The sequence below is a fragment of the Oncorhynchus tshawytscha genome, linkage group LG16 (assembly GCF_018296145.1).
Source record: "Oncorhynchus tshawytscha isolate Ot180627B linkage group LG16, Otsh_v2.0, whole genome shotgun sequence".
In the NCBI taxonomy this organism is placed as follows: Eukaryota; Metazoa; Chordata; class Actinopteri; order Salmoniformes; family Salmonidae; genus Oncorhynchus; species Oncorhynchus tshawytscha.
In genome coordinates this window covers 50811885-50920250 of record NC_056444.1, presented here as the reverse complement: position 1 = coordinate 50920250, position 108366 = coordinate 50811885, and the positions used below count along the sequence as shown (strand labels likewise).

The 108366-nt window shown below is 43.4% G+C and overlaps 3 protein-coding genes across 8 annotated transcripts; all 3 read left to right on the top strand.

Annotated features, from left to right (window-relative positions):
• The first annotated feature begins 6069 nt into the window (after window positions 1–6069).
• Window positions 6070–74545, top strand: LOC112258283 (helicase ARIP4-like). Of its 6 annotated transcripts, none has more exons than XM_042299307.1 (21): window positions 6070–6234; window positions 37275–37435; window positions 46252–46383; window positions 55774–56002; window positions 56644–56780; window positions 56953–57084; window positions 58723–58955; window positions 59212–59394; window positions 59615–59748; window positions 60532–60725; window positions 61071–61413; window positions 61854–62031; window positions 62199–62411; window positions 62613–62731; window positions 63060–63175; window positions 66643–66742; window positions 67004–67209; window positions 67816–67991; window positions 70246–70442; window positions 70659–71038; window positions 71167–74545. In XM_042299307.1, exons 2-21 carry the CDS (start codon window positions 37333–37335, stop codon window positions 72090–72092), a joined length of 4431 nt encoding a protein of 1476 aa, XP_042155241.1. In that variant the 5' UTR covers window positions 6070–6234; window positions 37275–37332; the 3' UTR covers window positions 72093–74545. The 6 variants fall into 6 exon arrangements, with proteins under 6 accessions (XP_042155241.1, XP_042155240.1, XP_042155243.1 ...); XM_042299306.1 differs by having other exon boundaries at window positions 70659–71062; XM_042299309.1 differs by lacking the exon at window positions 46252–46383 and having other exon boundaries at window positions 6071–6234; window positions 70659–71062.
• Window positions 74546–77892: 3347 nt separating this feature from the next.
• Window positions 77893–82757, top strand: tmem115 (transmembrane protein 115). Its single transcript, XM_024375286.1, has 2 exons — window positions 77893–79777; window positions 80113–82757. The coding sequence occupies exons 1-2, from the start codon at window positions 78921–78923 to the stop codon at window positions 80342–80344; spliced, it is 1089 nt and encodes a 362-aa protein (XP_024231054.1). The 5' UTR covers window positions 77893–78920; the 3' UTR covers window positions 80345–82757.
• Window positions 82758–90795: 8038 nt separating this feature from the next.
• Window positions 90796–96961, top strand: rhoab (ras homolog gene family, member Ab). The gene is made up of 5 exons (XM_042299313.1): window positions 90796–90948; window positions 92842–92999; window positions 94460–94580; window positions 94851–94981; window positions 96139–96961. The coding sequence occupies exons 2-5, from the start codon at window positions 92844–92846 to the stop codon at window positions 96310–96312; spliced, it is 582 nt and encodes a 193-aa protein (XP_042155247.1). The 5' UTR covers window positions 90796–90948; window positions 92842–92843; the 3' UTR covers window positions 96313–96961.
• Window positions 96962–108366: the final 11405 nt, after the last annotated feature.

Genomic DNA, 108366 nt, shown 5'->3' with positions numbered 1-108366 from the left:
TAAATAAGTTCAGGAGTAAAAATGTGCTTAACATGTCACATAATAAGTTGCATGAACTCACTATTTGTGCAGAAATAGTGTTTAACATGAGTTTTGAATGAATACCTCATCACTGTACCCCAAACATACAATTATCTGTAAGGTCCCTTAGTCGAACAGTGAATTTCAAGCTCAAATTCATCCACAAAGACCAAGGAGGTTTTCCAATGCCTCGCAAAGGGCATCTATTGAGAGATGGGTAAAAAAAGCAGGCATTGAATATCCCTTTGAGAATGGTGAACTTACACTTTGGATGGTGTATCAATACACCCAGTCACTACAAACATACAGGCGTCCTTCCTAACTCAGTTGCCGGAGAGGAAGGAAAGCATTCAGGGATTTCACATTAGGCCAATGGTGACTTTAAAACAGTTACAGAGTTGAATGGCTGTGATAGGAGAAAACTGAGGATGGATCAACAACATTGTAGTTACTCCACAATACTAACCTAGTTGACAGAGTGAAAAGAAGGAAGCCTATACAGAATAAGGCACAAAAGTAATTCTGCAAAAAAATGTGGCAAAGCAATTCACTTTTTGTCCTCAATACAAAGTGTTATGTTTGGGGCAAGTCCAAAACAACATATTACTGAGTACCACTCTCCATATTTTCAAGCATAGTGGTGGCTGCATCATGTAATGGGTATGCTTGGAATCGGTAAGGACTGGGGAGTTTTTTAAGATAAAAATAAATGGAATAGAGCTAAGCACAGGCAAAATCTTGTTCAGTCTGCTTTCCACCAGACACTAGGAGATTAATTTGCTTTTCAGCTGGACAATAACCTAAAACACAAAGCCAAATATACACTGGAGTTGCTTACCAAGACAACATTGAATGTTCCTGACTGGCCTACTTACAGTTTTGATTTAAATCGGCTTGAAAATCTATGGCAAGACTTGAAAATGGCTGTCTAGCAATGACCAACAACCAACTTGACAGAGGTTGAAGATGTTTTAAAGAATAATGGGCAAATATTGTTCAATTCATGTGCATTAAGCTCTTAGAGACTTACTCAGAAAGACTCAATGCTGTAATCGCTGCCAGAGGTGATTCTAACATTTATTAACTCAGGGGTGTGAATACTTACGTAAATGATATATTTCTGTATTTAATTTTCTATAAATTTGCTAACATTTCTAAAAACATGTTTTCACTTTGTCAATTTGTCAACAAACAAAAAAGTGGGGTATTGTGTGTAGAGGGGTGACAAAAATATATCTAATCCATTTTTAATTCAGGCTGTAACACATACAAATGTGGAATAAGGCACTGGTCTGAATGCTAGTAAAGGTACAGTTTCTAGAGTAGGCATATAGAGCTACAAAAGGCTCCACTCACAAACCTCATGAGTCCCAGAGTCATGAAACTCATCATGACTCACCTTTTTCAATTCTCACTTTCTTCAGTAGCTTCCACGCCCTTTACTAAACGTGTTCCGATTGCACTCCAAACACGTAACATTTTCGAAGCGCTGTTGCGGAGAAACAAAGCAATCGTTGCAAGTTAAGAAGAAGAAAGGATTACATTGATTTAATTTAGCTGTTGATTGCCTAATTAATGCTTTTCACAGAACAATTCTGTCTGCGTGTTAGAGTGAAAATTATCACTGCTGCTACTTCACTCTCCAACCAGGTGCATGAATTGACGCGCAAAGTTAAGTGGAGATTTGGCAACTGGGAGGGCAGTAGAAATTGATTAAAAAAAACCTTTCCAGTGTGGTGATGCTGATGGTTTCTCGGGACTGATGGCTTCTATGGTTGTGGCTATTGAAATACAGCTATACATCTTAGTAAATTAGTAAACTTGGTTTAGCGACTGGGGTTAAGTGCCTTGCTCAAGGGAACAGAGATTTATTTCACCTAGTCAGCTCGGGCTTTCAAACCCGTTCTTCAATCCAAGTAGCATAATAAAATCTCCATCAAAATCAGTTCGTTTAACTAAGAGCTATATGGTCCACCGCATCCGCCTATGTCGGCCTTCCGCACCAGTGGTGGAAAGTGACCGAGCTACAGCAGTTATTAGAACATTCCGAAAATCGGTCTTCACACGAAAATTTCTGTTTGACCACTCTATGGAAAGATGACTCACAAACATGAAGGTGTTCATTGTTTTGCGGAGTGTCACGGGACTTGTCTGAAGGTAACCTATACAAATGAATAGAAATTGCAACAAAAATAAGGGGTTAAATGTGTCCCAAAAATATATATATTTTCGGAGCTTTTTTGTATCTTCTAGAAATAGAGTGCCACGGAATGAGTCATAATACCCATAAAACCTAGCAGTCAAACAAGGAAATGGTTCCAATCATTTTTCCACCATTCATTTTTCTTCATAGGGGAATATAGAAACACTTCAAATGAGAGCTTTGTTTTGTGTAGGCTTACCCTGGCCGTGATGTTTTGAGAACCGTGTTTATCCCTCTAGGACAGGGTCACTTGCAAAAATGTCTAAAAACCCGGTTCCACTTTGCCATTATGGGTTATTGTGTGTAGATTGCTGAGATTTTTTAAAATTTTATTTAAACCATTTTAGAATAAGACTGTTAACATAAAAAAGTGGGAAAAGTCAAGATGTCTGAATACTTTCCGAAAGCACTGTATCAATATATTCGCCTGTATTCATCCCCTAAAAATGAAATACTAATTAGCTGCTAATGTGGCTATCATAAAGAACTAAAAATGCCATGATGATCTGGACGAGACTACCAAATCGAGGCAAAGGTAAGAATCTCTGGATTATGTTTGCTAAATTTAGTCATTCATAAATTGCCAACATTTCTTCAAATTGAAAATTCTGTGAACTATCTTATGCAAGTTTTAAACTGACACAATACCTGTTTACAAAAGGTGTCTGCTAGAGATAACATGCAGGAGCTAGCTGGGATTTGTAGTCTTGTATGAAGTCTACTTTGATGCGAATTAGCATTTTCAAATCTGAGATTAAGTAGAGGCAAATATATTGATAAAAGACCCCTTGTTCGAGAGAGATTTACATGGTTATCAAAAAGTCTTGCCAGGGTAAGCCTACACGAATAACAGCCCTTATATTAAGTGTTTCTAAAATGTTCTATGGGAAAAATGTAATAGTGGAAAGACAATTGGAACCATTTCCCTGTTTTACTGCTAGGTTTTATGGGTATTACTACACCTCCACTGTGGGGCTCTATAGTGGTTTTAGAATGAACATTGAAGGAGCTTTTTATATACATTTCAAAATGGCCTCCTATGCGTTCAGGGACCAGTCATAATGGGAATACAAAACACAATGTGATTGGTGACCAATTTTATTGAGACAGAGTGACCAAAAGATTGTGGTTACATACACAGTTGAAGTTGGAAGTTTACGTACACTTAGGTTGGAATCATTAAAACTCGTTTTTCAACCACTCCACAAATTACTTGTTAACAAACTATAGTTTTGGCAAGTCGGTTAGGACATCTACTTTGTGCATGACACAAGTAATTTTTCCAACAATTGTTTACAGACAGACTATTTCACTTTAATTCACTGTATCACAACTCCAGTGGGTCAGAAGTTTACATACACTAAGTTGACTGTGCCTTTAAACAGCTTGGAAAATTCCAGATAATTATGTCATGTCTTTAGAAGCTTCTGATAGGCTAATTGACATAATTTGAATCAATTGGAGGTGTACCTGTGGATGTATTTCAAGGCCTACCTTCAAACTCAGTGTCTCTGCTTGACATCATGGGAAAATAAAAAGAAATCAGCCAAGACCTCAGAAAATAAATTGTAGACTGGTTCATCCTTGGGAGCAATTTGCAAACGCCTGAAGGTACCACGTTCATCTGTACAAATAATAGTATGCAAGTATAAACACCATGGGTCCATGCAGCCGTCCTACCACTCAGGAAGGAGATGCGTTCTGTCTCCTAGAGATGAACGTACTTTGGTGCGAAGTGCAAATCAATCCCAGAACAACAGCAAAGGACCTTGTGAAGCTGCTGGAGGAAACCGGTACAAAAGTATCTATATCCACAGTAAAACGAGTCCTATATCGACATAACCTGAAAGGCCACTCAGCAAGGAAGAAGCCACTGCTCCAAAACCGCCATAAAATGCCAGACTACGGTTTGCAACTGCACATGGGGACAAAGATTGTACTTTTTGGAGAAATGTCCTCTTGTCTGATGAAACAAAAATGGAACTGTTTGGCCATAATGACCATTGTTATGTTTGGAGGAAAAAGGGGGAGGCTTGCAAGCCAAAGAACACCATCCCAACCGTGAAGCACGGGGGTGGCAGCATCATGTTGTGGGGGTGCTTTGCTGCAGGAGGGACAGTTGCACTACACAAAATAGATATCATTATGAGAGAGTAAAATTACGTGGATATATTGAAGCAACATCTCAAGACATCAGTCAGGAAGTTAAAGCTTGGTCGCAAATGGGTCTTCCAAATGGACCATGACCCCAAGCATACTTCCAAAATTGTGGCAAAATGGCTAAAGGACCACAAAGTCAAGGTATTGGAGTGGCCATCACAAAGCCCTGACCTCAACCCTATAGAAAATGTGTGAGCAGAACTGAAAAAGCATGTGCGAGCAAGGAGGCCTACAAACCTGACTCAGTTACACTAGCTCTGTCAGGAGGAATGGGACAACATTTACCCAACTTATTGTGGGAAGCTTGTGGAAGGCTACCCAAAACGTTTGACCCAAGTTAAACAATTTAAAGGCAATGCTACCAAATACTAATTGAGTGTATGTAAACTACTGACCCACTGGGAATGTGATGAAAGAAATAAAAGCTGAAATAAATCATCCTCTACTATTATTCTGACATTTCACATTCTTAAAATAAAGTGGTGATCCTAACTGAACTAAAACAGGGAATTTTTACTTGGATTAAATGTCAGGAATTGTGAAAAACTGGAGTTTAAATGTATTTGACTAAGGTGTATGTAAACATCCGACTTCAACTGTATTAGTGATCAATAGACAAGTATATAGTTACAATATTAGTCACACAGTCGAAAAACTGGAGTTTTTTTTGTTGCTCAAACTAATATGGCCGTATGTATAATGTCACTCGCAGAGAAAGAAGACAAACTGCAATGAACAAGAAGTGCATGAAGCGTTAGTGATGTTTGTGCCGTCAATCTGTTATCAAACTTTGCATCTGGACTGTTTTCAAGTAAATGTGTTTCTGTTTCTGTTCTGTGTAAATTGTTAAAGTCTTCCTAATGCATAAAGTTGTATGGTTGGTTTGACTTTGCAATCAATCAAATGTAAAAAGGGCTTTATAAATACATCAGCAGATGTTGCAAAGTGCTGTACAGAAACTCAGTCTAAAACTCCAAACAGCAAGCAATGCATATTTAGAAGCACTGGTTTTTGTTTGGCATACATTTAAAAGTAAAAAATCTGAGCCTCAGCGTCAGTCTTCTATCCTGGAATTGCCCTTAACTAAATCAAGGGTGCGCTTCACATACTTGGCCAGTAGGGGGCGCCACAAGAACGAGAGATTTTCTCAATTAGGCAGCAGACTTTTTTCGGATCATTACTCAGTAGACTACTAACCTACTGGGTGAAATCTCTTGCAAATATAATGGCAAAAATATATATAATTCCCTCGATCAATTAACCTAGAATTACATGTGTTACTGTTTAGGAATAGAGGAAATGTAGGCTTGTCGGAATGAAGAGCATATCAGATTGGAAACGCTTCCATTTCATAACTTGAAAACCCATAGTAATTGGACAATTTTAAATTGGTTCATTTTATGGCTTTGGCCATGCTTCTTGGCTGTTTTGATATTTAGGCCGAATTAATCATATTGCTTAATTTAGATGGTATAGCAATTGGATATTACATGTTTGTTTAAAGTGCAGTTTAGCTCAACGTGTAGCAAAAGCAAAACCATACTTGAATCAACATAATAATAACCAGTTTGCACAATTAATGTATTATTTAACTTTATTCATATTAATGTGTTACGCAAACTCGACCCTGTGTCTCACTCAATTTGTTCCCCCTCGTCGACGAATGTTTAAACATTTTGGCAGTGCGTTTCCGGAACTCTCGTATTGGCTTTTTTGTTGTTGTTTGTATTCCTGAAGGGGACCGATAGCATCGCTGTTCCTCAAACTGATTAAAGAATTTCAACCTGCATGTAACTGAACATTTATTGAATGTAAATGATTCAAGACATTTCACGCAGTGAATACGAAAGGTGAGCATACTTTTTTCGTTTACATGCCTAATTTAATTGTGGGGGTTTTCATTGTGGGGACATTGGGTCGTGTTTTGGCTGCCTGTGTCAACTGGGCAATGAGATCCTAGTGCACATCGCTGGTGTTCAGACTGCATTGCCATTGCGGTGAGCGCGTGTTATGAAACGCGTGGGTTTTGGTATCTACAGTCAGCGTGTTTCGGGGGGGGGGGGGCAAAGCATTGGTCATGGAGGATGGTTTATTGTTGCAATTCTACAACAGACAAAATAACAATTAACTTCCAATAGTGAGTTATAATAATTATGGCATACTAAAAGTGACATCTGAAATTCAAAACTAGTTTAACCTGTGGTTTTTGGCGGCGTTGTTTTGATGTGACACAAGAACGTACATAACTTATGTTATATTGTACATTTTGTTTAGGTAATTTAGTCTATCTGCCTCAACATCTTACCTCCATTTTTTTTGTTGAATAACCATATTTTGCGAGAATAAGAATTGGGATTTAGTCCTACCAGAGATTCAACTATCTAAATGTGGTGTTAATGGGATTGAAAGGTGTGTTGTGCTGAGTGATTAGGCTCTTTGCCCTGCCCTGATCCCCTGGTTTAACAGTTATTTTGTTGAAAGGAATTTCAGTACATTTGCTTAATCTCCCTTTTAGATCATGTATCTAATGAACTCTATCTACCAGTCCCAGATGTATTTGAAAGTAATTGAAATACCCTAAATAGTATTTGAACCCAGGTCTGTCCCAGGCACAACATTGCGTGTTCTGTGAAGAAGAAACTGTCTGTTCTGTCTTTTTAATCCATCACACTTGTTCTTTCTCCTTTGCTCTTGTAATCTTTTTTTTTTTTTTTTTTTTTTTTTGGGGGTCAATTTGTGTTCAAGCTGCCACATCAGCTCCATGTCCATTGTCATGTTGACCAGCCATGATGATTTCTGCAGCAGTTGATTTCTTTACCTTTAATCAACCACCCCATTAGCTTTGTGGTTGCCGAAAGTGTCTTTTCTTACCCCACTTGGTGCATGCTGAAAAGTCTTGACCAACACAAGACAACGATGTGCTCAGCGTATGTCTATACCCTCTGCCTTTTCTCACCTCAGTTCAACACACGGATACCAGATGTGATCTGTCGGGAACATTTTTAAAAGGCCCTCTCCTTTTAGAGCGTCCGAGGGTGGCTGCTGCCGGCGCTCGCTCACTCACTCTGTTCCTGCTAACAAGCACAGCGGGAGACCGCGGGCGAGGGAGGGTGACATGACACCTAGCCCAACTGTCTCTCCTACGCACTCGCCTCACTCCCTGTCTGCCCGAAAAGAGGAGCAGCACTCCTCCTCCTGTTTATCTCAACCCTCAAACTCCCCAAGCTTATAACTCTGTCCCTTCCTTGTCTCCTCTTAATCATGAGGTTTGTGCACTGTCCCCTCCCTCGTACACCCAACAGGCTAAGTCCCTGATACAGGTGTAAAGACACATGTAGAAATATACACTAAATGGCTCTAGAGCTGCACCATCTCTGCTCTTCTTGCTGAAACCCATCCACCCTAGCTCCATTATTTATGTCCAAATGGTCTGTACGTGGTACGTACTGTTCTGTACTAGACCGAGTGGAGGGGCATCTTTACGCCTGGGTAAAGGCTTCTCTGAAGAGTAAGTAGAGGTCAAAAAGAGAGCCCAGCAGAACAGATATAGGCATATCACTCACATGGCCTATATGAGATCCCAGCAGGCAGTCCATAGACTGGGATCACCATGATTCTTATACTTGGAATGTTCTGGTTTATGTAATTGAGTAGCTGCCAGTAAGACTGGGATTTTATAACACTTACCTGTTTTGTGTGTATGTTCAAGGTCAAATTTGTCCATGTTTTCCATTTCCTGAAAATGTTCACTTTTGGAGATGGGTTCTCTTTTGACCGCGATGCTTCGTTGATTGATTAATTTTCCAACAAATACATTTTTATAGTGACCATTTTTTAGTTTTTAAATGATGAGTCACCAGCTAATTCACTCAGGATATTGTTAAATGCATGTTTTAAGTGCACAATCTTGTCATTTGATTGGCTAACTGTTCTAAGATCCACAGGGGTCCTTTGTAAAGACGCCAGTTGACCGCCGAGTCCGTTGAAGAGCTCTTTTTGAGCCCTTTCTGATACCAAATAAATAAGACCACTGTTTTTGCCTGTTTCTTGATGGAACAGTCTAAAATATTTAGAGGCTAAGGTCATTGATACTCCAAGGTGGCATAGCAGTTCAGACGTCTTTTGTCCTCGTCTTGTCGTGTCCTGTATATATATATTTACAACTTTTTTCACATACATTTTATTTTTATTTTCCATCAACTCATCTTCAAAACACTCTCCTGCAACCCGCCTCACCAATTTATATTTATAAAAAAGTATTATTTACCTCAAATCTGTAATCCTCCAAGAAGCTAGCCAGAAACTCCAAGAAGCTAGCCAGAAACTCCAAGAAGCTAGCCAGAAACTAGCCAGAAGCTAATCAGAAGCTAGTTCAGAAGCTAGTTAGCTTCTTTACTGGCAAATCGTTAGTATTCAGCTAACCACGGTTTGTGGTCATCAGCTATCCTTTAGCTCGAAAATCTATCGCCAGTTCTGTACGGCGCAGCGCGGCTCGGAACATACCGGACCAATTTTTCTCTCCATGTCCCTGGATTTCGACTGCTCTCTGGACATTCATACCCGGATCTCACAGCTAGCTAGCTGCTATCCGTGTGACTATCGGCCTTTGTCGATTCCGGAGCAAACATCAATTATTCCGGAGCTAGCCAGCTCCGTCAATCACTCCTGAGTTCCATCAATCACTCCTGGGCTGCAGTCACCTATCCGGACCCGTTTTACTGCCTACGCGGAGCCCCACCGGGCCTTCACAACTGGACTGCCGACGCTATCTACCCGAAGGAGATCCGGCTGGCTCCTCCGTCGCGACGTTACCTGAACGCCCATCTGCGGCCTGCTAACCGTTAGCTGTCTTACCGGCTGCTATCTGAATAGACAATCGGACAATTTATTTATTTTTATTATTATTATGTTTTCTTCTTGGGCCTCTATAACTATATTTATTGTTTTTATTATTTTTGTTGTTGTGTGATTTGGATGAATCCCCTCTACCACACGGAACCCCACTAATCTACTGACGGAACGCAAGAGGTGGCTAACAACAGACCTCCATCCTATGCTAGCTTGCTACCGATGGCCTGGCTAGCTGTCTAAATTGCCGTGACCCCCAACCAACCTCTCCACTCACTGGACCCTTTTGATCACTCGACTAAGCATGCCTCTCCTTAATGTCAATATGTCTTGTCCATTGCTGTTCTGGTTAGTGTTTATTGGCTTATTTCACTGTAGAGCCTCTAGTCCTGCTCACTATACCTTATCCAACCTATTAGTTCCACCACCCACACATGCAATGACATCTCCTGGTTTCAATGATGTTTCTAGAGACAATATCTCTCTCTTCATCACTCAATACCTAGGTTTACCTCCACTGTATTCACATACTACCATACCTTTGTCTGTACATTATACCTTGATGCTATTTTACCGCCCCCAGAAACCTCCTTTTACTCTATGTTCCAGACGTTCTAGACGACCAATTCTCATAGCTTTTAGCCGTACCCTTATTCTACTCCTCCTATGTTCCTCTGGCGATGTAGAGGTGAATCCAGGCCCTGCAGTGCCTAGCTCCACTCCTATTCCCCAGGCGCTCTCTTTTGACGACTTCTGTAACCGTAATAGCCTTGGTTTCATGCATGTTAACATTAGAAGCCTCCTCCCTAAGTTTGTTCTATTCACTGCTTTAGCACACTCTGCCAACCCGGATGTTCTAGCTGTGTCTGAATCCTGGCTTAGGAAGACCACCAAAAATTCAGAAATTTTAATTCCAAACTACAACATTTTCAGACAAGATAGAACTGCCAAAGGGGGCGGTGTTGCAATCTACTGCAAAGATAGCCTGCAGAGTTCTGTCCCCAAACAATTTGAACTTCTACTTTTAAAAATACACCTCTCTAAAAACAAGTCTCTCACCGTTGCCGCCTGCTATAGACCACCCTCTGCCCCCAGCTGTGCTCTGGACACCATATGTGAACTGATTGCCCCCCATCTATCTTCAGAGTTCGTGCTGCTAGGCGACCTAAACTGGAACATGCTTAACACCCCAGCCATCCTACAATCTAAACTTGATGCCCTCAATCTCACACAAATTATCAATGAACCTACCAGGTACCTCCCCAAAGCCTTAAACACGGGCACCCTCATAGATATCATCCTAACCAACTTCCCCTCTAAATACACCTCTGCTGTCTTCAACCAAGATCTCAGCGATCACTGCCTCATTGCCTGCATCCGTAATGGGTCAGCGGTCAAACGACCTCCACTCATCACTGTAAAACGCTCCCTGAAACACTTCTGCGAGCATGCCTTTCTAATCGACCTGGCTGGGGTATCCTGGAAGGATATTGATCTCATCCCGTCAGTAGAGGATGCCTGGATATTTTTTTTAAATGCCTTCCTAACCATCTTAAATAAACATGCCCCATTCAAGAAATTTAGAACCAGGAACAGATATAGCCCTTGGTTCTCCCCAGACCTGACTGCCCTTAACCAACACAAAAACATTCTATGGCGTTCTGCATTAGCATCGAACAGCCCCCGTGATATGCAGCTGTTCAGGGAAGCTAGAAACCATTATACACAGGCAGTTAGAAAAGCCAAGGCTAGCTTTTTCAAGCAGAAATTTGCTTCCTGCAACACTAACTCAAAAAAGTTCTGGGACACTGTAAAGTCCATGGAGAATAAGAACACCTCCCAGCTGCCCACTGCACTGAAGATAGGAAACACTGTCACCACTGATAAATCCACCATAATTGAGAATTTCAATAAGCATTTTTCTACAGCTGGCCATGCTTTCCACCTGGCTACTCCTACCCCGGTCAACAGCACTGCACCCCCAACAGCAACTCGCCCAAGCCTTCCCCATTTCTCCTTCTCCCAAATCCATTCAGCTGATGTTCTGAAAGAGCTGCAAAATCTGGACCCCTACAAATCAGCCGGGCTAGACAATCTGGACCCTTTCTTTCTAAAATTATCTGCCGAAATTGTTGCCACCCCTATTACTAGCCTGTTCAACCTCTCTTTCGTGTCGTCTGAGATTCCCAAAGATTGGAAAGCAGCTGCGGTCATCCCCCTCTTCAAAGGGGGGGACACTCTTGACCCAAACTGCTACAGACCTATATCTATCCTACCATGCCTTTCTAAGGTCTTCGAAAGCCAAGTCAACAAACAGATTACCGACCATTTTGAATCTCACCATACCTTCTCTGCTATGCAATCTGGTTTCAGAGCTGGTCATGGGTGCACCTCAGTCACGCTCAAGGTCCTAAACGATATCTTAACCGCCATCGATAAGAAACATTACTGTGCAGCCGTATTCATTGATCTGGCCAAGGCTTTCGACTCTGTCAATCACCACATCCTCATCGGCAGACTCGACAGCCTTGGTTTCTCAAATGTTTGCCTCGCCTGGTTCACCAACTACTTCTCTGATAGAGTTCAGTGTGTCAAATCGGAGGGTCTGCTGTCCAGACCTCTGGCAGTCTCTATGGGGGTGCCACAGGGTTCAATTCTTGGACCGACTCTCTTCTCTGTATACATCAATGAGGTCGCTCTTGCTGCTGGTGAGTCTCTGATCCACCTCTACGCAGACGACACCATTCTGTATACTTCCGGCCCTTCTTTGGACAGTGTTAACAACCCTCCAGGCAAGCTTCAATGCCATACAACTCTCCTTCCGTGGCCTCCAATTGCTCTTAAATACAAGTAAAACTAAATGCATGCTCTTCAACCGATCGCTACCTGCACCTACCCGCCTGTCCAACATCACTACTCTGGACGGCTCTGACTTAGAATACGTGGACAACTACAAATACTTAGGTGTCTGGTTAGACTGTAAACTCTCCTTCCAGACCCATATCAAACATCTCCAATCCAAAGTTAAATCTAGAATTGGCTTCTATTTCGCAACAAAGCATCCTTCACTCATGCTGCCAAACATACCCTTGTAAAACTGACCATCCTACCAATCCTCGACTTTGGCGATGTCATTTACAAAATAGCCTCCAATACCCTACTCAACAAATTGGATGCAGTCTATCACAGTGCAATCCGTTTTGTCACCAAAGCCCCATATACTACCCACCATTGCGACCTGTACGCTCACGTTGGCTGGCCCTCGCTTCATACTCGTCGCCAAACCCACTGGCTCCATGTCATCTACAAGACCCTGCTAGGTAAAGTCCCCCCTTATCTCAGCTCGCTGGTCACCATAGCATCTCCCACCTGTAGCACACGCTCCAGCAGGTATATCTCTCTAGTCACCCCCAAAACCAATTCTTTCTTTGGCCGCCTCTCCTTCCAGTTCTCTGCTGCCAATGACTGGAACGAACTACAAACATCTCTGAAACTGGAAACACTTATCTCCCTCACTAGCTTTAAGCACCAACTGTCAGAGCAGCTCACAGATTACTGCACCTGTACATAGCCCACCTATATTTTAGCCCAAACAACTACCTCTTTCCCAACTGTATTTAATTTTAATTTATTTATTTATTTTGCTCCTTTGCACCCCATTATTTTTTTATTTCTACTTTGCACATTCTTCCATTGCAAAACTACCATTCCAGTGTTTTACTTGCTATATTGTATTTACTTTGCCACCATGGCCTTTTTTTTGCCTTTACCTCCCTTCTCACCTCATTTGCTCACATTGTATATAGACTTGTTTATACTGTATTATTGACTGTATGTTTGTTTTACTCCATGTGTAACTCTGTGTCGTTGTATCTGTCGAACTGCTTTGCTTTGTCTTGGTCAGGTTGCAATTGTAAATGAGAACTTGTTCTCAACTTGCCTACCTGGTTAAATAAAGGTAATAAAAAAATATATTAAAAAAATTGATATAATAAGTGCCAGAACGACAGGCTTTCAGGCTGTTGATTTCAATGTTTTTAGGTCCGTCTCTCTATCTCTAACTCCTCAACATTCACAACTTAAAAACAACTTAAGATATCTTAGTTTTTACTTCGTATAGTGTGTGTGTGTGTGTGCGTGCGTGTTTGTGCGTTGAATAGAAGACGGGAAGGGGTTGTGCATGTGTGTTTGCCCATCTCTTTTGGTACGTGTGTCCGTCTGGATATGGTGTCCGTCTGTCTGTTGAGTGTATATAAGCAGTCTGTTTGAATGGTAAGGGAAGGTGGGGTGTCTGTCCGAATCTAGGCGACAGCACCACTGTTGATGATGTACCAGTGAGCAGGGGATTGTTCAACAGAAACCCTGTTTGTCCCCACCAACCCACACAGGGATATGCGATCCCCTCCCAGACCACTCCTTTTAGTTATCCTTCCTTACTGAATCTGTCTGTTGTGTCCAAGTGACCCTTTGCTAAAACCTGGATTGGATGGTACTTCTTCTCTGCTCACTCAGATCATAGTTTTTTTCACATCCACTATAGTTTATTGGTGTAGAGAAGATAGTCATGTTGTACAACCTATTCAAAAGAATAATTACACAATAGAATTGTGTGGCCTTACATATCCCTGGAGTTTGGTGACGTGTGTCTGTTCCTCAGGTACGTGGGAGGGGATTAGGCTTCCTGTTTTAGAAAATCCTCTGTTGGCATTGGGTTTATCTCCTAAAAATACCTTGGGGACCCGGGGTCAGCATTGTTCACCGCAGCGGGTCACAAACGGAGAAGCTTTTAATAGAGTCATCAGGGAGCTATTTTCAATCTGCCCCCATCTGCCTGCCTCGCCACTAGGCTGAATGTAAGCTAATGATCTATCTGGGTACTAGAACTGGCACGACAAACGGAACATTATTGACACCGATCGCAGGCGTTTTGCTGATATTGTTCATTACGATAAGTAGCCTATAATAGAGAAATGTGACGTTTGAAATTAAATGTTTGCTAACATGGGTGATTGTTAATGGGACAATTGATGACCACAACCATCAAACTAGTAGTAGTAGTAGTTTAAAAGATAAAACTGTGGTGCACATTAAAGACCTGCTCCGGTACTTTGGCAACTACCAAGTATTTTTTTTAAACCTCTTGCTTTGGGGCTGGATGTGTCAATATGTAGTTCATACCTGCATAATCTATGAACAGAATTACTGTCTTACCTTAATTAGCCACACCATTTGAAAGTGACTGTTTTTCTGGAAGCCGTGCCGAGCCTTTTCCCCTACATTTTCTCCCACGTGGGCCAGCCCCCTAGCATTTCGAGTTCTAGCGAATGAGCTTCAGCCCGTCGCCATTTTAGTGATCGCTAGCAAGGTGCACACAGCAGAGCGAGAGAGAGAGCGCAATGACGTGGTGCACATATCTGCACATGTGACGTGTTCCGCAGTTTCCTGGGACCACTTTTGGCCCATGAGGGCTACTTTCAGACCTTCTGGCTAAAGACTATACAAAAGTACCAGATAATCTCTTTAACGTTATAAACATATGTGACTCGACACCTGGATTTGGTCTTATGTAACAACATTTTGAAATTGTGTTTTTTACATTATGAAAGTAGAGACTCAGAGCTACAAATTGGTATATCATACACTGCATTTGTAGAACAATGGGAAAGTAATCCTGCTTCGAAAGTTGATCAACTTGTAAACTCACTTTTCAGAAAAACACCTTTGAATGTTTTGCTATCTAGTGAAGAGCTCTTCTTTGTCTATGCCCATTCAGCATCGTTCACACCCTCACCCTAAGCTTTAGCCCCGCCTATCTCGTTTTGCTCTCTCGAAGCGCACACACTTGACGCTCTGTCCGATGATTTGTTTACGTCTGGATAACATGAAAACAGCCTAGCAAGCTCTGCTGGCAACAATTTCATTACGCTTGTTTGCAGACATTTACTGACACCGGCCATATTCAATGGGTGTTGTACACACGTCTCGTAACTTTAGCTAACGAGCCAGCCAACCAACGTTAACTAGTTAAACAATAAACAGTGCCAACAATGCCACAGTGCTGAGAGCAAACCAACCATGTTCAATGTTAGCTAGATAACATTAGGCTCTTATTAGAACAGCACACGACTCTGGGAAACGAATGATAACGTCAGCTAGCTGGCGAACAGTACGCTAGCTTGAAATGAAACCACTTTTTGTCAATTTGTCTAGCGTTACATGTTTATCTTAAATGTGCAATGATGTATACATCTCCAAGTCAGGATGGCATGCCATGGTTTCTCTTAGTTTGAAGATGTAATCCGGAGACAGGTGTTTCCTCCATCTCTTTAGCGATCATACTCTAATTCCACTGATATCAAAACGTGAGCCACACTTTTATGCAGCTCCACTACACAATATATGTTTTTTTTTAAAGCCGTGTTCGACAGGATTACCAACACAGACTGATGAGCTTCTATGGCAAACCAATCCAAACTCCTCTCTCGGCATGTCCAGCCCACTCATTATCTCAGTCAATTATGGCTAGTGGGAAGGTTGCTCACTTTTTCTGTGGCTTAACCAACAAGGCTCGTAATTTAACAATTGTATTCGTATTTACAGATGGCGTACAAGTTTGTTATTAAGGCACATGAAAGTTCACATGTTCAAGAAGGCATTTCTGCCCAAAAAAAACACATTTTGATCTTTAAAAAAACCAATTACGTTCAAACGGCTCCCCTGTGAAGTAGTGACTTGCGACATACGCCTAGTTTTCTGAATCTGGTCACATGTTCTATTGATCATTATCACATAAATTCAGGCAGTTTATTGTTATGGATTTTTGTCCGTATCGGCCAGCTCTACTGGCTATTATGTGTGTTTGGGGGGGGGTGTTGTTAAAAAAAATCGATTTACGTTATGAAACACACAAGCAAAACAATTGTTTTATGACATTACTTTGATGTTTTTTTTTATCTCTCTGTAGATAGTTTAGTCTTACCCAACATGCCTTTTTTGTTTATACAAACAAATTGATCAGCTTAAGTTGAGCTTGTCAAAGTAATTTTTCAATGTTTACTTAGTGATGAAATGGTAGAGGTTACTGATATACAACGAGTTTTGGAGGTACAGCACATTGTAGACCGACTGTATCAAAGGGTCAGACTCGCATCCATATTTAGCTATACATCAGATGGGCTGCACTGCCCACTTCACCCTATGTGTCCCTTTTTGATGCGTGCCCTTTAGGTGTTCTGAGGCTCTGTGCCCTGGGAGACAGACAGGTCTCAGGACATCAGAGGGGGACTTCCCACTGTGCCCTGGACTGTATACTGGACTGTAGTTTCAATGTTCACTGCTGGATTTCCTTTTTGTGTTTTTATAAGGACAAGCAGGAACAGGGCATTCAACCTACGCTGACGTGCATGCCTAACTGTGTGTGCATCTTTGTTTTAAGCATATCTCATAAAACTTTACTTGTAAATAACAGCGGCATTAGCCAGCTCTTATGTAAGTCAGCTTATGCAAGCAGCTGTCTTTCGTTTCAGTGGCCTCCTTAAGCATTCCCCCCCCCCTTCACTTTTCTTGCCTTCGCAGATGAAAAAATGCCTTTCACTCCCTCTCTTTCTCTTTTGGTGGAAGAGAGTTGCAACCATTGTGTTGAAGTGGCTTAGGCAACACGACACGTACAAAATTAACTTGACAAACCCTGACCCCCCCCCCCCCGACCACCACCACCACCCTGAGGGACATGGTAGACACACAGAGGTGTGTGACATCTCACGTTATGTGTGTGTGGCCTTTATCTCAACGTGTGTGTTTATTTGTGTGAGGAAGTGACGAAGAAACTGTAGTGAGATTCTATGGCTGGGACAATACCAGTATCTCTTTTTCTTTTTTTTCAAGGCAAAAATGAAAACATGAGGCAGATCAAACTCTTTGGTCCTTTTTAAAAACATGCATTTGTAAAATATTGTGTGCTATAGCTTGTAAAATACACTGAGCGTACAAAACATTAGGAATACCTGCTCTTTCCATTACAGACTGAAAAGGTGAATCCAGGTGAAAGCTATGATCCCTTATTGATGTCACTTGTTAAATCCACTAAAAACAGTGTAGATGAAAGGGAGGAGACATGTTAAGCCTATAGAAATTGAAACCTGCATGGTGCATGTGTGCCATTCAGAGGGTGAATGGGCAAGACAAAATATTTAAGTGCCTGCGAACGGAGTATGGAAGTAGGTGCCAGGTGCACTGTTTTGAGTGTGTCAAGAACTGCAATGCTGCTGGGTTTTTAACGCTGAACAGTTCCCATGTGTATCATGAATGGTCCACTGCCCAAAGGACATCTAGCCAACTTGACACAACTGTGGAATACTTTTGACACCTTGTAGAGTCCATGCCCCGACTAATTGATGCTGTTCTAAGGGCAAAAGTGGGTGCAACTCAAAATTAGGAAGGTGTTCCTAATGATTTGTTCACTCAGTGTAAATACATGTAATTCTGAATGACAACATAATGTTTGTTTCCAACACTGAGGCTAATTTTCCAAAAGAAGTCAACTCCGCTTCGTGTTTTGAGACAGCATAACCGGAAGTGACTTTTTCGCAGGTTAGGAGAGCTTACCGAGCAGGTCGGGAGAATTAATGTAGCATGTTAGGAGAATTTGGTTAAGGTTAGAGAAAATGCTCCCCTAACCTGCTACGAAAATAAACTTCAGTGCGTAGCTGTATTGAAGTGTCGTGTTTTTAAGGAGTCCCAACTGCAGCCCTATGCGACTCCTCTCGCTTCCTGTTTCCAGCCTGGTGGCCTTGTCCCCCATGACCTTCAGTCCGGCTGTTTGGCTCTGTCCTGAGGGTGCTGCGGTCTGGTCTGGACTCTGGCGCTGTCCTGAGGGTGCTGGGGGCTGGGCTCGTATCCTTCGGACCATGTCTGTGGTGTCCCTTGACCCTGCGTTACCTCATCTAGAATCTAGATGATGTTGGGTGGCCCTATTTTAGCAGGGTTTAGTCTATGTACTCCCCTCCCTCGTTTGGCATGTGGGTTTTGAGGACACGAGACAACCAGACCTCAACCCCTCCCCCGTCCCAGGTGGTCTCCATTGCTGCCGGGGATTCATTCAGGAGGAGGATACAATGCATGTTTGAAATGTCATAACTCCTTAGATTAGATTAACTTTATTACTTTATTATCCCACCAGGGGGAAATTCGTTTGGTCATGTGCTTAAAAGACAAACACAGAATGGTACACAATAAAATTGATATGAAAAGTGCAATGGGTTACATATTTACAGTGGATGTTCAATACACACTCCCTTCAAACCAATCAATAGTCTTTGCTATGTCTTTCCATTATACAGCCTAATGGCTGAAAGTCCCTGTATCTATTTGTTTCTTTTCAATAAGTATTTTCCCCACAGTCAGGCTGCTTTGGGTGAATTTAAGAGGAAGTCGGTACTGTCCTTTTTAGAATTATCCTTCCGTAGAATGTTTGTCATGTTTTTGGAGTATAAGATTTGTGTACTGGCTGTTGGCCGACTCTTGGCCAATACCATTTATCTTGCTCGCTGTTTTTATGTGTTGCTGCAGTTTGGTCTTGCACATAACAGGCCAAATAATAGGACACTCTCCGGGACAGATTTGTAAAAAATCTGCAAGATATGGCGATCAACATTGCAATAGATCAGTTTAGGCTTGGGCGGTATCCAGATTGTAATGCCATCATAACGACCTTGTGCTATAGCGGGATATTTGGTAATACTGACACTGAACACAACGGGCGCTATTTTCAAACCCCACTGAGCTTTTGTAATCTGAAGGTTAGCATTGCTAACAAGTACATGGAGAGTCCCCATAGAGAATGCTAACGAGGCTCTGGCCTAAAAATGCTACTCAGTTTTCTGCATGCACAAAACAAACATTTGACAGCAAGGCTCTTGATCCCGAAGGGGATTCTCTGCTGTTAACAAGCAAAGATGGATTTTGGAAGAAGCTAACCACTTAGAAATCTACCTGTCAAACATTTAGTTGTGAATTCCATACGGTAACTAGATCACCTGGTGCGAGCTGCACAACAGTGAGTTTACTCACAAGTCTCCAATCTCATTGTGTGCTTGGAAACAAACGCCACATGACTGGGCACTACCAGTAAGCTTCATAATGAAAAATTGTGACATGTAAAATGAAGACAGCGATCTACTTTATCTTCCACCGTATTGCACAAGTTGACTACAGGTATTTACTTAAAAAGTAGATGCAAATATTCAAATTTATTTATAAAAGCTTGACAGTATTGAAAACCATTGTTTTTTTTTTTCGTTTTTTTTTTCAAAATACCCCAGTATACAGTATAATGCCCAAACCTTGTTCAGGTTGTGCAAAAAGAACATTCTCTGTTGTCGTGTTTTCTTTGAATTTCAGTTTCTCAATCCCCAGGTATGTGGTCACTCCATTGACTGGTTCCCCCCCGTTGATCTTCGTGAGGGGTAGTGCAGTTTTTTTCCCCCCATACTCTACATGGAGAAAGAAACACTTATATTATACACAAACCATATATTTCTATACAATCGTTTCACAAACCAAGGTCATGTACCGGTGAATAGGGCTTGTTGTGTCTCTTGTCTGAAAAGGCAGCCCCTCTCCCTGTAGAATTGAAACAGTGACCCGACCCCTTCCTGGGAAGCTAACAAGGTCATTGTTAACCTTCCAATTAGCTTGCTCTTTTGTTACGGATAATTCCTCCATTGCTATCCTCTTCCCACCAACCATAATTTTCTTCCTTGAATTCAAGTCTCTATAGCTGGAAGTTGTGTTCTATGAGTTACTTAGCGTCTGTGTTTTAGAGTCCTTTAAAGCTCTTTGCTCACGGTTGTGTTGGCTAACCTGACATTGAAGCTGGGTTGGATCACGATGATATGCACTGCATTGGCACAGAAAAAGGCTGTGAGTGATGTGAATTTAATTTCACCAAGCTGAGTGATGAGCTCAAATGCATCATGAGAGCTTTGCCTCTCAGGAATAGGCTGCTGCCAGCATCTTTCATTCTGCTGTTTGACTCTTCCCAGGGATCCACAACTCTGACAAGTCTTCCCTCTAGTCTGTTTGTGTTTTACATCTTTTGTGTGTGTGTGTGTGTGTGTGTGTGTGTGTGTGTGTGTGTGTGTGTGTGTCCGGGCCGCTTCTTTGTCTACAGTATTTCTTTGACAAAACAGCAGCACGATTCATCAGTGAAAACCCCACAGGAGGAGTTGTGTGGAAAGGAAGAAAGATGAGGGTTTCTTTCCCTCTCTATAGTTGTTTTTATCAAAAGAAGCCTAAAGCAAAATCTGCTAGCCTGATTGCCAGGCCTGTATGCTTTAGCTAAGTCCTAAATGAAAAACATTTGTTGATGCTAGCCATTAGGATAGCCTATGTGATCTGGCATGACAACAAATACAACAGAGTTGGCTAAATCACAAATAGGTTTTTGACTAACTGTAACCCAAGTTAGTGCAATGTTTCTCCTCCAGGCCCTCTGGTATCATTAAGATGTCAATTGAAGACTAACTCCTGCACTATAGTGTACACCTGGGGTCTATAACAGGTCGATCGTGAGCTACCAGCCCACCTATGAGTAGCTCGCCAAACAAATCGGAGAGTACATTCAATTTTAGCCTTCAGAACCGTAGCTAATACGGCACATACCTCATTCGCTAGATGCACAATTAAAGGGGAATTTAGTTCCTCTATGAACAATTTTGAGAGTGAAACCCCCCCAAAAAAAAAAAAAATCTAAAAGTGAGAATATGATTTGGGAAAATATCAACCAGAATTTGGGGGAAAAGATCACATTTTACAGGGCCCCCTTTAGAGTTGTTTATGAACCATTATTTTTAACATGTGTATTGGCAGAAAATGTAGGGCACTACTTTCTCTTGTACGCTAAGGACCTGGGGAAGAGTTGCGGCGAAGAGTTGCAGGGGAGTGGTGAAGAGCTGAATATTCCTAATTGAAAGCTAAAAAAAAAAAATGACTAGCTCTCATGCTAGAAAAGGTTGGATATCCCTGGTATACACAGTGTACATGGATAAACATAGGGCCCTATAAAATCCGGAATAAAGACATTTATAACAGAATTCAACAATGTAGAAAATAAGGGAACCGCTGCTAAGGTACACTAGTAGATTTAGGTAGACAGAAGGTGCTCTTTGGTAAAAGGGGTAAATTGGTCATCAAAAAGAAAGGGGGACCAAGGCACTCTTCATATAATGAATTAAAATCCCATTATCTGTATGGCATGTTCAATGGAAACAAAGTTTAACCATTTTTACTTTGTTTCTGTTGAATATAAAAATATGCATTCAACTTAATAGGACATTTTTATTAAATCATTGACCTTGTTCGAAAATGTAATTGTTTGCCCAAGAGAATCATAAGACATGAACAAAATGCGTTAGTGTTTCGTATTTTCATGCAACTTTCTGTAACGGCACAGGAATAGCCCTGTCTCTGTATGTGGGCGGGGCACACACAGGTCTACACTTTGTGTAGCTGGTAGCGATTATGCTAATTAGAAACCTTCTGGTAGAGATGGAAAGGCTTTCCCAGAAATATTCTCAATGAAATGTTAACTACAAAGTAGCTGGCAGAATGAAATCATGATTATTTGCATCAATCCAGTGGCCATTTGTTTTGCAAACTTTGCAATCACATGAGCGCTACAGCAACACCGGGTGACTACACCCAAAAATTGACAATTCTTCAATTTTTCCCCAGACTTAAATGGTCTCCTGATGTGGTTTAAACATTATTGCGGACTTAGAAAAACAACAAAATTGGATGTTCTATATAAAAAAATAAGTGTGATTTGAGAGCCCTATAAAAACAGTACACATACCCTTTAATGTAACTGGGGTTGTACTGTATGTATCCCAGTGTTTCAGTGAGGTAGGAAAGCCCTTAGACATGATTGGACTCACTGTGTCTACAGGTCTGGTCCTGTCAGTAAACAGTGTATCGTAATACAACCCTGACACATTGTTAGCCTTGGCATATACTTCTAGCTCTGCCTCTCTCTGCTGCCCAGTTATGCAAAGACTGTTAATTGCAAGGAGTGATGTATTGTTTTTCCATTACATAAGGCCAAGTCAGTGCCGTTTAAGATGAGGGAGGACATTTTTTTTTTTTTTTGTATGTTTGGCCTTATTTCTATTACAGCATATTGGATGACTCATTCATATTCCATTCACCCAGCTAAATGTAACAGTGATAGGTTTAGGCTACTACATGATACTCAAATTTCCCCTATACCCATCATGAGGTTTCAACAACCAAGCCTATGAATGAACGTTTACAATGTAGGTGGAGACACACATTTCAGGCGACAGACCGTGACACATGGACAGACGGTGACATCAGGCGACAGACCGTGACACATGGACAGACAGTGACATTCAATACCACCTTACATACTCTTGCCTGCATCTAGCTTGATATAGAGTGTAATCATTAGTCCAACAGTTCCAAACAAGTTTCTATTGGACAAATTCAGATGTTTATCCACGTTTTTGTTCTGTTTTGCTTCCATCTAAAAAACTTTTTTTCAACCCCTGATCACCCCTGATCACGCGTAGACACAGTTCACTTTCATAGCAACAACGTTATTCTATTGGTCAGTTTGTCGTTCTGTGCGAGGGAAAAAATAGCCTATTCCAAACACTCTGGGACAGTTGTGGGGTGATATCCCAAAATAATACAACCAGTAGGCCAACAGGCTGCATAAAAAAATACGCTTTAAAAAGCAATGAGTCTTATGCATCGGATCAGAACGTTTAGCTTAAAATGTTGATATACTATTTCTTCACATTATAAGCGCAGTAATGCACACAAGGCAGTAAACTACGCGCAAATGTTTGTTCCACAATGCAATTAGCGGGAAACACTGTTGTAAAAAGTGGTTTCTTGTGACAGAGATTAAAATATCTGTTAAAAATGTTGAGGGGATATGTACAGATGCAACAACTAGCATAGGTTGCTAATATGACTGGGATTGTGCCTTTGGCTACTAGACAATGAAAGATAGTTGATTTGAAAACCAATAGAACCAGAGAGAAATAGGCTACTGGTTTTAATGTCATATGGAAGTAAGTCTCTTTTTAAAATTACCTTTATGTTTCCATGGATTTTAATTTGACGCAAGGTAAGACATGCATCGTAATGTAAAACTTTTAGGTTTCAAACAATTAAGTATATGTTTTCAAAATACGTACTGCCTCCAGCTCATTGTAAAGTGGTGTGTGTGACGCGCTGAAGCCTGCCTACCGTTGCCTATATGCACTTGAATAGCGAATGGGAAGCGCGCTTCAATTACCAGTTGAGAAATTAAAATGGTAGCTATTTTTAATCGTGGCCTTAAACAGTTAACACGCGGTTGCGCTTAGAATTGTTACGCAATGATTATAAAAGCACGCTTCATTCCAGCAGCAACAAATGTGCAGTTTGAGAAGCTCTGGCAACAGCTCTCTTGCGCCATCTGACAGATTTTCCGTTTACAATCCGTTTATAAGCATGACCGGTCAAGTGTATTTCCATTGACTGGTATTTCCATCAATGACTAGGCAATAAAATATGTATGTTTTATAAAGGGATTTTCTTTCTTCTCCCGGACAATTGGCCGGCTCCCTAGTGTGTGTGTGTGCTTTGAATAGTGCAGTGTTGCCAACTCCTCAGTAAAGAAAGTAGCTATTGGCTGTCCTAAAAGTTGCTAAATGACGCCATCGTCTAATTTGCATAATTGGCCATGTAATTGTGATGGACGCTGTAGGAGAGGAATAACGTCGTGAGAGAGACAAAAAGTGAGTAAAAAACACCCTAAATATGTTTAGAACTACAAATGAACTTTCTGCATTCTTGTTGGGTTTTTTTATGTCACAATTCCAACCCTCCTCCTTTATCCAGGCTTGGGACCAGCAAAAGTGACCCAAAAGAGACACTCTGGCAGAGTTACTTAGTTTAGTTTTCTTAATTTGGTTTGATTTTTAACCTTATGGTCCACTTAGGAGCCTACAACAAGTCACAGTAAAACATGAACATTTTTAACCATAACATTTTTTACATTTTTTTTGTATACTATCTAAATGGACCAAAAAGAGACAATAGAAAAAAGCTTTGGGATGAGGGTGGGGCCCACAGCAGCACCTGCTGCTCGTTGAGAATATTAAGAACGATAGTGCTTTCACGTTAGTCTCCAATAACACCAGAAAAAGTCACTAGATTTGTCGCTAGTCGCTTTTTTGAAAATGTGTTGCTAGAGGGGTCTGAATACTCGCTAAATATAGCAACAAAGTCACTAAGTTGGCAACACTGAATAGTGGAAGGGAAGGAGTGGTCCTCTCTGCACCTTTTTTAATTTATCTAGGCAAGTCCGTTAACCTCTCTAGGGTATGTGGGACGCTAGTGTCCCACCTGGCCAACATCCAGTGAGATTGCAGAGCGCCAAATTCAAATACAGAAATACTCATTTTAAAAATTCTGAAAATATACAACTATTTTACATAGGTTTAAAGATGAACTTCTTGTGAATCCAACCACTGTCAGATTTCAAAAATGCTTTACGGCGAAAGCATACCGTACAATTATTTGAGAACATAGCCCAGCAGACAAGTCATTTCAAACAGTAACCAGCCAAGTAGAAGAGTAACACAAGTCAGAAATAAAGTCTCTCTTTATATCCAAAAACCTCAGTTTCTTTAGCGCGTTTTCTTCAGTAATCCACAGGCTCAAACGCAATCACAACAGGCAGACAAAAAATCCAATTTGTATTTGTAAAGTTCATAGAAACATGTCAAACGATGTTAATATTTAATCCTCAGGTTGTTTTTAGCCTAAATAATTGATATTTCAACCGGACAATAACGTTGTCAATATAAAAGGTAAACAAGAAAGGCACTCTCAGCCGCGCGCATGAAAAAGCTCTGACACGGCAGGGTCCACTCATTCAGACTGCTCTTACTCCCTTATTTTTCAGAATACAAGCCTGAAACCATTTCTAAAGACTGTTGACATCTAGTGGAAGGCATAGGAACTGCAATTTGAGTCCTAAGTCAATGGATACTGTAATGGCATTGAATAGAAAACTACAACAAACAAAAAATTCTACTTCCTGAATGGATTTTTCTCAGGTTTTGCCCTGCGAAATCAGTTCTGTTATACACACAGACATTATTTTAACAGTTTTGGAAACTTTCGTGTGTTTTCTATCCAAATCTACTAATTATATGCATGTCCTATCTTCTGGGCCTGAGTAGAAGGCAGTCTAATGTGGGCATGCTTTTCATCCAAAATTGCAAATGCTGCCCCCTACCCTAGAGAAGTTAAGAACAAATGTATTATTTACAGTGACCGCCTACCAAGAGGCAAAAGGCCTCCTGTGGGGATAGGGCTGGGATAAAAAAAATATGTAGGACAGAACACATCATGATGAGACACCACAACACTATATAAAGAGATACCTAAGATTACAACCTAGCATGGTAGCAGCACAAACGGTTCAAACATTGTTAGACACAGACAACACAAAGAGCAAAAAAGGTAGAGACAACAATACATCACGCAAAATACTCCCAAGTGTCAGTAAGAGTGTCCATGATTTGAGTCTCTGACTGAAGAGATGGAGATAAAACTGTCCAGTTTGAGTGTTTTTTGCAGCTTGTTCTAGCTGCAGCAAACTGAAAAGAGGAGTGGCCCAGGGATGTGGGGTGGGGGGGGGGTGGGGAGTTGAGACATGCAGTAGTAATCTCATACATGGGAGAGTGAGGCCTAGGAGTGTTTTTCTAAATAAGCATTAACCAGTGGGTCTTGCGTCAGGTATACAGAGATGGCCAGTTTACAGAGAAGTATAGAGTGCAGTGATGTATCCTTTAAAGGAGCATTGGTGGAAAATCAGATTGCCGAATGGTAAAGTACATCAAGCAGCTCCAGTGCACCCTTACCTGCTGATCTCCGTAATCTAGCATGGGTAGGAGGGTCATCTGAATCAGGGTTAGTTTATCAGCTGGGGTGAAAGAGGAGCGATTTACCATCGATGAAAGTCTAGATTTTAACGTTGGCCTGCAGCTTGGATATGTGCTGACAAAAGGACAGTGTAACGTCTAGCCATACTCCCAAATACTTGTATGATGTAACTTGCTCCTCAGGCTCTAAACCCTCCGAGGTAGTAATCACACCAGTGGGGAGAGGGGCATTCTTCTTACCAAATCACATAATCTTGTTTTGAACACCGCAAAAACCAAGGTAAAGGGCAGAGAAAGTTGTGACAGTCAAAGCTTTGTTGTAGAACATTTAACACAAAATCCGGGGAGAGGCCAGCTGAGTACAAGACTGTATCATCTGCATATACATGGAGAGAGCTTCCTTCTGCCTGAGCAATGTTTTTGATGCTAGGGTTGAAGTGACACATCCATAAACTGAGCATTAACCAGATTGCAAACCAGAGAGAATACTATAGACATCAAGAAAGCCAGTCAGTTGATTGTCAAGTTTTTCCAACACTTGATAAACAGGGCAAGATAGAAATTGTCCTTAAAATAAAGGATGCAACATGACTGCCTTTCAAGCGATGGGAACAGGTTAAAAAGGTGGTAGATGAGGATGATAGGGGCTGCAGCCTTAAAGACGAAGAAAGGATCTAAACTAGGGATGCACCGATATGCATAAATAAATGCAGGTATTTAATCAACCAGCACATTTGAGTTCAGCCATAATTTGTTCTATATCTTTTCAGGGGGATGAATTTGAAATTGTAGCCAGCTCTGCAATTCTTGTTTGAAAAAGAGAGATACTCTGAAAAAAGTATCATTTTCAATTAATTGAAAATGAGACATGGCAATCTGCACAAAGGCAAAAAGGCACATTTTAAACAGTGGATGAGCTTTTCTTAGTAATCTACTTGAGAACCATTTAGGTTTCAAGTAAAACCTTTTGAATAAGTGAAACTTTTAGAGGTTTAGTGCTTTTATATTTAATAATCTCAACCCACCCAATTCATATCCATTATATAAATGTAGCAAAAAAAGAAACGTCCCTTTTTCAGGACCCTGTCTTTCAAAGATATTTAGATTTTTACAAATTAACCTCACAGATCTTCATTGTAAAGGGTTTAAACACGGTTTTCATGCTTGTTCAATAAACCATTAACAATTAATGAACATGCACCTGTGGAACGGTCGTTAAGACACTACCAGCTTACAGACAGTAGGCAATTAAGGTCACAATTCTGAAAACTTAGGACACTAAAGGCCTTTCTACTGACTATGGAAAAACACCAAAAGAAAGATGCCCAGGTCTCTGCTCATCTGTGTGAACGTGCCTTAGGCATGCTGCAAGGAGGCATGAGGAATGCAGATGTGGCCAGGGCAATAAATTGCAATGTCCATACTGTCATCGCAGTGGCAGACCACGTGTAACAACACCTGCGCCGGATTGGTACAGCCGAACATCACTCCTGCAAAACAGGTACCGAATGGCAACAACAACTGCCAGAGTTACACCAGGAATGCACAATCCCTCCATCAATGCACAGACTGTCCACAATAGGCAGAGAGAGGTTGGACTGAGGGCTTGTAGGCCTGTTGTAAGGCAGATCCTCACCAGACATCACCGGCAACAATGTCGCCTATGAGCACAAACCCACCATCGCTGGACCAGACAGGACTGGCAAGTCGCGGTTTTGTCTCACCATGGGTGATGGTTGGGTTTGCGTTTATCGTCGAAGGAATGAGCGTTACACCGAGGCCTGCACTCTGGAGCGGGATTCATTTTGAGGTGGAGGGTCAGTCATGGCCTGGGGCGGTGTGTCACAGCATTGCAGGCAATCTCAACGCTGTGCGTTACAGTGAAGACATCCTCCTCCCTCATGTGGTACCCTTGCTGCAGGTTCATCTTGACATGACCCTCCAGCATGACAATGCCACCACGCACAGGACGAGCAGTATGGCTGATTTCCTGCAAGACAGGAATGTCAGTGTTCTGCCATTGCCAGCAAAGAGGCCGGATCTCAATCCCATTGAGCACGCCTGGGACCTGTTGGATCGGAGGGTGAGGGCTAGAGCCATACAATACTTTTTTGCCCCACTGTATTTACCTCAATGGTTGCAGGATATTGTCTATTTTTACAAGTTTTCTATTGAAATTCATTGTGGAGAGCTTATTTATATATTTTGCGACATGAATACCAAGTATGTCTACTTCACCATCAGCCCATTTATAGGTAAACTGCAGGGTAATGTACAAGCTGTATTTTTTAAAAGATTCAATACGTAATATTGTACACTTATCATAATTAGGTCTTAGTCCAGAGAATACAGGAAAGTTATCTATATCTTCAATGAGACATTGCAGGGTTCTAGCTTGCGGACTTAATATAAAACTTGAGTCATCGGCATATATGGACACCTTTGTTTTTAAGCCTTGGACTTCTAATCCTATATTGATATTGTATCTGATTCATAGCTAGCATTTCAATGGCCATAACAAATAGATATGGTGACAGTGGACACCCTTGTTTAAATCCTCTTGACAATTCAAAACTCTGAGAAGTAGTCGTTATTTACTATTTTACACCTGGGGTTGCTATACATAATTTTTTACCCATTTTATAAGAGAATTACTGAAATTGGAAAAAATCCTGCCATTTTATAAATAAAATCCAGTCTTACTTTATCAAATGCCTTTTCAAAATCCCATATAAATACCAGGCCTGGCTTCTTAGATGTTTCATGATGTTCTATTATTTCTAGTAGTTGTCGTATATTATCTCCAATGTATCGTCCATGTAAAAAACCTGTCTGATCAGGATGAACAATACCTGGTAAAACCCTTTTTAATTCTGAGTGCTATGTAATTCGCTAGTATTTTTGAGTCACAAGTTCACAACATTGAAGTGTAAGGGGCCTCCAGTTTTTTTTAGATTTGCTATCTGGGTCTTGTTTTAATAGAGAAATCAGACCTTCCTGCCGAGTACCTGGCAGACTACCATTTCTATAGCAGTAGTTAAAACAATCTAACAATGGAGCTTTTAGTATATCAAAAAAGGCTTGATATACCTCTACCGGTATGCCATCAAGCCCTGGGGTTTTTCTAGAATGAAAGGATTTAATAGCCTCAAAAAGTTATTCCTCTGTAATTTGGCCTACACATGGATCTTTCTGTACATTTTTGTTAATCTTCCATTTTTATATTATTTGGAAAGAATTCCTTACCGTAATCTTCATTCAGTGGGAGAGGATGAGACGGAAAAGATAACATCTGCCTAAAATAATTAGCTTCCACTTTTTAAAATATCATTCGGCGAATCATAGACAACTCCATCTTCAGTAAATTTCCTGCAAAAGAAAATTGTTAGCATTCCTGTATTGGAGATTCAGGCAGAATTTCTTGCATATTCCACCAGTTTGCTTTTTTTTTGTAATAGATTACATTAGATCGTTCTTGAATAAGTTCCTCAAGTTCTTAGAGGAAAAACAAACTTATTTTGTATCTCTGTAGTATTGTTTTTATTGCAATCTTCCTGTACTATTAGTTAATGGATTTCCCTTGTTGGTCTTGTCTCTTTAGCCAGAAACTGCTTTTTTATATATTATTGATGAATATTGAATTGAATGACCTCTGAAGGTATGACATTTTTGGGCTGATTTAAAAATATAAAAAAATTGGTAGATTTTTGGCTGATATCCGATATTTTCCATGCCCTCAAAAAAACGATACCAATAAGCAATATTTAAAACTTTTGCTGACTTTTAAGCATTCTAGTACAGTTATAGTTACACACACACGGATCAAAAATATATATTTTTGGCATTTACATATGTCCCCATTACTAGTAAAGCATAATTCAATCGCTTACTTGCTGTGCTGTTTCATTGTTCATTTCTTTAGTATCAACCAGGTTTTCATTCATACATGTCAATCAGTAAAGTTTTAGTTCTGTCTGTCCGTGCCCGCTCTTCCTCGGTGCGCACAACAGCAAAGTGTATTAAATCAGTTCTAACTTGTTAACAATTTCTGCTAGTTAGTTTTTGCTACCATGTGGGTTTTAGCTTGCCTGAGCCTGCTGAGTTTTAATTCACCTGTTGTCATACATGTTTCATCTTATTTAAAAAATCTTGTTTTATTTTACTCTTATTTAACTTGGCAAGTCAGTTAAGAACAAATTCTTATTTTCAATGAAGGCCAACGAACTTTCTTGTTCAGGGGCAGAACGACATATTTTTACCTTGTCAGCTCGGGGATTTGATCTGGCAACCTTCCAGTTACTAGTCCAACACTAACGACTAGGCCACCTGCCGCCCCTTACAAAGGAGTTGTTTCATCTAACTGCTTAACTATTTATCTGTACATGGAATTGTATTTGTTTTACTCATTTTCTTCTGATCTTTACAGGAAAATTCCACAGGCACTATCTGATGTGTGGAGACATTTTACTGCAGCTAATGTAGAAGGAAAAGCTGTGTAAATGTGCAAATACTGTGACAAATCTTCTGTGAAGAATGCAACAAAGATGCAGAATCATCTGGCCAAGAGCATAAAGTTCCCTCAGCACTCACAACCTCTGACAAAAGTCCCTCTACTTCTATTTGAGGTGAAAATTATGGATCCGACACCTTATCGATAGCAACAGCTCATGGTCCTCCTGGAATCAGATTTCTTTTGGGACTCAATGGAGAAACGTAGTCGGAGAAATGCTGATGAATATCTTGCTCGATCTGTGTATGCAACTGGTTCACCTCTGATGCTCACAGGCAATGTGTATTGGAAGAGATTCCTGAATGTTCTTCGCCCAGCATACACCCCTCCAACCTGACATGCTTTACCTACTCATTTGCTAGATGCAGAGTTCAAGTGAAGGTCCAGCAAATCATAGAGAAAGCAGACTGTATTGCAATCATCTCTGATGGTTGGTTGACTGTTTGTGGGTAAGGAATAATTAACGACATCATCTCCACCCCTCAACCAGTATTCTACAAGAGCACAGACACAAGGGGCAACAGACACACCGGTCTCTACATTGCAGATGAGCTGCAGTCATCAATGACCTTGGACCACAGAATGTATTTGCACTGGTGACAGACAATGCTGCAAACATGAAGGCTGCTTTGTCTAAAGTGGAGGAGTCCTACCCTCACATCACACCCATTGGCTGTGCTGCTCATGCATTGAATCTGCTCCTCAAGGACATCATGTCACTGAAAACAATGGATATACTCTACAAGAGAGCCAAGGAAATGGTTAGGTATGTGATGGGTCATAGCAGCAATCTATCTCACCAAGCAAAGTGAGAAGAATAAGAGCACCACATTTGAAGCTGCCCCAGCAACACCTGTTGGGATGGTGTTGCCATCATGTTTGACAGTCTCATGGAGGGGAAGGAGTCTCCAAGAAATGGCCATATCACAGTCTCCTGATATGGACAGTCCCATCAAAAAGATCCTCCTGGATGATGTATTTTGGGAGAGAGTGGTAAAGCAGCCTGAAACTCCTGAAACCTATAGCAGTAGCCATTGCACGTAGAGGGGGACAATGCCATCCTGTCTGATGTTCAGACTCTGCTTGCAGATGTAAGAAAAGAAACCTGTACTGTCCTGCCCACTTCACTGTTGCTCCAAGCAGAGGAAACTGCAGTTCTGAAATGCGATGGATCATTGGGGATCATTCAATATTCCCTTTTGTTGTTCAGTGAAATCATTCCATGTGAAGAGTCAACTCATTTAATTAAAGTTCAATTTTAAACTACATTTTTTTCTATTGGAAGGATTTCATAATTTGCAATTGTCTACTTATGATAAGGTAAAAGGTTTTTGTTTCTATATCCATATATGGCAAATATATCCAATGCAAAAAACATCTACATTTAAATGGTATTACTATTAATTTGCATATGTTTCCGTTAATTCCCATTAATTCCCACGGAAAGTTTCCACCTCTGAATATTCCCCCAAATGTTCAACCCTAGCCATGACAGAGGGTATCACGTCTGAGCTAGGAGTCTGTTCATGTTTCAAACATGTTCTCAAATGTCATTGAAATGGCAGCAGCGGTATGAGAACCAGCACATTCCTGAGCGTGCAATCGAGCTTTCCTCAGTACGAAATACTCGGCGACCCACTGTGCTGTCAGACTCTGCATGCTCATGGGGCTGACATCACTGGTCCAAATATCAGTCATGAAGCTAAATGCAGTGACACCCATAGCAAGTAGCTCATGGATGTGCGTTTCAACAATACTGTGTAACTCCGGTAGGGCAACATGTGAAAAATACAGCCTACTTGGTAGAGTGTACCTGTGCTCGACCAGTCGGCAAAAGCCAACATCATCCACGACAGAGAACGGTTGATTGTCAAGGGCAACGAATTCCATTATCTTGGCGTTTTGTTTTTCGCCTGTGAGTTCTCGCTGAAATGTTCTTGCTCTTTCAAATGACTGCTCGACTTCAACTTGTTTCGTTGTTGGCTTAGTATTTTTCTGCTTTAGTTCTGTGTAGCTCTAGTTCTGTGTTACGTTTTTAGCTAATATCGGCCAATACCGATATATCGTGCATCCCTAAACTAAACCATCTGACCTAGCTATTTTTGGGGGGCCAAGTTTAAGGAGCTCTTTTAGCACCTCAGAATCAGTGACCACCTGCAGGAAGAAACTGTGGAGCAGGGAAGGGGGGAAAAAGAGGGAGGAGCATCAGGGTTAGTTGCATTAGAAGGGCTGAGGAAATGTTGCTGGCAAGGAGGCATGGCTGTGTCTGTTATCCTGACTTAATGAAGTGTTGATTAAAGACCTCAGCCATACGCTCCTTGTCTATAACAACAAATCATCAACATTAAGGGACATGGGCAGCTGTGAGGAGGAGGGTTTATTCTACAGGTCTTTCAACATTTTCCAGAACTTCTTGGGGTTAGACCCACAGAGAGAGAACTGCTCCTTAAAGTAACACACTTTGGCCTTCCAGATAGCCTGAGTGCACTTATTTCTCATTTTGCCTGAACAAGAGCCAGTCAAAAAACAGTGATCACTAAGGTCATTACAGAAAACACCGGACTGATGCCTATCAGGATTATTGTGGGACTGATAATAATCTGAGAGAGATTTCAGGAGTCACATTGTTTTAAGACTTGGTCAGGGGGTTTAAGCATGTCCCAGTATAGGTCACCTAGCAGGACAAATTCAGACTTAGTGTAAGAGGCCAGGAGAGAGCTTAGGGCGGGTATGGTACAGGCCGGTGCTGATAATGGATGATAACACCCAGCAACAGTCAACAAAGAGCTATCTGAAGGCTTAATTCTTAAAAACAGCAAATTAAATTATGTAAGCAGCAAGGAGGCAGCCAGAGAGACTGGTAGTACTGAGACTGAAGAGGGGGAAATGAGAATCAGGAGGAATCAGTGGTGCTGGAGATTAAGTTCAGAGGAGAGTGGGGGTGGCTGATCACCGGAGGGTCCTCTGAACCACTGGTGAGAGAAAAGGGGGTGGAATGAGAGAGGGAAAGATGGAGGAAGCGAAGAGGTGTTGGAGGAGAGAAGGGCGGAGGGAGGAGAGAAGGGGGGGAAAGATGGAGAAAAAATAAAGAGAACAGGGTTGGGGTATGAATGATGATGATAATCCCCTGCACCTTACTTCTGATCCACCCTCTTGGAAAGTCCACCATGTTCCCCTGATGAAACCCAGGGAATCCTCAGTGACTGTTGTATTGGAAACATTGAAGATGGGAGGAGATGTTTGGTTGTTGATATAGGCATGTGTGATAATGAAGTCAATGTTTTATGTAGAGCCCGGTCTATATGTTTTTTGGGGGGGTCCGATCAGTGCTTGACTTGGTCTAAAATAGGTGCCGGTACTCGTTTTGGATGCTGGTACTGTTTTATATTTTGGTGCAGTAAATGCACAATACTTTTGAGATAAAATATTATGAGAGGTCCAGGAACTCTATCAGTAGAAAATTTGAGGTGCCGGTACTCCGTTCCGGTGAGCTCCTGCCAAAGTCAAGCACTGGGTCCAATTCAAATTTTTGGGGTGGGAACAACTTACAGATACCAATATATCTGCCGATATACTGTTTTACAATGGGGGAAATGAAAGTGTAATTTTTCCACATTCTCAAATTGCCATACACAAGCAATTTTCCAAGAAATACAGTGCCTTGCAAAAGTATTCATCCCCCTTGACGGTTTTCCTATTTTGTTGCATTACAACCTGTAACAACCTGTAATCACCTGTGTGAACTCTAAGTGTCACATGATCTGTGTGTGTGTGTGTGTGTATATATATCACACACACCTGTTCTGAACTGCCCTAAAGCCAGCAGTAAATCAAATTTATTTATATAGCCCTTCGTACATCAGCTGATATCTCAAAGTGCAGAAACCCAGCCTAAAACCCCAAACAGCAAGCAATGCAGGTGTAGAAGCACGGTGGCTAGGAAAAACTCCCTAGAAAGGCCAAAACCTAGGAAGAAACCTAGAGGAACCAGGCTATGAGGGGTGGCCAGTCCTCTTCTGGCTGTGCCGGGTGGAGATTATAACAGAACATGGCCAAGATGTTCAAATGTTCATAAATGACCAGCATGGTCAAATAATAATAATCACAGGCAGAACAGTTGAAACTGGAGCAGCAACACGGCCAGGTGGACTGGGGACAGCAAGGAGTCATCATGTCAGGTAGTCCTGAGGCATGGTCCTAGGGCTCAGGTCCTCAGAGAGAGAGAGAGAGAGCATACTTAAATTCACACAGGACACCGGATAGGACAGGAGACGTACTCCAGATAAAACAAACTGACCCTAGCCCCCCGACACATAAACTACTGCAGCATAAATACTGGAGGCTGCACCACTAAGCAAGGGGCACCACCAAGCAAGTGGCACCATGAAGACAAAAGGAGCTCTCCAAACTGGTCAGGGACAAAGTTGTGGAGAAGTACAGATCAGGGTTGGGTTATAAAAAATATCTGAAACTTTGAACACCCCACGGAGCACCATTACATCCATTATTAAAAAATGGAAAGAATATGGCACAACAAACTTGCCAAGTGAGGGCTGCCCACCAAAACTCACAGACCAGGCTAGGAGGGCATTAATCAGAGAGGCAACAAAGAGACCAAAGATAACCCTGAAGGAGCTGCAACGCATCACAGCGGCGATTGTAGTGTCTGTCCATAGGACCACTTTAAGCCATACACTCCACAGAGTTGGGCTTTACAGAAGAGTGGCCATAAAAAAGTAATTGCTTAAAGAAAAAAATAAGCAAACACATTTGGTGTTCGCCAAAAGGCATGTGGGAGACTCCCTAAACATATGGAAGAAGGTACTCTGGTCCAGATGAGACTAAAATTGAGCTTTTTGGCCATCAAGGAAAACGCAATGTCTGGTGCAAATCCAACACCTACTTCACCCCGAGAACATCATCCCTACAGTGAAGCATGGTGGTGGTAGCATCATGCTGTGGGGATGTTGTTTCATTGGCAGGGACTGGGGAACTGGTCAGAATTGAAGGAATGATGGATGGCGCTTAAATACATGGAAATACTTGAGGGAGAGATTTGAGACTGGGACGGAGGTTCACCTTCCAACGGGACAATGACCCTAAGCATACTGCTAAAGCAACACTCAAGTGGTTTATCTGAGGACAACGTCGCGCGTACAAAAGCATTACATACATTTTCCAACCAAGCAGAGGCATCACGGAAGTCAGAAATAGAGATAAAAGTCCTTCTTTATATCCCAAAAAAGTCAGTTTAGTTGGTGTGCTTGACTCAGTAATCCACCGGTTTCCCTCTTTCAAAATGCATACAAATGAATCCCGAAACTTCATCCAAACAAGTCAAACAACGTTTATAATCAATTGTCAGGTACCCTAATATGTAAATAAACTATACAATTTAAGATGGCGAATAGTATGTTCATTACCGGAGATAAATAACGATGTGCGCGCATTCACCAATGAGCACCACAACAAAAAACAAGCCTGAAACTCTTTCTAAAGACTATCTACGACTATCTTTCTAAAGATATCTACTGGAAGCCATTGATTTCCCCATAGACAGGCATTTTAAATGTCACCTCCATAAAAATAAAAAAAAATCTGGATGGATTGTCCTTGGGTTTTTGCCTGCTAAATCAGTTCTGTTATACTCAGACATTATTTGATCAGTTTTGGAAAAAAATTGTTTTCTATCCAATACTACCAATTATATGCATATCCTAGCTTCTGGGCCTGAGTAACAGGCAGTTTACTTTGGGAACCTCATTCATCCAAACTTCTGAATACTGCTCCCTAGACTTCAGAAGTTAAGGGGAAACATTTAAGTATCTTGGAATGGCCTAGTCAAAGCCCAGACCTCAATCCAATTGAGAATCTGTGGTATGACTTAAAGATACACCAGCGGAACCCCGGTGGCTAGATGTGCCAAGCTTATAGAGACATACCCCAAGAGACTTGCAGCTGTAATTGCTGCAAAAGGTGGCTCTACAAAGTATTGACTTTGGGGGGGTGAATAGTTATGCACGCTCAAGTTGTTTTTTTGTGATATTTCTAGTTTTTCACAAAAAAATATTTTGCATCTTCAAAGTGGTAGGTATGTTGTGTAAATCAATTATACAAACTCCCCCCCCCCCGCCAAAATCTATTTTAATTCCAGGTTGTAAGGCAACAAAATAGGAAAAATGCCAAGGGGGTGAATACTTTCGCAAGCCGCTGTATGCTTCAAATGTGGATTTCTTACATTGTGACTAAGTTTTCAGGTGGCATGAGATTCCATTTTTTTATCCTTTTATTGAATATTGGTTATCGGCAGATAGTACCAGTGAAATGATGCATCGGTCGGGCTCTAGTTTCAATGGTATTGTTAGACGGCTTTGAGTTATGCATTGGCAATTCCGTATGTTGTCAGTTGTCGCTCTGCGAGATTGTCATGGTAGTGTGTGTGTTCAATTACTATTTTAATTTTTTTTGCACTGCAAGACATAGAACAAAAATTAAATAACTGTGTAGGCTACATTTTTATGCCAAAGCAGTGTCCAAATAAGAAGTGTGTGTGTGTGTGTTGCAGATGGCCTGTGTGTGTGAGGATGCCTAGGTAATGCCCCCGGCGTGACTGAGGGGACACCATGTCTGACGAGGAGACCTCTGGGAGACACATGATGGAGCCCCACTGCCTCAACAGTGAGGAGGAGGATGAGAATGATGGCGATGATGAAGATGACGTCCCCGGTAGGTGGAAACTGAAAGACACACACGCATCCTGATTAAATGTTGTATAAAGAAATTCCATGAGTAGAGATGATATGATTCCGTGGGCTACAGTCCAATGATATTATGTCTGGCATGGAAAGCGTCAACGAAGATGCCTATACAACAGGTTTTAATGGGAGGAAAATACTTGTCATTGGGGAGGTGCAAGTGATTAGGAGTGATATTGAACTGATGTCATGAAAGTGGTTTGAAAACCTACAGTCATATCTTCTCAGTGGTGTGCGTCCGTGTGTTCCCCTTTCTTATTGTCTGTACCTGGCAGCATTTACACAGATGTTCGGGGTAGTCTTTGGTGGCATGACTTTACAGGAGATGAATCCTGTCTGAACTCTGTTCTGCTTCAGGAGGGGTCGGGGGGGTTAGGCAAACGTGTTACTGTTTCATAAGCTGTCATACCATCTGGTAGTGGCTGTCTTGACTGCATCAAATCCATGTAAAGAAGCTAGTTACGATAGCCAGCTAGCAAGGCTATTTTGGGCTATTTGGTGCGCTCCCTTAGCCTTGTAATTACCAGATTGCTGCTGCGCTATCAGTCTGCCCGAGAGGCATTGCACAAAACAAATTAAAAAGCGATTGGATCACTGCTTGCTACTAACTGCCTTGGCTTGAGTAAAGAAATGCCGACTGAACTGAAGCCTGTCAACAACAGTGCTTTGTGTTAGTAATCAACAAAACCACCCTGGTTGGTTTGACGAAACGTTGAGGGCTCTAGCCTCGCATCTTCCGATCTTCACCACTGAATCCTTGTAGCGAAACAGTGGATCCCCCAAAAAACTATTCCCCCCCCCCTCTCACCCAAGTGGTGGCCCATCATGTCTTTAGGAGCCCACCGGGGGCCCACCGTTGGCACGTGTTGCTAACTAAACTCAGAGGGTGACTCCCAGAAAGTGACGAGGGGATCTGTAAATCCTCCAACTTCGGGACACACTTGTGTCTTGAATGAAGCAGTTCAATAGGTAATAAAACAAACATGAATATTAAATGAACAAATTCCCAGTTTTACAAGCTACAGTGCATTCGGAAAGTAGTCGGACCCCTTGGCTTTTTCCACGTTTTGTTATGTTACAGCCTTAGTCTACAATGGATTAAATACATACAAATATATCTACACACAATAACACAATAACAGGTTTAGAATTTTTGGCAAATGTATTTAAAAAAAAAAAAAAAACAGAATTACCTTTTTTTCATAAGTATTCAGACACTCTGCTATGAGACTCGAAATTGAGCTCAGGTGCATCATGTTTCCATTGATCATCCTTGAGATGTTTCTAGAAATTGATTGGAGTCCACCTGTGGTAAATTCAATTGATTTGGATATGACTTCTTCCATTTAAGAATGGAGACCACTGAGCTCAATTTCGAGTCTCATAGCAAAGGGTCTGAATACTTATGTAAATAAGGCATTTCTGTTTTTTTTATTTCTAAAAACCAGTTTTTGGTTGTAAATTGATGAGGGAAAATGTAATTGAATCCATTTTAGAATAAGGCTGTAACGTAACAATGTGGAAAAAAGGCATGGGGCCTGAATGCGCTGTATGTAGCAATGTCACGTTTATTTAATTCAGGAAAAGCCTTTTCATTGTTTGTATAGTTTGTTTTTTAAAAATTATATATATTCTGGCAAGTAATCAAAGTCGAATACTAATGTCTACATTCGGATATTCTCTTAATTAATTAACCGTGCTCATACCTATGAGAGAGAGGGTAGGGTGTCCAATGAAATATTCATATTTTGACCAATGGGTAAAAAAAAAACAATGGTCCAAAACCTCATGTCTTTGTCATAATCCGTTCAAATGTTATTGGAGTTTTTACCCTTGTATGATGGCTCAAATTCAGGTGACTAAATCAATGGAGGCCAGAGAGAAAAAAGTGGTTCAAATGAAAGAAAATTCAGCTTGGCTGGATGCTGTGCGAGAATAAAGGCTACTTTACAGGCTCAACATGTCCAGTCCTAAAAGTTGCTGCGAGAAAGCTGCACTGCTCTGTCAACAGAGCTCGGTGCTTATTATCGCATGTATTAGGTTACGAAATCTGACTTTTTGGATATACTGGTAATGCAATGGTAGAAAGTCCCCACTGAAAGTTTCAGAACGTGAATAATCATATTTGTCTTGTTTAAAATGCATTTTAAACATCAGTAAGTTGAAATTCATCACCAAAGCGCAATTTCACCCACTCTGGGCAGTTATTTCCCTCTCCTACCCTCTCTGTGCTGCTCACTCCCTGGGTTGTGGTGACATTCACACAGCCGTTTTTGTCTATGTCACTGTGACACTGCGTTATGAGAGACAGCCCTCTACCCCTCGCCTCCTCCGGTTCTCTTTGTGTCTGCGCAACTATGCCTCATTCAGCCGTACAGCTCTACTGCAGCACGCGGGCGCTCACACGCGCACAGCGACCTTAAGCATCAGAGTTGGGTTTAATAATAGAGTTTGTCTGTGTGTTCGGTTCTTTGTCATGTTTTGTTATAGAAATAGTTGGTTCACAGTCAGGAAAAGGGATTGCCCTCAATATTAGGACTGGGAATTTCCAGGGACCTCACGATACGATACTTAGGTGTCGATACGATGTGCATTGCCATTCGTTACAGTGATTTTATCGCGATTCGATGTAGTAAACATATCGCTTACCATATGTCTGCTGCAGAGAGACGAGAACATGAGAGAAAGAGTTTTGATCAGTCAGGGAAATTAAAGGGGCTGAAAACAAATTGGCTCCCTATTAAAAAAAAGAAGACCGAGAACAATCTATGAAGGGAATATACTGGAGGTTTGGTGCAGGTACCACCCAACTAGCGCAAAAATGATATCCCAATATGTAACTATTAAAAAAAGAAAACATATGCATAACTACTCAACATGTAGGCTAGCTACTGTACTTTAACTCTGCTCAGTGTCAGGACTTATGCACTCTCACACTCCTACTTACTCTGACACACACACACATACGTCAGACATATGTACACATTACGTAACCCTACTCCCCGTCTGTGCTCTATGCCCCGGCCTGTCTGGATGTTAACATATTGCTGTAGGATTAAGGTCACTAGTACCAACGGCAGGCCCGGGGAAGTGAGGATCACTTCCTCCCTCTGCCATCTCCATGCTAACTCTATATATGTCTAATTTCTTCCTATTCCTGTCTTTTGGTTACCAGATATCTATCCATATAGCCGCAAGCAGGTGCTGCACTGATCCATCTTCTTCAACACGACAACATGGCATTTAACGTGCTTAGGGTTGTGTAATTCTACTTACATTCCCCAAATTCCCAGGTTTTTCCTGAAATCCTGGTTGGAGGATTCCAGATTTCCTGCTTATTCCTTCTTGATTCTGGGAATCTTCCAATCGGGATTTTGGAAAAACTTAAGACCTTTGGGAAAGTTAACCAGAACTTTCGAACCCTAAACATGATTCGGTCGAATAGTTTTATTGTGGCTTCCAGTCAGCGTGGTGCAGAAATACACTTTCAGGACACACCTTAAAAAGTGATTGGTGCCGTTTTGAAAACAGAATTGCTTGTGTTTAAACGTTTAAAACATTTCCTGGGAAAATCACTGGTATACCGTAAAGGTCTCCAAGCTGCAGAGCAAGGTTCTTGACCTCGTTCATAACATATCATGTACCCTCAGGTCAGCACAGTCTCTTTCTTTAACTAAACATGAAAACGCTCTCAAAATAGTCTTCTGAGCCACATGATACATGTATCAACTATCATGTTGCCATTCACCTGTAGCTGTATGAGTCTGGGAATTGGGCCTATTTTTTCCCATCAAGTCAAATACAATTCCACACCATCCTTGGCATTTGTTATTTTATTAGGATAACTATTAGCTGTTGTAAAAGCAGCAGCTACTCTTCCTGGGGTCCACACAGAACATGACACATGACACAATACTCAACATTAATAGACAAGAATAGCTCAGAATTGGACAGAAAAACAGAAGATTTGTTATTGAAGGCACACACAGCCTACATATCAATACATGCACACAAATGATCTAGGTGAAATAGGGGAGAGGCGTTGTGTCGCGGGGTGTTGCTTTATCTGTTTCTTTGCTGCTTATTTGAGCAATATGAGATGGAAGGTAGTTCCATGCAATAATGGCTCGATATAATACTGTATGCTTTCTTGAAATTGTTCTGTATTTTTGGACTGTGAAAAGACCCCTGGTGGCATGTCTGTTGGGGTAAGTGTGTGTGTGTGTCAGAGCTGTGTGTAAATTGACTACGCAAACAATTTGGGATTTAACACGTTCATGTTTCTTATAAAAAGTAACCGTCAGTCTCTCCTCAACTCTTAACCAAGAGAGACTGGCATGCATAGAATTTACATCAGCCCTCTGATTACAATGAAGAACAAGACGTGCCTCTCTGTTCTGGGCCAGCCGCAGATTAATTAGGTCTTTCCTTGCCGCACTGGACCACACGACTGGAGAATAATGAAGATTAGACAAAACTAGAGCCTGCAGAACTTGCTTTTTGGTGTGGTGTCAAAAAAAAGCACAGCGTCGCTTACAAGCACACCACTTACAAGCACACCACTTACAAGCACACCACTTACAAGCACACCACTTACAAGCACACCACTTACAAGCACACCACTTACAAGCACACCACTTACAAGCACACCACTTACAAGCACACCACTTACAAGCACACCACTTACAAGCACACCACTTACAAGCACACCACTTACAAGCACACCACTTACAAGCACACCAACATGTGTTGATGATATCTATCTTAGACCATGGAAGGTGGAGCATCACAGAGAACATGGTGTCTTTTGGGGCCATGTAACTAACGTGACATATTTCCTGTTATGTTCTTTTTGAGCCAACACTGCGCACACACACACACACACACACACACACAGAGAGAGAGAGAGAGGGAGCTTAGTGCATGTGTTTGTCATAATTGGGGCAGCAACAGTCTATGTTAGCATTTGACTCATGCATGCTGGCCAATTAACTGTTCGTACTCCTATGTTACTTGAATGAGCATATTTAATCTGGGCTCTGAAGTGTATTTTGTGCTCTTTCTCCCTCCTTCCTCTCCTCTCTCTCTCGGGTAATAGTCACAGAGCACCGTCACCCATGCCACCCGCTCTCTGTGCTGTTACTGTCGCCATAACAACCAGAGCCTGGACGCTCTCTCTCTCTGTCTCTCTCCCCCTTTCTCAAAGTCGTGAGCATACTTGTTTTTCTCCCTCTCTCTCTGTATACCTGTTTTGTCTTCTTGACCAACCCTTTTGCTACGATACCTTCACAACGCTCCCACGGGAAGTTCCGTTCAAACTTCTCTCCTCTTTCTTTTCTCCCATCCCTCTCCCCCGTCTGCCTTTTAGTTCCCTTGTGTTGGTGTGAGAGCTCAGCTCTGTGAGGTGTGCCCATTTCCCCCTGTGCTGTGGCCCTCCTTCCCTCTCTGTGTACCCTGAACCCTGTCCCCCAGAATGTTTTATGCAACCAGGCCCGGGCTCAGCTCCATAGTTTTAACATTTCTTCACTGCCTACTCACCCAGCTGAGACATACCGTTCAAAACAACACCGACAGCCACACGTTGAGGCAGTGGAAATGTACAGGTAGGGTGGCAGCGGAGGTCAGACAGGCACAAAAGGTTTGCCAGAAACAAAGTATAGAGTGACTGGCTGTGTGAAGCAGGGGGACAGGCTTGCAGGCATGGAGGGAGAGGAGCAAACGAGCAGAGTGTACAGGCATCCCCACCCCCTGGTTCCCGTGGAGCAGCACGGAGCTGCAGCAGATGCACCACTGTCCAGTGAACCACAGGAGCCATTGGTTCAACATTTGACTTTGAAACGAATAGTCGAGGGTGGCTGAGAGCAGCTGAAAATATCCTGTTGACGAGACCAGGTGGAGGCTCTGTACAAGGTGTTTATATATTGTGAGGCCATGGATGTGCAAATTGTTCAGACAAGCGCACACGCGTGTAAGTCTACTGCATTATTTGGTGGCAGATTTGTTTCATTTAAACGCCCCAAAAGACTCTTTCACAAGCACTAGTTGGGCTTTTCATGATTGCAGAAAGCACACCCAGAGCTGGTTCCTCGGCCCAGCAGCAGCTCTTGTTTTTGGGTCAAGTTTTGTGTGTGTGTGTGTGTGTGTGTGTGTGTGTGTGTGTGTGTGAGAGAGAGCCCTGGATACTGGGTGAGCAGATGGGAACAAGAGGGATGGGGGACTGGAGACACAGCTGGACCTGGGGATAACGTAATGATTGAACAGACTGGCAGGGCAGGTACTACAAAGGCTGTGTCACGCTGTCACTGTCACAAAATAGCTGCTCCACATCTAAGAATATAGCTGTTTTATGTGCGTGTGTGTGCTCAATGTTTTGCACTTGTCATCAGGGCTCTATATTAAACATTGTCATTGGTAGCAGTGGTTCTCCCAATTTATAAAAGTTAGGAGGACGACATAATATTTAGCAGCACCAGAAAATATTGTTGTAATCGATTGAGGAATATCCTAATTGGTGCTATAGCTACTTCTGAGGCACATGTTGTGCTCTAGAAACTAGTATGTGACCCTGTAAATATATATGTTGACACAAATACCAGTCGTTTGTGGACTATTAGGTTTCTACATTGTGAAAAGCACAATCTTCCATAAAAATGTTAAGTCTATTTAAGAACATTGTTAGTAGGTGAAGACATGCGAGACATCTGTTATTCATTCATTGCTATGATCATTGATCTCCTGAAGAAGCTATCCCTTTTCCTTTCTTCCTGTGCCCCCAAACGTTCGGATGTCGCCTCCTAGCAAAGTTACCAGGTTGTTAGCTAGCTAGCTATTGAGGTAATGTGACTGAACAAGGCGTAAACAAATGGCCCATGGGGGGGAAAAAAAGTAATATGGCCAGCCAATCTGCCGTAGAAAGAACAAATGTTGCGTCTGTAATACGGGTCATCTCTTTTGAACCGTTTGTGTTAGAAACAAGCCGTTGTCGCTGTAGTAATGGCACAACCATGATGCTAATGACTATGCGCAACAACAACAAAAATCTCTAAAGCACTGAAGTCTAATCGTTACTATTATTATCTCGTGCTCCTATATGAAACATCCATTTTGTAGAGAAAAAATATTTAGGTGCAAATGCAATCCAAAATGGTCCCACATTAGAGCCCTGTTACACGCACGTGTGTGTGTGTGTGTGGTTCTTTAGTGTGTCTGTTGGGAGGAAATAGTAGGGAAGTCTGTTTTGTACAGCAGTAAACAAATCCAGCACATTGTTTTGTCCCTGCTTTCCTTTTGCTATGTCACTCAATGGGTACATTCTGACTTGGATTGAAATGTTGTTTATAAGTGTCAATTACTCAGTCCATGCCTCCCTTTCATTTGCTGAGACTGTGTAAACAGAGAGAAATGTGAGCTAAAAGACTTGCGCAAAGTCAAGGCGTGTCTATGGAAATGTGTGTTAGTGTTGCTACTCTTTGGGACGTGAGGAAATACACTCAAAAACAATGTTTGGGTATTTTTTTGTCATTAGTCCACTTTTGATACAGTCCCAACATGTTTTGCATGTCAGTGGTCAAGTTTTCAAGATATTGGACTTTCAAGATGAAAGCTGTCACCAGCCCACATCATATGAAAATAACAAAAGATAATACATCACCCAAAAACTATCAAGCTAGCAACCTTCACAGGTCTGGTTCTACCTTTTCTTTCCTCTCCTCCTTCCTCTCTTGATTCTAGCTCTTTCTTCCACAAGGTGGGGACTGGAGTGTAAAGATGTGGGTTACTGTTTGCAGCCTCCACATGTGTGTGGTGTGTGTGTGTGTGTGTTGGAAATTGATCTGGGTAAACTGGATGGGTTTGTGTGTTTTGAAAGGGTCCCGTGATCGAAGTCCGCTGCATTGTTTTGAACGTCCCCCTTTCCTTCCTTATTCCCTCGTTCCCCCTGTCTGAATGAACTCTCTTACCTCTGTTACCTAAGGCAGCCTTGCTAAGGGGGAGGTGTCTGCTGACGACATACTGACACTACCGGTGGAAGGGGGGGTTTGTGACTGGCAGGCAGGGCCGGGCTGCTTTCAGCGCCTTATCGTTTTATAATGGTCCCAATAGCCTTCTGTCCTTTGTGGCGGTGGCCCTGGTTACAGAACCATGCTCTCTATTCTTTGTGAGACTGGGGCAGCATGGCAGAGGCAGAATAGAGCTGACACGGATACTCTGGCTTCACAAGAGGACAGACATGAAACCCATTCCAGAGTAGGAGTATATCATCGTTCATACAGAGATGATGGGTAAGTGTCTAAATCCTGAGTAAGGGGGAGTCTGGCTCTAGCAAGAGCTGAATGGCAGTGGAGAGGTTTTATCATATTGTCAGGTTTTGGTATACTTTTTATGTTTACCACTTAGTCTTTGAGAGTTTCTCTAAGCTTGAGCATCTTTTGGACTTTCTTTCCAACCTTCAATAGTCTATATATGCGTACATAGACACACACACACACCCCCACCCCCCACTAGGGGCCCGGCTCCAGCATGAGCGCTTATGTAAGGAGTTTTTAGTAGTTTCCTGGTTGCTGTGAGCCTGACTCACAACTCACATTGCCAGCCGCTCACGGGTTCAGTAAGTCAGTCGGAAAAACATCTCATCAGATAAACAGATAGCGACAGAGACAAAGGTAAACAAGAAGATCGGTTCTGCCTTACAGCTTTGAGGCAGACTTTTTCAACTAGAGGAAGTGTGTTAGTGAGTTCGGGAGCAGACAGCGGTACTTGGACTCAGACCATCTATTTCCTCACCATCAGAGCAGGGGAACGGAGAGGGAGACTACTCAGAGAGGGGCAAACTGCACGCCTGCTACACGCTCTCTGGACACCCCACACACCCCTCACGGAGACGAAGCATGTTGCTGCTGGAAGAGTCGGAGACCTTTACAGGTAGGCGATCCCCTGAACCCCGCTGCCACACTGACCCTTCTCTGTGCGAGCGTCACTGACCCTTATGACCGCAGCAAGTCGGGGTGATGTCTGAGGAGGACACTTCGAATGAATAAATGATGACCCGGAAAAAGAGGTGTGGATGGATTATTTGTTGTGAGTGAGAAATGGTGATGATTTAACAAGGGTGTTTTTACATTGTGGTTACTGTCTGTGAATTGGAGTTGTTTTGTAAGTGTGGCACCAGCGTTGTGTAACGCTCCCTACTTATGCATTAGTTTGACACCCGCTAGCCTTTCATTCTTTCTCTTCACTCTCATATTGTTCCCTGTTGGGGAGCACTTCCGTTTGTTTGATCTGGGGGCTATTTGATTGACTGTTTCTATGGTAACCTAAACAAGTGGGAGGATTAGTGTTAGATTAAACTGGTAGTAGTCTGGCTGGGTGCAGCATTAGGAGCGACACATGGTCAACTACAACAACCATGTTTTTATACACGACAGCCCACATCATACAGGGATGTGGCCACGTTGTTTCTATACGATTGGTAGCCTTCTATTACTGGTAGCCTGTGGTTCGGTCTCGTTATCCTCTTCTTTCTGTCCATTCCTCTGGTTTTGGTAGTTGATTGGATGGACAGTTGTGTTGTGATCCCAGTGGGGCCACCTCCTAGATGGTCATGGGGGAATTTTCCATTAGGGTATGAACGTTTTAAACGAAAGTGTAATCATTAACGTGGAGAAAAATCCCTGACTGAAAAATATACAGTACCAGTCAAAAGTTTGGAGACGCCTACTCATTCCAGGGTTTTTCTTTTTCTACATCGTAGAATAATAGCAAAGACATAAACAATGAAATAACATATATGGAATCATGTAGTAACCAAAAACGTGTTAAACAAATCAAAATATATTTGCGATCCTTTAAAGTAGCCACTCTTTGCCTTGATGACAGCTTTGTACAGGCTTGGCATTCTCTCAACCAGCTTCTCCTGGAATGCTTTTCCAACAGTCTCGAAGGAGTTCCCACATATGCTGAGCACTTGTTGGCTGCTTTTCCTTCACTCTGTGGTCCAACTCATCCCAAACCATCTCATTTGGGTTGAGGTTGTGTGACTGTGGAGGCCAGGTCATCTGATACAGCACTCATCACTCTCCTCCTTGGTCAAATAGCCCTTAAACGGCCTGGAGGTGTGTTGGGTCATTGTCCTGTTGAAAAGCAAATGATAGTCCCACTAAGCGCAAACCAGATGGGATGTTGCTGCGGAATGCTGTGGTAGCCATGCTGGTTAAGCATGCCTTGAATAAATTAGACTGTCACCTTGAATCAATTTAGACCATTAGCACCATCACACCTCCTCCTCCATGCTTCATGGTGGGAACCACACATGCGGACATCATCCGTTCACTTACTCTGCGTCTCACAAAGACACTGCGGTTGGAACCAAAAATCTCAAATTTGGACTCATCAGACCAAAGGACAGATTTCCACTGGTCTAATGTCCAAAAAGTTCAAATGATTGAGTGACCCGGTTGGTGCAATGAGCAGAGTGTGCTGTGGTGTGTAGGGGGGCTATGGAAAGTCGCTGGGGTGGTTAGGTGTGATTAATTTGGGTTTCCATTAAAGTGGGGGGAAAAACACATCTGATCTGTGAATAACGTGATGCGCCTCAGCTTGTAAAATTTGATTTAGATTTATAAGGGCGGGTCAAGTTTACCGTTGAAGCTGCTTCACTCAACTCTGCCTCACGACCCACCACTACGGCGTTTAGTTAGCTTCTTAGCTACCTGTAAAAAGCATTAGCGGTATTCGCCTTAGCCTATTTAGCTAGCTCGAACCAGCTAATCTGCCACTGCCAAGATGGATATCAGAAATTGGCTTCGTCAAAGCACCCAAGCCAAAGGAAAGGAGCGCAATGAGCAGCAGCATCAAACCGCCCGAGGCCACCGCCAAGCCCAGCAGCGACGAGTGCAGAGCCTGCCCACCCTTCCACAAGCACCGCTAGGATAATGGTGCCACAGCCCCCTCTACTTCCGACTGTTCCTGATGATCTTGGAACAGAGGAGCCAGCCCAGGTTTGCCTAGAATCCTATCCTAGCCGCAGGTTTTCTGTCGGAAAACATTCGTTTAATAGCAACTGGCTCATAGGAAGATGAGAAACGTTCGGTCTCTGAGGGTTGTTTCCTACGGAAGCAATTGTAAAACACACAAGAACAACTTGCTTGGGGCTGTTGAAATTGCTGCACTCACACACACACCCTGTTTTAGGGGAAGGGCTGTCATACGTTGTTGATGGCAATAGAACATATGGTTTTGTTTGTGAATACCGAATCTAAATTGTACAAATCAGTCTGTTTTGTCGGTGGTTTATGATTGGGTGTGTACATGATTAGGTGAATGATGAGGTGTGTTTGTGTGTACGGAACGCGCAGTTCTTGTGATTATGTAACAGCCAGAGGCTGCCGTTACATAAGCTTCCCTCTACCTTCGTCCATGATCATTGCACTGGTGGCCTGTGTGTGTCAACAGAAGTAAGAAATGGAGACAGCAAATGGGTCATCCTCCTGTGCTTCCTTGCCACGGGGTGGTAAGCGCAGGGAGAGGGGCAGAACCCGTTGAGCTCATAGATTTCAATACAGCCTATTGACCACTTTCTTAGCCCTTCTTTGTTCACAGCTGCAGTACTCCGAGATCTTCCAAGTTGGCACATCTTGACCTTTCTCACTTCGAACTTACACAGGAAGCCTTCTATTAGGTTGATACTGATTTGTGTCTTTTGTGAATAATCTCCTCCGGCTCACATGGTCCGTGTGTAATTTATACCCACTTGAGAGTTAATCAAGCGTATTGCAATTTCTGGTTAGTGCCTGTCTGGTAAATCCTTTGGCCTGATGTGAAACTGATGACAACCTCCTGAAAAGTTGGCCTGTATTGAAGCTTCCAGCAGTCTTCCTGCTCTGTGCCCTGTAGTCGCTCAGGGAACATGTGTTGCTGCTGTGATGCTGAGCACAGGATCTTCTCTCTGGTTTTTGTAGTAAAACTCACTCGTGCGCTGGATTGAGCGTAATCTATAATCTCTTTTAACTGACGTAGATGGAGAGAGGGAGACCGCTCTAGTAGGGCCATTTTTTTTCTCCTCCTTTTTCAGTGGGTCAGTTCACTCACCCTTTTTTAAAATGTGTGTGTGTGTGTGTGAATTAAATTCTCAGTGTAAAAACAAATGTCTCTCCATTTGTATCTTTTCCCTAATCAGACCTGGTCTTATTCTTTTCGGTTCCTAGTAGACCAAAAGGCGTCCTCCAGTCAGAAGCAGTGTTAGTTTATCTGATTCTGGTTTGGTGGTTTGTGGGACCTGCAGAGTTAGTCATTTCTATTCTGCGGCGTGTTCTCGCTCTGGTAAACGTTCTGGTACGGCTGCCTGGTAGCTGGTGTGACAGAGGCCAAGCCTGGAGCCTGTTGAAGAGCTGTGGAGGTGTCCGGTCTAAACCTGCAGGCTCTGGTCTTCTGGAACTGGAGTGGGTCGTTAGTCGTTGTGGTAACCCGCTCGTCCCCGATACATGCTACTAGCAACCCTGTCTACCACAGGCCCCTCTGACCCAGCCTGAGGTCTCTCGTCCCTCGTCCTCGCAGCCCCCCGCCAGGCGCGCACTGTCCTCGACATCGCCCTGCCCCTGTTTATTTGGCCTAGTCCCGCGCCGCCTGCAGACCTGTTGTGTAACTCAGTGGGTCAGAGTGAGCGTCAGCAGCAGAGTATAAAGTATCAAAATGACAAACACAAATATGTAGGCCAGGAAACAGGGCCTCTGAAACACTACACTCAAGGCATTTATGGACCTAGATCAGCACCGGTGTCACATGTCCACTCAACTCAGATGACATTCTGAAAGCCTGTGGTTTCAACCAGTGAAACTGTATTGTTCTCCATCTTTTTAAATAGCGAACATGTTTTCAGCACTTTTATTTCCATGACTGATCAAAACAAATGTCCTCTTGTCTCTCTAGAGCAGACGTATAGTGAGCAATATGTTTGGAACATCAAAATCACAGTATCGAATCGCAATACATATAGAATAAATATTGAGAATCGCAATACATATAGTATGGGCACCTAAGTGTCTTGATAATATCGTATTGTTAGGTCCCTGGGAATTCCCAGCCCTAGTTTCAACTGTTTCTCAACTCCTCACATGTTTTATCGATGGCAACACATATTTGATCTACCATAAAACTTCAGTTAATTCAAAAAAATCACTGACTACAACCGGCGCTTATTAAAGACAGGCTTCTATTTGAGCCAGGCGTGTATTTATTTACTTGCCTTTTTCTGCTCCACCTCAGACAAACGTTGAAGACGTCATTCTCTCACTCGTTTTGGATCCATTCCAAAATGTCTGGCTGTTGCCTTGCCAGAATTTTGCTCTGCGAATTTGATCACTGCTAGCTTGAGTTTGATGACGCCATGGCTAGCAACGATGATGGTTTCCAATGTTGTTGTTTTTTTAAATTTTATGCAGAGGACTGTGGGAATATCAAAGATGTGTCCATGGTAACCTTGTAAACAATTTAATTTAGATCCAGTGTTTATTTGAAACGGGTGTTTCTTTGCTGGAATGATGCCCGGCTGATTAAATGGCAAAGATGGCGATTTGAAGTTTTACTGTGTACCAACACCTACTTTCAGGGGCTTGATGTGTTGATTAGTTGCCGAAGTTGAGTCAAGTGTGGTAGAATAGATCAAATAGACTCTGTGAAATGACTGGGTTGAGAAACACTGGGTTAAAAAGTGATTGGTGAAGAGAAAGTGTTACTCTTTCGAGACCAATCATTGTCTGAGTGGCACATACAAGGGAGATCATGACAACCTCGAGCCACTGTTGTCGTCATGGCACCCCCTGGGATTCTCCAGGGCACACTGCCACTCTGGGTTGATAATTGTCTGTCTTTGGTACACGGTACTACGCACATGCTGCTACTCTGTTGTCGGCGCCGTGTGACGCTAGCCAGAGCTGCCTGTAGAGCTGCCAGTGTTACATAAACAGCCAAGCCAGTGTATCACGGTTGTGTAACCCTGTGGCTTTTTTGAAGACGCCCCTACTTTACACCCCTCCCATCCCAGAAACCCCAGCCCCTCCCATCCCAGAAACCCCAGCCCTTCCATACGAAGGAGGGGTCAGTCAGTCAGCCACAGGGGAAACAGGAGAGAGAGAGAGAGGGAGGGGGTCTGCTGCGTGTGTAAATGCGACGCTCCTTTAAGAAACACAGTATGCATACGAGTCAAATGAATGTGAAAGAGCGTGAAGTGGAAAAAATTGTCTGCATTCTCCATGCTTCTGAACTGAATTATGGCAGGAAGTTGAATGGCAGTCTGTTGTCGCTGTGGTGACCTTTTGTGTGTTAGTCAGTTTTTTGGGGGCGTTTTTTGCCTCAAATGCCTCCAATATGACCCCCCTCCCACTACCCCAGTTGCGGCTGCCTCCCTTCCCCTCCCCCCAAAGTAGACCCCTGCCCCCAGGTCCAGTGATGTCTATAGATAAGAGACAGTCTCTTCAGTCAGAGGACTAATCTCCCATTTGTACTGTAACTGTTTTCTGTGGTTGTGGAATGGAGCCAGGCAGGAGAATTATGAATGAGTGTGAATTCTCTGTATTCAGTGTATTCTCTGAAGAGGATTACTAGCTAGTGGGTTTAAGGAGACCAGAGATGCTGTTTTGGTACACTGCATTGTTCATCTCCAACTAGGCACGGCAGAATTTTCCACACAAAATAACACCACGAGCAAACAAACATACGGCTTAGTGGCGTACTGTAGGGGTAGTGGGGGAGCGCTGTACACTGTTTCCCTCAGAATGCCCTTTGTCCCCCTCCCGATCCCCAGGAAGGAAACCGTGTTGGGGGTCGGTGGTGTCGGGTCCTGAGGCCTATTCTGCGGCATTTAACTTTAATAACTGGTTCATTTCCTTGCCTCGGTTCATTTCATTCCATGGCTGTTTTACTATTTGATATCCCAGCAGTCCTTTGTCAGACCACCCCTTCCTCTAATAGGATTACTCGGGTTGGACGGCTGAGTTTGAGGGGGGGGGGTTGATTTAACCCATATCCCTGTATTATGTTCCCCAACCTTGTGTAGTAATAGTCTGTCGTGCTACAGTGTCACGCGACGCCACCGCCCCTTTTAACTCACTGGCTATTGCTATTATGATTGGACGACTGCCACGGCTCTATGTGTGTAGTGTCGTTGCCATGGAGCTAGTCCACTCCGTCCCTGCTCACAGAAACCAGGGGAGATGGTGTACTGCCATGATTTGTTCAGTACCATTCAGAAAGTTTTATTTTTTTGGTTTCCTGGGTCCAGTGTTGGGAGAATGGAACTTTAATTTTGGTTATGTAACGGTGGGTTGTGTACTGTAACATCGTGTCCCCACTGTTTGGTTGGACAGTGCTGACGTTCTCCTCAAGGTATGTGTGCGTCCACTGACAACTCACCTGGTCAGAGGCTCCTATAGCAATACTAATCCAGAATCGCTTAACGATATAGAGTGACGCTGTTAAAATTCATGTTTGGATGCCGGCTAGTTTAACTTGGCCTGATGATGCTTTGGTCTACATGGTAAAGCCTTAACATAACCTACCATCCCACACCACCCCCCTGGTGCCAATGGGTTTTGTCTTGATGGCAGGAGGGTTGGGGTAATTGAGGATCTTGATCATCAAAGCTGACCTAGCTATTAATAGGCTTAGTGCCGGCTATTGCATAAACATGCTTACTACACCGGTCACGCACATTGAGCTTGGGAGGTATCCAGATTGTTATACCTTCATACCGACCTTGTGCCATCCTGTGATATTCGTTAATACCGGCACTGAACACTAGGGGCACAATTTTTCAAACCCCACTTAGCATCTGTAATCTGAAGGTTAGCAATGCTAACAAGTACATGTCAAATCCCCATTAAAAAAAATGCTAACGAGGGCAGGGTTAACATGTTATACAGTCTCTGGCCTAAACTATTTGCAGGACAGACCTATCAGCTCATACAAGTAACTCAAAAATGCCACTCACCGTTTGCTGCACGCACAAAATAAATATTAAACAGCAAGGCTCTGCTGTTAGCAAGTCGATGCTTGATTTTGGAAGACGCTAACCACTCAACACCCTTGTAACCTTCAGGAATTTTTGAAAGATACGTTTTTTTTGTAAGTCTCCTTTTGCATGGGTTTGGCCCTGGCCCTAACACCAGGGTCATGTTCATTAAGGCATGCAACAGAAAACATTTGTTTTCAGAATGATCTGTTTGTCTGTTTTCTTCCCTTTTTTTAACCTTTGACCCAGTGCAGGGAGGGGGGAGTTACTGGTGATGTAGAGCAAGGACTGATAAAATGCCTGGCAATCGACAAAGGGTTTGCTTCCTACAGAAGGGTCATTTTAAGCTATGATCCGTCCCAGAGAGAATTTTGACTACTGTAATTTTACAGGGTCTGTAACGGAGGGACAAAGCCCAGATATACAACAAGTAGACTTACACACACTTTAAACAATCTTCTGGATTACATTGCGTATCCCTAAATGGTTTAATTATGTATTTCATATGGGAAGAGTTTGGTGCCCAACCTTTCAGTAACCTCTATGTACACTGAGTGTACAAAACATTAGGAACACCAGCTCTTTCCATGACATCGACTGACCAGGTGAATCCAGGTGAAAGCTATGATCCTTTGATGTCCGCTGTTAAATCCACTTCAATCAGTGTAGATGAAGGAGAGGAGACAAGTTCATTAAATATTTTTAAGCCTTGAGACATGGATTGTGTGCCATTCAGAGGGTGAATGGGCAAGACATAATATGAATGTGCCTTTGAACAGGGTATGTTAGTAGATGCCAGGTGCACAGGTTTGAGTCATTGGGTTAAAGTGCTTAAGTAACTATACTTTAAAGTACTACTTAAGTAGTTTTTGGGGTATCTGTACTTTACTATACTGTTTATATTTTTGACAACTTTTACTTCACTGTATTCCTAAAGAAAATGATGTACTTTTTACTCCTTAAATGTTCCCAGGGTGCAGTATATAGGGTACTGTTTTGACCAGGGTGCAGTGTATATTGTGCTGTTTTGACCAGGGTGCAGTGTATATTGTGCTGTTTTGACCAGGGTGCAGTGTATATGGTGCTGTTCTGACCAGGGTGCAGTGTATAGAGTGCTTTTTTGACCAGGGTGCAGTGTATAGGGTGCAGTGTATATTGTGCTGTTTTGACCAGGGTGCAGTGTATATGGTGCTGTTTTGACCAGGGTGCAGTGTATAGAGTGCTGTTTTGACCAGGGTGCAGTGTATAGGGTGCAGTGTATAGTGTGCTGTTTTGACCAGGGTGCAGTGTATATGATGCTGTTTTGACCAGGGTGCAGTGTATATGATGCTGTTTTGACCAGGGTGCAGTGTATAGGGTGCTGTTTTGACCAGGGTGCAGTGTATAGGGTGCTGTTTTGACCAGGGTGCAGTGTATATGATGCTGTTGTGACCAGGGTGCAGTGTATATGATGCTGTTTTGACCAGGGTGCAGTGTATATGGTGCTGTTTTGACCAGGGTGCAGTGTATAGGGTGCTGTTTTGACCAGGGTGCAGTGTATAGGGTGCTGTTTTGACCAGGGTGCAGTGTATAGGGTGCTGTTTTGACCAAGGTGCAGTGTATAGGGTGCTGTTTTGGATGCAACCTCAATGAAACAACAAGCTCCAGGTGTTCCTACCTCCTCAAAATCAGGTTGTAACACAAAACCAAATGAAAAAATTCACGGGGTGTGAATACTTTCTGAAGGCACTGTATTTGCTTTGTCTATTTTGCTCTTGGTTAGGTGGGTCTGGGTTGAGCTGTATTGGGTTGGATTGGGCCTGTCAGTGTTGGCTACAATGAGACAGTTGAGATGTATGTGGTTCATATTGAGAGGGGGGGGGCTGTTTATGTGGGCAGAATCTTTGACTGACAAAGCTGGTGATTTAAACCGGTCTGTCCATGAAGCACCAAAAGCCCCCCTGCCCATAACCCCAGCGCTCAGTGTTTCATAAGTGCTCCATGTTTATGAGCACTTACATAAGCACCTCAGATCTAGTCCAGAGTGCCTCCTGTCTGCAGGGAAGGAGGGCCAGACAGAGTCGTATCCAGCTCTGGCCAAGTTACTCCCTCCTAAACACAAAGGATTACTGTCTCAATGGATCTTAAATATAAATCCTTCTGGGTCTTTTTTTGAAACTGTTCTTGAATCAGTCTATACCACTCCTTCAGTGATGGAGAAATCAATGCCCTGTTATACAGCATGCCTTTCTAGGTGTTCAATCGACATACATTTTCCTTGATTTTACGTCTTGCATATCGTGATCTCCTCCCTCCTTCTCTCTCCACAGACCAGCCTCATAGCGCTCCCTTCAGCTCGGAGAATGAAGCGCAGGGAGGGGACTCTGCGAGATGGCAGTGCACCGCCCCATCTACCTCACCCTCGGGGGAGACGCCGACCCACCCCTCTCGACCGTCCTCACGGCCCGAGAGCCAAAGCCCCTCGCGGTCCCTGAGGGAAACCAAAAAGAGCTCCCTCTCCTACTCCAACAAACCCGCACACATGAGGAGGAACATCAGGTATGACCTCTTACAACATCCAATCTCGCATATATACAGAGAGCAACATCCAATATAGGCCCTTAACCAACTTCAAAGATTCAATGAACAGTGATATTCAACCATTAATTCCCTAACTTGTGATCTTAATCATCCCTACTGCACACGTAGTGCATCTAAAGCTGTGTTCTCCAGTGTTCTCTAGCCTGTCTCGCTGGTTTTCTCTCGTGAATGAAGAAGATCTCTGTATTACTCAGTCTGGCAACAAGTCAACCACGCTGCCATGAGTGGGATTATTTCCCAAGTGTTTATTACATTATTAAAGCTCTCTCTCACACACAGACAGATATACTCACAAACACCCATACGGCGATAAACAGACATGCACACAAATACACTCTAAACCAGCGTTTCCCAAACTCTGTCTTCCGGACCCCCACATTATTTATTTATTTTGTAACTTTTTTTTGTCCTGAGGGCCGAGTTTGCACTAAACACATACAGCATTAGTAATGTACTGTATCCCCATGCAATCTGGCACACTCTAGTCAGTCTGTTGGCCCTATAACAGAGATGGATGCCTGAGGCCTATTCTGAGATCTCTACTCTCCCTCTCCTCTTCTCTCTCTATCTCTCTCTCTCTCTCTCTCTCTGGGATGTAGAATGCTGTTGAGGGAGCACCAGTTGGAGGCGGTGACCAAAGCTGCCCAGCAGGAGGAGCTAGAGAGGCGGCAGAGGCTGGAGCAGCAGAGGAAGGAAGGGCACTTCCCCGTTCCACTGCTACCAGAGTACACTCCAGGTAGGACACACACACACATGATTGATAGCTAGAGGGTGAAATCAGAAATGTTTGTGTGAAATCAGAAATGTTTTTGTATTGAAATATAACATCATATAATGTCAATGTACTGACTTGATACTTAACCCACTCCGGTAACTAACCACTGAATATCTGCCTCTGTCCCCTCCAGGAGATCAGAGTGTGTCTGCTAGCGTGGCCGAACGGGACCATGTGATATGCCTGAGCACCAGTTACAGCAGCACTAATGTCTGCGAGGACAACTCCAAGGCTCTGATCACAGAAGCACACGCCCCAAAACAAGGTGAGACCCCAGTCACTATGAGACACCGATTTTTAGTATCGCTCATTAAAATGGAGACTGACTGTGGTCCTCCTGCGCCAGGCGGCCAGATTTCCATGTTTGATATGCTTGGTAATGTTACGACCCGTTTCTCTAGGTTTTCAATGTCACTCATTATACCTTATAAACAGAAATGACCTTGTGTGGGTCAGATACTTACTGTGTGTCAAGTAATGGAAATGGTCTCGCTGTAGAGTGTACTTTTTTATGAAAGTGCTTCATGAAATTAGCTCAAGATAGCATGGTTAGTTATCGACTGGGACCGGCTCTGAGCAGTCTTAGATGGATTAGCTGGCTAGAGAAGGAGAGTCGCTATAGTATAGAACTATGTAAGCTCCGGTGGGCATCGTGTGCTTTTCCTCTGCTGGCCATGACAGACACTTATTCACACAGACACACACACACACACACACCAGTCTGCTTGTGGGTATAGATCCACACCGAACAGATCCGTTCCCAATTAAAGCCAGCGGGGTGGAAGGGGGTTCATCAGAGACCGGTCTGGTGTTGCTGGGTCCTGCATATGAGGGAAGGCAGGATAAGGTGACAATGTCAGAAATGGAAGTTGGTTTATGGAGCAAATAGCTGGTTAATCCTGGTTAATGTCAGCGCCAGCCAGCCTCAGCGCCAGCCAGCCTCAGCCCGGGCAGTGCGGTGACATTTCTGCCCAGGGTTATATAAACCGTCCTCCACTACTATAATCTAACTTGTATAACCACCTATTCACCAGATTTATATAAGCCCTCTATCAACGGCTCTCCACGTCATCTATATTAAGTAATAAATAACGTTTGTTAGACTTCAGATGTGGCATGGAGGATGCCTATGTCTAACAAACGTTACTTATCACTTAATATAGATGACGTGGAGAGCCATTTAGAAGCTATGGATATTATCTTCATTTTTTGGGGCAAACCGATTTTGAGACGAGGACAGGTCAGGTGGGAACTTTTTTTTAAAGATTTGCTTACCTAAAGATACGAAGACAAATATAATGGCAGAATTATTATTTTTTTACTTTCATTTCATAGAGTTTGTGAAAACACATGCCATCTTTTGGAGAAATGGTGTTATTGAAACACAAATTATTGAATCGAATATAATATTTTGTTTATTTGTATTTTTTTTAACCTTTATTTAACTAGTCAGTTAAGAACAAATTCTTATTTTCAATGACGGCCTAGGAACAGTGGGTTAACTGCCTGTTCAGGGGCAGAACGACAGATTTTTACCTTGTCAGCTCGGGGATTGAACTTGCAACCTTTCGGCTGCTAGGGGTATTATATGCATCAGGGATGGGCAACTTTGATGTGGGTGGGGGCCACCAAAAAACGGAACTCATCATGAGGGGCCACAGAGGCTCACCAGCAAAACATTTTAGCGGCCCCCCTCCTTTCATTGTAAAGATCATTTCCTGCAATTCTACACGTTTTTCTATCGGGTGCTGTTTTTAATATAACTGATGATCAATGGGGCCCAACCCGGTTGCCAAGTTGCCCATCCCTGATGTAGATGTATATTAACCGTTTCTCCATTTCCATCTACAATACTAACAAAAACACTGTGTCCCTCTTTTTCTTTTCCCTTTCTCAACCGTAGACGTGATCGAGCTGAGCTCCGACGAGGACGACGCCCTACAGATCAGCAGCGAGTCCACCAATGAGGAGGAGGAGGACCGGTCGGCGGCACCCGAGGCGACCGGCGCCCACGCAAACGACGCTGTGAACCAACCGGACGCCCAGGGGCGTGTCTTGGTCAACCTGAACCACCCAACCGAGGAGGCAGACCTGTTCCTCTCCCCTCAGCTGGCCCGGGTCGTCAAACCTCATCAGGTACAACTGACTCAGTACAGACATGGATTTTCTCGTTAACACAGGCAGCCTAGCAGTTAGTATAGGGACCGTTTCCCTGATCCATATTAAGCCTAAAAAGCACTTTCAATGAAGTTTGTCTGTCTCTGAGGAAACCCCATGGAGACGAACCATTGTATACAATGCAGTCAAACAAATGCACTAATTTTAATGAGTTGAATCTAATGATCCCACTTCTTCTGTCTCTCTCTCTCTCTCTCGCCCTTTTCTCTGTCAGATTGGTGGGATCCGTTTCCTCTATGACAACCTGGTTGAGTCTCTGGAGCGCTATGAGAGCAGTGGTGGCTTCGGCTGTATCCTGGCCCACAGCATGGGCCTGGGCAAGACCCTGCAGGTCATCTCCTTCATAGACGTTGTGCTCAGACACACCCAGGCCCACACTGTGCTCGCCATCGTGCCTGTGAGTGACTTCCTGTACTCTGTTCTCTCTCTGCGTTCGGTGTTCCCTTTGTAATCAAATCGAATGTTATTCGTCACATGCGTTGTAAACAACAGGGGTGGACTAACAGTGATATGCCTCCTTGCGTTCATACCGGATGTAGCTTGTGATCTCTTGACTGAGAATTTACTCTTCCTCTCTCTCACACTCTTTCTCTCTCTCTATATATATTTTTATATAGGTCAACACGCTACAGAACTGGCTGGCCGAGTTTAACCTCTGGGTCCCGACCTTTGATGCGCTACCCATGGACGTGGACCCCACCCAGGTCTCCCCGCGCACCTTCAAGGTCCACATCCTGAACGACGAGCACAAGTGAGTTTCCCGTCCTCTCTGGGAACGGAGATATCCCATTCCCTCCTCTTTAAAAGCTGAAGCCGCCTTAGGCTTGATCATGGTTTTGTGTTTGTGCGGGACTAGAAATGATTCACTCATAGCCCTCGCTCTGCTTAAGTGTTCTGCGTCACACAACTGCCTAAGATATGGCTCTAGCACTCCACTGCTGTGTATCAAGTGTGTGGCTTTCCATCGCACACAGCTTGGCACACACACACTACTGCTCTCCTGCAGACTTGTCATAGCAGTTGACCCAGTGACCTAATCGCTTCCTCTGCTCCATCCCTATCTTTCTCTCCCTTTCTTGCTGTTCCTCATCCTGTCCTCTATCAACCCCTCCCTTCCTCGCTCCCTCCCTCTCTGTGAGTGAAGTGAAGCTGAGTCTTTGGCATCTGGCTCTATAATTTTTTTCCATGTGTTAATAAGTCTCTCTGTAAGCCTGGCCGCGCTCATCAGACAAACCACACAGTGTTGCAGAGTTATCAGTCAATGATCCCGACTGTACAGGAACCAGGGAAATGTTTGTTTAAAAAAAAAAAATGTATTCATAAATAGATGCACAAACACGACTCCTCTATCGCCCAAGTGTGTCACTACTTCCAGTCTACTTAAATGTGTCAAAATGGCTGTGCTGTTATGTGTCGAACATTGTCACTGATGTGCTATCTCTCTTTTCCTCTGTTCTCTCTGCTCTTTCTCTCTCTGCTCTCTCTGTGCTCTCTTTCTTTCTGTGTGCGTTCCGTCGTCTTCTTCTTTTCTTAGAACCACGACCACCAGAGCGAAGGTGATCTCTGACTGGTCGCGGGACGGCGGCGTGCTCCTGATGGGATATGAGATGTATCGCCTGCTGTCCCTGAAGAAGAGCTTTGTGGCGGGCCGGAAGAAGTCCAAGAAGGCCCAAGGACCGGTGGTCATCGACCTGGACGAAGAGGACCGGCATCAGGAGCTCCTCAAAGGTCAGTAGGTCAAAGGGCACGGTCTGCACTTTTCAGACCATGGCAGCTTTTCTTACATCAACGCAAGGCCGTCTGCACACAAGGCTTTTTCTCGATCTAATGTGTCACCCTTTGTTAGAACCCATGTTACTGTAGATAACAGTCACACAGTAGCTCCGTCACTTTAGCATGACTCACAGCTGCCATTTATGAGTGACTCAGATAACATGAGTCACATAGATGAATTTGAACATAAAGTAATTGCTTGGATCGTACTCCTACATACACATCTTCAGGGCTACCATTTGTACCTGAAATGGCTCTTAACTTGACACCCCCCTCTCTTCCTCCTCTACCCTCCTGTAGGCATAGAGAAGGCCCTGTCTCGCCCCGGCCCGGACTTGGTGATCTGTGACGAGGGCCACCGCATTAAGAACTGCCACGCCAGCACCTCGCAGGCCCTGAAGAACATCCGTACCCGGCGGCGTGTGGTCCTCACGGGGTACCCCCTCCAGAACAACCTGATAGAGTACTGGTGCATGGTGGACTTTGTCAGGCCTGACTTCCTGGGCACCAGGCAGGAGTTCAGTAACATGTTTGAGAGGCCCATTCTGAACGGGCAGTGTGTGGACAGCACGCCGCAGGACGTCCAACTGATGAGATACCGAAGTCATGTCCTCCATAGCCTGCTGGAGGGCTTTGTCCAGAGGTGAGACTGAGAGATCTCTGGCTTGGTGCAGCTGGTTAGAACCCACATGAACTGATGCTAGTGCAGTACATCTTTTCTGGGACACTTTATAGGCCAGTTTCCCAGATGAAGTCTGTTCCTGGACTAAAAAGCACTTTCAAATAGAGATTCTAGTTGTAGTCTGGTTGTGTTTGTTCGTGAACGTGGAGACCCACAGTATACGGCAGAGATATTTGTGGTCTAACTCGGGTTGTGTTTGTTCGTGAACGTGGAGACCCACAGTATACGGCAGAGATATTTGTGGTCTAACTCGGGTTGTGTTTGTTCGTGAACGTGGAGACCCACAGTATACGGCAGAGATATTTGTGGTCTAACTCGGGTTGTGTTTGTTCGTGAACGTGGAGACCCACAGCATACGGCAGAGATATTTGTGGTCTAACTTGGGTTGTGTTTGTTCCCAGGCGTGGTCACGACGTGTTGAGAGACCAGCTCCCCTCCAAGGATGAGCACGTGATACTGGTGCGACTGTCGCCCCTGCAGAGGGCCCTCTACACAGAGTTTATGAACCGCTTCAGAGAGGCAGGCAACAGTGGCTGGCTCAGCCTCAACCCACTCAAGGCCTTCTGCGTCTGCTGCAAGGTGTGTGTGTGTGTGTGTGTGTGTGTGTGTGTGTGTCTGTCTGTCTGTTTTGGCATGCACAGGAATTAAAAACTGTTGTGAAGTACATGTATATCATATTCTGTATACATGTCCACATTTTCATTCAGACGTTATCCTAATATTGTAGTAATGTTTGCCTGCACCAGATCTGGAACCACACAGACGTGCTGTACGAGGCACTGCAGAAGGAGAATCTGGCCAATGAGCAGGACCTGGACCTGGATGACATCACCAACAGCCACGCCCGCTGCCCCGCCCCCAACCAGAAGGGCAAGACTCCGGAGGACCCCAACAGCATCGGAGGGCTGAGTCTCAACGCTCTGCAGGAGAAGGCCAATCAGGTCATCACCTACGAATGGGTACGGAGCCACACTTCACTGCCAAGCCTTTGGTTTTCCACTCCGTTTAAGTGGCAGTTGGTTGTCATCGTGGATTTATGCCGCTTGGGAAACAATTTGAGGACTGCTCATTTAGTATAGGTTTCAGTGAAAACTGGTTATTACCTGTGCACTACAATTACACTGTACTGACTTATCTCTCTCGCGCTCTCTCTGTTGCAGGCGAAGGAGATCATGTCTGACTATAAGCCAGGGATTTTGGAGAACTCTGCTAAGATGGTCCTGCTGTTCCACCTGATCGATGAGAGCGTCAGGAAGGGAGACAAGATCTTGGTCTTCAGGTCGGCACAAGGCCAAGTTTGACTATTTTGTTCACTGTTTTGATCTTAAGTTTTTACAAGTTTTTCTTTTAGCCGCTTTAAAACAACTGTTGCCATGTAAAATCTTAACCGGCGGCAGGTAGCCTAGCGTCTGTGCCCTTGAGCAAGGCACTTAACCCTAATTGCTCCTGTATGTTGCTCTGGATAAAAGCGTCTGCTAAATGACGTAAATGTAAAATGGCAGCATATATAGACGGACAAACCTCATCTCAACTGGTTCAATTAGTTTGACTGTAATTTCCAAGGACCCCTCCTCACCGTATCGCCCTCTCCACTATGTCTCCTGCAGCCAGAGTTTGTCCACCCTCTCGGTCATCGAGGAGTTCTTGGCCAAGAGGCCCATACCGGCGGGCAGTGCCAGAGAGGGCCACAACCAAAACTGGCTCCGTAACCACAACTACTACCGTATGTTTTATTTGTGCTTCCCATGACTGTATTTGTGTGTGTGTACATATGCATGCATACATACAGTGCATTCGTAAATTATTCACACCCATTTTTCCACATTTTGTTACGTTATACATACAGCCTTGTTCTAAAAGGGATTTTTTTTTTAAAGATATGTTCCTCATCAATCTACACACACTAACCCATAATAACCAAGCGGGAAAACAGGTTTTTAGAAATGTTTGCAAATTTAAGAAAAGACAGATACCTTATTTACATAAGTATTCAGATCCTTTGCTATGGGACTCAAACTGGAGCTCAGGTGCCTCCTGTTTCCGTTGAACATCCTTGAGCTGTTTCTTCAACTTGATTTGGAGTTAGTGCAACAGATCACAAAACTCCCGGTTCGGATCGCGGTTTTGAGTCGCGGATGGGATCAGTATTCGGATCAGCAACAAATAAAGAGGAGACAAATATAACTTTGCTGGTATCTGGCATTCAGGTCCTCTCTAATGGCAGCCTTGACATCTCTAGTGACTGTGCCACCATTCCTCACTTAGGGCCACGGATTGTAGAATCCTTGTTTTCAGAGGTAGGATCATGGACACAGACAGTTTCTGTGCTCAATAGGGTTGAGTTTTGAGGGGTTTGAGCTCCTGGAGGACCTCCTCTGCCACGTTCACGTCATCATCAGACAAGGTGACGATGTCTTAATGTTTTTTTCAGGGTCTTGTCTGTCACTGCCGCTCAAGATGGCTCTCCAACATGTCATAAGTGGAGGTCCATCTTGTTGTGACATGGTGTCTGAGCTTGTGGGTCGGTAGCTGTAACATTTCCTGCTTGGTCTCAAGCACATGAGCGGCTGTTGTGCTTCGGTGGAAAGAGGAAACCACGTTCCTGATCCTCCCAAGGGGGCGGTCCTGGTTCACTGAGATTCCCCTTTGGGATGCTAAATTGATCACATGTGCAAAGCAAGCTATGTGTGGCCCCAGTCCAGCCTCTATCACTGCATTTATTTGGTGGTTGGGATATTGCTATCGGGCCTCTCTAGCTTGCACTCTGCTACTGCTCCTAGCAGTACCTGTGCCAGATTTGTGCCTGTGTGACTCATAGAAGGGGCCTGTCTGTAGCACCGGACTTCATCTCCCACTCCTCTGTGGAGTAGTGAGCAGTCACAGTCACATAGCTTTCTGTTACCCTGGAGGTCCACTCCTCTATGGCGTAGTGAGCAGTCACAGTCACATAGCTTTCTGTTACCCTGGAGGTCCACTCCTCTGTGGCGTAGTGAGCAGTCAGTCACATAGCTTTCCGTTGCCCTGGAGGTCAACCCGTCTGTGGCGAGGGCAGCAGAGGATGCCTTGGATAATTCGTCGACAATTTTGATATTTTCCTATTCATAAAGATCTGGCACGATCTTCATACTGAAGTGGGTACGGTGCGCGAGGGGATTTCGTAGCGAGGCTCAAGCACATTCACCAACAGCGTATGGCCTCATGTCTGCAGCGACAAACATCCCAATAGATTTGGTGAAGGCTTCAGCCCAGTCTGAATCTGGAGCAAAGAGCTGCTTAAATGCCGCGGTGAGAAGTTGTTGTCTTCTTGGCTGAGTTGGCTCCCGTCACTGACACACCAGGGTGACGACGCTTTAAATGTGTGGCCCCGCCCGATGTATTTCCATGATCATACGGCTTTCTTGTGGCACTATGCCTACACACCCACCCTTCTTCCGTCGTCATATTTGACAGGGAAGCCAAAATTCTCCCATACATGAGACTTAAATGAAGCCAGTTCTTCAGCTCCTCCGCTAGCCACGGCTGTCATTGCGCTTTTTTTCTACGTGACCTTTTACAACGCGAGCATCCAGGATTGATTCGTTGGGATTCAACATGCCTCGTTCACGTGAACAGTACACGCAACTGCCTTTTTATAAAAAAATGTTTTAAAAAGTATCAACTCAACCTTCAGTCTTCAGAGTGAAGCACGGCATCTGTCTTGTCTTTGTCTTTTCACTGCAACTCTGCGTCGAGATTTAGGGAATTATTCCTTTACAAAGTAGTAGTGGCAGTAAAACAGTATTTCACACTATGATGGTTAAACTATGGGTTCCCGTGCGTGCCGAACCGTGTCCGAACCGTGTCCGAACCGTACGGACCACGGAGTAACTACGGTCCCTTACACCACTAATTGGAGTCCACCTGTGTAAATTCAATTGATTGGCGTGATTTGGAAAGGCACACACCTGTCTATATAAGGTCCCTCAGTTGACAGTGCATGTCAGATCAAAAACCAAGCCATGAGGTTGAAGCAATTGTCTGTAGAGCTCCGAAACAGGATTGTGTCAAGGCACAGATCTGGGGAAGGGTACCAACACATTTCTGCAGCATTGAAGGTCCCCAAGAACACGGGGACCTCCATCATTCTTAAATGAAAGAAGTCTGGAACCACCAAGACTCTCCCTAGAGCTGGCCGCCCGGGCAAACTGAGCAATCGGGGGAGAAGGGCCTTGATCAGGGAGGTGACCAAGAACCCGATGGTCACTCTGACAGAGCTCCAGAGTTCCTCTGGAAACATGGGAGAATCTTCCAGAAGGACAACCATCTCTGCAGCACTCCACCAATCAGGCCTTTATGGTAGAGTGGCCAGATGGAAGCCACCCCCAGTAAAAGGCACACGACTGCCTGCTTGGAGTTTGCCAAAAGGCACCTAAAGTACTCAAAGACCTTGAGAAACAAGATTCTCTGGTCTGATGAAAACAATATTGAACTCTTTGGCCTGAAGGCCAAGCGTCACGTCTGGGGGAAACCAGGCACCGCTCATCACCTGGCCAATACCATCCCTACGGTGAAGCATGGTGGTGGCAGCATCATGCTGTGGGGATGTTTTTCAGCGGCAAGGACTGGGAGACCAGTCAGGATTGAGGGATAGATGAACAGAGAAAATTACAGAGATCCTTGATGAAAACCTGCTCCAGGTTGAACTCTGGACTTGAACCCGATCGAAAATCTCTGGAGAGACCTGAAAATAGCTGTGCAGCGACGCTTCCTATCCAACCTGACAGAGCATGAGAGGATCTGCAAAGAAAAATGGGAGAAACTCACTAAATATAGGTGCCAAGCTTGTAGCGTCCTACCGATGAATACTGGAGGCTGTAATAACTGCCAAAGGTGCTTCAACAAAGTACTGAGTAAAGGGGTCTGAATGCTTATGTATATGTGATATTTCCGTTTTTTATTTTTAATACATTTGCCTTAAATGTCTCAACCACTGCTGTCACCACAATCTCTCTGACTCCCATTTATCCAGTGATATCTTTTACTGTAGTTATACACACGTGTTATTCAGCCTCTCCAACCCATGCTGCCGATTTTCCTATTGACTTACATTGACTATCGCCACCTGCTGGTTATCTTGGTATCTCTCCATTGTTCTTGGTGCCTGCGTGTTGGAGACCGGGGAATGACTCTTTCTATGGTTCCTTGCTTTAGGACTGGATGGGAGCACGTCTGCCTCCGAGAGAGAGAGACTCATCAACCAGTTCAACGACCCGTCCAACACCTCCACTTTGGTCTTTCTGCTTTCCACCAGGTAATAGACCTCAGGAACACACTGGCAGAAATAATTATCATTTGTTTATAATCCTGCTTCTGTACAGTCACACTAGAAACCACGTTCGTTACAAACACAATCCCTCATTCACACACACTCTCTCACTTACTCACTCACTCTCTCACACACACACAGTCACACACACACACACACACACACACAGTCTCACACATACACAGTCGTACACACACAAAACATACACACCTCAGGTCAGTGACGTGTGCTTCTCCCCATCCCCAGGGCTGGCTGCCTGGGGGTAAACCTGATCGGGGCTAACCGCGTGGTGGTTTTCGATGCCTCCTGGAACCCCTGTCACGACGCCCAGGCTGTGTGTAGAGTATACCGCTACGGCCAGAAGAAACCCTGCCACATCTTCCGCCTGGTCTGTGACTTCACCCTGGAGAAGAAGATCTACGACCGACAGATCTCCAAGCAGGGCATGTCTGGTAAGTAACCAGCTAACCAAACAAACGCATAGAATGGAATAGAATAGATACTGACTACATACGGGCTACACACTGGCCTGCCGAGTCTACTAGGCTTACTATTGCGTGAACCTCTATCGGTACTGCAGAGTCTACGCTTACCCCAAGCCCCCCCCCTGCTAGTTGCACTTCATCCGGCCAGTCCACTTCACTAGCACACACTACATCCTCTGAGCTCTGTCAGACTCTGCGAAGTCATGACTCCTCTCAGGCTAAGTGCACTCTATTGCATCCCTACTCTACTTCACGTGCACCACGGCCAAAGTGCTTTGACGCAATAGTTTTTTAAACACGATGCATCGGTCCTCTCCAATTTCAGCTTTGCTGTGCACACAAACAGAGAAGGCCCACGCTCTTAGAATTGTAGTTGAAAAATAACATCAGGTTTATTCCATTTGTTTACACAGCCAGGGTTTGCTGTATGCCAGGTTTCATGTCGCACGCCGATGCCTTTTCATTTAGCTGCTGATGGTCCTATGCACACAGGGAGGGTCTGAAGGCGCACAATCTTCTTCTCTGTATTGGTGTAGTAGACTGACTCCTTCCCTCAATCCCTCTTCTCTGCAGACCGAGTGGTGGATGACCTGAACCCCATGCTGTCGTTCACACGGCGGGAGGTGGAGTCTCTGCTGCACTTTGTGGAGGAGGAGCCTGACGTGTCACAGGTGCAGCTGCAGTCCCGCCAGGAGATGGAGGCGAGCATCAGACAGGCCTGCCAGCTCTACCCTCACTTAGTCACCAAGGTAACAGATCATCTATGTACACACTACATCAGACAGGCCTGCCAGCTCTACCCTCACTTAGTCACCTAGGTAACAGATCATCTATGTACACACTCTACATCACAGGCCTGCCAGCTCTACCCTCACTTAGTCACCAAGGTAACAGATCATCTATGTACACACTCTACATCAGACAGGCCTGCCAGCTCTACCCTCACTTAGTCACCAAGGTTAGAACTACACTAGATAAATAGATAGATCTGTGCACTCTGACTTCTAGGAAGATTTGAATCTACTTAACCCCAACATTTCTCCCAAGTTTTCACCATCATTGTAAAGCCCTAGTTATTCTGTTGCTTTGACAATGTAATCGCTGAAGATGATCATTTATTTAATGTGGTTAGTGATTCATTTTAAGGTAAAACAAAAAAAACATGTCCCTCATTTTAAGCTCAACCCTGTTACTTGAACCAAACTCTCATTTTAATACGGTGAAATTAATCCTTTAAAAAATGTTTTTAACATCTAATAGTCAAAGCATAGTGTAAAAGGAGGTGAGCCGGTTCTACTCTTTTTGGGCATTTTATGGGGTTTTGTGGTGAAAACTGAATGGGTCTAGCATTACACAGCAACCACGTTACCCATAGATATACAGGGTAGCATTTTTTAAATCAATTTGCTCTTTTTTTGTGAATCTTGCATTCAATTGCCCCTCCCTGTTACACATGACAAGCTATTATTCATTCAGTGCCTTCGGAAACTATTCAGACCCCTTGACTTTTTCCCCATTTTGTTACATTCCAGCCTTATTCTAAAATGGATACAATAAATACACATCCTCAGCAACACACACATACCCCATGATGAGAAAGTGAAAACAGGTTTTTAGAAATGTTTGCAAATGTATTAAAAATGAACAGAACTACCTTATTTACATAGGTATTCAATACTTATGTGAATGTAATATTTAAAAAAATATTTATAAATTAGCAAAAAATTCTAAACCTGTTTTTGCTCTATCATTATGGGGTATTGTGTGTAGATTGACGAGATTTTTAAAAAACTATTGAATCGATTTTAGAATAAGGCTGTAACCTAGAAAGATGTGGGAAAATTCAAGGGGGCTGAATACTTTCTGATGGCGCTGTACATATCTATAAACACCATACCTTATTAAACACTCTACCCACACCTGGTCACCAAGGTAAGAACTACAATAAAGTTCACTATTTCATATGGGATGGGTTTGGTGCCCAACTGTTAAATAACCTCTGTATCATTTATAATGAACGTACAAAACATGCTCTTTCCATGACAACCTGGATTCACCTGGTCAGTCTAACACTATGATCCCTTATTGATGTCACCTCTTAAATCCAATTCAATCACTGTATATCAGGGGTTGGCAACCTAAGGCACGTGTGCCAGCCTTGGCACGTGAGGGTATTTGCTTTGGCCACCCCCAAAAATAAAAATAAATAAATGGATATATTGTTTTATTCTACGTTGCTTGCTAAGCCATGGCTTGACGTTTATTATCTCACTAATTACATTTTTTTATCAACTGGAGAAGATCTTTGAAATTGCAATGGTATGTCAATCCTGATTTAGCCAATGGGCTTTCATGATTTTGCAAGAGTTTCATATTATTAGTTCAGCGCAAGATGACCCGCCTCGCCTCTCCCGCCAAATTCAAAACCAAGTCAGCACTGAAGACGAGAGATTAGTTTTCACGTGGCTATCAGCTAGCAAGCCTTCTTTTGTTATTTCAAAAAGTTCAGGGCGCAAAATGTCATCAGCAAAGAAAAATAAGGCAGATGTCTGCTCATTTATTTATTGCCTCTTGGACTAAGGAATATGGATAAGTTTTACTGAAGGACCGGTCTGTTTGCGCCCCTGTGTTGTAAAACTGTTGTTTGTCGGACATCAAGTGTACGACGTCATTTTGAAACGAGACCTGAGAAAAAGGTCACGGGTGAGGGGGACACGGCTGAAGGAATGCAGGGCCGTGGAGGCTTTCCTCAGCAGTTCGCAGGCGTTATTTGACGGATTGCCTAACGAAGGCACAATCATCTCATAGATCAAAGACATGCCTGCGTCTGTCAGAACTGTTGAAAGGCGCGTTACAGAGACTGTTGAATGCCCCGACGAATTGAGGCTGTTCTGAGGGCAAAGTGGGTTGCAACTCACAATTAGGAAGGTGTTCCTAATGTTTTGTACACTCAGGATATAATTATCATTTTACTCAAACTACTCTTCATGCCGGTCTCTCTAGCAACCCTTCCACCACGATTCTCTCCTGGTGGACCGGCGGGAGATGAAGCTCACCAAAGCAGAGAAGAAGGCTGCCAAAAAGAGCTACGAGGACGAGAAGCGTGCGTCGGTGCCCTACACGCGGCCCTCTTACGCCCACTACTACCCCGCCAGCGACCAGAGCCTCACCAACATCCCTGCCTTCAGCCAGCGCAACTGGTGAGATGGTCCCCCAAAGACAGACATTCTCTTAGTTCCTGTTTTCACCCGAACAATCTATTTTCTCAGTAACATACTGTACAATACTACAGTTGCTTAGTCAATGTGATACCAAGTTTTTAATTCCTTTAAACTGTTATTTTAACCCTCCACCCTCAATTTGGACTGCCAATTCACTACCCTCTCATCTTTCCTCTCCCTTGACCCCCCTTTCAGGCGCCCACCCCCTCGCCAGGATGAGAAGCCCATGGCCAGCGTCCGCCCCGTTCAGTCAACTCCAATTCCCATGTTGCCTCGCCAGGCGTCTCATGCCTCCGCCTCCACGGCAGACTCCGACTCCAGCTCGGGCTTTCCCGTCAACTACCTGCAGAAGGCAGGCGTCTTCGTCCAGAAGATCGTCACCACCACAGATATCGTGATACCAGGAACCAACAGTTCAACTGATGTCAAGGCCAGGATCAGTGCAGGAGAGAGCATCCACGTCATCAGAGGAACTAAAGGGACCTACATCAGAACCTGTGACGGGAGGATCTTTGCCATCCGTGCTGCAAGCAAGCTCAAGGCAGGGGAGGAGAACTCAGCCGTTGCACCCAAAAGTAGCAATCCCAACTCAACTCTTAGTCAGTATAAATTCTACCCGTTTGGATCTGTTTTTGAGTGCTGATGGTTTCTGTTAATCTAGACCAGAGAGCAGTATCTGACCCGTCTGTCTTCCCTCCCTCAGACACCCAGAAGGCATCGGAGGACTCGGCGAACGGCACCAGCGGCTGTGTGACTCGCCCGCTCTCCCCTGACAGCCCCGAGATCCTGAGCGAGCTCCAGAGGTACACAGCTGCAGCCGGAAACAAGATCCAGCAGCAGCAGGCCTCCAAGGCTCTGTCTGCAGGATCCTTGGAGACGGCGCTGGCAGAGAGCACCAATGGCAGCAGCGTGACCAGCCATGCCAAGCCCTGGGGAGAGACCACGGCCCAGCCCAACACAGACTCCACGGCCGCCCTGGACCTGAAGGGCACCAAGCGCAAAGCCTCCACCCCGACTGCCGACGAATGGGCCGACAACAAGCAGCTGGCCCCCGGCAAGCGCACCTCGGCCCCGTTGCCCCCCCGGGGCTTTCCCTTCACCAGGGGTTACGGCCTCCCGCCCATGGGCCTCAACCCGGCCATGCTGGGTTCCATTGAGCAACCCCTTTTCATGGGAGCTGGCTCGCCCTACTTCCAGCCCCACAGCCAGATGGGTGACCCCTGTCTCATGTTCCCCATGACCTCTGACCCCTTCGGCCTGGGTGAAGGCACCCTAACTAGCTCCTCCTCCAGGTCTTCCTCCTCCACCACTACCAGCTCCTCCTCGGCTGCCTCTGACTCGGCCTCCCTGGCTCCCTTCATGCTGGGTGCTGGTATGGCTGGCATGCTGCCCCCAGATTTCCCCATGTCCTACGGCCAGTCCGTGGGCATGTACCCTAGCTCGCTGCTCCCTGGGGGGCTCCCGGCCGCCACCCCAGGCCCCGCTGGCTCCAGCTTCCTCTCCCACTTCCCCTCCTCTGGCCTGATGGGGGCGGGGCTGGGTCGCTCTGATGCCCACGGCTCGGCAGAGAACGCTGGTAGTAGCTCAGACAGCGATGACGATGATGTCATTGAGGTGACTGGACAATGAGAGCCTCCAACCGTAGGGAGGAGGCATGTGGGTTGTAGGGGACAGATAGTGGATTGTTGGTGCTAGATCTGGAGAGGAAGGGAAGGGACAATCAAGTCCCATCCACCTCCACTAACTAGCCCTTTTTCCCATCCCAAGTGCAACATGCACGCCGTTCAGAAAATGAGTCTGTATTGGAATATAACACAAACTGGACAAAGCAACAAATCCTTATGCTGAATATCTCATTTAAAAAGAAGAAAATAGAAGAACTGAGCACCAGAGAGAACGTAGATGAAAAGGAAACGGACTTGGGGCTTCCAAAATGTTCTGTCCTGTCCTTATTCTAATCACTGAAGCGACAGCTGGGTTTGAACCTGCAGTGACCCTGAATCGCCACCAGGGTGTACTGTTTGTTCAGAAGACTGACTAATTCGCTTGGTTGTCTTCTAAAACTTTTTGCATTTTTCCAACAGTTGATGATAGACTAGGTTAATAACTGACTGACAGTAGACTAGAGTTAATAAATCAAATTGAGAGACATAGTTGGTAGTAATTATGGTATGGCACAAGATATCTGTTAGACGATATTGTTCTTGATTGTTATAATTTTCTACTGAATATTATTTTATATGGTAGTCCTACTCTAAAACTGTTTTCAAAATCAATTTGATTTGCTCTTGAATTAACTGCCAGGACAGAAGTGTTGAGTTTTTTTGAGAAATTGGATGACAATCCGAAAATGGGCGAGTCGAGACTGAAGTCAAAGAAACCGTTAGGCTCTTTGTTGGGTGAAAATCTAAGAAGTAAGAACCTTCAACTCAAAGAATGTATGCTTATTTACGCCTTTAATGCAGATCTTTGGGACAGGCGTCACTTTTGGGAAGGTCTGATTTCCACGTTTTATGTCATCTTCTGCATTTTTCTGATTTGATTGCCTTGTCTACCGGTGATGATGTGAAAACATTGCTCTTGCGAAGGGCCAACTGTCCAAAGGGACGGTGAATTGAAAATGCCTTGCCTCTGTCTCTGAATGTTACCCAGTGGGAGTAGAGAAACAGCGAGACGGGCAGTCCTAGGGACCTGGATCTCACCCATAGTCTTACTGTAGCTTCTCTAAGTGATGCAAATATGACCTGTGACACCTCTGTGTGTGTGTGTGTGTGTCTCCTTCCCTGTCTGTTTCTGCACTGGGTACCCTGCACTGGGTACTTGTCTCATAGTGGCTCGCTCTGTCTCGGTGGATAGCTTGAACACTTGTTTTCTGCTCCTTTGTCTCATCTCTGGCATATGTGATTTCAACTGGAAAAACAACCCAGGGTTCAAGGGGTCATTGTCAAACCAAAATAATTTGAGCAAATTCAAAAATAGCTGTGCCAAAAAAAACTTCAAGCACTCTCCAGAGAGGATTATTCTCTGACGCGACCAAATGTCACCAACTGCTATTGGCCTAAAGAAGAGGGTGTCTTTCGAATTTGGTCACAGAATGTTATTACTGACTTTGTTGTGAGCTTATTGTTAAGGGGGAGGGGGGGGTTAAGTGTGTGAGACCTGGTTCTGTTTAATTAATAAACAGCACTTTTCATTTTCGTTACTTCTGTTACTGCCCCTCTCATTACTTACATAGACTTACTGTCTCAATCCAACCCACTTTGGGAAGAGGGAAGGCCAGCCCACCACCTCCACCAAGTCCCTAGCCTTGAGTCTCTTCAGCAAGAGCTTTAAACTCCAATTCTTGCATTTATTACGATACCCTCGTATCATCAGACGTGTTCTTCTTTTCATTCATACCACACTTAATGTTCTTTTCTTTTTTCAATGTTTGAATTGACCAAATTCGTGTATTTATGACAGTGCATATTTATTCATTCTTATTTTAAATGTTTGTACTTTTTTTGTTCTGTTTTTGTTTGTAAGGGGATTTTTTTTTTTAATGTTCATTTTACTGGAACACGGCAATTATTGTGTTCCATGACTTGAGAAATGTGATTTATTAGACATCTGACTCAGTGTGTGAGTTTCAGAACCATCCAGTCACGGGCGGTCTAACCACTCATTAGCAGAGAGAAAATGTCACCCAGTGCTTTTTGTTTTTTGTTCATATCATCCAGATGTTCATTTGAATCTATATATCCTAATGGCAAAGTTTAATGTTCAGTTTAATGTTTTCAGTTGTTGTACCACTCAATCTTTTTCATAGCTTTCTACTTGAATTTCAGTATTTATTTATAAATCGATTCAGTCAGCCACCAACTGACTGTCCAGTAAATTCCATTTAGTTAAAAGGGATACTTCGGGAAGTTAGAGGTAGTTTTTGCGCGCCAGTGCTAACTAGCGTTGGCACAATGACAGGAAATCTATGAGTATGTGCTAGCATGGTTAGCAAAGCCTGTACAGTACATAGTTTGTGAATGGACATGTAACAATGGATGGCTTTAAGATCTTTTGTAAATAAAATAATGTTTTGAATGGCATTTCAAGTTCATTTACTTTGATAAAAACGCAAATGTTTAATCACACACTATCTTATCTTACACACAGATCCTCAAGCACTATCTGAACATAAGTAATTATTTCGCTTAACTTTTGGAGGGGACTGAGCATTGTCTAGAGACCTGTCCAGAGTCATATGCATCAGATGACATGACCTAAAATCAGATGAAGAGGGCAAAATTGAGAATAGCTGTCAGCCTAGATGACAATGCTTTTTTTTTTTTTTAAGTAGAAACAAACACGTTTGATCAAAACTGTTATCTTTACTGTTTTGTACGTAGAATGAATTTATAGTTGTTGTCTGGTGCGTGCTTTTAGTGTTTACAACAGCTTGGGTGAAATGAGCTGTCTGCCAGCCTTCAAGTTGATAATGTTGACATGTTGTGACTATGAAACGGAAGTTCTGTACGTCGACTTCGCCAGTGTATATCTTAAATTACTTAGAAGCCTTAGATTTTCATCATCAGCTATGCAAGCAGATTCTGTTCAGTTGTATCTGGGAACAAGTGCTTTTACGTGTCGTAACATTGTAAAAAAAAAAAAAATTTTAAAAGGGATTCCATGATGTCTGCTTTTTCCAGGAAGCTTGGCCACGGTGGACTGGATGTCACTTGACGTGTTAACCGCTCTTTGATGTTGTAAGCTCTGTGTTGCCGCCTGATCTATAATGTAAAGTTGTAACGGCTTGGGAATGGGAGATGCGGGCAGAGATCTGGGACTGTCACACTGCCATGGTTTTCTCTCCCCGTATGGGTCCTCTTACATGACCAAGATGCATGGACATTTGTGTGTTTTTGAATTGAAGACTCTGTTTGGGTTGCTTAACCTTGGTCTTTTACATAAACCAACCCTTTACATAAGTCAAACGTTCACAGGGATTTGGGTCATGCAAATTGTCTCCCTCACCGCCATCGTGGTTTGTCTTTTTGATTCTGTAAAAGCAGAACTGTTATTCAGAGAGATGCATCAATATTCCAAAATGCTGACATTGACATTAGAAAACACTATCCGAGCAGTACAATTGCGTCCAGTGTTGTGGTTCTTGTTCTCCATAAGGAAAGTTCCACTGAGGTATCCCAGATCCAAGCATGTCTCATCTGAGTCTCGATAAAACAGCCTTTGTCTCGTGTTTTTATCACTGTAAGTGAACAAGCGCATTATAAGTCTGCTTACTTTACACATGTTTGGGTTTGTTTGCGGGCGTGTCCATTTGTATGCCTGTCTTCAGAGGACAACGTGCAAACGCACCATTGTTCTTTGCCAGTCAAAGGTCCCTCGTGTTTTTTTGGTAGCCAGCCATTATCCACTGCATTTCCTGCCAGTGAGCTATTCACGTTATCTTGGTTTGATATCAGATCAGATTTTGCTGTGCTCTCTCTCTCTGTGATGTTTGATTCTCATAGAGTTCTGCTGGAAGAGGGCTTTGTCTTTTTTTTACACCTGAGAAATGTGAATTCTTTAGTGTAATGTTTTTTATGGCAATTAATTACTGAATAAAATGAATGTGTATGCAGTTATCCCAGTCATTTCTGTCTCTTTAATCAATGCATGTTCAACCTTATTTTACCAGGTAAGTTACCTGGGGAATAGTTACAGGGGAGAGGAGGGATGAATGACCCAGATGGAAGCTGGGGATGATTATGTGGCCTTGAGGGCCAGATTATAATTTAGCAAGGACACCAGGTTTTTACACCCCTACTCTTACAATAAGTGCCATGGGATCTTTCGTGACCACAGAGAGTCAGGACACCTGTTTTAACGTCCCATCCAAAAGACTGCATACACCGAGCAAGGTCCCCAATCACTGTCCTGGGGCATTGAGTTTGGTCTGAAAACATGAGGAAAGAGTGCCTCTAACTGGACCTCCAACACCACTTCCGGTAGCATCTGGTCTCCCATCCAGGGACTGACCACAACCAATGCTGCTTAGTTTCAAAGACAAGCCAGCAGTGGAATGCAGGGTGCTGCTGTCCATCTCCAAACATGTCAGTTTGAATACATTTGTTTTAGTAGTTAGATTAGCTTCTCACTACTCAGACAGCGAACACTCCATTTGTAGCCAGTCCAGGATCTGGCTGATCCATATATGGTGTCAGATTGGGTGGGAAAAAAAGAGGTTGGGGAATGTTGGGTCGTGAAAGTGACTTGAAGTGGAATCGTGTCGTTTTTTTGCGTTTCTGCCATTGAGGGAGCGTGCGCTCCGCACCACACGCCTGAGGACAATACCTGTGTTTTGCTTTCCTCTCCTGAGCAGGGACCTGTTGAAAGGACTGATAACTGGAGAGGCGTTAAGTGTTGAGCAGGGTCAACTGAAATGGAAGATTCCCGTTGTCCTTGACGCCCAATGTTTGTTGCGATGCAGACCCGGTGAAGAGCGTGGTGAAACAGAGAAGACACTCTCTGTACTATTGGGTTTTGATGCCGAGTCTAAAGTCAAGTTAGGATTTGTCAGTTATCCCGTGAGAGCTTTTGTCCCAAACCCATTATAGTGTTTTAGGTGTCAAGCTTATGGTCATGTGGCAGCAGTGTGTAGGAGGGAGAATCCTAGATGTGAGAAGTGTGCAGGAGGACTTGAGACATAGGAATGTGTAGTATCTTTGGAAAACGTTGTATGTTTAACTGTAGGGGTACCCACATGGTGCTGGAGATCAGAGGTGTCCAGGGAGAGAAAGGCAGGGTAAGGTTGCCAGCATCAGAGTAGTACAGAAGGTGTAGTATGCTGAGGCAGGGAAAAGAATAGTAGAGGAAGATGGGTCCAGGATGAGGGATCCTGGACCAAAACAAAAGGAAAGGGGGATACCTAGTCAGTTGTCCAACTGAATGTATTCAACTGAAATGTGACTTACACATTTAACCCAACCCCTCTGAAATCAGTAGAGTGGTAGGAATAGCATGTGCTTCAGTAGGTTTGTTTTTTGGGGCATTCATAGCCATGGTGATCAACTGTACAGGAATGGAATGAAAATCACAGAGGATAGATGTTGTGGTGGCAGCTGTAGAGAAGTACTTGGGTGTACAAGATTTTACTGTAGAAGAGTTACAAGGTGATTTAAACGATAGTGTCCCGTCCTCTTAGGCTGCTTGCCTGGTGCAGGATCAAATGGGGCCAAAGTAGTGGAATAGTGGTGAGGTTTTAATGGGTGTAGGGTTAGTTGGTAGGGCAATTTTTTCACATAGTGTAATGAATTCATACTACATGATAGTAGGCTGATGCAGAGTCAATACAGTAGGTGGTGGCATGCACCTATAATATTTATTTGCGGCCCTCCATAATGAAGAAGTTAAAAAATAATAATAATAACTGTTTCCCATAGTGCTCCAGTGCACCACGCTGGCGTGACTTGACGCTTTGTGTGTTGGTGACGGTGGCAGTGAGCCCAAGACTCCGTTTTTTGGTCAGTGTGTGTGTGAAGTGCTGGATTGTCAGTCATCTGTGATTTTATATCGGAATAACGTTGACGTAACCGAATAGGCTCTCTGACATTGTGAAGACGTCATGGATTTCGCGTGAATCTCCGATTTTTGATCACCTCGACAACATTGTTTTGAAGGCCTGTAGCTACTGCTAACTAACGTTACAGGGAAAACTCGAGCTACTGTGGCTAGCTAGCGGTGAATCCTGGGCCGAGGAAAACAAGTGAGGCGCTGGTGCTAATTGTTGTCGTTTTTGGAGTCATACTACTCAAACCCTTTAATCAAATGTTGACTGGTCGTCTTATGAATTCGAATGGTGGATATAAAACATCGTAACAAACTGTCAGACTTCTTTCCCTAGCCATTTAATAGCAACTTAGCAATAACAAGCTAACTAACTTAGCTTATTAGCTACTTATTCCAGCGCTTGCTAGCCAGCCAGCTAATGCTGAAGTATTAACTTAGCCAGCTAGCTAGCTGGTTGAAGTTCTTGGTATGATTTCTAAAGTACAGTAACTATTTAATATTTGTGATGTATGTAAGCTTCGAGTATGACACCGTTTGGTGTCAATTGAGAGTAATTCACAGGTTGCTACATATGTTAGCTTAGTAAATTAGCGCAGTTACCTATTCTTAATATCTAATCACACTAGTAAGGTGAGTTCAGTTCGGCAACTTTAAAGGGTTATAGCGAGGTAGCAAAGTTTCCCCATCAAGTGTTTTTGAACAGCAATACCATTAAAGGTTAATTTAAACCACCCATTAGCATTGATCAGTCAGATTCTTTCCCCTATGAAGCATCACTGTCGAGAGTGGATGTTGTCTGTATCAGCAGATTACGTGAGTTCTTCTTGGCTCTGCTGATTAACGGCCAACACGTGAGCAGCTGCAGGTCATACAAACTTACTGATCGGCCCTTGCGCGATACTGACAAACGACACAATGAATCGCTATCTGCCAGTTGCACGACAGCACTTCTTGGGTGCATTAACCAACACTAGCGTTGTGGTGAAGTCCATAAGTGCCATAGTGCTACTTCTGTATCTGCTCTCGTGGGCAGTTGACACTCCATACGCCCTGGGTGTGACGCCTGGCTACCTCTTCCCCCCTAACTTCTGGATCTGGACCCTGGTGACCCATGCTGTGGTGGAGCAGCATGTGTGGGGATTGGTGGCTAATGTTGGGACTGTCATGGCCTGTGGCCGGCTGTTGGAGCCTCTGTGGGGCGCCTTGGAGCTGCTAATCTTTTTTGCTGTGGTCAACATCTCTGCAGGCCTCCTGGCGGGCCTCTCCTACTTGCTCACGTACGTCGCCACCTTTGACCTGGACTACTTGTTTGCTGTGCGAGTCCATGGGGCACCAGCTTTCCTCGGGGGGGTGTTGGTGGCCCTCAAGCAGACCATGGGGGACACGACTGTGCTGCGGGTTCCACAGGTGAGGCTCAAAGCATCCCCGGCGCTGGTCCTCCTCTGCCTGGCCCTGCTACGCCTCTCTGGCCTGCTGGAGAATGCCGCACCACTGGCGGCCTACAGCTTTGGCGCCCTGGCAGGCTGGGTCTACCTGCGCTTCTACCAGAGGCACAGCCGGGGCCGTGGGGACATGTCAGACCACTTTGCCTTTGCCTCCTTCTTCCCTGAAGTGGTGCAGCCAGTGGTGGGGCTGCTGGCTGGCCTGGTGCACGCAGCCCTGGTGAAAATCAAGGTGTGCAGGAAGATGGTGAAACGCTATGACGTCGGGGCACCTTCCTCCATCACCATCAGTCTGCCGGGGGTAGATCCCCAGGACACAGAGAGGAGGAGGTGAGTGCTGTAGAGGCCCAAATAAACACACACACACACACACACACACACTCACACAGGGATCCATTACAGCACACAGACCAATATTTGTTTACCTTCATTATGTGGCTGACACACTTGCAAGCTGTCACGCATACACTATTTGCCCTCAGTTACATAGACGGCAGTTAGGCCTACATATCACCTCGCTCTGCACCTGGAGAGGATCAGTGGCTGTTTGAAAGGGACTCCGAGACACCTGCTATGCCATGATGTAATGCAAACATTTGCTCAGCCTTGCTTGGTAATGGGCAGACACGGTTTGTTTTAAAACGGACTGTCTGATCGTCTTACAGGCAGTTGGCGCTGAAGGCCCTGAACGAACGACTGAAGAAGGTGGAGGACCAGTCGGCCTGGCCGAGCATGGACGACGAAGAGGACGACGATGAGGACGAGGTTCGGGCCGACACCCCGCTGCTCTCTGGACATGAGAGAACCTCTCCAGTAGGGGGGTCTAATGGTTCCCAGAACACCACGGGACAGGAGTCCAGCATCATCAGCTTTGAGGACGCCCCCTCCAGCTCATAACAGACACACTGATACACACTCAGCTATACTAAGTTTTGAATAGCACACACACTACAGTGACTACACCCCCCCACACACACACACACACACACACTAGCAGTTTTTGACACATTGTCAGGCTTATCAGTTTTTCGCTCTGACTCGCCGAAGTTGTACACAGATTGCTCTCCTGGCCCCACCCGCATATGTCCATTGAAACATGAATGCAATGTACAAACACATAGGACTCTCCCTAGTTTGTCACGTCTCTCCTGAATAAACTATTGAATGGTTGTACAAAATGTTTTTTTAATTACAGCTCTTTTGACCCGAGACGCCTGCTCCACACCTGCTGCTCTCGTCTGACTCCCAGACCTTGTGTCTGAGACGCTATGACCGGAGCAGAGACTCTTGGCAAACTCTCCATCTGTTGCTGTGTGTTGCTATTGTCCCAGAGCAAGCTTTCAGCAGACGGATGCAGATTCTCAATGGTTTTATAGGTCATCCTTTTGTGCTGATTGGTGTTTAGTCTTCAATGTCTTTGACATCTTTTCTCTCTTCTCCATCACTGAAAGACTGAAAGACAGTTATGGCCAAATATATATTGACACACTTGCACTTTTCTTAAATAATTCCCTATTACTTCTAAAATAAATTGAAATTAAAAACAAACAGTAACCACACACTGGATTTTCGACATCGCAGAACCAATTTAGCTTATTTATCATTTTAATTTAGAAAGTAAAGACCAATGACATGGACAAAATAATTGGACACTGGACTCCAAAACACCTGATAATCTGCTAATTTCAAGCAACCCCACAGCATTACCAAACCTCCCCCATCTTTGATTGTAGGGAGGGTGTTATTTCATTGAAATAATAAATAATTTGTCAGTAAACCCAGATCTGTATTGCCAAAGAGTTATGATTTTGATTCATTGGTCCACAGAACCTTTTCCCCAGGATTTAGGCTTGTTTAGGTGGGTTTTTGAGAAGTTCAAACAGGCTTTTTTTTGTCTCCAGCAGTGGGGTCTTCCTATGTTTACTAACAACCAAATTAGGCATTCAAAGAAAAGAACACCCTCCCTACAATCAACCATGGGGGAGGTTTGGTAATGCTGTAGGGTTGCTTTGCTGCCTCTGGCAGTGCAGGCCTTGAACGTGTGCAGGACATCAGGAAATCTGCAGATTATCAAGGTGCTTTGGAGTGCAATGTTCAGCCAGGTGTCTTTGTCAAAGGTTGTGGGTCTTCCAGTAGGACAACAACCACAAACAGCATAAAAAGCACCCTGGACTGTTCTAATAGTCAGTGAAGGGTCCAGATCTGATTCACATCTGTGACGATCCATCTATGGCGAGACAGGGCACTTCTCAAACATTGAAGAATAAGAGCAGTTTGTTGCTGAAGAGTGGGCCAAATTGCCAGAAGAAAAGGTACAGAAAGCTTATTGATGGCTACAGGAAGCATTTGTTGGAATTTCTTGACTGAGTACTAGCTCCTGAGTGCCAATAATTTTGTTCATGTCATTTGTCTTTATTTTCTAAATTAAAATTGTAAACTTAAGTTTGCAAAAATAAAACTGGTTCTGCAATGTGGAAAATCCAATAACAATGTGTGGAGACCAAACTTTCTTTTACTATTTCAACTTATTTTAGAAGGGTGTCAATATATTTGGCAACAACTGTAGGTCTAGATTTACCCCCCAGCTATTTTACCACTGCTAGATCTTCTGTTTTCAAATGTTTCCAACATTTATGGGGCACCTGATAATTGGACAAGTTGCTCTGTGGATGATGATGATGTGGTTCCTGTTTTGAGGTGTTTATTTTTGCTCTGAAGTCGGATTACTCGAAGGGGAACCAAGGCCATAATAGATTGAAGGTGTGTGGGTCTATCTTCCTTTTTGTTCATACTGTTGATTTGTGTTCTGTCAGAATCTTTCGTTTTTCTGGCCAGACAGTTTTATTTTGTTTCTTTTTACCCGAATGAGTGTGTAACAGGGAGAGCTAGAAGACTAGATGTTGTACACAGGGGTTTCCTGTCATTTCTGAATGGTTTTGGCCTGACAAAGTTCAGCAGCTTTTGACAATGACGGAACAATACAGCCACTGATGCAGGCTCTCGTCTCCCCAGGGAACATCTTGTCGAAATCTCTTGCTCTTTGTTTCTTTCTAGTTTCTCATTTTTTCCCACTATCTGTGTCACGTCTCTGAATGTTGGTTAAGATAAGATCTGCACTGTTCTGTTTAATTTGTTGGGGAAGGTGCCTCGAAGCTTGGTTTTCACAGATTTTCCGTGCACCAGACAGGTTCCTCAGATTTCCACTAACGATGTGTTTCTCTTTGTACTGTGACCGTTGCGCAGACTCCTATTTAGTTTCAGATATTTCTCTGTCTCTATATGAAATAAAATACGATTGTATGAAATGTAACAGTGAATTGTCTTTTTGCAACACTGGGTAGGTAGGTAGTAGTATAGGATATTTATTTAGGGTGCAGCTTGCTTGCCCCTCAAATGTGCCACTAGATGGAGCAGTTAACACAGTCGCTGATACTCTTCTGACAACAGAAACAGCTGCCCTCACCAATCTACACACAATACCCCATAATGACAAAGTGAAATTTGTTTTTTAGAACTGTTTGCACATTTAAAAAAAATCAAATTTAAAAAAGAAATACCTTATTTACATAAGTATTCAGACCCTTTGCTATGAGACTCGAAATTGAGCTCAGGTGCATCCTGTTTCCATTGATCATCTTTGAGACGTTTCTACAATTTGATTGGAGTCCGCCTGTGGTAAATTCAATTCATTGGACCTGTCTATATAAAGTCCCACAGTTGACAGTGCATGTCAGAGCAAAAACCAAGCCATGAGATCAAAGGAGTTGTCCGTAGAGCTCCGAGACAGGATTGTATCGAGGTACAGATCTGGGGAAGGGTACCTAAACATTTCTGCAGCATTGAAGGTCCCCGAGAACAAATGGAAGAAGTTTGGAACCACCAAGACTCTTCCTAGAGCTGGCTGCCTGGCCAAATTGAGCAATAGGGAGAGAAGGGCCTTGGTCAGGGAGCTGACCAAGAACCTGATGGCCACTGACAGAGCTCCAGAGTTCAAGAACCTTCCAGAAAGACAACCATCTCTACAACACTCCACCAATCAGGCCTTTATGGTAGAGTGGCCAGACGGAAGCCGCTCATCAGTTAAAGGCACATGACAGCCCGCTTGGAGTTTGCCAAAAGACACTAAAGGACTCTCAGACCATGAGAAACAAGATTCTCTGGTCTGATGAAACCAAGATTGAATTCTTTGGCCTGAAGGGAACCTGGCACCATCCCTATGGTGAAGCATGGTGGTAGCAGCATCATGCTGTGGGGATTTATTCAGCGGCAGGGACTGGGAGACTATTCAGGATTGAGGGAAAGATGAACAGAGCAAAGTACAGAGAGATCCTTGATGTGAACTTGCTCCGGAGCGCTCAGGACCTCAGACTGCGGCGAAGGTTCACTTTCCAACAGGACAACGACCCTACGCACACAGCCTAGACAACGCAGGAGTGGCTTCGGGACAAGTCTCTGAATGTCCTTGAGTTGCCCAGCCAGAATCCGAACTTGAACCCAATGGAACATCTCTGGAGAGACCTGAAAATTGCTGTGCAGTGATGCTCCACATCCATCCTGACAGAGCTTGAGAGGATCTGCAGAGAAAAATGGTAGAAACTCCCCAAATACAGGTGTGCCAAGCTTGTAGCTTTTCATACCCAGGAAGACTTGAGGCTGTAATGGCTGCCAAAGGTGCTTCAACAAAGTAGAGTAAAGGGTCTGAATGCATGTAAATGTTATATTTTTCCGTTCGTTTTTTCTTTTGGGGGGTGCAATTTAATACATTTTTTTTAATGAGGCTGTAATGTAACAAAATGTGGAAAAAGTCAAGGGGTCTGAACTTTCCCAATGCGCTGTATGTCATGACATGCGCTTTGAAGTGACAAGCTTTTCCGTTGATTACTCCTAGCCTTATTTAGGTGACTTTGACTTACTTTAAAAGGCCTAATAGTAACGTTAAGAATATATCTAGCTTGACTTCTGATATGTGTGACGAACACTAACAGCCGTGATAAGGGTAGTTTAATTTGTTAAACGAAGGAAGGAAGCATAACCGGTCCACTCCTTGATTATCGTTCTCCTAGCAGCAGGATATTATGTTGGCAGATACATTTTTTTCAAAATAAGAGTCGCCCTTGCAAAAGACATGTTAAACTTTGGAAATATTGATTTATTTTTATTTTTGCAGTACATATTGTTTTCACAGCATTGCAACCACCTTTGAACTTTATTCTTAACATTGTATTATTTACACCAGCATTTATTTTGAAAGTTTACACCAATACTGGTATGTTGAAAGCTATTGTGTAGGCTATATTTAAAGAAATACACTTAATAAATTACAAATATATGTTATTGGAATTACTCAACAGAGTCTCAAAGTTAAATGGGTCTCTGGTGCTGGGCAATCAAGTTAATAAACAGTGATGGTGACTCATTACGCTACTTACTTCATTCAATACACTGTAATAGACTGTACATGAGATGCATATTGGCTTGTAGAGAACACTTTACTACCTGACCTAGCTAAAGTGAGGTGGGAAATACTCAGCAGGGTCTCTACTAAGCAAATATAGCCCTGAAATGAATACACACTCAACAACAACAAAAGAAAACTTAATTTTTTAATCGAAAATAAATCTAATTTATTTACAAATTAAATGTAATGATTAACCAGGCTACTAGGACACAGTATAATCACACTTTCTGAACAGCAATGGAGAAAAAATATTTACAAGTTGTAGGCCGATATGTGCTTCTTGATCTATCAAGGTTAGCAGTATACAGTAAAGGTCTATTAACTAGTTTCAGCAACAACAATAAAGAACGTGGATTATTTACAAGCTATATTGTCAAGCAAAAGGGCAGCAAAGACACTTTTTGTAGCGTTTACAATGCACTACGGAAGACAAGGCTGACAGTAAACAGTACAATCAAGCTTTCAGAGCAACAATGGAGAACAGTTACAAGTTTACAGGCCTCTAATGTGTTGCTTTAGCAGTATACTGTAAATGCCTGTCAACCAAGATTTCTAAACCAATAACAGAGACGAGATTGAAAGATAATCCCGTTTCTGTATTTTATTATCTATCAAGGTTAACAAAGGCTTTTTCTGTAGAGTTTAAAATGTTAAACATGCACTTGCGTGCCATTGTGACAAAGCATATTCACACTGCCGTCTAATAAGACTGCTTTACAGAATAAGCACACATAAACACCCCAACTACTAGCATCTGACTGTTTTCTAAACTGGTAGGACGAATGAGAAAAATCATAGTTTAGTGTCACATCCACTACAAATCCATGCATTGCCAGATACTGTAATGCCATGTATTTCTGAAGTGGAAGTAGTGTGTCCTTTAATTCACGTTCATACTGATTTAGGAATCCATAATTTTAAGATTTAATGTAATGCAATTACTGCTACTAACTATATGCTGCAAATCTACGGCTATGACTGTCCAATATGACGTTAAGTTGACAGGCACTATTACGCGCTCAAAACGCCACCAATTGTGCACCGTTCCAGGCACATTTGGCATTGCCTCTTTGCTGTCACAAAACAGACTCTGTAATTCCTGACTCACAAAAGACATTAACACAAATTGCTCCTTCAGATGTGAATTCAAAAGATCATTGAACCCTGACCATCAATTATTCGGTCATTGAACCACTTGTTGTCACTGCTTAATATGTTATAATCCTCTTTAGCAAGTGACGTTTAGACCCAGATGAGTCATTTATCAGAACACAGACAGATGACTTTTGTCTTTCTGAAGAAAATGTTGCACTTTTTCACTATGTTACTTTTCGTACGATACCAGATAGAACACAGCTTGCTTCAGGAATTATTGGACATTCTCTAAGGTATATATTGATACTTGAGTTTGCCATGTAATGTGTACTATTCCCCAAATGGGTTATTATCTGAAAATGCTATAATACTAGAAAAGAGGTGTATGTTATATATGCAGGATATTTTATTTGTCAGGCCAAGCAATTGATCTGATGCTCTCCTTCTCCGTGGCCGATGTGAGTAAGATATTTAAGCATGTTAACCCTCGCAGGGCTGCCGGCTCGGACGGCATCCCTAGCCCTGTCCTTAGAGAATGTGCAGACCAACTGGCTGGTGTGTTTATGGACATATTCAATCTCTCCCTATCCCAGTCTGCTGTCCCCACATCCTTCAAGTTGGCCACCATTGTTCCTGTACCCAAGAAAGCAAAGGTAACTGAACTAAATGACTATTCACTTCTGTCATCATGAAGTGCTTTGAGAGACTAGTCAAGGAACATAATCACCTCTACCTTACCTGTCACCCTAGACTCACTTCAATTTGCTTACCGCCCCAATAGATCCACAGATGATGCAATCGCCATCACTCTGCACACTGCCCATCCCATCTGGACAAGAGGAATACCTATGTAAGAATGCTGTTCATTGACTATAGCTCAGCATTAGCACCATAGTACCCTCCAAACTCATCATTAAGCTTGAGGCCCTGGGTCTGAACCCCGCCCTGTGCAACTGGGTCCTGGACTTCCTGACGGGCCACCCCCAGGTGGTGAAGGTAGGAAACAACACCTCCACTTCGCTGATCCTCAACACTGGGGCCCCACAAGGGTGCGTGCTCAGCCCCCTCCTGTACTCCCTGCCCACCCATGACTGCGTGGCCTCGCATGCCTCCAACTCAAATCATCAAGTTTGCAGATGACACAACAGTAGTAGGCTTGATTACCAACAATGACGAGACAGCCTACAGGGAGGAGGTGAGGGCTCTTAAGAGTGTGGTGCCAGGAAAATAACCTCTCACTCAACGTCAACAAAACAAAGGAGATGATTGTGGACTTCAGGAAACAGTAAAGGGAGCACTCCCCTATTCACATCGACGAGACCGCAGTAGAGAAGGTTGAAAACTTCAAGTTCCTCTGCATACACATCACTGACTAATTGAAATGGTCCACCCACACAACAGCACATCTTCAACCTCAGGAGGCTGAAGAAATTTGTCATGACACCTAAAACTTTTACAGATGCACAATTGAGAGCATCCTGTCAGGCTGTATCCCCGCTTGATACGGCAACTGCACCGCCCGCATCCGCAGGGCTCTCCAGAGGGTGGTGCAGTCTGCACAACGCATCACCGGGAGCAAACTACCTGCCCTCCAGGACACCTACAGCACCCGATGTCACAGGAAGGCCAAACAGATTATCAAGGACAACAACCGCCCGAGCCATTGCCTGTTCACCCTGCTACCATCCAGAAGGTAAGGACAGTACAGGTGCATCAAAGCTGGGACCGAGAGACTGAAAAACAGCTTCTATCACAAGGCAATCAGACTGTTAAATAGCCATCACTAGCACAGAGAGGCCGCTGCTTATATCCATACAGTTGAAGTCAGAAGTTTACATAAACTAGTTTTAATGACTCCAACCTAAGTGTTTCAACCACTCCACACATTTCTTTTTAACAAACTATAGTTTTGGCAAGTCGGTTAGGACATCTACTTTGTGCATGACACAAGTATTTTTTCCAACAATTGTTTACAGACAGATTATTTCACTTATAACTCACTGTATCACAATTCCAGTGGGTCAGAAGTTTACATACACTAAGTTGACTGTGCCTTTAAACAGCTTGGAAAATTCCAGGAAATTATGTCATGGCTTTAGAAGCTTCTGATTGCCTAATTGACTAAATTTGAGTAAATTGGAGGTGTACCTGTGGATGTATTTCAAGGCCTACCTTCAAACTCAGTGCCTCTTTGCTTGACATCATGGGAAAATCAAAAGAAATCAGCCAAGAACTCAGAAAAAAACTTGTAGACCTCCACAAGTCTGGTTCATCCTTGGGAGCAATTTCCAGACACCTGAAGGTACCACGTTCATCTGTACAAACAATAGTACATAAATATAAACACCACGGGACCACGCAGCCGTCATACCGCTCATGAAGTAGACTTGTTCTGTCTCCTAGAGATGAACGTGCTTTGGATCGAAAAGTTTGAATCAATCCTTGAACGACAGCAAAGGACCTTGTGAAGATGCTGGAGGAAACAGGTACAAAAGTATCTATATCCACAGTAAAACGAGTCCTATATGAATGGCCACTCAGCAAGAAAGAAGCCACTGCTCCAAACTGTCATAAAAATGCCAGACTACGGTTTGCAACTGCACATAGGGAGAAAGATCGTACTTTTTGTAGAAATGTCCTCTGGTCTGATGAAATGAAATGAGAACTTTTTGGCCATAATGACCATCATTTTGTTTGGAGGAAAAAGGGGGAGGCTTGCAAGCCGAAGAACACTATCCTAACCGAGAGGCACGGGGGTGGCAGCATCATGTTGTGGGGGTGCTTTGCTGCAGGAGGGACTGGTGCACTTCACAAAATAGATGGCATCATGAGGGAGGAAAATTATGTGGATATATTGAAGCAACATCTCAAGATATCAGTCAGGAAGTTAAAGCTTGGTCGCAAATGGGTCTTTCAAATGGACAATACTTCCAAAGTTATGGCAAAACGGCTTAAGGACAACAAAGTCAAGGTATTGGAGTGGCCATTACAAAGCCCTGACCTCTATCCTATAGAAAATGTGTGGGCAGAACTGAAAAAGCATGTGTGAGCAAGGAGGCCTTACAAACCTGACTCAGTTACACCAGCTCTGTCAGGAGGAATGGGCCAAAATTCACCCAACTTATTGTGGGAAGCTTGTGGAAGGATCCCCGAAATGTTTGACCCAAGTTAAACAATTTAAAGGCAATGCTACCAAATACTAATTGAGTGTATGTAAACTTCTGACCCACTGGGAATGTGATGAAAGAAATAAAAGATGAAATAAATTATTACCCAGATTAAATGTCAGGAATTATTCAAATGTATTTGGCTAAGGTGTATGTAAACTTCCGACTTCAACTGTAGACTTGAAATCAAATCAAATCAAATTTTATTTGTCACATACACATGGTTAGCAGATGTTAAAGCGAGTGTAGCGAAATGCTTGTGCTTCTAGTTCCGACAATGCAGTAATAACGAGCAAGTAATCTAACTAACAATTCCAAAAAAAACTACTGTCATACACAGTGTAAGGGGATAAAGAATATGTACATAAGGATATATGAATGAGTGATGGTACAGAGCAGCATAGGCAAGATACAGTAGATGATATCGAGTACAGTATATACATATGAGATAAGTATGTAAACCAAGTGGCATAGTTAAAGTGGCTAGTGATACATGTATTACATAAGGATGCAGTCGATGATATAGAGTACAGTATCAACGTATGCATATGAGATGAACAAATCACTGGCCACTTTAATAAATGGAACACTAGTCACTTTAATAATGTTTACATATCTTGCATTACTCATCTCATATGTATATACTGTATTCTATACTATTCTACTGTATCTTAGTCTATGCCGCTCTGACATTGCTCGTCCATATGTACTGTATGTGTATATGTTTAGTTCCATTCCTTAATTAGATTTGTGTGTATTGGGTATATGTTTGGAAATTGCTAGATATTACCTCCTATTAGATATTACTGCACCGTCGGAGCTAGAAGCACAAGCATTTCGCTACACCCGCAATAACATCTGCTAAACACATGTATGTGACCAATCAAAATGGATTTGATTTGTGAAGGCTGGCCTTAGACTGATTTAAATGTGTAAAGGTGCAGCTATTACCATCACAATTAGGTTAATCTAGGTCGTTAACAGGTATGCCAGTACATCACTGTTTACATTGTGTCTTTGTTTACATTTAATTTCATACAGGAAGCAACAAGGCAAGCAAAACAAATAACTGATATTCAACACAACAACAGTACATTCATTTATTGTTTTGGAATTAGTATAATATAACACAGTGCCCCTCCAAAACTAACCATATTTGGTTATACCCTACTGAGTATTTCCCACCCCCCTATAGCTGAGACAGGTAGAAAAGTTCTCTCTACAGCCCAATATTGTCAATATACCTCTATCAGTATCAACATTGTATTTGTTTCATTATTGTTTTTTCTCTTAAATTACTAATGGAATTTTCTTGTTGGCACAATAAAAGTAGCCATTGGTAAAAATTATATCATTTGAATTAGTTATCAATATTGCAATGTTTAGAAATGCGGGCTTTTATTTTGAAGGTTTAGTGATTTACCATACAAAAGTGACGTCCTCGTTTGTGCTGCTGGCAGAATAGTAGTTAATCACTTCTTGGTTCCTTTCTTGCATCCTTTTTGGTGTGAAAATGTTTCTGAATGCACTTAGCTAGCTTTTATATCAACAATATCAACTGTTGGATGCTGATCGAAACCGAATCTCAAACGGAGATACGTTAAAGGCAGAAATACTTTACTCATGCAACGTGCACGCGCAGGCGTGGCTCACGCTCGTTTCCGCCACCCCTCCCCCCTAGCGCGTACACGCGAAGTAATTCATTGTATCGGATTGAAACGAGGGTTATCGACGAAGCACCATTGCCCTGGGAAAACGACTACTAGCCATCTAAACAACAGGTAAAACTACTTTTGAATCACTTATCGCAATAAAAGTTTCATATGACAACATTGGTGAAGTGTAATTATCGGATAAATTGTTAGAAAGTTGTCCCTTACCGTCGTCTGTCTCGCTTTTCCAATCGAGCGGAGGAGTCCTCGATAGCTTCCGCACTGACAGCTAACTGGCTAGTTAGCCAACACTGTTGACAACTAAGCTCCATTGTTTTATCACAAAGTTTTTATCCCCATATGAATTGAACCGCTGAATCACGCCCATGTAGTTAACGCATCCACAGAAGTTAACTTGGTACAGCTAGCAGTAACGAGTCAGTATTTCAAACAAACCGGCGTGTCAGTTTGTTGCTAGTTAATGTAACAATTACGTTAGCTAACTAACCTGACCAGTGGTAAACTAGCCTAACTCGAACGTTATCGATCATCAACAGGAACATATTCTGATCAGTTAGCTATATTAACTGTCAAGTAGTTAACTACTGTGGCTGGTTTTTGTGTTTTTATTTTACGTGCAATCCTGTAAGCGGGTTCTAACATTGGCTAGCTACGGTAGCTACTCTTCTTAGCTAGTTATGACTGTGTTAGCTATAAAACCCCATTTGTTTAGATCTGATTGGGTGGCTCAGCTTGGCCCATACATTGCAAGTATTAGCGTTGGTCTCTAACGACCTCTTTTTGTATTTCATTTTTTACAATTTTCACTTCAGTGACCAGAGACTGTTTAGCGGGTGGAGAGCTAGCGAAGTGAGTTTGTTTGGAATGTGACGATCTGTTGATGTCTTGACGCCATCTTACTGAACATTTTAATGACCCACCCTATAGGCAAATGTACTTAGCTATAGTAGCTAATGTTAGCTACTTAAATTATTGTCCATCCTAAATAGTCGGAGTTGATGTCTGGTCAGCCAATAAACTCAAATCTACATTACGGTTTCTGATTCTGTCTTGCATGTGAGGAACTTCATTGCACTGCTCATGCGGTTAATGGGGACATCACTGATCGCTACGATACTGCGTGACATAAATACTTACCCCTCGATCACACCAACGGTGTTATTGCGCAAAATGGTAGCTATGCAGCAGTATCTGGATACGGGTGAAAGAAAAGTTCAACATTCTGCTACCATTTCTGTCAAGCCGTCATTTGACTACCAACCCTGTGGACAGCATGCCGTGGTAGAAGCTAACGCCTCGACAGTGTAATTGCGTTTTGGTACACCAGAAGTACATTAATTTCCAATGGAACACTGTATTTGCGTTGCAGCATTGAGTTGCAGGGGCAGTTGCACTACGTTCTGTGTGGTGTATACATGTGGGCCACACGTCCCATGTATCTTAGACTGAGTGACATGTTTTCCACCTTGAATGCACCATTCATTCAGGGTCCTGACTTGTGATCCTAACATTCAACAATTAGTTTCACCCGAGCATCAATCCAATAACTAAATAGACAGCATCATTCTCTCTCCCTCCTCCTTGCACACATATTTACATGAGGAAACTCACTCAACGGTTATTAGTGGGGATTACCAGTTTACGATGTAGGGTATACACCACACCTGCAGTTTGTTCTGAATCAACAGCCTGGTTGGTTAACATTGGTTGTTGATCTCTGCCCAGGCAGGGAATTGTAGAACACTGACAGACAACCAGTGGGTTAAATATAAGCGTAAACTATCCCTTAACCTCTGCTGGTGCTGAACCCTGTGTTTTTCCTCTGGGGGGGTCATTCAAGAATACAAGTTTGGCTGTAAGCTTTGCTTTCCCCACAATAGTGTTGAAGAGTCCAGTCAATCGATCGCACTGATCCTATGAGGCCACGGACGCTGTGAAAACCTGTTCAATATGAGGCTGTTATCTTTCTTGTGTTTCTTCATGCGTCTTCTCTCTTCTCAGGCATGGCGGCGATTCGTAAGAAGCTGGTGATCGTGGGAGATGGTGCCTGTGGGAAGACCTGTCTGTTGATAGTCTTCAGCAAAGACCAGTTCCCCGAGGTCTACGTACCCACTGTCTTTGAGAACTATGTGGCTGACATCGAGGTGGACAGCAAGCAGGTAATGCATACAGATGCAACCACACACTGTCTATTTCTCAGTTGAATGTGTAAACCAGGTTAGGTGGAATACATAGGCCTAATTGCTAGCAGGTTTTCAGGGGTGGCTTCAGTGTTGGCGTGTTTCAACGGTGGCATTGCTGGTCTTGGCTGTCGTGGTATCGGCTGGTTAGGATTGAGCTGAATTTAGGAGGAGGCAGATGGGTATAATGGCAAGGCACATGTTTATTCAGTTGACCAAGTAATAAAAACATATTAGGTGCAGCATATGCTCCTGAAGAATGTAATGCATATGTAATCTAAAGCTGTAATGTAAGATCTTATGGCACTTTATTAGATAGAGGACCGAGGGGGTTATAAACCCAGGTGTCCTGTCCTCAATATGCTTTGTCCAGAAATCTGGGACGTCTAGCCTAGTTTTTATTGGCTAAATTAATTCCACTTCATGTGTCATACTCGTAGAAGTGTCTTGCTCTAATTTGCTTTCCCCGCTTACCCTTGGTAGTGAATTTTATTTTTTCCCTTTAGTGTGTCAGTGATGAATGCCTTCATGAAATGTCCAGTTATCCATTTTCAAAGTGTTGTTTTTCTGACATTGTCCTCTTGTTCATTAGTCATTGAAGTTGACCTACCTCTAAAACCAATATCCAGTTTTTCCAAACAATGTCTGTATGTCCACGAAAGTCTGCAGTAGGCAGACCTCATTAACTATTGAATTTACACTTGACTCTCTTTATATAGATGGCACATCTATGGTTTATTTCTGTTGGCCAGTTTTTGCTGATAAACCAAGTCACAAGAACAGCTGCCATCCATCCACATGAACACTAGCAGCTGCCATCCATTCACATGAACACTAGCAGCTGCCATCCATCCACATGAACACTAGCAGCTGCCATCCATCCACATGAACACTAGCAGCTGCCATCCATCCACATGAACACTAGCAGCTGCCATCCATCCACATGCACTAACAGCTGCCATCCATCCACATGAACACTAGCAGCTGCCATCCATCCACATGAACACTAGCAGCTGCCATCCATTCACATGAACACTAGCAGCTGCCATCCATCCACATGAACACTAGCAGCTGCCATCCATCCACATGAACACTAGCAGCTGCCATCCATCCACATGAACACTAGCAGCTGCCATCCATTCACATGAACACTAGCAGCTGCCATCCATCCACATGAACACCTTGTCCAGTAGGGACTAAATAGGAAATAGTTTTGAAATGGGCAGTCTTCTAAAATGAATAATATATATATTGGATTGTGGGTAGTATGGCCCCGGTTTCAAAACAAGGTCCCGGTTTGATACATATTGTAGTTCCATATGTATATTGTATAGCAAGTCCATAAAGTATCACAATCCTCAACGGTATAGAGATGTTTGTTGTTGTTGCACGTCTAGCCCTATGTGGATTACCAGTGGTGGTTGTCTACTCTGTACTAGGTGGAGCTGGCTCTGTGGGATACAGCTGGCCAAGAGGACTACGACAGGCTTCGCCCCCTCTCCTACCCCGACACTGACGTCATCCTCATGTGCTTCTCCATTGACAGCCCAGACAGTTTGGGTGAGGTCACACACACACACTCAGACTTGCCCTCTGTCTTACCATCATCAGCACACAGTTTCCTTTTATGTCCATTGCCATTGCTGGAATAGAGGTGGTTTGTTCAGCCCATTCTGGCTAGTGAAGTTCTCACTCACACACAAGCATAAGACAGCAATAGATCTTCTCTCCAACCTTCTGTACTGTACACTACCTACAGCTGGCCCTACTGCACTGGGGCATTGGCGCGTGTGCCTGTCTGACCCCCCCCAACCTTTTGCTCTTTTACAGAGAACATTCCAGAGAAATGGACTCCCGAGGTCAAACACTTCTGTCCCAACGTTCCCATCATCCTCGTAGGCAACAAGAAGGACCTGCGCAATGATGAACACACACGTCGCGAGCTGGCCAAGATGAAACAGGCATGTAGAAAGAACACCAATGTTTCTCATCTCTACACCAACTCTTCAGACGATAAACGAACTGGGTTGAGAAATAAAGTTCCACATTGGCCACAAAGCTTTTGGGGAACTTGCCCTAGGTCTAGACCAGGGATGGGCAACTTTGATGGGGGTGGGGGCCACAAAATCTGAACTCATCTTGAGGGACCGCAGTTGCTCGGGGGGTCTGCGTACCCACATTGTGAGCAAAACTTATTAGTGCCCCCCCCTCTTGAAGGCGGGAGACATTGTTGAAGTTTTAGAGTTAATTTCATGCAATTCTACACATTTTGTCATGGGGTATAGAGAACAATGTTGCAGTTTTAAAGCAGGTTTCCTGTTACTCGAAACTTTGCCATAGGGTGAAGACGACGTAGCAATTTTATAACAAATGTAATTTATTCTGCTTGTTTTGCCATGAGGTGAAGGTGGAAAAGTGTCTGTTTTTTAGAGCCAATTTCCTACAATTCTACACATTTTGCCACATTGTGGAAAGAATTGTTTGTAGTTTTTAATATGATATCTGAGTGAGACTAAATAAATCTATGTGGGCACCCGTCAATGTTCCCTCAAATTCTTTCCGGCACTGGTTTGCTGAGCGCAAACTTAAATGTTGTAAAAAATGAAGTGCAACTTCCAGCAAAAAAAACAATATAAGAAAATACAACCCATAACATTTAAACATGGAAATAGCTGTTCAGTCATTCAGTCTACAGTAGCAGCCAATGTGTGGTGTTCAATGTAGGTCGACATTCCATGAGACTTTCGAAAAGACTATGCAGGGCTTGACATTAACCTGTTTATCCACTTGTCCTTCAGACAAGGTGACTGAAAATGTTTGATGCAAGAAACCACTTTCAAAATAAAATGCATTGTTATTCCCATACCATTATTACAGAGAATCAGACAATTGATACAAGGGCCTTAAATTGATACGAATGCCTTAAGGGCCCACTGGCCGGCAGTTTATTTTTTATTTGACCTTTTTATGGAACTAGGCAAGTCAGTTAGAACCGATTCTTATTTACAATGACGGCCTTTTCCATCCCTGGCATATGCCATTCAGCTGTATCACTCTTTCCCCGTAATATGGTCAGTGTATTGGTTGTCCTGACAGTGTCTCTTAACTCTCTCTGTAGGAGCCAGTGAAGCCAGAGGAGGGCCGCGACATGGCCAACAGGATTGGAGCGTTCGGCTACATGGAGTGCTCAGCCAAGTCGAAGGATGGGGTGCGGGAGGTGTTTGAGATGGCCACCAGGGCGGCGCTACAGGCCCGGAGGGGCAAGAAGAGCAATAAATGTCTCCTGCTGTAGAGTGCATGACAGGACCATGTACCAGGGGCTCTGGCAAGTGTGTGGTTGGAGAAGCACCCGTTTACATCCCACCAAATCCCTGACCCCCTCCTCCACCCCCCTCACACTCGCCGGCCGCTGGAGCTTGTCTCCTTGCTTTGGGAGATGATCCCTGAACGTAGGTTTTTTTTCTAGCAATTTTTTTTTTTTTACTCATTTTTAAAAAGTCATGGAAAACATTTATCAGTATTTAAATTGGAGGTGAGGGGAGAACCCGGGACTGCTTTTTGTTTTAAAATGCTTTACCTTGAAATCTTTCACCTTCCAAATGCTGTTGTTGGGCCTGTCGGGAGAAGGGCTGGCCTCGGGACTGCCAGTTAAGTGCTCTGCCTGCCTGGACTCTGTGTTGGCTGCTTTCAGTTTGTTTGGAACACAAACAGGGCTGATAACTGCTTTAAATTGTAGTCTCTGTTATGTACAAATCATTCTTAGTTTTTGGATGTGAAACCGTACAGTAAGTGTTGAAACAAATAAACAGGAAAACATGATGTATGCAAATCTGTAAATATAAGGCATGGGTATATTCATATGTACACACGTACATAACTGGAAACTGTATTTTTAAACTAGCCTTAGTTACATTGTGTAATAAATTACATTCTTTAACACATTTCCTTTTTTGTGGTGTGGGAATTGAATGACTGCACTAGTGAGGATGTTTTTCTGAGATGTTAAAGGTTCAGAACCACCTGACAACAATCTTAATTTATTTGACAAAGCCCTTTTTAGATCAGTGGTTGTTACAAAACGCTTAACAGATACCCATAAGAGCAAGCAATGCAGAAGCACAGTGGTCAGGAAAAACTCCCTAGCCTAGAAAGAAGAAACCTGGAGTGCCCAGACTCAGTGGTGACCAGTCCAAATCTGAGTTGGCTATTTTTTTTGACATACGCTTGGGGTCAATAAGGATTCCAAGTTTTAAAATATTTTTTTTTATACAATTACATTCTTGTCGAATATTAATCAATTATGCTGTTTGTAAGAAGGTCAAGCTTCTAGCCCCTTACATTGTGACAATTGGCTAATAAATTACAACTTCGTAGCTGGCACAAAATATTTCGTGCCAGGTTTGAGACGAGTCATTCTGTTTGCGGAGCTTCAATATTTGTCTGCTGTCAAGACTGCAACTGAAAAAACAACGGATAACCATTTGAGGCAGCAAAATCTGACACGGCTGCTAAAAAGGAAGGAAACTCGTCACCGAGCCCCCACCCTCAGCCGGTTACACCCAAACACCCATCTCGAGAAAGGCTGATGTATTGCACAGCTTCGCTCTTTCTTGTGCAAGGCTTGAGAGGAGCCGTGGCCATGAGGCTAGAGCTGAAAAGGCCTCCGTTGCCGCCTAGTCATTCTCGGTCTGTTCTCTCATCTCAGCCTCCACCGACCGAGGCCAGCTTGGTAGTAGCGCACTGTAGAGTCAAACTGCGGCTTTATATACCGGGCTATTTTTAGCCTCAAAGAGTGAAACTATTTTTAACCAATATGAGCTCATCTTTCTCTGGGCCGCCCAATGAGGGGGAGGGGTAGTTTGGAGGCGGGTTAAACGACGAATAGGCCTATCTGCTGTGAGTGGCTGCTCGACCTGCCCAGTGTTTAATATATTTCCGAAACGACACGGATTGCCTTGCAGTGATTCATCGGCGCCAAAATGTTTTGGACTCGCCCAGATGAAAAACACCATACCCATGGTCAGGTTTTTTGGTCTGAACTATTTTTTTTATGACACTTTGTTGCTTCTGGAAAGCCAAGACGATGGTCCGTACCCACAGTGTATCGAAGTCACCTCCAGTCTGTCAACCCACAAATGACTCAGTGAAGAGCCGTTACAAAAAAAAGGATCCGGATGTCTAGGCTTGTTTTTACCTAATAGGTTGCTCTTTCTGGCCTTGACATATGCTACACCCTATAATAACAGTAAAACTAGATTAGAAATTGCAACACTTGATCAGATAACCCATTACATCAGTGTGCATTCTAGACAGTCTATCTCACACACACAATTGACTCGAGCGTTGTTCAGTTGACCTAGTGCTATCAACCCTCTGCAAATTCCATTTCACATTCCTAGAATGTAGTAGACCTAGCCCTATAACGCATACTGCCTACAGGTCTGATAACACGTTTCACTCATAACCCATTCCAAAGGGCTGTAAAGAAAAAAGATAACGACGTGGCCTTGATGTGCGACATTCTTGTTTCGACACTGAATTGTCCTTTGTCCACCAGCGCAGGTAACAAGATAGGTAACAAGCATAACTACTGTAAATCGCTCTGGATAACAGCGTCCGCGAAACGACTAAAATGTTAAATGCTTCAAAATTAAGTTCAGCACAAGACAAAATTACATTTGCCATCAGTAGGTACATTTGAATGGTTTATGGGATCGATTAGCATGTTATGTCTTATTATTATTGTAAATGATTTTGAACTCCACAGGTGAGGGACATGGGTAAAAGACGGTGATCCCTTATTGTCACCAATCTCGTGCAACCACGAAGCCAAGATCATGCAAATCCTGTGCCCACTGCCCAGTCCCAAGACAATTAGTTCACAGTCACCCATTTCTTTATCTACGAGTGCATGAAAAGGGGGTTGTTTTGGGACATGACAGTCTGCAACGCTTTTCTTATTTTCCACTTGCATTCTTACAGCGACGCCCTTCGGTAAATTAATGTAGTTGCACTTTAGTTCAAACGGTGTTGGCCACTGGGTAGTCTAAGCCACATGGTGGCGCCAAGGCCCTATGATTATGAAAAAGGACATACGTAGTCGACAACCAAAAGCCTGGCATTTAAAATGCATAATTCCTTCTGCCCTACCATGAGGTCAATTTGGCGATTCTACCGTAAGATGTGACGTGGAGAGACAATATTAATAGGTCTGGTTAATTGGCTTCTCAAAAAGACAAAGAAACAATACACTTATATTGACTTAAATTAGCCACAAATGAGCAATACTTCTTAGAAACCATAGTTAGAAGTACTACTACTACTAAGTAGTAAGAAGAAGATAGTAGAGGAGAAACAAACGAGGAAATAAACGAAAGGTCATGTGGTGGGAGAGGTGGTCTGGAGTTTTTTTAAATTCCATAAGAGTCTCCAAGCACAAGAAAAGGGCAAAAGAGTGTTAGCCTAGTTAATTAAAGCAAAATATAAATTGTAATAGTTGGGTCATACAGTGATGTACAGAAAACTTTGACCTTCATCTCAAATACTAAATACATTTTACTCGTCCCCAATGTCCTTTCAGCTCAGCTCAATATTTACCCTGGCCATTTTCTTTTTTTATATATATATATTTTTTAAATTTTACCCCTTTATCTCCCCAATTTCATGGTATCCAATTGTTTTAGTAGCTACTATCTTGTCTCATCGCTACAACTCCCGTACGGGCTCGGGAGAGACAAAGGTTGAAAGATACGTCCTCCGATAGACAACCCAAACAAGCCACACTGCTTCTTAACACAGCGCACATCCAACCCGGAAGCCAGCCGCACCAATGTGTCGGAGGAAACACAGTGCACCTGGCAACCTTGGTTAGCGCGCACTGTGCCCGGGCCCGCCACAGGAGTCGCTGGTGCGCGATGAGACAAGGACATCCCCACTGGCCAAGCCCTCCCTAACCCAGATGACGCTAGGCCAATTGTGCGTCGCCCCATGGACCTCCCGGTCGCGGCCGGTTACGACAGAGCCTGGGCGCGAACCCAGAGTCTCTGATGGCACAGCTGGCGCTGCAGTACAGCGCCCTTAGCCACTGCGCCACCCGGGAGGCCCACCCTGGCCATTTTCAATGTGCTGATGTTGTCTCTAGAATTGGAACCTTCCTTCTCCCTCTTTTCGAGCTTCCTGGCCTCTTTCTTCTAAGCTCCCTCCTTCTCCCACCCTGTCCAGCAGTCCTCCAGCGTCTGCCTCTTCTGTTCCCTCTCCTCCCACTCCAGCGGTCCTCCAGCATCTGCCTCTTCTGTTCCCTCTCCTCCCACTCCAGCGGTCCTCCAGCGTCTGCCTCTTCTGTTCCCTCTCCTCCCACCCTGTCCAGCGGTCCTCCAGCGTCTGCCTCTTCTGTTCCCTCTCCTCCCACTCCAGCGGTCCTCCAGCGTCTGCCTCTTCTGTTCCCTCTCCTCCCATCCTGTCCAGCGGTCCTCCAGCGTCTGCCTCTTCTGTTCCCTCTCCTCCCATCCTGTCCAGCGGTCCTCCAGCGTCTGCCTCTTCTGTTCCCTCTCCTCCCACTCCAGCGGTCCTCCAGCGTCTGCCTCTTCTGTTCCCTCTCCTCCCACTCCAGCGGTCCTCCAGCGTCTGCCTCTTCTGTTCCCTCTCCTCCCACTACAGCGGTCCTCCAGCGTCTGCCTCTTCTATTCCCTCTCCTCCCAGTCCAGCGGTCCTCCAGCGTCTGCCTCTTCTGTTCCCACTCCAGCGGTCCTCCAGCGTCTGCCTCTTCTGTTCCCTCTCCTCCCAGTCCAGCGGTCCTCCAGCGTCTGCCTCTTCTGTTCAGCCTTCAGCAGCTTTGCCCAGTTAATTTGCTCCTGCTCTGTGTGGGTGATGTCATGCCCTAGTACCCCATTCTGCTCCTCGTTGTAATAGGTTTGCTCAATCCTCTTCTGGTTGCGGTCTTTAACCTTTTCGTTCACCCAGCGAATCATCTTCCTTCATTGCCCTTCTCCTTATTGGGCTCTTCACTTCCTTCTTTCCTCTCTGAGGTCCTTCCCCTCCTCCTCATTGGCATGTGCCTCCATCTTCTTAGTCTCACCACTGAGGCTGGAGCTCTCCCTGCCACTGGACTCTCTCTTCCTCCTCTATCACTAGGAAGGACTTTGAGTTCCTCTTCAGCTGGTCAATGTAGTTCCTGCATTGAGTTTCGTAGGATTTGGCCTCGGCCTGGAATTCAGTGTCCCCAGCCTCCTGGAGGAGCCGCTGCTTAGCCTCTCGGAGCTCTTCAAGGGGAATGATCCGTCCCCTGTAAACCACAGTACTTAACATTGGGCCTCAGCAGCAGCCATGGTGGCCTCTGGAGCTTGGCTGGGCTCGGGATTTTGGTTGGACTCTAGAGCTGGGTCATTCTGGGTCTGGAGCCAAGAGTCAGATGTGAGGTCAGCCTGAGACCTTCCCTTGCAGACAATGAACCTGGACATGGGAACAGCCATAGCCGGCTCCCACTTCTTGTTCTCATTCTGCACCTTATTCTGCGCCTTCTCCAGATACATCCATTCCCAGGTTTTCTCCCTCCTTTGTCGCCTTTCCTCTCCAACTGTTCTATCCTCTGCCATCTTCTGCCAGATAAGACAATGACTTTATTACACATCATCAACAAGCATACACACGGACAAATCCAAACATATACAGGCAATACATACAAACCTGTTTTTGTCCAGGTTGGTAAGACTCTCCATCTCTCTGAGTCTGTTGAACTCCCTCAATCTATTCTGCTGTTTCACGGTCAAGTGGGTCTCTCCCTCGGTCATTACAATGGTCTCCCTCAGTCTCTCATCCCACTGGTTTTCCACCTCATGATGCCTCTGCTCTTCCTTACCTCTCTCTCCTCCTCCTCCTCTGCCTCTTTCTCCAAAGCCTCAGCTCTTCTGCCCGTTGTTCCTTCTTTGAGCCAGCTTCTTCTTTCTCTCCCTTTCCTTCTCCAGCGCTCTCTCTCTCTCTCTTCTCTTTGTCCTTTGAATGCGAACACTGAGTAATTACACAAGGACACTCTTGGACTCTACAGCTGAGCTGTTAACTCAGCTACTATTCTCAAGCTATAATAACAGCATCACAATTTTAAAAAAATAAGCCTGCCGTTTCGCATCTGACGGCTTCCCTTCTCTGCCTGTTTCTCCATGTCCTCCTGGCCCGTCTCACCATCCTCTACTGGCAACTCTCTCTGATTCAGGGCTTCTCATGATCCCACTCTGTTTCTGTAAATATGTTTTACACGCTTTATTAACTATCACAATGCTACAACTACCATCTACTCTACTGTACTACAGCTGCTGCTAATGATAGTCCTATCATAATATCTGCCTCACCTGCTACGGTCTCATTCTCTCAAACGGCTGCTGTTTCTTCCGAGAGGCTTTGTTCATCGTAGTCATTCTGAGCTGATAGTCGTAGCCTTTCATGTTCTGGTCTTCCTGGCCGAAGAGTTTTGAATTCCTCCATCTCTGCATCCTTCTTGCTCTCTGTCTCCCCTGAAGCGTTTCTCTTTCTCCAAACTCAATCTTCCCCCTTAGAACTATCTCCATCTTCCTTGCCATTTTTCCCTGGGTCTCCTTTTCTTTCGCCATCTCCCTCTCTCTCTCTCTCTCTCTCTTGTCCTCTAACTCCTCTCTTCTCTCCACCTCTCTCTGGATCCTTCTCTTGCACCTTTCAGTTAGGCTTCTCCTGGCCTCATGCACTCTCTCTCCTTCTCGTTCCTCCTCCATTTGACAGAGTTCGTCTCTCAAGCGCTCTACCTCGCTCGCTCTCTACTCACACCTCTCCAATTCTTTGTGCAGCAAGTCGTTACACTTGCACCTCAGCTTTGCAGTGATGGTCTTTGTTCTTACGGGTCCGTTCTTAAATACATTTTGACCTTTGACCCACGGGTCAAGATTGTTCACTTTATCCACCATTCTTAATTCTGTAAAACATAGAAATCCACTTTATGTTCATAGAAAAGAGTGTTTTTAATCTCAGAGGAAATGTCAATTCGTTAATAGGCAAACGGAAGAGTGTCCTTCCCTTCTTGATAGCCACCATTCATCGAGATAGTCATGTGTAGGCTATCCTACCTGAGTCCTTCGCGGAAGAGTTTTGAGATCTGCCACACCCTCTTTGATTCAGCTTTTGTTTTGTCAGAGGAGAAATGCATGCACATGTTTAAAAACAATGTGCTTCTTGCTACGTAAAAGAATACTATGAAATGTCTGGCACAACTAACTCTATTCGTTTTCATCACTTTACACATTTATTTTGGGATCCACCCCAGTAAACCCAATTTGCCTGATGATGTGCGAGTGGAGGACAGTCTCATTTCATACAAGGGCATTTTCATCCACGTTCCCTCTCCCCGTCGCCTCTCCTAGATTGCCTTTGATCTTTTCAAAAGGAGGCAAGAGAGGATGGAGGAGAGAGGACACAGGAGTTTAGCAAATTCAATTGAGAAATGGCCATTGACTTGAAAGGGGGTGACCTTTCTATTCATTCTATTTCCATGGTTACCGCCACCTCTAATCCTAAAACTTGGCCACACCCACACTGATCGCTTCTACCAATTTCCATTATTTACTAGAACCATGGGCCTATTCATAAAAACACCCATTTGAACCTCTTCTTTTTTTACCCATGGCGTACCCAGTGTCTTTTTACATTTTACAATTGCATTTATACTTTGGAGTCAGAAAGTTGCAATTACGACACTTCTACAGTCTATGGTCACACAGATCATTTTGATAAATATAACTATGTCTACTCACCAAAATCCGCCACTCAACTGTCTGTCTCTGTCTGTTCCCCACTATCAAAGCTCTTGCATTCTAATTCTTTAGGTTCTTTCCCCATGACCACTATGGCATTATGTTTTGTGACATCATCAGCAAACCCTGAACATAGTATTTAGATTGTTCTGTCCATTCCACATCATGCCTTACTGTTATATCATTGAAAATCATGACCGAATAGTATTTAAGCAGGGCAAAAAACTCATTCATAAAGGAATTCATATGAACAATACTACTAATATCTTAAATAGATATGCTAGCAGGTCAACCACCCTTGCTAGATGATGACGCCAACTCAACCCCAAAAAATCGTGCCATTTCAGTTTTCTTGATTTAACTTTGAAACATTTTCTTTGTAATAAATCAAAACAGGTAAAGGGAAAATGGAGGCTGTGTTCATTCTCAAGGCTGTACCCATAGTAGTCATGAGAGGGCAGCACAGTTACAGACGCATAAATATCATACTCCCAAAACATGTAACCTCTCACCGTTACAATAACAAGGGGGTATGATATTTGTGCGTCTGTAACTTTTTCACTCATCATTATTCACGATTCATCCAGAGCTATCCGTAATCATGGTAGCATCCACATTAATGTAGTAGTGTTTAGAAACATTCTATTCTTATTTGTGTCCAAAATAACACAATACATTTTTCACACAATCCAAATACTACACTTTGGACTACTTTAATACTTTTGGTCCTCTAAAATGGGGGGACTATGTACAAAAGGTGTTGTAGTTTCTAAACGGTTCACCCAGTATGAACAACCCTCAAATTAATGCTAACAATTTGCACTTTAACCTCATAGTCATGTATTAATTCAAATCCAACGTGCTGGAGCACGGAGCCAAAACAACAAAAAATGTGTCACTGTCCCAATACTTTTGTAGCTCACTGTACCGCTATGCAGCTGTAGGATCATCATTTGATCATTCTTTTGCTTCTGAGAATTTCCCTTTACAGCAGGAAAGGCAAACTTGTAGTGTATTTTAAAAAATACATTTAAACCTGAAGTTTATAATTTCCACTTAGAAAATGCCAACTTGATTTGCCCTAACAAAAAAAATGCATCAACCCCTACAAAAATGTCCATTAATTATACACGTTGGACTACTTTAATACACATATAAGTGAGTATTTGTCCTTGTGTCTTCAAGACACCAACAGTTATTTTGATTAGCTATTGGCTGTGGTAGACCTACAGTGCATTCGGAAAGTATTCAGGCCCCTTCACTTTTCCCACATTATTTTTTACGGTTCAGCCTTATTCTAGAAATGATTAAATAAAACAAATTAAAACCTCATCAATCTACACACAATACCCCATAATGACAAAGTGAAAACAGGTTTTTAGAAAGTTTAGCAAATTTATTACAAATAAAAAACAGAATTACCCCATTTACATAAGTATTCGGATCTTTTGCTGTGAGACTCGAAATTGTATCCTGTTTCCATTGAATTGAATTGAATTCATTTTGGGTAACAGACATATACAACAAATGTATAATGTGGACCCAGAGGACATCACTTGAAAGTATTCATTAAAACGCTTGTTTCCAAAGTGGTCCTCGATGGTAAAAACAATGACACATATAATGATTTAAAAGGCCAGACAAAATGACAAACAACCATAAATACATTCATTTATATTGACATCCTGTAAAGTTGCACTATTCACTGCACTTCTCCCTAACCTTAAAAATCATCCATATTCATTTCACATTAAAACAATCTATTCAGTTCACATCATAATAACAAAAAAATGAAACACCTGACCAAGCAGTACAAGGGGCAGTGGAGTGGTTTCTTTTACTCAGACAACCTTGTCCAAATGAAACACCTGACCAAGCAGTACAAGGGGCAGTGGAGTGGTTTCTCTTACTCAGACAACCTTGTCCAAATGAAAACCTTTGCCTGCTTTTTAAAGCTATTTTTACATTTTTCTTTGCTTGATCTCCAAGGGAAGGCTATTCCACAGACAAATGCCCGTATGGGAAAAACATGTTCCTCGCAGTACTGTTTACTCTTGAGATTTTACAAGACATAACACCAGGTCTGGTATTGTGACTGTGTTGGTTATAGACCATGTCAATGTGGTTTTTCATGTAACCTGGGGCATGATTATTTAAGATGTTAAACGTATTATTAAGTTTAATTTGGTCCACTCTGGACTCCAAAGGCAACAAGCCCATCTCCTGGAACTCCTGTACCCCTATGATATTCAGCATATACCTGATAACATTATTTTGCAGGACCGGCATTCTCTTTTTTCAGCTTTTTTGATAGCCAACTATACCAAGCAGAGCAGGCATAATCAAAATGACACTGAATCAAGGTTGAGACAAGCAGTTTCTTAACATTAATGATAAAATATCTAGTGTTACGATACAAACATTTAAATTGATTTGCCATTTTAGAAAGAATTTTAGCAGCAATCAGGTCTCCATAAAGGGATTGATCTAGGGGACACACCAAGGTAAGATACACTTGTTTTAGAATCAATCTCCTTGCCTGCACAGATTACCGTTATCTTGTCAGCCTTAAGCAGTCTACGTTTTGTTCCTAACAAAATCGATTCAGTTTTTCCCAAATGTAGTGACAATTTGTTGTCAGACAACCAATCTCTAACAAAATGCAATTCCTTACTCAGGGCCTCCTCTATGTAAACTGTATCCTTCCCTGATACCAGTATGGCTGAATCATCAGCATAAAGCAAGAGTTTGCACTTTACTGTATCTGGCATATCATTAACGTATATAATAAATAAGAGAGACCCTAAAATTGATCCCTGCGGGACTCCACAGGATATTTCTTTGGCCTCTGACAGAACATCACCAACATTACATACAGTTGATGTCGGAAGTTTACATACACCTTAACCAAATACATTTAAACTCAGTTTTTCACAATTCCTGACATTTAATCCTAGTAAAAATTCCCTGTCTTAGGTCAGTTAGGATCACCACTTTATTTTAAGAATGTGAAATTTCAGAATAATAATAGAGAGAATGATTTATTTCAGCTTTTATTTCTTTCATCACATTCCCAGTGGGTCAGAAGTTTACATACTGTACACTCAATTAGTATTTGGTAGCATTGCCTTTAAATTGTTTAACTTGGGTCAAACATTTCGGGTAGCCTTCCACAAGCTTCCCACAATAAGTTGGGGGAATTTTGTCCCATTCCTCCTGACAGAGCTGGTGTAACTGAGTCAGGTTTATAGGCCTCCTTGCTCGCATATGCTTCTTCAGTTCTGCTCACAAATGTTCTATAGGATTGAGGTCAGGGCTTTGTGATGGTCACTCCAATACCTTGACTTTGTTGTCCTTAAGCCATTTTGCCACATCTTTGGAAGTATGCTTGGTGTCATTGTCCATTTGGAAGACCCATTTGCGACCAAGCTTTTTTATATATATATATATATATTAACTGCCTGTTCAGGGGCAGAACGACAGATTTGTACCTTGTTAGGTCGGGGATTTGAACTTGCAACCTTTCGGTTGCTAGTCCACCTCTCTAACCACTAGGCTACCCTACCCTAACGTCCTGACTGATGTCTTGAGATGTTGCTTCAATATATCCACGTAATTTTCCTGCCTCATGATGCCACCTGTTTTGTGAAGTGCACTAGTCCCGCCTGCAGCAAAGCACCCCCACAACATGATGCTGCTACCCATATGCTTCACGGTTGGGATGGTGTTCTTCGGCTTGCAAGCCTCCCCCTTTTTCCTCCAAACATAACGATGGTCATTATGGCCAAAAAGTTCTATTTTTGTTTCATCAGACCAGAGGACATTTCTCCAAAAAGTACGATATTTGTCCCCATGTGCAGTTGCAAACCGTAGTCTGGCTTTTTTATGGCAGTTTTGGAGCAGTGGCTTCTTCCTTGCTGAGCAGCCTTTCAGGTAATGTCGATATAGGAGACAGAACATGTCTCCTTCCTGAGCGGTATGACGGCTGCGTGGTCCCATGGTGTTTATACTTGCGTACTATTGTTTGTACAGATGAACGTGGTACCTTCAGGTGTTTGGAAATTGCTCCCAAGGATGACCCAGACTTGTGGAGGCCTCTAATTATTTTTCTGAGGTCTTTCTTTTGATATTCCCTTGACTTGATGTCAAGCAAAGAGGCACTGAGGTTGAAGGTAGGCCTTGAAATACATCCACAGGTACACCTCCATTTGACTCAAATTAAGTCAGTTAGCCTATCAGAAGCCATGACATAATTTTCTGGCATTTTCCAAGCTGTTTAAAGGCACAGTCAACTTAGTGTATGTAAACTTCTGACCCACTGGAATTGTGATACAGTGAGTTATAGGTGAAATAATCTGTCTGTAAACAATTGTTGGAAAAATGACTTGTGTCATGCACAAAGTAGATGTCCTAACCGACTTGCCAAAACTATAGTTTGTTAACAAGAGATTTGTGAAGTGGTTGAAAAACAAGTTTTAATCACTCCAACCTAAGTGTATTTAAACATCAGACTTCAACTGTACTTGTGTTCTGTTGGTCAGATGAGACCTACACCAATTCACTGCTATATAATTTAG

What these genes read in the sequence shown, in the direction of transcription:
- LOC112258283 (XM_042299306.1), top strand. Translation starts at nt 37,333, where the DNA reads ATGTCTGACGAGGAGACCTCTGGGAGACACATGATGGAGCCCCACTGC. An exon ending in TGATGAAGATGACGTCCCCG is followed by an intron (nt 37,436 to 46,251) that starts GTAGGTGGAAAC and finishes CCTCACCATCAG; the next exon opens with AGCAGGGGAACGGAGAGGGA. An exon ending in GGGTCGTCAAACCTCATCAG is followed by an intron (nt 58,956 to 59,211) that starts GTACAACTGACT and finishes TTTCTCTGTCAG; the next exon opens with ATTGGTGGGATCCGTTTCCT.
- tmem115 (XM_024375286.1), top strand. Translation starts at nt 78,921, where the DNA reads ATGAATCGCTATCTGCCAGTTGCACGACAGCACTTCTTGGGTGCATTA. An exon ending in CAGGACACAGAGAGGAGGAG is followed by an intron (nt 79,778 to 80,112) that starts GTGAGTGCTGTA and finishes ATCGTCTTACAG; the next exon opens with GCAGTTGGCGCTGAAGGCCC.
- rhoab (XM_042299313.1), top strand. Translation starts at nt 92,844, where the DNA reads ATGGCGGCGATTCGTAAGAAGCTGGTGATCGTGGGAGATGGTGCCTGT. An exon ending in TCGAGGTGGACAGCAAGCAG is followed by an intron (nt 93,000 to 94,459) that starts GTAATGCATACA and finishes ACTCTGTACTAG; the next exon opens with GTGGAGCTGGCTCTGTGGGA. An exon ending in AGCTGGCCAAGATGAAACAG is followed by an intron (nt 94,982 to 96,138) that starts GCATGTAGAAAG and finishes CTCTCTCTGTAG; the next exon opens with GAGCCAGTGAAGCCAGAGGA.